This window comes from Stegodyphus dumicola, chromosome 7 (assembly GCF_044657685.1).
Source record: "Stegodyphus dumicola isolate Sdum_Otavi_A_Nest chromosome 7, ASM4465768v1".
In the NCBI taxonomy this organism is placed as follows: domain Eukaryota; kingdom Metazoa; phylum Arthropoda; class Arachnida; order Araneae; family Eresidae; genus Stegodyphus; species Stegodyphus dumicola.
This window is the reverse complement of record NC_140774.1, coordinates 86991024-87135202: the sequence shown is the minus strand read 5'-3', so window position 1 is coordinate 87135202 and position 144179 is coordinate 86991024. Positions and strand designations below refer to the sequence as shown.

The 144179-nt window shown below is 33.3% G+C and overlaps 1 long non-coding RNA gene across 1 annotated transcript; it reads right to left on the bottom strand.

Moving 5' to 3' along the window:
- Positions 1–76423: 76423 nt before the first annotated feature.
- On the bottom strand, positions 76424–134236 carry LOC146996255 (uncharacterized). The gene is made up of 3 exons (XR_015041875.1): positions 133926–134236; positions 128550–128635; positions 76424–76722 (listed from the first exon to the last, which is right to left on the bottom strand). It is a non-coding gene; the product is annotated as an uncharacterized LOC146996255 (long non-coding RNA).
- Between the last annotated feature and the right edge of the window lie 9943 nt (positions 134237–144179).

Sequence of the window (144179 nt, the reverse complement as noted above, 5' to 3'; positions counted from 1 at the left end):
CGATATCGGTCGTCCAGTCGCCTGTGTCGTGTGTCTAGCGATTTCTCCCGCTGTCTGCCGCCTGTTTCTTCTGGCCTGTAAGGCAATATACCGGTTATCTGCATGTGTGGTTCCTCGTGGACGACCACTACTAAACCCCCGGATAGCTGTTCCTGTAGTTTGAAATTGTCTCCAAAGTCGTGAAACGATGCTGTGAGCAATTCCGAACTCTGCAGCCACACTTGTCACACTGCGGGCTTCCTCCAGCTTCCCAATGATTCGACCTCGGGTAAAAGCATCGAGATGTCGTCTAACAGATTGATTATTCGCCATTTCTCGCTGAGGCAGCAACTCGGTGTGATTTTAACTGCTATACGGCGTGCAATCTCTTTGCCAGAAATACTGATCTTACATTGACAACATCCTTTATACTACTCAGACACTCCCCCATTACGTCTACCTGCATATCTGCGCATGTGCTACCGTACATCACCTTACTTAATCTCCTGATTGGTCTTTCTGTCCGCTCTGCCTCTTCGTTCAGCTGATATGCTAATTTTTCGACTTCGTCCTTAATTTTTGCACACCAGTGTATATTTTTTAATCATAGTTGTTCAAACTTCTCAGAAGGAATACAGAAGATTCTTACAGCCATTAACTAGTATATATTTCATTTCGTACTATAAGACTTTTACTAAGTTGGTGTAGAGATTATCACAAGTTACAAAATATTTTTAGTCCAAAGGTCTCTGAAGGACTATTGTTTTCATTTTGCGATTTTGCGTTGAAAACTTTAAAAGGCTGTATAACTTTTCAAATCATTGCCACCAAATACTATCGCCCTGTATTATATTTGAAGAAATTAAATAATGAAGAATTTGCATAAATGTATGTATGTTTCTCGCATTGGGATAAAACAACGGTACCTACAGCCATCCAGTTTTGAATGACATAATCCTACTGCGAGTATTAGCATCTGAAAGATCAAATTTGAAATTGGATCTTTTATTGATTCCATATTTTCCATAACAAACTCAAAGATTTAAAAGCGAGCAATAGCAACACTCTACGGGGGGAGGGTACTACCTTTTTATCTCCAGTGCGCGGAATTGTGTATCGGAAATTCTAAAGGTATGCTCATTTTAAAATTATTTTGCGAGATTGCTATTGAATGGAATTTCATGGTTCAAGAGCAAAGAACATGATATTTAATAACTAGAGATAACACACATAACGTTAAAAAAAGCCCCTTTGGACGTAATTTAAAATCTGGAAACTTTCAGATTTTTTTCCCCTCTATATTAGGACGCGTCACGTTGTTATGGATACGCACAAAATTAAAAAAAATTCTAAAACGATAACAATGAATACCGATATGCAGTATCCTCCCACTTTTTGTCTTGTACAGGTTACAGCCGAAAACATCGCGGACGAAAACATCGCGGAGAAAACAACGCCAGGAGAAAACGTCGTGGTACAAAACATCGAGGGAGAAAACATTGCAAAGAGAAAAGATTGCAATTCTAAAATATGGTGGTAGAAAATATTGTGGTCGAAAATAAAGCGGTTCAAAAACTTCGCAGTTCAAAAACATCGTCGTCGAAAATATCGTGATAAAAAAAAGTACCTACAAATCATAGCATGACGATAAGATCGCATACATGCGTTTTTCAAATCGCTTAGTAACATCTATATGTAACTGACTTCATAACTAAGAAATGAACTTCGTCATAACTAAGAAATCGATATCCAAACAATTGATGCTAAACATGAAAATTTTAATTTTTTTTCCACGCTAAACATGAAAATTTTAATGATACTTATGATATTTTAATGATAAACGGCAACAAAACAATATGTAATTTTCATTAACACAATATCAAATTAACAAACGGGAAAGAAAATAATTTTATCATTAACTAAGCAATTTTTATACAATTAATATATAATTATTTATGCAGTTCCTACAGCTATTTATCTTCCTTTTTCTAAGCATTTTTAGACTGTATTTTTCTTGAAAAACTATCAGTTAAACTTTAAAAAATAAAACAAAAACCAATCTGAAGAGTTTCAGATTTTAAATTACGTCCAAAGGGGCGTTTTTTAACGTTTTGTGTGTTCCCTTTATTTATTAAATATCATGTTCTTTGACCATAAAATTCAGTTCAGTATCAATGTCGCAAAATAATTTTAAAATGAGCATATCTTTAGAATTTCCGATACACAGTTCCGCGTACTGGAGATAAAAAGGTTTCCCCCCCCCCGTAGAGTGTTGCTATTGCACGCTTTTAAATCGTTGAGTTTGTTAATCAAAAATTCGCTTAAGTTTTACAAAATAGGAAATTGTTAATAAAACAAATTCCAAATTTCAAATTTGGTCTTCCACATACCCATATTCGTAGGAGGATTATGTCATTCAAAATTCGATGGCTCTATGTACCGTTGTTTTATCACAATGCGGGAAATATACATACATTTATGCAGATTTTTCATTATTTAATTTCTTCAAATATAATGCAGGACTCTAAAATTTTTTGGCAACAATTTAAAAAGTGAAACGGACATTTATAGTTATTTAACGCAAAATCGCAAAACGAAAACAATAGTCCTTCAGGAACAAAGCCCCTATGGAATAAAAAAAGCATAATTTATTATGCTTGTTAATTAACAATATAAATTTAAAATTCTATTAAGCTTTCTAGGTTGCATTAATTTTCTACTTATTTTCAATTTTTAAATGCTTAAGTTTCCTTCTTATTTTTTCAGCAAAAATTTATTAGTTCGTTCAAATACATGAAATGTAAAAGTAAAAGAATCCCTCTTTTCTTCTTGCGCTCTATGATATTTATACGCATGTGTATGATGTTATCGTCATGCGGTGATTTGTAGGTACTTTATTTTTTACCACGATATTTTTGACAACTACATTTTAAACTGCGAAGTTTTTGAGCCGCTATATTTTCGACCACGATATTTTGTACTACCATGTTTTAGAACTGCGATATTTCCTCTTTGCGATGTTTTCTCCCACGATGTTTTTTACCACGACGTTTCTCCTGGCGTTGTTTTCCCCGCGACGTTTTCGTCCGCGATGTTTTTGCCACGATGTTTTCGGCGGACACCGTACATCTAGCTATTACAAGACAAAACTGAGGTATTTCTTAAAAAACTGTAAACTAACATAGACATTAATTCAGAAGTCAAACAACAAAAATCAGCGTTATATTTACAAAATTTTGTAAATATAACGCTGATTTTTGTTGTTTGACTTCTGAATTAGTATTTATTCGGCGTGTTATTGTGTCTTAACATAGACATTTTAGTGAATGTCCATAAAAGTAGACTACTTATAAATCAGTCTTTGGGGTTGTTTTACCTGTCATCCATTTCGAGTACATAATATTTCAGGACTTAAGTAATTCTATCACTGCGTAATGTCAAGCCAGAAGGATACATTTTTGAATCAGCACAACTGAGAAGCGAATCGCCTTCTTTCCTTTTAGGGCGTAATCTAGGCCCCGAGCTTCCAACTTTGTCTTGAAGGATTAAATTTGAAGATGTAATCTCTAAGGGATATAATTGCTGAAAAGTGGTGGGATATTTTCTACGTTTCTCAATTTCAGTCAAGCTACTCGCTGTTTCCAATCTCGTCCTGTAAATAGTTTCATCACTATACCTAAAGGCCACTTAATTATATTGAAACTATCAGATCCTACAAAGACATCTCCTACTTGAATATTACCTCTTGCCTTAATGGTCGGATTTCTTATAAGCTCAGACAGATATTCTTTGAAATCTCTTTCGAAAACAATCTCGAACATTTATAAGTATCGCATCCTTTTCTTCAAATGAGTTCCATTGGTTGTGTAAATATCAAGAGTATGGCAATCAGTAGAATTTAGAGTTTCACTTCGGAAATGTGCAGGTGTCAACATAAATGATTAATCTGCATTCTCCTACAAATAAGTTAATTTTCTCTTATTGATTGTACTCTCATAATCACGCAAAACCATTGATATTTTCTCGTAATTTAGACTAGCCCTGCCAAGAATTCTTTGCAGCAGATCTTTCATACTGCGTATCATACGCTACCACCATTCACCGTACCATGGTGCATTTGGTGGATTAAAAATTCCCTTTAATCTTCTTTAGTGCACTCTTTTCTTGAACGAAATTCCAATCTATTGTTTGAACAGCCTTTGATTTGCCCACGTAGTTTGTTCCGTTATTAGTGTAGATGACCGAAACTCTATTTTTTCTAGCCACGCACCTTCAGAAAGACAGAATAAAAGCTTCTGTAGTCAGTGCAGTTCTTAACCCTAAATGTACCACACGATATACAGCGCAGGTGAATAAAATGATCCAAACCTTTACCCTCCGCCAAAAGAAAATAGTACCGGCTAGATCCCCGGATCCTACTTGAAAAGAGGCCACTCTGTGGAATCTTTCAGGTGAAAGTGGAGCTGTTCGTGTAACTATGGCTTCAGACGAATGACTCCAGAATGGAATGCAGACATATATAAGCACACAAATAATCCTCCGCCCACGAGGTATCCAAAACTTTTCTCTCAGTTGCGGTAAGATTGTTTGCACTCAAGCATGACTTAATGACCTGTACGTATGCTCAATTCAACATCGAACGATTGGAGGATCAGGTAGAAGTATAGAACACTTAAAAATCATCAGTGCCGTCTCCAAAGATGAGCTGATTTTGCGTTCTTAATAGTCCTTCATCTTAGTAGAACTTCTTGATCTTTCACATATCTTTTTATCTTCTACTGACCACTCACTCTCAATCAACTTGGTAAGTAAAGTTTGGCCCTTTCTAGTTCATCACTGATTATGGACAGAAAAGCATTTGACTTCTCTTATCTCAAATAGTCGAAAAATTTAACAATCAGTCATGCATAACAGATTAGAACATTTCGAGAATTACAACAATCATAACTAAATAACTCAGTTCCTTGAATACTTAAGGCACTCAATACTTTTTTTTTTTTTTTTGGCTCTTGTGAAATTTTTTCTGAGGAAAATATTTTCAGGTTTCCGTAACCACGCAGGATCCTCCCACTATCTCATTTTCATCAATTCGCGCCAAGTACAAGATCGAGATCGTAAATCTGTTGGATTAAGTTCACCAGATAAATATCTCCAACAGCTGACATCAAGCAGTTATCGAATTTTTCTAACTATATTACCAACAAAGTTATTCCAGAACACCTTCTATCCACTCCAGATCTATCCTTCTACCACCGTAGAATCGATCCAAAAATACGTTTTTAAAAGTAAATTTATATCTTCCAAAACAGACTTTGCTAATCGTACTGTAGCTCCGAGAAGTTCTATTCTAGGTATAGTAGGCTGGTTCATCAGGGCTACTCGGGCCTTTGCAGATAATAAATATATGAATACTACAGCTCCCTTCTCACAACGCAAGGATACACAACAAGAATATACATTTGCCAATGCGTCATGAAAGATATGCAGTGTTGCAGCTGCACATCATCCTGGCAACATTTGCCGAGGAATAGAAATATGATCAGCAAGAGACAGGTAATTTGACAATTCATTATATTTCACTAGAAGATTTTCCTGAGAGATTCATTTCAACTAAGTTTCGTTTTCCAGGCTTCTTATAACAAGAGTTTCGGAAATAGCATTCTTGGACATATAAGACCGATTGGATCGTACACGCTGTTGGTCACAGAAAGTAAATTACTTTCGTAACTCTTTCGTGCAGTTTCACTAAAGTCTCCAGCAAAGCACAGCTCATTTCATCAGAGGTTGTACTCCAGTTATGGCCAAGTACCTTTTGATTCCCATCTTGAATTGCTGTATCAGATCAGCAACGTAAATTAAAACATCCCTCTTGCATTTTATTTATAGTTTGTTTTTGAAGTATGTGTAACTCCTCATCGTCTACTTGTAACTAAGTTGTTGACATAAAAATCTGCTTTTAGCTTAGTAAACTTCAGCTCTTCTGTCTGATATTTTTCTAAACTTAAATGATGCGAAATAGTCGCATTTAACAAGAAAAGTTTGTTATAAAAACGAACACTACACGAAAATGTCTAAATTCTTTCCATTTTGCAGGAGCCTTCCGCCATAAAAATCAAAATACATCTCGAACTGTTGGTCGTACACTAAGCTACAAAAAAGTTTTTTTGATAAAGCATATAGTCGGAATATGTTTAATAACAGCGGAACTAGTAGTGAAAGACAAGGTCCCATACTCAGATAAACATTTAAGAAAGCACAGCTAGAAACTATTACCGAGTCATCGAACACAGGGCGTACTTGTAATTGTACTTGATAACTTAATTTCCGGTCTATGAGGTAAATAATGAATGGTGCTATTTTGATACCAGATGACGCTTCATTTCTCGCCCTGCAAAAAAATTTCAAGTTATTTGTCAAAGATATCATCATTTCGTAACCGTTTAGTGAAAGAATGCAACCTAGTTTTCAGCTATGTCGTTGTTATTATGGAGAAGAGAATGGGCCATTATCCAAGGTAAAGCCACCTCATAACGATTTTTACTGTTAACAATTAAAGTTTCCTTGAAATGCATTAAAATTTCATCTTCTAGCGTCCTTTTGATTTTCTGTTCGATCGGATGACAGATGCCCAAAGTCTTTTGGAGATCCGTGATCTCCCACATCTCTTTCATCTGAAAGATTTTAAGCAGAGTGTGATGCTATTAACTACCTCTGTTATCTTTCGAAGACCTAGAATGGTCCAGCCAAGCAAGGTCTGTACAGCTGAAATTCTCGATGATAAGACCTGAATTCTGCTAATTAAAATATTCCCTAAAATATCCGCGCCAAGAATAACTCGTATTAGTGACGAATTATTGTCAAATCTGTAAGTGTTACACTACGATCTTTAAGTTCCGAAATTAGAAGATTGTCACGGATTAGGAAATGTGGTGCAAAATTTGGGCTGATCCAAAAACGAAATTCTCATGGAAAACCTTTCATTGAAACTTTTTACTGTAACATTGTACCTTTCGTGTCCTAGAGCAGGAATAGATCCACTACCAATAATCCCTATGACAGCAATTCTGTATCCGTAGGAGAAAGTTTCAGTTCTTTTATTAAATCCTTTTCGATGTATGGTCAATGTGAGCCATCATTCAGCAGAGCGCGTACCGCAACTTGGCTTCCTTCCTGATAAAATTTAATCAAGACTGTCTAGATAGGTTTCCCATAAAGAGGATTCTCCTGTAAACAATGTAGTGCTCTCGCTTTCTGTAGAATTTGCTTGAAAAGTGAATTCTGTAGACCTTTTCTTCCAATCTGGACAAAGCAGAGAATAATATTGTCGTCCGCATGTTACGCACTGAAAGGTACTTCTACATATTTTTGAATTGTGTCTTAGCTTAAGACAAATTAAGTAATATCCTTTGCTGATAACTTGAGATCCTCTCATGTAGAGTTATCATGCGAGCTTTCCTACAATATTTACTAAAATGGGGACAATCACATATAGTACATTTTAGCATTTTCATGCATAGAAGAAATAAAAGCTGAATCAAAAGGGATTTCATATTTTAAAGTATCAACTTACTTTTTAACCTTGAGCTCCGAGATTTAATCGAGCCAAATTTATCATTTCCTCGTCATTAACTTTGCGGGGATTTGTTTAATTTATTTAACAGTTAATTCTATTTTGAATTAACCTTTCCTATTGCTCTTTTTAACCATTCTTTCTTGCCAGAATGAGATTTCAGTTTTGCGCATTTTTCAAAATAGAGTAGAAAAGTACAATTTAAGCTGGTGTCTGATTACTTCTGACAAAACGTGTTCTGCTTTTCAGCCACGTTGGTTCTCTGCTATTTAAGCTTGCTATTTTACTACTATGCATTTATTTTCCCGTTAGTCTACGTTAATGAAAGAGCCAACAGCCGACTATGTGTTAAATATCTTTGTGAAGCATCGAGTGATTATTTGACTTGGGCTTAGTTTTAATTTTACATTTTTGTTTTGAGTTATAGGCAAAACTTACAAAAAGAAATGTAAAATTAAAGCTAAGCCTTTATAATCACTAGGCTGCCGACTGTAAGTACTTTTCTTAAGCTGAATAAAAGCGACTTTTCACCCTTTGCCCGACTTGTCTTTGCCACAGTTGAACATGGCGAATAGTCGCTTCCTAATTTAAGTAAAGATTTAGCTATCAAAATTAACTTTAATTTAGCTAAAATCTTTTTCCCTGACGGTCGATGTAAAGAACTCTGCGAAGCTACTGGCTAGGATCTGTACCTTGGCAATCTTGGCCACGGGGTATACAAATAACGAACCTGGTGATATTAAAAGTCCCGAAAAGATCGCTTATCGGTCGGTCACCGTGGGTCTGGCAGGCCCTAGAGTTTAAGGTTCTAGTAGCCCGGGGTTGCTTCCTGGGCAGCTGCCTGGGGTGTCATCCCAGGTTTGATGGGTAATGTTCTTGGATGACGGGCAGCCCCTGTGACTGCCAGGTGGCAAATTTTGACGACCAGTGTCGTTTTATGGTGATGGCGTCAATCCTCTCCAATGTACGAGGACAGAGGTTGAACCCCTGGGCCTGGCTCTGCGATTGGATTGGCTTCTTGTCTATAAACTTCCATGACCTTCTCAAAGGATCCTTAACTGTTTTCAACAACCTCATTGCTACCATTAGGAAGGCTGGACATATCTTTCCCAAGCTTTCCAAACATCTTAGACAAGAGGAAACAATCTGAAAGCTTTTTTTTTAGATTTTCAAACTTTTTTTAGATCTTAACGTATCTAGTGATTCGAGTTGATCGCATAAAGTAATCAAATGTGTACATTTCTTACCACTTAAAGCATTTTTAATTACCACTGTGAGTAATTCACGAACATACTATCTAATCTTCTCTGTCAAATCTTTCTTTCAATAATTAAATTGCTTTGAGGTAATTCTAAGCCGTAGGGGGGGACCTCTGTAATAAACTGGCAGCTCGAGACCCAGGACTAATCTCCTAAATCAAATACTGGAACTTATCTTCTGCCGGCATCTCTTCATCCTCATGAATTCTGGAAAACTGACTCCAAAATTCCAAAACGGATTTAATATCTCCATTGAGTCTCGGAATTTCCGTTTCTGGCAGCCGATACTTTCGATTACATGCGACTGTCTATTATCAGAATTTTTTTTAACTTAAACGAAAAGCACTGTATTCTATATTTTTTGGTTTCGCTGAAATCCTTAACGTACTCCTTTTCTTGCTTTTTGTCTTCCTAGCCATGTAAATAATTCAGAAATTTCATTCTGAACATTTTATAAACGCTGGACTTTACCATGTAACTGTGCATTCAATTCTCGAAGACTGGAAACATTCACTTTGTCGTATTCGTAAGTGTTGTACGTAACGTTTTATGTTGCAACTTTAAAGCCTCCATAATAAAAAATCAAAGCTTACGAGAAACTCAAAACACAATTATTTAACATTTAAATTCAAAATCATACCTTGTTTATTTTGTAGTTACTTAAATCCTGTAGCAGACGCCAATTAATTTGTTGTAAATCTGCAAGAGAAGGAACACAAAAGATTTTTATTTAGTCGCAAACTAAATATCGAAATTTCACGAAACTTTCCCGCTACCGCAAATCCCGTCTGTGGAAACAGCTTCCATTGGCGTGCTTAATCATATTTTGTCAAATGATTTTTAGCATTTGAAAGAAAGATATTTGCTTTAGAACACTTCGTTGTGAAATTTGTAAACAATTATTGTTATCATTAAGAACAAGGTGTCTGAAATGGAACTACCACGCTACCAAATTAGAACTGTCATTTACTTCCAAAAAGTCAGCTACAGAATGTCACCAAATCATGTGTACAGCTTTAGGTACTAATGTTATATCATATGACACTGTGAGGGTTTGGTATCGAAAGTTCAAAAACAAGGACTTTGACATTCAAGAAGCAGAGCGCTCTGGCGGGCCTACTGATGTTGATGAGTTCCACCTGTGAGAACGTGTGGAAGAAGATCAGCATGCAACCACTCGATAGCTCGCTAGTTAGATGTTAGTGCCATGTCCATTATTCGCGTTATCCATCCCATTAACTTGACGTATAGGTTCCACTCGCTGGGTGCCGCATGAGCTGACGCAAAAAAATAGATAGACGAGTTTGGGTCTGCGCTAATCTTTTCGTTTCGGTCATTCTGTTGCATTTCGATTGTTGTGCAGCTAACGTAATTGCACCTTTCTGTAATGTTTGGTTTTTCTTTCGATACATCAAAAATAGGCAGTCGCAACTTGATTTTTGTTTTAAAACTCTTTTTTTTTTCATCATACTTTTATAATGATATTCATTTGAAGTAAAACGACTGATTTCGATCAGCGAATGAAATTAGAAAAATAGTTATAATTTGTAATAATTAGATTAACTCACAAATTGAAAGATGTGTCAAACAAATGACAGATATCATGAAACATTAATTTTGATTGAAGGTTTAGACAGAGGTACTAGCTTTTATTATAATTATGTAAAATTAGTTACACCTGATTGGGATATCCTGTAATGGAAGAAATTCTTAAAGAACATATCCTTATAGTGCCTTTCTTATGTTTTAGATTAAAATATATTTCTTATATTTTAGATTAAAATATTCTGGAATCATGCTATTTCATGGGGCTTAGTGAATATAAAGATATTTTATCATTCTTAAATATGATTTGATGTTTGTGTAAAATTTAAAAAAAAACATTTCGCTTGGGCTAAAGATTTATTATAAACATCTACATAAGCAACCCAGGGCAATAAATGTGCATTTATATCTTGAATATTTAAGTTTAATTATTATTAAATATTCAAAATAATATTGTATTATTATATTTAACATAAATATTAATTATTATGTTAATTAATATGTATTATTATATTAATTATATTAACATATTATAATATTATATTATTAAAGTAATTAATATTAAATATATTATTATATTTAAGCTTTTTCTTTATTAAACAGAAGCATACATTTTTCGCGGTAATAATTAATAATGAAACACTAATAATAAATAATGGCAAGCTTTTTACTACTGTTTGACAATTCATTTTTTGATAACTCATTTTAAAAGTATGATTTTATGTTTTGTATCTTTAATTTCTGGGGAAATTATTCTTAAATCTTAAACTAGTGGGCTGATCGTAACTGTTTAGCCTAGAGTTACTTTAGATATTTAACTGAGATCAGATTGCATTTTTTTAAATTATACGATTTTTTAATTTTGAAAAATTTTAAATGCTTATTTAATTTTTTAAGTTCTTAGAGGTTACACTTAGAAGTATTATAATGTAATGCAAAATTTTAATAATGAATTTAAACTTTTTATATTTTTTTACTTACTCCTTCGATTTAAAGACGAATCCTTTTTTCCAAATAAAGGTAGCTAAAAATAAGCTGCGGCTTAGAAGAGCATATTTTTACTATTACTAACTATTACAATTTAGTTGATTTTTTTTCAAATTACTAATTTGAATCGTTTTACTACATCTGGGTCGACTAGTAAAATATATTTGTCAGTGAATATTTGAAGTGTGCATTTCAATTGTGTAATTTTCTACGTACGAAAGTTCTTTGTTCTGTTAGTGGTACCGAAATTAAGGGATGCACCTTAAAATTGATGGTTTTGGAATAGGAAAAAATACGGTATGTCATAGAAGCATCTCCAGATAGATGTGGAAACAGTTCCGGGAAAGTGCTGTTGCACTTAACAAATCTTTCCATTTTAGGAGAAAGAATTACTGTATTAATAGTAAACAACATTTCCAGCCTTTATAGAAAGCAGCTATTAAATAGTCTCAAAATATTATGCTTATGAGTCCTCTGGTCATGAATAATAAAGTATTTAAGAGTGAACACGTTGAGACCCTGAAAGTGAAAAGTATAACCTTCAAAAATTTTTAATCTGAAGAACTAGATTATGCATTACAATTACAAACTTCATGACAGTGAAATGGTCTTTTTATTAAGCCTCTGTAAACAGATTCCCGAAGTAAAACAGTTTTCAAAGCTTGCAAGTTTTGATATTAGCTTCAGAGCAATAGCCTTCCTGTTGAGACGCCCAACCGGGGTAGTCGTTCGTGACTCTGACTGCCGTACCGAAAGGCCCGTGTTAGAATCCCGGAGAAGGCATGGATGCTTGTAAATGTATAATGTCTTTGAGGCTATGTACACCATAAATATGCGGTGAGCCGACAGTCCTCTCCAGCGGTTGGTGGTAAGGGAATAGGGGCAGGAGACCCTCAGACCCGTCCCCCGGGATGCTCTCCTTCAAAATAGGGGCAGAATTGATGGAAAATCGTACTCTCACCAGTATGGTGTCCAAGGCTCTTGCCAACGACAGACACAATTTCGCCTCCTTGCTAGAATGAATTTCCTGGGCTTCATCTGATATCAGACAAACGAGATTAGTGACAACAACAACTATGATCATGTTTGATAGAAAGGTCTCGTAGAATATTATTTATTATAAAAAATATCTTCTTCTTTTCTTTTCCCTGGAGAAACCTTTCAGTAATTTAGTTAATAAGTGAAAAGCAGAAGTGAAAAACATTATGTTTCAAGAAAAATAGAAATGTAGAAACATTTCTTTTTTTGTTTAGCAGTATGACAGTTTTGGTATGTATGGAAAAGAAGGTAAATTGAAAATTTTTCAATTGCTTCGAAATATATACATATACATAGTTTTTACATTTCTCCTTTTTAAAAAAATGTTTTTGAAAATAAACAGTATTTCAATAAAACAGAAACAATATGCTATTCCAGAAACGGAAGAGACTTGTCAGAATTCTTGAAATACATCCAAACCTATTTTAATTCTGTTTATTTTTAAAGCCGTTATTTTACAAGCATAGTAGAGACTGATCTACTGAAGCAGATGTTATTCATTTACGAACTTGCTCAGGTCTCCTTTTGACTGTTCTAGAATTCGGAAATTGTTTTCATAGTATAGAGACTGCCTATCTTGAAATATTCACCAATGATTCGCCACTTCGCAGATCCTTCCAGATGATACTTCGTAGACATAACAAACCGTTTTGAGTGCTTACACACTGACACTAAGGGCTGTATCGAAAGAAAATCACTCAGATATTCATATTTGCGCAAGGCGCTTGATTCAGCGTGAGATGACGTGCACTCTAATTGCATATCATAAACCGTTGATTGGATAATATGCTATTTAGGCTTGACAAACATTCTCTATAAAATGGATTACCTTGATTGGATATTTCAGGCAATACCTTCATTTTGCTTATGGAAATATTTGGATTTGAGTGTATTTGTGGGAAAAAAGTGAAACAAGTAATTACAAGGGTGAAAATTTACAAGATTTTTAAGGGCTCTCTGTTACATGGTTAACATTTTTTAGTACTTATTCGTAACTCCTTAACTCCACTTCTTTTTAGATGAAACTACTTTTTCATTTATTGGCTATTACAAGTGCAATTATTGTCTACACTATCATACATGTATTCCGTACGATTAAGTAGATAAAAATTAGTAGTTCAACTTAGATTCGATTACAGGCGAACGGGCTGATTTGATGGGTCTTTCGTGGCTTTTCGTACATGTAACATGGTAAAGCGGATACGAACTAGTATTCTTTAGAAAGTCCACTACGAAGGCATCCCTCTGATGTGCTTTGCCGTAGCAAAGTAAACCAACATAAAAACGTTTTACATCGTGCCACAGCTAAATAAATAGGAACAGATAAACATGCAAAAAGTGCGTGCAAATTTTCACGTACCCACCAGTTGAAAAAAACTTTAATTTAAAGTTTCCTCACTTTAACATCAATCGATTTCTTTTTTCTTTTTGGTTTTGTTTTACTAATGCTTCGCATAATGTTACGGTGGTTTAATAATTTTTTAATAAATTTTAGTAATGAGGAACGAATGAGGAAATTCTCTCTCTCTGTATATGTGCAGGAAAAGCAACGGGGAAATTTACAGACAATATCAAATACTTTCTTTGCATATATTTTTCCACTTTTGGATAAATTGAACTTTCACTGATAATTCACCGCAGGCATTCCATCTATCTATTTATAATTTCTTATTTAATGCATAGGTTTTGCACTTCAAGGAAGAGGGGGTGAGGCCTGATGCAAGGACTTTAGGATTTTTTTGAAATCTGAACCCGAAAGCATGTTAAGAGAAGTATCCGCAGATATAAACTCCTTGCTGCATTCTGAAACTTTCCTTTTACCTACATCTCCGTGTCACTACTTATTTCGATCATTAACGTCCTTACCCAGGTTCTTCAAGTCTCAGCCTTCACCTTCATGTAACTGTAACTGATAGGATCATAATTTATAATATATCTATTGGGAAGGTGAAAAGAAAAGAAAATTGCATTCATTGCTGTGTATGCATACGTAACACATCTATGTATGCAAGCGATCCAGCACCGTTTGACAAATTGCACTAGCTGTTGAATGCTAATCATTAACAGATTAAAAACTAATTTAAAGTTATTTTTGATATCGGACAGGTCTGACGCCCAATTATGGATCGGGATCGGAAAAGACAAAAACTCGCCACACCTTCTGCCAGATTAATGGAGTAGGATGTGTAGAATTGGGGGCATATACAAATAAAAGGGATTTTTCCTGTACACTTTTTCCCCCTTCACTACATTTACGTGTACTTAATCACTTCACTGGCGTCTTTTGGATCTCGGTTTCACAGAAAGAACTTCAGGTTATAGTGGATTATGACGTCAACCAGTGCTGGGTCATGTTCATTACGATATGTGTTCTGATGAGGAAACGTTAATGGTTTAGAGATAATAGATCATCCATTTTAATGTACTTGCCTTAACGGGCGCTATAATATCGCCTTCACGGGGGCTAGAATATCAATACCGAATTCTGTCCTCTAATTCCCATCCGCCATTTGTTTTCCCATTGGCTTTCATATTTTTAAAATCACACATATAAATACGATGCAATATTGATGTTATTACCATATTGTCGAAACATATTATCATTATTAGATATCAGATATATTCTTCGCGATAGCATAAATATGAGTGTCAAAAGTCTGGAACTGCATAAAATCATTATTTTCATTCTAAGAAAATAAAATGCATGATTAATCTCCTCCAAGTATTCATGAGTTTTACTTTTTTATATTAAAAAAATATATGTTGTTCTTTTTTATTTTGTAATGCATTTCTCTAATTTATTTTATTCATTTTTAATTTCTGCAACATTGGGAACAATTTTAAATTGAAAATTCTTCTTTCAATTTTACGTGTTTCTTGAATTATCTCGTTTGTGACAAAAAATTTGTAAAATATTACTTTATTTCACATATTTATATTCTCTGCCCTTGGTACAGAATTTTGAAGCAAAAACTTTTAAATTTATTCTGGCCATGTATCGAGTCTAAAGTAACCATACCAGTTTTTACGTACCGTATATACCCGCGTATAAGTCGAGATATTTTGGACAAAAAAAAAAAAAAAAAAAAAAAAAAAAAAAAAAAGACTTCAACGTGGGGGGTCGACTTATACGCGGGGCCATAAAAAATTAAAAGAATCGGAAGTTCAACAATTTCTTTATATAATGCAGTTGTTTTCTTCCCGCACTCAAATTGGACGACTTATCAAATAAGTCACTGAAGTAATTTCATGACTTAAGTTATGGGACGAACTAATCACAGAGTTTCATACTTTAACTAGAGTAAGTTTCGATTAAACCAAAGAATTTTCAGCCCCCGAACAACCGAGCAATATCGAGCAATAAAAAAGTTTCGCCAACACGTACGTATAAGTCTTTATAATAGTTATTGTTCATTCATGAAATACTTTTGTTAACAGGCGTACACGTCAGAATTAAAAAAAAAAAAAAAAGCCCACGCAATAACTGAACAGTTTTGATTATTTCTTTTAACTTTTAAAAAGGGAAAATGCAGATAGATTTTACGTACGCGAATCTTTTCCGGAACAAATTCTAGAAGGTTACTTATATACGATCATTTTTCCCCAATTATCCTGTGTTTTGGATTCCGTAATTCCGGGAGGATTGACATCCGTCATTCAACCCCTAGATGTCTGCCTCAATAAGCCCTTCAAAGTAAATGTTAGAAAATATTGGACAGAGTGGATTAGTTCTGGTCGACCAACATTTACAAAGGGAGGCAACATTAAAAAGCCCGATATTACATTAATTACTCAGTGGGTTAAAGATGCTTGGAACGAAATACCCTCTGAAATGATTATAAAATCATTTAAAAAATGTTGTATTAGCAACGAACTAGACGACACGGAAGATGATGCTGTTTTTGAAAGTAAAAATGACGACGAAAGCTCTATTAGTGATTGTAACAATGCATAGTTCGAGACTGAAAATATGTATGATGACAAGCCAATGACGACAGAAGAGTTCTATGAAATGTGTGGCGAATCTGACCATGAATCGGACGTTGAAGGATTTTGGTTTTGTTTATTTACCAAGGTATTTTTTATCGTATATTTACTTTTTTTCCTCAGATGATTTTGAATAAATGTAGTACATAAAAAAATGTTTCGAAGTTTCTCGATTGATTTCGGAAGTGGGGGGGTCGACTTAAACGCGGGTTTCCTATTTTCTACGAATTTTTTATGTCGAAGTGGGGGAGGGGTCGACTTATACGCGGTATCGACTTATACGCGGGTATATACGGTACTTATTACAAATGGCTAAATAATTTTTTTGTTATGAATGCTTCTGAAAGAGTTTTTAACAGAGTCAATAGATCTTTTTATTTTATTTATTTATTTTTCATCATCGAAAGTTGACGGTGAACTAAGTAAACGATTACAATGTCGGATGCGGTATTGTGATTATTCTAAGCAACGCGATTTATGTGCTCAGGTATTAAGTATCATTTTACAGTAGCTTATAAGGAAGGTTAAATGTCATTATTTCTTTTATATTTTACTTTCAATCTGTCAGGTGGTTTTTGGCAAATTTTGCCGTTGCGGTACCTCCTTACAGTGTAGAGACATTAGGTATTTTCGAAGCACGAGACATGAAAAATGAGCAATGCCCTCGTCGGGACTCGAACCATGGACCTCTCGAATACGCGTCGAGCGTGCTGACCACTACACTACGAAGGGATGCTAAGAAAGCGGAAGAAATACCTTATCATCGTGAAGATGACATTCGTCTCGGGTCGTGTCGAACGGAACTGAACATCAATTCAGCGGAAGTCATTACATAACTCGCAATACTCATTTTTTTTTCCATTATTAGAAAGCAACATAATTGTTGCTTTGGTATACAAGGCCTGTTGCTGAATACATTTCTGATAGTTTTTCTTGTTAAAAGGTATTTTGAACATCACATTATCGGTGGTTTACATACACTGTGGCTGTTCGTGGATTAGCAGTACAATGAATTCCATTGTACATGCATAAATACTAAAATATGTATTAGTAACTGAGAATTCTTAGTTGAAAGAAAAAACACAAAATAATTTACTGCAAATATCAAAGATTCGTTTTACGGTGTCTTCAGGAAGATCGAGTTACATTAAAATATCAAGATAACATCAAAATCTTGTTTGACAGAAACATCCGAAGCGATGCATTATGTCCACAAGGCTCTTTATTTAGTTACTGAACATTTTTAACAGGAGGACAAAAAGGCATACTTATACATAAGGCACTAGTCGCAGTCGACTTAACTCTCTGCAGCTGCAAGGGCCCACCAGCAGGCGAGCGGTAAAGTCGCTGAACACTGGTAGTCTCAGTCCGGGATTTGAATCTTGGCGAACGAGCTAGCTGCGTGGGCTTTTCGTGATTTTCCCCATGTGTAACGTGTATACGAGAAGTTTCCATTAGAAAGTCTGCGACGAAGGTATTCCTTCCCTTGAGCAGTTAGCCCTTTGGTGCTTTGCTATAATCTAGTAAACCAAACCAAACCAAACATCTGCAAAGGCAGAGCTCAGTGTCAACCGAGAGCCCTTATTGAATCTGTGGAAGATGTTAAGGCTATTTCTGTATACTGAATATAGCTTTATGAAGCAAGTTATCCAACCCTGAGAGCAGCATAAGCCGTTTCCAGTCATTTAAAGGATTTCTTTTCTAAAATACCTATTATAAAGATCAAAGCAATTGCCTAAGATAAAGAAGATTATGACGTATCGTGAATTCCCCCCCTCCTCCTAACTCGTTTTAGCGGGAAAAATTGTTTAGGATAGCTGTATTACTTTGATAAACAATTGTTTACGAAATCTCGAGATAAAAAACCCTGTGGAACTTAATGAAACTATAATCAATCTCTCCTATCCAATGGGATGGAGAATTTACTTCAAGGGCTCGTCCTAGACTCATTTCTTTCATAAATCAAAGAAAACATATATGTTTTCCCATATACAGATTCTTTTATTCCATCATAGATCTACAGATATATTTCTCATCTATAAATCAGTAGTTTTACCTATCTATACGTGGGTACTCAAAAGAGTGAGTTTGGGGCTTTCATTGGATACCGTTATCGATATCCAATGAATAAAACAGAATGAACATTCCAATGAATGAAATGAATAGAACAGTTATCAATGGCAATAGAACAGAAATGGACGGAGACTTCATTTGGAAACAAAGTATGTGGAAAGTAATTTATAGTGCAAGAAAGAAATCTGGAGAATTAATGGGAAAAATTCTTCGATTATTTTTATAAAAATCTGTTGATCTTAAAATTTTGTAAAATCTGTAATTGTGTTATCTGATGTATTTAAGTCGTCATCAGTACGCACAGTCATTCATTAAAATATTATGCTTCTTACGTCTATAAGTCAAATAGCCAATAAATATCCCCAATTTCTTATTGAAGCAGTGCGTATTTGCTAGCAGTGTATTCATGATTTCGAAAGCAAAACTTTTGGTGGAATAAATCATAATTTTTCTTGAAACAAGAAAAGTAAACAGTTGTTGCTTGATGTTATTAATATGTTTACTCAAATTTATGTCAGATTAAGAATCGAAAAAAATATTTTCTAGTACTTTTTTCATCAATTTATTTTGTTTCACTAATTACAAGTTACTTTTTATGTGGCTGCATTTAAGTATTTAAAATCTAAAAACAGTCTATCCTTATCCTTATCCCATTAGTTAGTTTACTTGATAATGTTGTGTTTTGGATCTAACTTGCTTAGAAAAGCAAATTTTTTAACACGCGCAAGTGAATCTGACATATCTTGGACGCCATAAACAGATATTTGCCTTAAAAATGTAAACACACAAAAATAAATTATTGGGAGGCAACAAAGATTTCTAATGTTCACCAAAAGTAACAGCAAAGCAAACAATCAATACTAAACCTGTCTTCAATTTTCTCATCCTTATATTCCAATCTCTTCTACAGGGAAATTTATAAAAATATATGTGATTTAATCATTATTTGAATGGGATTGATTCTTAAAACAATCTGTCACTGCGAGATAATCAGTGTTGATATTTATTGTAAATGGAGGTTTTCAGAACGTTTTGGTTCGTTAGAACATTTGGCGAGCAACAATACTTCAAATTGAAAGTTCAAAGTTTAACAAATTAGTTTAAACAAATACTTCAAAATAATTACTGAAATAATTACTGAAAGTTCAAAATAATTACTGAAAATTTTATTGGCAAAATTATAAAACATTGATTTATGAACTTGTAAGACAAATCATATCATTAATGAAAAAATATACTACAAGTTGGTATTCCCAGTCAAGAACATACCCAAAACTCTATTTTTTTGGCTTGTTTTTGACTGGGAGTACTAACTTCTAGCACCTTTTTTATTAATGATAGAACATTTTATGTGTAAAAATATTTGTATTTATATCTAAAGCTTTTTCTTCTAATTAATTGATAACGAAATAAAAAATAAAGAAGAAATCATGAAATTATAACCGCAACTGAAATTTTGCAAGCAAATAATTAATCGAACTCTCTACATATTTTAATGTCATTCGAAGCATATCCAAAACACAATATATTTTTTTCAAAATGTATAATCAGCAGAAACTGGCATTTATCAGACAAGATCTTTAAATTCTAAAAGAAATGAGATAGGGAGGAAAAAGTGGTGCTTCAGAGTGGAAGTCACAGAGACTAAGAGCTATAATATGTTTCTTTTCTTAATGACAGTTTTGCATGAGACATGACACGAGCGTGTTAACATCTGCTTTCGCTGGTTATTAAAATAATGCTCAACGCTTAGGGGTAGATCCTGTGTGCTGATAACATCTGTCAACGGGGACCTGGTGGGGTTTCACAGTTCACACTTTCAACTTAGAGATCTCGATGAGAATAAAACAGACTGAGGCTGGCCCTGGCCGTGCACAAGCCGGGGAATCAAATGAAATTCTTCACTTAAGCACAAATGAAAATTCAGGAAAGAGAATGGAAATCAAGAAAAAATTAAACTTCGTTAGGACGCAGTAAAACGTTTCCTGTTCTGCATTAGTGGGCAAGTTATATTAAACAGCAGCAGACAAGTTACATTCGAAGCATATCTAAAACATTCTATATGTAAATAATACTTTAAACAGTCTCATATGGACCAAATAAAAAATGGAGATCTCGAAATGCGATATATAAATAACGCAAGCATTTACTGAATTATGTTGGGTATCGTTCTATCGAAAATGTAGGTTATGTTAATGCATTCTATTAGTTAAAAAATCACTAACTCATTAGTTAAAAAATCACTAATAAGTAATGTGAAATCACATTTTTTTAAATGATGAGATTTCATTTAGAATATATTGCACCTTATTATTAGTTATTTGAATAGGAGCTATTTTCGGTATAATAATTTAGATTTAATTTTTTTCATTTTGCAATATTACGTATTTATTTTCCAACTCGTTTCGTTATAAGTTTCTGGATATTTTTATTATTTTAGATGATTTAAAATTTATAATGTCTGTACTTAATTTATTGCGCTATTAATCTGGGAAAATTTATGCACATAATAGAATTAATTTGGGAAAATTTATCCATATAAATTTGTAAACAATGCTAGACGATCTGGAGGTGAATTTTGACTGGATTGAAGACAACAGTTATTGACCTATTAGTTCAGTTTTATAAAATTTCCAGAATATGCTATCTCGAAAGTTTATGAAGGTTTTATTATAACACTGAGATGATTTAGGGGGGCAAACACAGCGTTAGTTTGAAAAGTGTGTCAACTTTGTGTTTCGAGTTCTGTGAAAGAGTATGAAATTTTATTGCATTTCTTGGGGTCAAATATTGTATATTCTCAACATCAATTTTCGATTTTTATGCTTTCGGCGATCCTTTATTTTAAAATTTAATCACGTTCTTCCTTCTACTTGCCTAAGTCAAATTTTCCTCTCCATGTACTTGTTTACTTACAGGTCAATCGGGAATCGCTACGATTCAAAAAAATAAAAATTTTACAAACACAATAAATCAACTCTTTACATAACGTAGCTGATCTAAGTAATATCAGGTACAAGATAAATATTCCAAAAATATTAACTGACAATGTAAGTAAATTATCGTAACCCTATATAATTTCTAGACTATATTCTCTTTTCAAGTATTTGCTGTGCCTGTTTTCACATTTTACACTTTATTAAGGCTTCCTAAAGTTTATGCGTTAATATTAAATATGAAGAGATTGTAATACACTGGTAATTTCTCTTTTTTAAAATCTTCCAGTTTAAATTAAGTGCATAATAGTGAACTGTCTTCAGAGCTCCATTTTTCTTTCAAACAACAACACCTAACAGTAGTTTTTACTTTAAAATTTAGATTATTTTTGAGTTCGTCGCAAGATAAAGGTGTAGCATAGCGATCCTATTAACGACTAAGGAATAATTGAATATTCTTCCAAGCTCTTTATTTATATCTGGAATGAATTACGAGCAAGACCAAAATCAGCTGCGAAGTGCTTTCCTGCTATTGCCTCTACACAGAAGTTCGTTCGTATTATACTGTATCAGCATTCCACCCTCTTAACTCCCACAATGATTGTTTGAAAGCCCCTCGTCACCCACTCGGCTAATTTAAAACGAAGTTAGGAACCCCCATTCCTGAAGCCCCAAAGTGTTAGACACCGGAGAGGGTGAAAGTTAACCGACCCAATTGTGTATGTATTTTACATACACTCCAAAACTTTTCATGGGTAGGGGGTGTGAAAATTTTAATACCCCCCGATATATCGTCCTATTGTATTTGAAGTGATGCAACCCCTAGATCTATTTATATGAAAAGGGGGAGAGGAGAAATCAGAGCACTCACTCACTCTTGACCCCAGACCTTGGCATCATTACCAGTCTAAAACTCTGCCACATGCAGCCATCCCTCGTTCTCTCGGTTCTCTAGAGATGATAAGGGGGGATGTCGAAGAACCATTTCCTCCACCCCTCTTTATCCTCCATCATCAATAATTTCGTGCCGGCGACGAAGAGGGTTAGTGTGGTGGCAAAATCAAAATTTTCTTTCCGCGATTTTCTCGGCGTTGTCCCCGATTTCCAGGGTTACTGTGAATGAAATTTCAAAAGAATGGTTCCCAAACTATTTGTTTATTGCTCATTTTGGCGATACTTTTCTTTCTTCAAAAGGTATCCCCATTCCAATTGGTCAGACATTTGCCCTTTAAGCATTTGTAGTAAGTGACCGGTAGTACATCGGCGAAGAAGAGAAATAAAATGCAACAGAATTACATCCAACAATTATTAGAAGTGGATCTCCCACCTTAGGTTTCGGACTAGCACTCAACTTCCGCTAACCACTATATTAGCAATGTCCTCAATAAAGGTTTTAAAAACACCGCAGCAATTTTTTTTAATTCTGTATTTGTCTAACGAGAAATTCTTTGATATACTTAACAATTGAAAAATCCATGAATTTTTACGCGAAACATTTAATACTTATACTTACGCTTGTGTTATTTTATAATACAAAATGAACTTAACAGAAATGGAACTTTTCTCTACTCGTGACACAAAGACCATTTTACATTAAAAATATTTTTTATTCCATAATGTAGACAAACATAGAAAGTTTTCATTAAGTGAGCCCAGCAACAACCGAGAGAAAAATACCACTGAAAACTGGTCGTTCGACACAGTTCCCAGCGAAAAGTCTAACTGCATAGAAGTTTTCATGGATTTTATGGATTTTCAGGAAAATTCCTTATAAGCAGATAGCGTCTTCAAGTTATATTGAAGCAGGATATGAATGTGAAGAAATAGCAGGAACTGCTATCCTAGAATGGAAAAAAATTACAGCATTTTCAAGGATTTCTACTCTTGTAGTAAATATTGAGCTGCAGTTTGATAGCTTCTACTTCTCCATTTTGATCCAAGCGCGCAACAATGTGTAAAGAGGTTTGAAAAGACTTCTTATACAAGTTGAGAGTCGTTAGTATAGATGTGGATCCTGTCCATTTGAAAGCATCTAACTAATAACTCTTCCAGACCTAAGAACTTCAATATCTTTTGTCTGTTCTTCCTGAATTTCCTGTGTTGAAATGTAACTCGCTCTCCATTCGAGAAACCAGTGCAACAGCGGATGCGGATAATCTTCATGTGTACCGATAACTCCTAAATTATATATTAATATGATTACTTTCTGTTGACTGGTTGGTAGTAAGTTTCATGGCGCATATTCTTAAAGATCATAATACGCCAGATGATAGGTGAAAGTTCTCAGTTTAGAATACATACAGGCATAAGAGATGAAAACGGTTTAAAAAATATATTCATAATAATGACGCACTGAACTAATAAACAAAAAGCTTGAAACATAAATGATGAATGACACAAGAAAATAATATAAAATCAAAGTACGTAACAAAGTTTAAAATATTTAGTACATTTTCTAAACAACTGTAAAACTAATCAAACTAAATGATAAAATCTAATTTCCCTTAAGTATGAAAAAAAATTAAGTTCTGCTTCTCTCCTGATCAAGCGGGAAAGAGGTTACTTCAAACGAACTTCCTTCAATACCAGCAGTCTATTAAAATATAGCGAACTGATAAAACAGAATTACACTTTGATGAAGTAGTTGACTCTTGGTTTCAGAAGGTATGTCAATAATGATCTATTCCAAGACCTATTCCTTCGGATATCTAGTTGTATCCCAGTATTCCATTAATGGTCTTATAAATTAAAGTTTATTATTGATATGGGCATTCCATAACAGCTGCCACTTACTTAGGACTTTCTCCTTGATGACCTTGCGGGTGTCTCTAAATGGAACTTGCTGGCTGCACAAAGCAGCAGCAGACTTAATTGTGAAGCCTGCCACCTCGTTTCCTTTTATCCTCATATGTCCGAGTACTCAGCGTATAAAATCTGATAGGTTGAGTCAGGGGGTCAATTACATTGTACTCATATCTACAAGGTTCTGAGTGTCGGACAATATTTCTAACGCTTTCAGCACACTATACGAATAAGTATAAATTAAAGGGAAATCTCTTTATTCCGAAGGCCCCCGACACTCTAAATGCATAGCTTTAGCGGACGATGCGGCTTTTGTCGTGATTGGTAGTTTCAGAGACGAGTTAATAAGAAATGTAAACAACACATTAGAAAGTTTCAATTCTCTATGCAAACAAAAAAACTAATAATTTCTCAAGAAAATTCCTAAGCCCTCATCCACAAACCCTCACATAAGATATCAAACTTCCAAGATTTGAAATCGAAGAAAATAAAATAAACACTGTTAACTCCCTAAAATATTTGAGCACGATCATTGATAAAAAAATTAAATTTCTATATCGTCTAGGCTCTATTAAAGGCAAAACCACCAAAATCGTAACCAGTCTAAAGCGAGTGAAGAATAAAATGGGGGATGAGAAAACAACCCAAAGCTCATCTACTATACAGTAACCGAGAAGAACGTCCGATGCGGGACAGCTCTGTGGGCAGAACCGTTGAAAAAAATGCCATTAGCCATCCAGTAACCCTTGCTTCTCAACTACGCAGGAAGCTACAGAACAACGTCAGATACAACCCTCTTTCAAACTGCTAATAGCACACTACCACTTTTTATACGGGCTGAAAAGAATTCCATAAGACAACAGTATTACAACTACAAAAGAATAGCAATTGCAGCTCCCTAGAAATTATTGCAAAGAAATACGGGTCACTTGCACACCAATACGAGCACTACCCAGGAAGGAAAAATAACATCACATTAAGCATGACAAAAAGGTGCAAACGAAAACAAATTCCCCCAATTCTATGCAGACGATTCTGGCCTGGAAGATGGTTAAGGCAGCGCAGTCAAAAATCTACCTAGGCACCAACTCGATAATTGAAAAAAACTTCAACTTAACCAACAAAACAGTGTATTCCAAGCGGAATTAGTAGCACTTTTGGAAGCAATAAAATACAGCATTATAATCTTCCTATAACATCATCATAAACTCTCTATCATATATAGGGAAAGAGTCTTTCAACGATGCACGCCATCATGACCCCGCACCACAGATCACAATTAATCCAAGAGATTACAGAAAGAACTTGAACTTCTTAAAGTCAACATTTCTTTGTCACTTGGCTGAAAGCACGCGTGAGAACAAAAGGCAAAGAGGAAGTTCACATCCTAGCCAAAGGTTCCCTAGGTTCACATCCTAGGGGTCAAAATGCAAAAACCTTGTCAATGCCATGGCCTGACTCACAATTAAAATACTCATAACCAGTGAGCCTAAAGCCGAACGGCAGTAGCATGAAAATGGGGGTTCTGCGACAGGTGGGTCAGTGGGTCAGGGAGCGTGGTCAATGACGTCACACAGAGGGCGAGGCCAAAGGCAACGTCATCACACTAGGAGGCGTGGTCACGAGTGGAGTTGAGTTGTTCGTAGACTACTGATTGAGTTGTAGACCTCCTGCTTTTCATTTAAAGTTAGTTTTTTTAAATTGGCAACGGGGATTTTTTTGAGATATATGCTCATGGCGTCCTCTAGGGACGAAAAAAGAAAATAATCTATTTTAGAAGTCTCTTTTAAAAAAAAATGTTCTATTATTTAAAATTTAGAATTGAACCCTGAAACAAAATATCTCACCAGCTCAGTAGTTTGAAGATTTTAACCACTAAGCTGACAGGATACATTTAGATTTAGGTAAAAACGCCTATATAAGAAAATGGAATTTGAATCGGCTCATCAATTTATTCTGATACTTTTATCCTTTCTAGTTTTCCATGAAACTTTAACTTATTTCTCAGGTTTTCCGTTTCATAATAACATATTCATTTACTGTCATATTTTTTTAATACTTAACGTTTCTAATTTATTTGTATTATTTTATTTAATTTAAACATACTATTTTTTTTCATACCTTTCATAAATTTCAGAATACCCTGATTTTTTAACTTATACATTATATTTCACAAACGTTCCCGCACGTGCTGTTTATTTGTTACATTACTTAATTTTAGATGCAATTTCACACTTTTTTTTAACGTTATAATGTTCAATATATTCTGAATTTTAACTTAATTTACTTTTTTTGAACCATTCTAGTATTCTATACACACTTTAACTTAGTGGTATGAAATTGTATTTAAAAAGAAACGTTTATTTTTCGTGATCTTAGTTCTTTTACTAAATTTTCTACAGAATTTCTAATTTCTTTCACGTGTTCAACAATATCTTCCTTACATTACCGAATATATTTTTTTTTAAACTGAAGTCTATAACTGTTAATTGCTTTTCTTACGTTCATGATTTCCCTTCTGTGTTTATATTTCTTAATCCTAGCTTAACTTATTTATTATAATGTTTTTATTTCTGTCTCATCACTCGTAATTCCAACATTTTATCCCTTTTTATTCATTTTAACGATATGGATTGTTTTCATTTACTCCATATTCAAATATTTCCTTACAATTTTTATAATAAATGTTTTATTCTCCGATCATAATAGATCATCTACAGGTTTTACTCAGAAATTTCCATTCACAACTTTACAGTTTAATACCATTTATATCTAAATCTATTCCTTTCTCATATAGTTTTATGGTCTTCAAAGTTTCTAACATCATGTTTAGTTTTAAATCCCGATTACCTTTACGTGAGTTAATAATTTTCATTTCTGATTTTACAACCACGTTCAGTGTTTCATCCACACATACCAAAATATTTCTTACATCTTCTGATATTTAGTCTAGGTCATATTTCAGTACTTCAAATGAATTTACACTGCTCACACTATTATTTTTTCATGTTTTAGAGACTCTGACTATACAAATTTTACTATTTTTCCTACACTAATTGCATCTATGTCAACACTCATGATAAACTAGCAATTGTTTTGCATCGCATGCATAAAGAAATTCTTAAAACCAACTTTGTCAATATCGTACTCAAATTACTGTTTTCCAGATGGGAATTACCAGTATTCTTTAGTTTTACTCTGTTACATCTTTTTAAATTTTAACATCTTACTTTTAATTCTAACATACATCTTTTGAACAGTTTTTTCTTTTAATGATAGCCTTACCTTATCTATTCAAATTAATTCTTTAAGTCACCTTCTTTACTACCTTTCAGTACCTTCATAATTCACTATGCAAACGCAATGTCTTTCACTGACATTCTGTTTGATAATACTACAAGTTTCCTTAATTGACAAAAAGCGAATTATTTCTCATTTCAAAATAGAACTACTATATTTTCGCACAAACATTACCTTCATCCATTCAAAACGCCCCTTAAACTGTAACTGACGTAGCGATAGGAAAGGAGACTCTGATCTGATTTAGAACTTCTTTGGCAAGTATATCAGCACCATCAGAAAATATACTTCACATTTTTACCCAGTTTAAAGGCAACATACTGTTATAAGAATGATTTTAGTTAAATTTATCAGACAAATAAACACATTTTGTGCTAAATAGGCATAAACATTTAGATTCAGAATATTTCTTTTTAATCCGATGTAAGACTTGAATTTCATTCATGATACGGATTGTCTCTTGATTTTTTTGTTTACCTTACACTAATAGAAAATTTTTATTTTACAAGTTCAGCTTTTAACGAAATAGAAATAAAAACTACGATACACCTGGTGTTTTTAAGAAAAGGAACTTTGATATATTTCTGGAAATGTAAATGCTTTTAGAGTTTTCTTTCAATAACGTTGATTTTCATTACTTTACTAATTTCAATAATTCTCTTAATTCTCTTATTAGCTAATATGAATGAAAGATTGTCAAAAATGTGACACAGTATAACTCTTACGAACATACGTACCTTTACCAGCATACAGACATTACCGATTGAAATGAAGAAAGCTACAGATATTTTACTCCAATCTACATTAAATTTAAAAAAAATATTTAAACTTTCATACATTCCAAAGAACAAACAAAAACTCAATAGATATTGTTATGTTTGTATATGTGAGATAAAAGTTTTATGAATGGTATTTAAAGTATTACTCAGAACTTCATAAAAGCGAACATTCACTATGTTAATACACATATCATCAGTTATTTAAATAATTCAATGTAATATTAATCATTACATGTACTATATACATATATATTTAAAGTTAAATTGTCTTACAATTGAATAATTAACTATTGAGAGAAAGAGGTTCCTTTCTTGCACTATTTAATTCACATGGAACAAATTTTCCCATCAACCACATTGAACTGCGTTTATTAAATTCGCCAAAGCTCTTTTATTTCTGCATTTTTCACACTCACGACACATTTTAAATGTAACTATTGATTACCATTTCAAACACTGAAATCATAACTCAGTGTAACACTACACCATAACTCATTTTTTTCCCTACTAACTACAATTTTATATGTTCAAGACGTACATCTAAGACATGATCATCTTCTATGTTCTAGAAAATCAATTGCGAACATACTATTAAGACTTGCGATTTTAGAAGACTTGCATGTATTAACGATGTCAACGTTTTTTCGTTTTTGTAAGATTCGCATCAAATCATGTCGCATTCGAATGTGGTGTAAGAGATCACTTTTTCTTTTAAACACTTGTAAACAATGGATGCAATTTATAAGAAGAGAAGTATCATGCTGTTTCAAAACATCAACATCAGCATATTTCTGTTTCTTTTGACACCGGCAACATTAAAAAAAAAAAGTTTCGTGAGATATCCTTCAAATTCTGTTTTACTTGAAAAAATGTCCGAACTTTCAATACGATGTAAAGTTTCATATTGTTTTAAATTCTCATGCTCACTAAATATTTTTTATCATGATTTACTCTTAAAAGTAACTTATATAACTTATAGTATAAGTTTTCATATCCTTTTTACGTGAAAAGAACTTGTGATTATTCACTCTAAAATTCTAAGACGAGAAGCTTCGCGACCTTTCAAACTATAAACTTAAATTTCTTAGGACATACACTACATCGGATGTTTCTTTCATGAGATTTCAAATATCTCTTCAGATTTCTCGTATTCAAGAAACCTCGCAAATATATCACATAAGTTCAGCGAATAATCGCTTCATAAACTCTTAAATCTTCAACACGAGTGAATCACTTGAAGCATATACTGCATTATAAACATATAATACTTTAAAAAATTGTTATAAAAAATAAAAATACATTCATTTCACCAAGAAGCTTTTCTATTTAAATACATTTATTTATTTCCAAAGAACAAGTTTCTGTATTATACATAAAATATACTTAGAATTTTTTTTCTTTAGTTAATATCAAATTAACAGCAATATCCATTTACTGACATTTGATATACATGTTTGCTTTAAAATTAAAACTAAATTTTCAATATATTTCTATTAAAAAAAATAAGGAAAAAGAAATAGTCATAACATCAACCAAACACAGAAATTTAAATAGAATAGCTGTACTTATATTAATGCATTTTTATAATCTTCATAACATTTCGATTCAAAAAAACCTATCACAAAATAAATGAACAATTTTTTTCTGCCTTAAAGAATCTCTTATATTTTTAAAATTAATACATAAAAATATATCTTCACCAATATATTTAATTATGTCATCAACACTTATTATAATGCAATCATGTCTTGTTTGTGAAGGATGATTTACAATGCAACCTTCGCGTTTAAATAGTTTTTTAATCACTGAATTTAATTCAGTTTTGCTAGAGTTCTTTAAAAAGTTCATCATCATCACTTGCCATATCCGAACAACTGTTTTTACATTTGATTTGCAACTGTAAAATAATTTCAAAAATACTTTTATATAAAGTATTAGATACATCAGGAATAATTTCTTTCAATTTTTTTTAAATATCACAGTTTACTTTTAGGTATGTAGGTTTTAGTTTAAAAGAATTTTCATCTTGTTTAAAAACTTGTTGAAAAATACACTCACCTTCTTTGTTGAAAACTACCAACTCATTATTGCAAATGATGCTGGTACTCGTATAGACAAGTTTAAATTCATATATTTTTGAGGAAAATTCTTGCCATGTTGCAGGAGTTATAACAACACCGCGTGTAGTAGGGTATAATATTTTATTTTGTTCCACACATTTACGTAGATGAATGTTCATTCTGTTTTCAAACTGATTTATGGACACAAAATATCCCCAACCAAGAGTCCACCGTGCAATCAACTTCGAACTTTCTTTTTTCTGTTCTCGATTATTCGGCATGAAGATATTTTCAGGAACAGATTTCATATAGTGGGCAAACCAGTCATCCTCTGGAAGTTCATCCTCATTATCTTCCAAGCGTCGTTTTTTAATTTTCAAAATTTTTATGTTTCGGAATGTGATACTAATTCTAGGATCTTTAACGTCAGGTTGAGAGGGTATTCCTTGCATCCAAAATTGATTCGTTGGTGATTTCATTACAAGGAGAGTTCCATGAGTTAAGTCCACGCTTCGACATGTGAAATTTCGCCTGGTAAATACCATTTGACGTTTTGCACCTAAACTGATGATAGGTATATTACTTTCAGGTTCGAGACAAGTTTCATTGTCTTTATGAATTGAAATTTTAGCACCTCCATCAGGATAATAGTTCAATAAAGCAAAATTATATTTTTTGCTAGTTATCGTTTCAATATAATCTTTTACATTTAGAAGAGTTTGAGTCCATGGTTCTGCACAAATGCTCGTTCCAGAGAATTCGTAACTAAGTCCTTCATCACCAAAACCGAGTACTTTTCTTCGTGGAACATACTGAGTCCCATTAATTTCAATACTAATATTTTTAAAATCATAATTCGTCTAACAAACGATTAGCTTCATTTCGTAAATAAAATTCTTCGTATAATTCCACATTTAACTCTGTATCACATATATTCCTCATATTCGCTTCTTAATCTAACAACAATTCTGAAGGATATAGAAATACGTAGCATTCTTAAATAGCAAAAATTATCTAAAAAATACATTAGCGAAATGATTTCTTCACTCTGATACAATAGCATTCATGACTTGTTTACAAAGCTAGTCTATCGGGCGTCATATGTGTAAAAATAATCTTCTGTTATAGGTTTTTCAGTGATTTTCAGAGTTTTCCATTAACCTATTATATCATGATAACGCAATATACATGACGCCCGATAGGCTGGCTTCGCAAACAAGACATGAATGCTATTGTATCAGAGTGAAGAAATCATTTCGGTAATGTATTTTTTAGATAATTTTTGCTTTTTAAGAATGATACGTATTTCTATATCATTCAGAATTGTCGTTAGATTCAAAAGCGAATATGAGGAATATATGTGATACAGAGTTAAATGTGGAATTATACGAAGAATTTTATTTACGAAGTGAAGCTAATCGTTTGTTAGACGAAATATTAAATTATGATTTTAAAAATATTAGTATTGAAATTAATGGGACTCAGTATGTTCCACGAAGAAAAGTACTCGGTTTTGGTGATGAAGGACTTAGTTACGAATTCTCTGGAACGAGCATTTGTGCAGAACCATGGACTCAAACTCTTCTAAATGTAAAAGATTATATTGAAACGATAACTAGCAAAAAATATAATTTTGCTTTATTGAACTATTATCCTGATGGAGGTGCTAAAATTTCAATTCATAAAGACAATGAAACTTGTCTCGAACCTGAAAGTAATATACCTATCATCAGTTTAGGTGCAAAACGTCAAATGGTATTTACCAGGCGAAATTTCACATGTCGAAGCGTGGACTTAACTCATGGAACTCTCCTTGTAATGAAATCACCAACGAATCAATTTTGGATGCAAGGAATACCCTCTCAACCTGACGTTAAAGATCCTAGAATTAGTATCACATTCCGAAACATAAAAATTTTGAAAATTAAAAAACGACGCTTGGAAGATAATGAGGATGAACTTCCAGAGGATGACTGGTTTGCCCACTATATGAAATCTGTTCCTGAAAATATCTTCATGCCGAATAATCGAGAACAGAAAAAAGAAAGCTCGAAGTTGATTGCACGGTGGACTCTTGGTTGGGGATATTTTGTGTCCATAAATCAGTTTGAAAACAGAATGAACATTCATCTACGTAAATGTGTGGAACAAAATAAAATATTATACCCTACTACACGCGGTGTTGTTATAACTCCTGCAACATGGCAAGAATTTTCCTCAAAAATATATGAATTTAAACTTGTCTATACGAGTACCAGCATCATTTGCAATAATGAGTTGGTAGTTTTCAACAAAGAAGGTGAGTGTATTTTTCAACAAGTTTTTAAACAAGATGAAAATTCTTTTAAACTAAAACCTACATACCTAAAAGTAAACTGTGATATTTAAAAAAAATTGAAAGAAATTATTCCTGATGTATCTAATACTTTATATAAAAGTATTTTTGAAATTATTTTACAGTTGCAAATCAAATGTAAAAACAATTGTTCGGATATGGCAAGTGATGATGATGAACTTTTTAAAGAACTCTAGCAAAACTGAATTAAATTCAGTGATTAAAAAACTATTTAAACGCGAAGGTTGCATTGTAAATCATCCTTCACAAACAAGACATGATTGCATTATAATAAGTGTTGATGACATAATTAAATATATTGGTGAAGATATATTTTTATGTATTAATTTTAAAAATATAAGAGATTCTTTAAGGCAGAAAAAAATTGTTCATTTATTTTGTGATAGGTTTTTTTGAATCGAAATGTTATGAAGATTATAAAAATGCATTAATATAAGTACAGCTATTCTATTTAAATTTCTGTGTTTGGTTGATGTTATGACTATTTCTTTTTCCTTATTTTTTTTAATAGAAATATATTGAAAATTTAGTTTTAATTTTAAAGCAAACATGTATATCAAATGTCAGTAAATGGATATTGCTGTTAATTTGATATTAACTAAAGAAAAAAAATTCTAAGTATATTTTATGTATAATACAGAAACTTGTTCTTTGGAAATAAATAAATGTATTTAAATAGAAAAGCTTCTTGGTGAAATGAATGTATTTTTATTTTTTATAACAATTTTTTAAAGTATTATATGTTTACAATGCAGTATATGCTTCAAGTGATTCACTCGTGTTGAAGATTTAAGAGTTTATGAAGCGATTGTTCGCTGAACTTATGTGATATATTTGCGAGGTTTCTTGAATACGAGAAATCTGAAGAGATATTTGAAATCTCATGAAAGAAACATCCGATGTAGTGTATGTCCTAAGAAATTTAAGTTTATAGTTTGAAAGGTCGCGAAGCTTCTCGTCTTAGAATTTTAGAGTGAATAATCACAAGTTCTTTTCACGTAAAAAGGATATGAAAACTTATACTATAAGTTATATAAGTTACTTTTAAGAGTAAATCATGATAAAAAATATTTAGTGAGCATGAGAATTTAAAACAATATGAAACTTTACATCGTATTGAAAGTTCGGACATTTTTTCAAGTAAAACAGAATTTGAAGGATATCTCACGAAACTTTTTTTTTTTAATGTTGCCGGTGTCAAAAGAAACAGAAATATGCTGATGTTGATGTTTTGAAACAGCATGATACTTCTCTTCTTATAAATTGCATCCATTGTTTACAAGTGTTTAAAAGAAAAAGTGATCTCTTACACCACATTCGAATGCGACATGATTTGATGCGAATCTTACAAAAACGAAAAAACGTTGACATCGTTAATACATGCAAGTCTTCTAAAATCGCAAGTCTTAATAGTATGTTCGCAATTGATTTTCTAGAACATAGAAGATGATCATGTCTTAGATGTACGTCTTGAACATATAAAATTGTAGTTAGTAGGGAAAAAAATGATTTATGGTGTAGTGTTACACTGAGTTATGATTTCAGTGTTTGAAATGGTAATCAATAGTTACATTTAAAATGTGTCGTGAGTGTGAAAAATGCAGAAATAAAAGAGCTTTGGCGAATTTAATAAACGCAGTTCAATGTGGTTGATGGGAAAATTTGTTCCATGTGAATTAAATAGTGCAAGAAAGGAACCTCTTTCTCTCAATAGTTAATTATTCAATTGTAAGACAATTTAACTTTAAATATTGTTACGAATTTGGTATTTAAAAAGCTAATGTTAGTTTAATTATAAATTAAATGGTTTTATTTCTCGCGCAGCGCAGCGCGTGACGAATATCAAAAGAAAGCTAAGCCGGAAAATTGAAAATACAAGAGCGCGTGCATTAAATAAATAAATATCTCTTTTTGATTTCGAGAAAGTACTGGAAAATTCTAGCGCGTGATTTTAAAATCTTATAAAAGGAGGAAAACATCTCAGTTAGTAGTAGTTGCTTAGTTTGTTGTTGTTTAGAAAACTGCTGTTGTTGATTATAGCGAATTCGCGGATTAGCGTTCTTTAGCTGATTTGAATTACGTTCTATTGTACATTTGAGTAGTTAAAAGATGACTACTGTGAGATATTGTAATACTGCATGATAATTTGAGAAAATTTAAGCATTTTTGTTGTGATAATAAAAAGTTTTGTTCATTTTTCATCGGACTTGTGCATTCACTTCATAACGAATCCGTACGCACGCAACAATTTTTGGTGTCAGAAGTGGGATTTGAATGCCAATAACAAGAGCGATGGAAGAGCAGTTAAGGCAATTGATAACAGCCTTTGCCTCGTTTAAAGAAGAAATGAAAGAAGAGGTGAATTCTAGCCAAGGAAAGATGGAAGGGGCCGTCAACTCCGTTAAGGAAGAAATGAAATTGGGCCAGGAATCTGTTAAGGACGAAATGAAAGCCTTTCAAGCTGGTCAAGAAAAGATTGAAGCAGGTCAAGAAGAAATGAAAAGAGAGATTACTTGCATAATAGAAAATAAATTTGAAGCAATGGAAGGCAGAATTGACACAGTTGAAAATAAAGTTGGACAAATTGAAGAAAAAGTTTCTTTTGTAAAAGATCAAATTGAAGAAAGAGTTTCTTCGGTGAAAGAAGAAATAGAAGAAAGAGTTTCTTCTGTAAAAGAACATATAGAAGGGAGAGTTTCTGCTGTGGAGGAACGAATTGAAGGAAGAGTTTGTGCCATCCAACACCAAATCGAACCACAAATTGATGAGAGAGTTTCTGCAGTTGCCAAAGAAATGGATACTTTAAAGAAATTCGTAGCGTCGGCAGGGAGCAGGAGTGATGATTTTAAATTCAATGCCTGCTCGTCCACCTCTGAAGCTATCCACATATGATGGGAAGACCTCCTGGCAGGTGTATAAGACACAATTTTCTATCGTGGCGGATGCGAATGGATGGGATTCCCAAGCTAAGGCCTGTCATCTCGCCGCTTCTCTAAGAGCCAACGCAGCGGATATCCTTCAGACTCTTCCCGAAAACAAAAGGTTAGATTTCGAAGCTCTGTCCGGCGCCTTGGAGTTGCGCTTTGGGGAGAAGTGTTTAAAAGACTACAGCAGGCTCCAATTAAAATCTAGTCAGCAGAAGCCTACCGAAACACTTCAGGAGCTCGCCGCGCATGTTGAAAGGCTGTCCCATCTCGCCTTTTCGGAATGCCCGACAGAAACAAGGGAAATCCTGTCCTTGCAATACTTTATCGACGGCATCCGAGATACTGAAATACAGAAAGCTCTACGAATGGCGGATGTAAAAGATTTAAAAAGTGCTCTAGTGCACGCCATGAAATTTGAGGCAGCCCAGCAAGCCACTCGTTGAGACCGCCACCCAGTCAGAGCTGCTCAAGTCCAGGAGCCAGGGGATCAAGTCACCGCTCGACTTGACGATTTAACTAGACAACTGAACGCCTTGAGACGGAATATTGGTGAGAAGAAACCGACCGTTAAGTGCTGGAACTGCGGTACTGAAGGACACATACGACGAAACTGCAAAACACCCCAGGGTACTGATGTTAAGACCGCTTCTAACAAGCAGCAGGGAAACTAATTAGTGGCCATCTCGCGGGGCGGAGGTTGCCAGATAATGAAAAGCCCCCGTTTAAAGCGCTTCAGATTTCTGCAATTAGAGGCGGCAGTAATGGACTTTTCATAATAGGACATATTAATGGAGTTCCGTGCAATATGACTATAGATACAGGAGCCAACGTCACCATCATCCAAAAAGATTTGGCTCAACAACTAGGAAACAAACTTATCTGGACGCCGCCCTGCGTTACCCTCCAGACTGTGTCCGGTGAGAAGATCGACATCGACGGAAAAGTAAATGTTAACATCACGTTTGGAAGTGCCGCTTACCATCACACGGCATATGTAGCAGAGATCACTGATTCTTGCATACTCGGATTGGACTTTCTAAGGGAATACAATTTTTCCTTGGATTTTAAAAATAACGAATTGCATTCTACATCTGAGGACATAGCGTTATTTCTCGTTAATGATGAAGAAGTTAAATCTGTCCATAAAATCATAGCACAAGACTATATTACAATACCGGCAAGAACAGAAGTTTTACTTCCTGGATCCATAGCCGAAAATAGAAATTTCCGCTACGGCATCATAGAATATCCCAATAACTGTAATATCCCAAAAGGAGTACTAGTAGCCTCAACACTCGTCGACCTATCCAGAACGGTTATTCCGGTGAGAGTCGCCAATGTAACTGAAAAGTCGATAGTTATTAAGAAAGGTGAAGTGGTTGCAACATGTACTCCAGTAACCAGTGTTGAAAGAAAGAGTAACATCCCAGAATCCGTGTCCTCAGAGAGCATTACATCGGAGTTATTGCAGAATGCACAATTAAACGATAAAGAGAAAAATGCTGCCGATCGCGTCATTAAAGATCTTCAAGTTGTTTTCTCCCGCTCGTCTTCTGACGTGGGTCGAACTAGTTTGACACAACATAGAATAGATACCGGCGATCATCCCCCGATCAAGCAACATCCAAGGCGTCTGCCGTTTGCTAAACAGGAAGAGGTGCGAACACTGTTAAAAGATATGGAAGAAGGCGATGTCATCGAGCCTTCAACAAGTTCATGGGCATCTCCCATCGTTCTCGTCAGAAAGAAAGACGGCTCAACAAGATTTTGCGTTGACTATCGCCGGTTGAATGAGGTTACGAAGAAAGACAGTTACCCTCTTCCTAGAATTGACGACATTCTAGACACTCTTTCTGGAAGCAAGTGGTTCTCAACGCTTGATTTAAAGAGTGGGTATTGGCAGGTAGAAATACACCCTCATGACCGAGAAAAGACGGCATTTACTACGGGACAAGGGCTTTGGCAATTCAAGGTGATGCCGTTTGGACTGTGTAATGCGCCGGCAACATTCGAACGCCTCATGGAGACTGTTTTGAAAGGACTTTCCTATGAAGCCTGTCTGATATACCTGGACGATATCATCATCGTCGGAAAGAGTTTTGAAGAGCATCTAGAAAATCTTAGAAAGGTGCTTCAGAAACTGAAAGAAGCCAATCTAAAGCTGAGTCCCGCTAAATGCAAATTGTTCCGAAAGGAAGTGACTTACCTGGGACATGTCATCTCTGCAGAAGGTGTGCGCACGGATCCTGAAAAGGTATCAGCGGTTAAATCCTGGAAACGTCCCGAAAATGTCCATCAGCTGAGAAGCTTCCTAGGGCTTTGCACCTACTATAGGGGATTCGTGAAGGACTTTTCTTCCATCGCAAGACCCCTTCACAAGCTGACAGAGAGCAACCAAAAGTTCTTGTGGACAAAAGAATGCGACGATGCATTTAACAACTTAAAGGAGGCTTTAACATCTGCTCCAATCCTGACGTATTCTCAGCACGACCGACCATTTATTCTCGACACCGACGCAAGCAATGAAAGTGTCGGTGCTGTTTTGTCCCAAGAAATAGATGGCCAAGAACGTGTAGTGGCGTACTGGAGCAAGTGCCTGTCTAAACCGGAGAGGAATTATTGTGTCACCAGGAAAGAGTTGCTCGCCATTGTCAAAGCTGTAGAACAGTTCCATCACTATCTATACGGCAGAAAATTCCTGTTCCGCACCGATCATGCATCATTGACCTGGCTTTTAAATTTCAAGAACCCTGAGGGTCAAATAGCCAGGTGGATACAGAGACTCCAAGAATATGACATCACTATCCGTCATTGTAAGGGATCATCACACGGAAACGCCGACGCCCTGTCTAGAAGACCTTGCCAAGAAAACTGTCGACATTGTTCCAGGGTGGAAGCGAAATACGAGCTGCTGACTCCGGTCGCAAGACAAATTACAACATCAACATCGGCTGATCGAGAACCGTGGAGTGATAATGAAGTCAGGAAAGACCAGCTGGAAGATCGCGACATTAAACCCATAATTGATCTAATGGAGTCGTCAAACAGAAAACCTACCTGGCAGGACATTTCTATCTGTAGTCCTACAACCAAACAATATTGGGCACTCTGGGATTCACTTCACATTCGAAACGGCGTCTTATACCGGAAATTCGAATTGGATGATGGGAAGACGTTCCGATGGCAGCTGATACTTCCAAGATCCCGCATTCCGGATGTCCTTAAAGAACTACATAACAGCCCTACGGGAGGTCACTTTGGAATAATGAAGACCTTACAGAGAGTTCGTGAGCGCTTTTACTGGAATAATGCAAAGGATGACGTGCAAAAGTGGTGCCGATCTTGCGATGCCTGTGCAGGTCGGAAAGGACCTAAGAGACGCAGCCGAGGCAAGCTGCAACGTTACAACGCAGGGGCGCCTTTTGAACGAATCGTCTTTGACATCCTGGGACCTCTGCCACGAACTGCTGATGGCAACAAATACATACTCGTTGTCGTTGATTACTTCACCAAGTGGCCTGAAGCTTATCCTATTCCTGATCAAGAGGCTGTCACAGTAGCTGAGGTAATGATACAGCACTGGATTTCCAGGTTCGGAGTGCCTCTTCAGTTACATTCCGATCAGGGAAGGAATTTTACCTCGGTAGTAATCAAAGAACTATGCAAACTACTCGGCATTGACAAGACCCAAACGACGCCATTACATCCCCAGTCGGACGGCATGGTAGAGAGGTTCAATCGAACCATCCTTAATAACCTCTCATTAGTGGTTTCCAGAAACCAGCAGGACTGGGACAAGAAATTATCGCTGTTTTTACTGGCTTACCGCAGTGCTGTCCACGAGACTACCGGCTATTCTCCATCACAGATGCTCTTCGGTCGTGACCTTCGTCTGCCTTGTGATCTATTGTTTGGCCGCCCTCCAGATGCTCCTTCATCGTCTGAGGAATATATTCAAGATCTCCAGGCCCGGTTTGAAGTGATGCACAACTTTGCACGAGAGCGAGTCAACTTAGCGACGGAGAAGATGAAGACCCGATACGACACAAGAGCTACTGAACATCAATTCCACGAAGGAGACAAAGTGTGGTTGTGGAATCCGACTCGACGGAAAGGACTTTGTCCGAAATTACAGTCCCCTTGGGATGGCCCGTACACAATTCTAAACAGGCTGAATGACGTCGTGGTTCGGATTCGTAAGTCTTCGAACTCTAAACCTAAAGTCGTTCATTACGACAGGTTAGCTCATTACTATGGCCATAGTACGTAATGTAAATAATTGTAAATAGTATCAGACCATGGTCCTTTTTGTTTTTAAATGTGTATTTGATCTGATTTGTATTTAGTATTTGATATGCATTTAGTATTTGATTTGTATTTAGTATTTGTTTTGTATTTAGTATTTGATAGCATTTGATTTGTTTAAGTTAGTTATTGCATTTATTGTTCATGTTGTTTGATATTGTAATGTAATGTTTATGCCACAGTTGTAAGTTTAGCTTCCTGTCCAATGATTGTACTGCCCGGGACGTGCAGTCCTTGGGAAGGGGGGCAGTGTTACGAATTTGGTATTTAAAAAGCTAATGTTAGTTTAATTATAAATTAAATAGTTTTATTTCTCGCGCAGTGCAGCGCGTGACGAATATTAAAAGAAAGCTAAGCCGGAAAATTGAAAATACAAGAGCGCGTGCATTAAATAAATAAATATCTCTTTTTGATTTCGAGAAAGTACTGGAAAATTCTAGCGCGTGATTTTAAAATCTTATAAAAGGAGGAAAACATCTCAGTTAGTAGTAGTTGCTTAGTTTGTTGTTGTTTAGAAAACTGCTGTTGTTGATTATAGCGAATTCGCGGATTAGCGTTCTTTAGCTGTTTTGAATTACGTTCTATTGTACATTTGAGTAGTTAAAAGATAACTGCTGTGAGATATTGTAATACTGCATGATAATTTGAGAAAATTTAAGCATTTTTGTTGTGATAATAAAAAGTTTTGTTCATTTTTCATCGGACTTGTGCATTCACTTCATAACGAATCCGTACGCACGCAACAATATATATGTATATAGTACATGTATTAATTAATATTACATTGAATTATGTAAATAACTGATGATATGTGTATTAACATAGTGAATGTTCGCTTTTATGAAGTTCTGAGCATTACTTTAAATACCATTCATAAAACTTTTATCTCACATATACAAACATAACAATATCTATTGAGTTTTTGTTTGTTCTTTGGAATGTATGAAAGTTTAAATATTTTTTTTAAATTTAATGTAGATTGGAGTAAAATATCTGTAGCTTTCTTCATTTCAATCGGTAATGTCTGTATGCTGGTAAAGGTACGTATGTTCGTAAGAGTTATACTGTGTCACATTTTTGACAATCTTTCATTCATATTAGCTATTAAGAGAATTATTGAAATTAGTAAAGTAATGAAAATCAACGTTATTGAAAGAAAACTCTAAAAGCATTTACATTTCCAGAAATATATCAAAGTTCCTTTTCTTAAAAACACCAGGTGTATCGTAGTTTTTATTTCTATTTCGTTAAAAGCTGAACTTGTAAAATAAAAATTTTCTATTAGTGTAAGGTAAACAAAAAAATCAAGAGACAATCCGTATCATGAATGAAATTCAAGTCTTACATCGGATTAAAAAGAAATATTCTGAATCTAAATGTTTATGCCTATTTAGCACAAAATGTGTTTATTTGTCTGATAAATTTAACTAAAATCATTCTTATAACAGTATGTTGCCTTTAAACTGGGTAAAAATGTCAAGTATATTTTCTGATGGTGCTGATATACTTGCCAAAGAAGTTCTAAAAACCTCAAATGTCGAAAGAGCATATGATCAGAGTCTCCTTTCCTATCGCTACGTCAGTTACAGTTTAAGGGGCGTTTTGAATGGATGAAGGTAATGTTTGTGCGAAAATATAGTAGTTCTATTTTGAAATGAGAAATAATTCGCTTTTTGTCAATTAAGGAAACTTGTAGTATTATCAAACAGAATGTCAGTGAAAGACATTGCGTTTGCATAGTGAATTATGAAGGTACTGAAAGGTAGTAAAGAAGGTGACTTAAAGAATTAATTTGAACAGATAAGGTAAGGCTATCATTAAAAGAAAAAACTGTTCAAAAGATGTATGTTAGAATTAAAAGTAAGATGTTAAAATTTAAAAAGATGTAACAGAGTAAAACTAAAGAATACTGGTAATTCCCATCTGGAAAACAGTAATTTGAGTACGATATTGAAAAAGTTGGTTTTAAGAATTTCTTTATGCATGCGATGCAAAACAATTGCTAGTTTATCATGAGTGTTGACATAGATGCAATTAGTGTAGGAAAAATAGTAAAATTTGTATAGTCAGTGTCTCTAAAACATGAAAAAATAATAGTGTGAGCAGTGTAAATTCATTTGAAGTACTGAAATATGACCTAGACTAAATATCAGAAGATGTAAGAAATATTTTGGTATGTGTGGATGAAACACTGAACGTGGTTGTAAAATTAGAAATGAAAATTATCAACTCACTTAAAGGTAATCGGGATTTAAAACTAAACATGATGTTAGAAACTTTGAAGACCATAAAACTATATGAGAATAAAACAATTATTATAAAAATTGTAAAGAAATATTTGAATATGGAGTAAATGAAAACAATCCATATCGTTAAAATGAATAAAAAGGGATAAAATGTTGGAATTACGAGTGATGAGACAGAAATAAAAAAATTATAATAAATAAGTTAAGCTAGAATTAAGAAATATAAACACAGAAGGGAAATCATGAACGTAAGAAAAGCAATTAACAGTTATAGACTTCAGTTTAAAAAAAATATATTCGGTAATGTAAGGAAGATATTGTTGAACACGTGAAAGAAATTAGAAATTCTGTAGAAAATTTAGTAAAAGAACTAAGATCACGAAAAATAAACGTTTCTTTTTAAATACAATTTCATACCACTAAGTTAAAGTGTGTATAGAATACTAGAATGGTTTAAAAAAAGTAAATTAAGTTAAAATTCAGAATATATTGAACATTATAACGTTAAAAAAAGTGTGAAATTGCATCTAAAATTAAGTAATGTAACAAATAAACAGCACGTGCGGGAACGTTTGTGAAATATAACGTATAAGTTAAAAAATCAGGGTATTCTGAAATTTATGAAAGGTATGAAAAAAAAAATAGTATGTGGAAATTAAATAAAATATTACAAATAAATTAGAAACGTTAAGTATTAAAAAATATGACAGTAAATGAATATGTTATGATGAAACAGAAAACCTGAGAAATAAGTTAAAGTTTCATGGAAAACTAGAAAGGATAAAAGTATCAGAATAAACTGATGAGCCGATTCAAATTCCATTTTCTTATATAGGCGTTTTTACCTAAATCTAAATGTATCCCGTCAGCTTAGTGGTTAAAATCTTCAAACTACTGAGCTGGTGAGATATTTTGTTTCAGGGTTCAATTCTAAATTTTGAATAATAGAACATGTTTTTTAAAAGAAACTTCTAAAATCGATTATTTTCTTTTTTCGTCCCTAGAGGACGCCATGAGCATATATCTCAAAAAAATCCCCGTTGCCAATTTAAAAAAACTAACTTTAAATGAAAAGCAGGAGGTCTACAACTCAATCAGTAGTCTACGAACAACTCAACTCCACTCGTGACCATGCCTCCTAGTGTGATGACGTTGCCTTTGGTCTCGCCCTCTGTGTGACGTCATTGACCACACCCCCTGACCCACTGACCCACCTGTCGCAGAACCCCCATTTTCATGCTACTAACGGCAGAATTGGTGGGATAATGCGAAAGAAGGAGAAGAACCTATCAACTGTTCCCAAAAGTCGGCAACGCACCCAATTCATTAACAAGAGAAATAGTATGGTTCATATTGGGACATGGCCCCTTTCCAACGTACTTTTATTAAGGAACTTAGTACATCATTTAAGTATAAAGAAAAAGGCAGCTCCGAACACTACTTATTCAAATGATCCTTCACAGCTGAACCTCATATACAAGTTCCAAACTCAGAAAGAGAAATAAATCCTTTTATAAGATATGCTATCAAGAACAACCATCTTAGAAAGGACAAACAAAATGAACTTTTTGTCCACTAGAGGCACTGAACTATGCAGTAGGGCATAAAGCAGCATAAGAAAGAAATGAAACTGAATGAAAGTAGAACAAGAAATGAAACTGAAATAACGTTCCTTTTTTAAAAGTGCCACAGTATTTATTGTAAGAGGAAACTACATACAACTACAACAGTCCAGCAATATAGCTAACAATGAAACTCTTAACAATGGAAACTTAATGAGAACCTTCTAACTTATTTTAAAACTCTATCACAAAGACAGATGAGTACAAAACCTAATGTCACATTCTTGCCACTAGATGGCAGGCATCTCTTCCTTTACTTTTTCTGTAATTGAGTTCTGAGAACGAGGCTAGTTTGGAACCGCTCTGAGGAGCATAAAGACGAAACTTCAGAGAATTAAAATGTACTGTCTTAAAATAATTATCACTTACCTTGTAAATAGTGTATAATAGTGTTTTATTTGAATAAATAAGAAAAAGACAAGATGGCCTGTTAATTCTAATAGAAACTCTTACTGGAAAAAGTGATTATTAGAAGCCTGGCGTCGAGAACACTGAAGATGCAGCAGGTAAGGAATTTTACATTAATTTTATTGTAAATAGAAGAACCTGATGCAACACCTAATATCTTCAGGCAAAATTGTAGAATGCAACCTCAAACAATCGCACCTAACCGCAACAGAGTAAAACTGCAAACAGAACTTATGCTGTCCTCCACAGCATGTAAGTGCGAACTAACCAGTTATTTTATGTTAAATTTCTTTACTATCTTTCTCGCTTCCCATTTTCCTTCCAGAATGCAAATTTCTAATTTGTATGTATTCAAATGTAATTAAGGGAAGATTTTAGAAGGTAGAGCGTGTTCCGCCCGCTGAAGGCCATATTTGATAACTGATTCCCTTGAGAATAGTATTCTGCGGTATTGCGTTATTCTTGCCATTAGATTTGCCACGCCCACTTTAGGTCAAAGCCAACTTGCGCGTTTTGTGTCTGTTATACCTTTCGGCTAAACAAAGTTATTCATAAATTTTAAATTCCTTACTTTTCATGTCAACCATAAGTGCTGGCAGTTCTGTAAGCACGAGTAGTGCCTTTTTAAAAATTTTATTTGAGTTAAATAAAACAGTCTTCTACACCCATTCTCAGTTTCCGTAATATTTTACAGGCATAGTGGTAAGTCACTTGAGGTCATAGGGGTTTTGTACGTTTGATGCTATCAAAGAATACGAAGCTTAATTAGCCTTAATGTAAAAACTGTAATTGTTTCTCTCTAGATCTGACAAAAACCTCTTCAAGAGGTACAGAGGTGTAATACGCACCAGAAGGGCAGAACCTATGGTGTGGAACATACCAAATACAACATGCTGCAAGCAACACCTGGATGAAGCCGCTTGTGGGCCCTGTGGAATGTATTTGTCTGGATAATTTGTGCGATTGGACAATACGCACATTGACAATGGCTAAATAATGGATGTCCAGCACACTTCACCATATTTATATTTAGCAAGCCTCATGCAAACATCCACCTTCCATATGATTTCCAATCACCAACAACTTCCAGTCCATGGTCCGACATAGTCGGATTCTTTTGAACCATCTGTACATATCCGAATGTAACTGCTATATTTGCGCCTGTGTTCAAGAAAGATCTAATAATAGATTACTTTTTTCATTTTTCTTTTATCGAATTGGTGGAAAACATCAAAAAGTTATATTTGTGCATTATCTCAAGGCGGGGCTTTACGGCCTGAACATTCAAATCAGATAAGCTATTTTTGTTAAACAGTGACCCAGCTCTTGTGGAGAAATAACACATGTAAGATCACCAAGTTTCAAACAAACGATCAAATATGTCACCACGCAACCAGACGTCTTACTAGGACACGTCTTACTTACACGTCATCTTAATGGATGTTCTGGTTGTGACAGTATCTTGAAGGAATGACTGAGAGAAAACTTCTAGAACCTTAACTTGAGTGATGGTTTTAAGCTGTCCACATATGGAATCTTGATAGAAGGCGTTCCGAATACTCCAGAGCATATCCCCAAAGGCTGATGATGAAAACGATCAAGTTTTAAAAACACAGAAGGCCGTGCTGAACCATAGTTCAGTTTAGAACGGACTAAACTCCTGTAAAACGTAGCATAGCGCAACGATCTGCACTCTAGGGTGTATTTGTCAAGACTTTAAGAAAATTTAATGTTTAAAAGAATTTCTTTCTCAAGTGTAGTACATACGGGAGGAAGATTTTTCTGTCGAATATTACTTTCAAGAATTTCACTTCAGAATCAACTGGAATCAATGGATCTCTGAATATGTGGTTCAGGCTGAGGATGGAGATTTTGCTTTCAGCAAGAGTGTAGGAAAACGTTCTTCTTACTTGAAAAATTAAAACCATACTGATTTTATCAATTTAGAATCCTGTCAACTGCTATCTGCAATTGCCTGTTTACATATCTCATAACTGCATTTTGACAGTTTATCTGGAGGTTCATCAACTTGCATTGTACCTGAAATAGAAGAAAGAAGTTTTTTTTTTTTTTCAAAACAGAGTTTATTTTTAGGCTGAATAATATTGCACGTCGACTTCCCTGAAGTACATCCTCTTCTTGATAAAAGAAAACGGACAGCACGGAACTTATCTAGGAGAGTCAAAGAATTAAAAATATTCTGGATAAAAATCAGCACATTAGTGTGCAAACCACCGTCACTGAGATCCCATGTAATGCCATTTGTCCGGGCTCTGTCATAAACTTTCTTCATATAAAAAAAAGTGTTGAAAACTAGTGATTTTTTTCTGCAAAGGCTTGACAGTCTTTACCCAATAGGGTGTACATGCTTACTTAGTATCTTACTGTAGCAGTAACACTCTGAGGGAACAAAAATACGAGCCTGGCGATTCCAGAACCTCAAAGGAAGATCGTCGTATACGGTTGGACAAAGGGAAGGATTGAAGTCTTCGAACCTGCGAGGAGAGAGGTAATAACTCTGCACTTCGTCAGGCGGTTGGCCCACCAGCGGCTGGGTGGAATCTTTGGTGAGGAGAGAGATGATAACTCTGTACTCCGTTTGATGTGATTAGCTCACAGGGGATAGATAGGTCCTAGTCCGTGTAGTACTAGTAGAAGCATCTTGACCATCAATCAAATCTCCAGGTTTTCATTGTTTCCTCCATCATGGTCTATGAGTGCGGGGAGTGGCGACACCGGTTTCCCAATTTAGTAGTGGCTATGAGAGAATTTCTTAAAGTATAGGATTGAGGGTCCTGGAACGGTAATACGTTTGCCATACAACTTACCTCACCCTTTCTACTGCCTAATATGAAGACTTCTCAGCTGGATCCATTCCATGTAGTGCTTGAGAAATGATAGCGGAACACGTACTTAAAACCATTACCTTCACTGAAAGCATTCTGATAGAGATTATGCTATTTTTCTTGAAATAGTAGACAAGTTGACAATTTACCATTTTACGAACAGCTTCAAAATGAAAATAGTTAGTGTGATTGACCGGTATCTTGAGGGATGTCTTGGGTCCTTACCTGCCTTAGTAATTGGAGCAACGATGGCTTTCTTCCGTGAAAATGGGAATATAAGTTTTCTTTCCACATTCTATTGAACAAAGTCAAAAGGATAACAATGATTTACAGAAAAGATGTCTTATCATATCATAGCTTACTGCGCTCAGAGAAAGGGCTAGATCTGTATGCCTTCGTCAAAGCTCTTCTTAGTCAAGCATTGTAAAATCAATATTATAAGACTCTGAGCTGAGAGTGTTGAATACCACAGGAAGTTTGTCAGAACGTAGCTTTTCAGAGAGAAATGCCAATGAGTAACTGATCCTCTACAGCAGCAAAACTCTCACCTATTTGCATTCGCAAATTTTTCTATGTTGCTTATCACTCGGGCACCGATTTCCAAAATAGATGGTTAAATGACTGTTATTACATTCTAGTTGCTTTCCTTACTCTTTTCCATATCCGTTTGCTTTGTCTAGAGGACGTAACTGTTGACATATTTGATATCCAAGAGCCTTTCCATCGTATCTTTCATGCATTTGTTTTGGTTCTTTTAAAAGGCATTAGATTGGAAAAAATGGAATACCGGCGGAACTTTCCCAAAGCTTTCCTTTTTACTGTTTATGAATCTCTTTGCATTACAGGTTTCATCAAGATTTAGGATATTTTTGCAATCTTGCTGATGACAAAGAGATAGAGAAGTTAGCTGTATAATTAATGATCTGGGTAACGACTCCAATCCTTTTTCTGCAACATAAAATATGAAGGTTTATAAATGGGCATTTTTTCTTTACCTGCAAAAGTAAAAAAAAATAGAAAAATGATAGTTGTGAAGCAGATCTTGTCCGACATTAAACTTGCAAATTCGAAGCAGAGATGGTGAACAGATAGCGAAGTCAATACTGCGAAACGTCCTCGTAGGCTAATGGGAGAAAATTTGCGTTCCGTTATTAAGGAAGAAAAGAGACTGGTCATTGATCATTTGCTCAACTTGCCTACGTGAGACAAAGTGGACCCTGGTCATGGAAATCACTTGTAAGTATGAAAAGCAGTCAGCTCCTCAATTAAATTATCCAAATCGGGCTGCTCAGCGTGTTCACTGGAAGACAGATAAAACAAGCAAATTGAAATCAACCTTCGTGTATTAAAACTTTATAGAAACTGTTTGGAGGCAAGTTGAAAGAGCCAGAATGCTTGAAAGATAGTCAAGAGGGCAGGACACTACACATCACTAACGCGTTCATTAAAAAGCATATCTTTTCTCAATGGAAAATACTTCCGGAGCTTCAGTTGTTGTTTGGGTTTTAATAGAGTTACTTCAGACTCAAAGCAGATAGGATGACGGTGCACGGATTAGGTCTTGAAGAAGGTTTTTGTTGAAACCGCACAATTCCAAGAGATAATGGTAGCCATTGTGACTGCTTATTTTGCCTGTTCAGCTTATTCGTCAGACGTGTATGTCTCCAAACTTCCAATTCGTCCTCTATATCCATTTTGGAATCTATGCCTTCAGAGCTTAGTTTCTCAGCGGACCTGATGCTCTGATTCATTGGTATTTTTGCTAGTTGTTTTCCGATTTTTAACGTTCAGTTTTCATAATTTTTGTTTCTTTTGCCTCTTTTGCTTTATCTTTTGTGTTTTGGGAATGCTACAAATTTTTTATGTGTTTATAGAAACTTTCTTTCGCATAGACTCTGTTTCTGTGGCTATTGATTTAGTGTTTTTAACAGCTTTCCCATATGACACATTTCGTTGCAGCTGAGTGCTGGATACTATTCTCGTAGCTTCCACATATGAAATCTCTCGAGTTGCATTGATGACTTGAACTTGCTTCTCAGATTTCTACTTGGGACAGGACTTAGAAAAGGTTGTATGGTCACCTTTCAGTTACCACAGTGTCTCAACGGTGCAGTTTTTAGTGTCATAGCCCATTAAAGAGCATCGAGCACATGCAGGGTTTCCACAACAGGATACCTTTGAATAGCTGAAACGCTAGAAGCGGAAACATAGCATTAGATTCGGAGAATAGGATCTTTTATTGCACCATAAATACCCGGCTATTTCATTCTTTGGAAAATGAGGTGTGTGGGAGGACAGGATGATGTGCTTTGTATGAATCAACTGAGCTTCCTTATGCAGTGCCCGCCGAAAACATTGCGGACGAAAACGTCTCGGAGAAAACAACCCAAGTCTAAAACGTCGTGGTACAAAACATCGTGGGAGAAAAGAACGCAAAGAGACAACATCGCAGTTCTAAAACATCGGGGTACAAAATATCGTGGTCGACAGTAAAGCGGTTTAAAAACTTCGCAGTTTAAAAACATCGTAGTCGAAAATATGGTGGAAAAAATTAAAGTACATGCAAATCATCGCATGGTGATAACATCACACACATGCGTTTCACACATGTGTTCACATGCGTTTCACACATGTGTTCGATGCAAAACAGGCTATTTTTTGTTAGTCAAATTGCACTTTGCTACGCTGCCGACAGATTCACCAGGTGCAGAACAACCCCCTTTTAGGCCTGTATGAGATTTCGAAAACGTATGCGTGCGATGTTATCGTCATGCGATGATTTGTAGGTACTTTATTTTTACCACATATTTTTAAACTGCGAAGTTCTTGAACTCTTTCTTTTCGCCCACGATGTTTTGTACCACGACGTTTTTGCCTTGCGTTGTTTTTCTCCGAGAAGTTTTCGTCCGTTATGTTTTTGACGAGATACTTTCGACTGTAACATCTATATACATCATGATTCACTTGCCACACAGACATTATGATACAATATTTCAGAGAAAAATTCCTCTTCTGGAACGGAAATTAGGTCGACCTGTGAAATCACTCCGCTGCAGTAATTCAGTGTCTTATGCGCTTAAGTGTTAGAAATTGGCTAAAAATAAATAGTTTCTTAAAATGTCACAGGAATGCTGCTATTTTATGTATTTTGGCTCTCCTACACATGACTGCATATATATTTTTGAATCAAAAACAATGAAATTTCATGAAGCTTCCCCGTGGAATCGATGATAGTGACAAACGAGGTGGATTTCTAGATGGATAGGCATTGGCATTTTTGCTTGTTTGATAAATAAATTTTTATTTATTTTTTAATTTATTATTTTGTTACTTTGTTGTTCTTGAAGACGTATCTTAATTTATTTATTTATTTATTTATTCTTTTTTGAATTTAAAAGGTCATATTATCAGGTTCAATGTTTCTTCTATCCTTCTTCGGAAACATACAATGACCTGACTAGAACAGAGAGCTTACTAAAGCTATGTTCACTAATTGTAGTAAGTAGACAGGATACAGACGAAGGGTATACAAAACCCTTTATTTTTCTTTATATACAATGACTTCCGTACTTCGGAATACAATGACCCTCCACTCGGGGTCTAACGTAAAAGATATCAAAATAAAACTAAACTCTAATCTAACTTTAGAATAATACACGTGTAAGATTGGCCTTAAAATAACAGGAAGCGTATGTAGCACAGAGACTGTGAACACTACAATACGTTTAATTTATCAAGAGGATTAATACCTCTGGCCCGGAAGGCAAATAGCAACTGCGTAACTTCTAAGGTAAACGGCCTGCTTCGAACTCACTGCTTCCTCTCTTCTGCTTGGCAAAAAGGCCACACTTAAATACTTGGCGTTCGCCAGACAAACTTTGCATAAAATCCTTAACGCTTATAATTCTGGCCGGAAGTAGAAAATAAGAAGTGATAGTAAAGATTTAAAATAAAATAAACGTTAGTAAAACTTAAGATCCTTACATACTTCCCGCCAGAGTTAATTAGTTTGAAACTGAGGTCTAAAACGACCTTGTTGAAAACTTTTAGCTCTAGAATATAACGCGAGGCCAACCTTTTACAATCATAACTTCGTTAGAAACTAGAAAATTTAAAAGAAAGAAATTTGTTACAATAGCAGCTCCCAGGATCTACAACAATCTTTTTTTTTTCATCTGTACTGTATCTAAACAGGAGATTTATTCAATTCTGGTTCCTTCCAGAGATCTGGAAGGAAAACTAGTTTAATGAAATGTTACACAATGACATTGCAAATAACATATAGAATATACTTCTCTTAACATTCTTATTTCATTCATGACTATTTTAATTATCTCTCCCCGTGCTCTCTGACATGTGTTGTAAAAGAACACCAAACACGAATGTGTTTGTCTACGTGTGCCACACTTCCTCCTACAATCAAAACACTAACGTGTTAAAATTCAACATAACGAGACCTCTTAACACACCCTACTTTCAACTCTAAACCCTGAGGTACTATTCTAAAAGTGGCTAACTCTAAAGTGTAGCGTCAGAGAGCCTAACTACATCATTCAACCTTTACCACATATTCGCCATGATTTAATCTTTACAGTCACACGAATAACAAATTTTTAACATTACTTTCACTTTTACCATATCACGGTATTTCTTAACATTTAAAATAACAGTTCACATGTATCTAAGAACATATCAACATGCCGTTAATTTTTACACATTTGAAAACATACATTAGTAGTACATTGTTAACTTCTATTCTTTTCAAAGCAAGTGCCAATTCTTTCTACATTGAAATAATACTACATTTCAAAAAGTCTTTCAGACTAAAACTTCTTTCTTGCTAGAATGTTTTAAATAAAATTTATACAATAACTTTTTGCAAGATTTAAGTCTTTACACAACGCTATTATACATCAACTTTAGTTTTACGCACGAGTAATTTAAAAACATAATAAGAAAATCGGTCACTACTCATTTCTCGCCCTTTTGGCGATAAAGGTAGACCTCGCATGAGGTAAAACTTCTTGAAATCTGCCACTTGCAGTAAGAATGAAAGATTAACTTAAGTTTGCAAAGTAACATAAAATTTTACTTATCTTTGTAATATTCGGACATCCTTTTCTGGGCCCAGTCTTTAAAGGTATAGCAGATAGTAGCTTGGTTGATCCTCCTTCTTGTACGGGCTCGCCCTTCAGTGCTTTCCTCTGGAAGCTTACGTTTTTCACCAGTACGGCCACCCTTGAACACCTTCCTTTTGTCCTTTGCTTGTGGTCTTGGCCGTTTGAAGGCAGCTGGTCTTGGTGGAACCGGGAAACTTCTGTCGTGATCCTGCTTGGACCTCGTTGTTGGCCGTTCAAATTTTTCTTGTACTTTTTCCTCCGCCGCTGATGGCCCTTCCGCAGTTCGGCGACTTTTGCTGCGGAGAGTTCTGTCGGATGAGTTGATCTTCCGTTTTAAAGCCGGGTTATAGTTGCCGTCATTTCTCCTGGTCCTCTTCACATACGTCGTCCTTCTCCCTTCTTCATTCTGGGGGTGTTCGTGAACTCTGTTTTCTGGACGGTGGAACGGCTTCTTTTTCTTGTTACCTTCCATTTTTCCGCGGGGCAATTTTCTTTTCACTTGCTTCTGTCTCTCATTGGCTTGCCCTTGTACTTGTCGTTTTCCCACCTCTGGAACTTGTACCTGCGGTGTCTGCCGTGCCGGATCCTGCAAAAGATCTGAAAAGATTTGCATTTTATTACGATCGAAGTAGGGCTTAATTTGATCAATATTTGCGGAACAGATTTCACCATTTCTGGCCTTTAACACTACAACAGCGTGAGTTATTTTTTCTATAACATATGGTCCTTCAAATCGTGGAAAAAATTTGGCAGTTTTATCTTCTGGTGCTGATGAAAGTGAATGCTTAATTTTTAGTACTTCATCCCCTACTTTATAAGTTACTCCCTGTCGTTTCAAGTCATAATACAATTTTTGTTTTCTCTGTGCTACTTCAGTATTCTTCTTTGCCTCCTTAATTAGTTTTTCTATATCACCCATTTTAAATTCTGGGGCTCTTTGTTGCACATAAAATAATTTATCTAACGGTGTTATAATCTTTCTGCCTAGAAATAACTCAGCAGGAGTTTTTCCCGTTGTATCATGTTTTGCGGTCCTAAGGGCGAAAGCAAATTCATTGACATAGTTATCCCAGCTTTTATGAAAATTTTTAACATAACTACGGATAATTTTCACTATATTTCTGTTGACCCGTTCCGCTATATTTGATTGCGGCCGATACGGGACCATTTTTAAATGACGTATGCCCAGTTTTTGGCACATGTCTTCAAATATATTACTTACAAATTGAGGACCATTATCCGATATAACTTTTAGGGGCGCCCCGTATTTTAAAATATATTTATTTAAAATAGAATCGGTAACTAATTTCGCGGAGGCTCGTTTTAAGGGAACAATTTCGGTCCATTTACTAAAATGATAAACCATAACAAGGAGATAGCGACTTTTATTTAACTGACTTTTTGGGAAAGGGCCCAATAAATCGATGCCAATTATTTCATTTGGAAACTCGGATTTAATACTATTTAGAAACCCGGCCGGGCGGAAATTAATATAATTAACGGCTTGACATGTTGGGCAGGACTGGACACACGCCCTTGTTAACTTTTGCAGTTCAGGAAAGTTGACTGCCTCGCGTACGCGTTGGATAGTTTTTCGAATACCAGCATGAGAAGCTAAAGGGCTGTCATGGAGCTCTTGCAGGATATTTAATCTAAGACTAGCTGGGATAACAGGTCGAAATTCGTTGTTGGAATTCGTAGTTTTTGTGTAGAATAATAGACCATCTATTAGTTCGTAATGGGCCGCCCTATTTCTTATCGCCACAATATCTTGGTGGCTAAAATTTTCAGGATCCTTCAAATACTCTTAAATACTTCCAAACTCAGGATCCTTACCCAGTTCGGTTATTACAGTTTCTCGGGAATTTATTGTACACGCTGTCAGCATTGCAACTTTTACGGTATTACCCTGTTCGTCTAATTTAATTCGTGATAGGGCATCTCCTACGATATTTTCCTTTCCGGGGGTATGCTTGATTACCAGATTATATTCTTGCAGCTTGAGTGCCCATCTTATTAACCTTGGGGATAAATTTTTCCCTGAGTACAATCTAGTTACCGCCTCATGATCAGAATATACTGTTATCGGCGCCTTTCCAAAATAGACTCGGAACTTTTGCACTGCTAACAGAACTGCAAGTGCCTCTCTCTCGGTCGCGGAATAGTTTCTTTGTGTTTGATTTAAAGTTCTACTAAAAATGCCACGGGCTGCTGATTTTGCGAAAGTACCGCTCCTACCGCATAATCCGAAGCATCCGCTGAAATTTCTAAATTTTCATCCTTTTCAGGAAATTTCAACACAGGGGCTTGCGTTAATGCTTGTTTTAATTTTTCGAAAGCACTATTGGCTTCGGCCGTCCACGAGAATCTTGCCTTTTTCCTTTTTAATTTTAACAATGGCTCAGCGATAGCCGCAAAATCTTTTATAAAGGACCTATAATATGAACAAAGTCCTAGAAAAGAAGAGAGCTTCTTTGCCGTGTTTGGAGTCGGATACTTTTGTACAGCGATTATTTTTGATTCATCTGTCTCGATCCCTTTTTGGGATATTTTGTAACCTAAATATTTTAATTCAGGGGCTGCAAATTTGCACTTTTCGACATTAACTTTTAGACCGGCCTCATTTAATAAAGAAAACACCTGTCTTAAATCCTGTATATGTTGGTCGAGATTATCACTAGTAATAATGATATCGTCTAAATAGATAAATGTGGACTTTCCAAGAACAGGTCTTAACACAATGTCCATGCATCGCTGAAATGTTGCCGGGGCGCCTGAAAGGCCAAACGGCATACGCAAAAATGCATATGTGCCAGACTTGGTTATAAAAGCAGTCTTAGGCACGTCCTCAGGCCTCATCCCTATTTGAAAATAACCAGTCGTTAAGTCTAAAGTCGTCATAAATTTGGTTGATTTTATGTTCCTTAAAATTTCTTCTATGATCGGCAACGGATATACCGGATATTTCGTTATGGAATTTAATTTACGGTAATCAATAGCGAATCTCCACCTTTTTGGATGCTCCAAAGGATAATCATTATTTTTCTTACATAAAACCACCGGGCTAGCATAACTACTTGAGATGGGCGTTATGATCTTTTTACGTAGCATATCGGTAATATGCCATTCTATAATTTTTTCCTTATTCTTATCATACCGGTATGGTTTTTGACGAACCGGCAATGCATCTCCGGTGTCAATACTATGGTTAGTAACCTGAGTAAATCCTGGAATATCACTAAATAAGGAAGCAAATTCACTTACCACTTGTCGGATTCTATCTTGCTCGTCATTAGGCAGGTGGTCAAGATTTAACCTTGGCGGTTCAACCTTTTCTACACGCACTGGTTTCATTGTCAGCCTAAGGGACGCTTCATTAAAATCCAGTGTAGCTTGTGCGTCTGAAAGAAAGTCTATTCCTAGGATTAAATGTGCTTGCAAATTCTTTACTATAAAAAACATCACCTTTACTTGTTCGTCCTTGATACGGATATATAAAGGTACTTTACCTACGCACTTACATTCTTCTCCTTGCGCCGCTAATACTGTCGTATTATCCGCATTATATATGCGGTATTTGCGAAAATACTTTCTAAAAAAGACTTCTGCCACACAGGAGCACTGCGCGCCGGTATCCAGGAGTGCGGTGGCCGGGATATTATTTACCAAGACTTCAATCTTCGGAAGAGTTAAATTTTTCACCATTACTGTATTTAACTTGTAGGAAGAGGGGTTTTCGTGGCCTTCGGATTTCCGCACCCTCTCGTCAGCAGAAATCCGTTTTAGTTTAAATTATTTTTCCTTTCCGTGCTTTCCTTCTTTCTCCACTGGCCTTGAGACTTTTTTCCTGGGTTGCTATTGAACTGTCGACGTTCGCCGGCTGTTTTTGAATGCTCGGGTTTCCTTGCCCAGTGATTCGCTTTTTTTTCCGTAGCCGTATGCTTGAGTTTGCTGTAGTCTTGGCGTATCAATTTGGTTTCGCTGTTGATATTGGCGTCTTCTTTCGACATCCGCCGTTCTTCTACTTTCAAACTGGATTGCTAGCTCAAATAACTTTTCCAGTGTAGTCGGATTTCTTAATTCAATAAAATCTTGCACTTGGGGCAGTAACCGCGGCAAAATCACTTGAATTATTTCAGGATCCGGACGGTTTCCATACAAGAGCTTGAAAACGTGAATTTTTCTTAAAATAAAGCTCGAGAGGTTTTCCATTCTTTGTTGATATATACTGAAAAGTTCTGTTTCTAATTTCGCACGATCCCTTACAACAGGGAAGGCTTTTAGTAGGGAAGTCTTGAAATTTTCGTAAGTATAGGTGGGACTTCCTGCTTGACCCAAGAGACTTCTGCCGATACATTTGAACCAGTTAAGCGCTTGGCCCCTCAAAGCGCTGGTAGCTAAGGTAACTTTTTGAAACTCGTGCACGGGGTAGAGCATGAAGTGGTCATCCAATTTTTCCAAAAAACTGGTTACCGATGAGTTTCCGTTAAATGTTGCTTCTGGTTTCATCGAAGCGCGCATGGTCTGGACGATGTACCCAAATCCTTCCAGGGCGGCAGCTGGCATTTCTGGATTCTGAGCCGTTTCTGCAGGCAGCACAGGTTCTTCTTGAAACTCGGCCATGGTTATTCTTCGTCGGGCGCCACTATCAGGTTCAATGTTTCTTCTAGCCTTCTTCGGAAACATACAATGACCTGACTAGAACAGAGAGCTTACTAAAGCTATGTTCACTAATTGTAGTAAGTAGACAGGATACAGACGAAGGGTATACAAAACCCTTTATTTTTCTTTATATACAATGACTTCCGTACTTCGGAATACAATGACCCTCCACTCGGGGTCTAACGTAAAAGATATCAAAATAAAACTAAACTCTAATCTAACTTTAGAATAATACACGTGTAAGATTGGCCTTAAAATAACAGGAAGCGTATGTAGCACAGAGACTGTGAACACTACAATACGTTTAATTTATCAAGAGGATTAATACCTCTGGCCCGGAAGGCAAATAGCAACTGCGTAACTTCTAAGGTAAGCGGCCTGCTTCGAACTCACTGCTTCCTCTCTTCTGCTTGGCAAAAAGGCCACACTTAAATACTTGGCGTTCGCCAGACAAACTTTGCATAAAATCCTTAACGCTTATAATTCTGGCCGGAAGTAGAAAATAAGAAGTGATAGTAAAGATTTAAAATAAACGTTAGTAAAACTTAAGATCCTTACAATATACTTGAACTGAATGAAGACTCGGATCTGGCAATGCCACCCACCACGGAGTCCAGCAAAGAGACAGATCTCTGCGCCAAGAGTAATCAGGTGTCTACCAGTCTGAAGCTTCACAGCCAGCTTTCCCGAAAGCGTATCTTCAAGCCGCTGACTATAAGAACTAATGAGCATATGACTGACACTAACAGGAACAGCTACGTGCTTCTCGTTTGGACTGATGCAGAGGCAATAGAAGTATGTTGGGAACAGTAGATTTAAAATTATTTAATTATAAAATTTGTTCAATTTCCTCAAATCTGTCTACCAGATTAAAATAAGTGAGCTAAATGCTCAACTGCATCTTTTCTGTCAAATATTGTTAACGAGTGTTACTTATAAAATTCTTATATTTATGTAAGTATAATTCATATATGCAAAAGGTAACCCAAAAATTTGGAAGCATTTAAAAGTGATATAAAATAATAAAAAAATTGGTACATCAGACAGGAGGTTTGTGATTATTTATCATAGCACCTGATTTAGTTCTGGCATATATCGTAGTTCAAATTTTATCAATAAAAGGGAGGTGTACCTTTAATATAACAAAAATGTGCAAATTTAAATTCTTGTCTTCGAAAATGCAAAAATATAAATATTATATAATCTTAATTTTTTCTTATCTGTTTGAAATATATGATACTAACAGCACTGGTGTACTAATTTGTTGATTTTATATGATTTTTTAATGAGTCCATATGCATGAGTACTGTATTTACTAGCTTGATATTATTCGCTTATAATAGGCGAGAATAGAATTATCTTTGAAGTTCTTGATTACGGAAATTAGTGAATAAGTTGTTAGAAAATAAAGAAATGCGAAGTGAAGGAAAAAATTATCGAAGAAACAAACGGAATTTTAAATACGAACTTTAGCATAAAAAGTATTAAAACCCCGTGCATTCAATAATCTTTCAGTAACGGTTTTTTTATTTATTTTCTAGTAACTAAATCGATTTACCCGGTTACGCACTATTTAGCAAATATTTACAAACCGAATAAAATTAAGTATTTACTTTACTCAGTTATGATTTAATAAAAAAATAATTCTCATGCAGCAAAATGATTGATTAAAGCAAGCTGTGTAAGTTAGCAGTAAAAACATAAACCTCAAATTTCCTTTTTTTTATTAAAAATGGTTACTTATTTGGAATAAAATGACAGTTAAAAAACTTTATGGCTTCCATTGAGAAAATGACAGTGAATGTTTAGTAATTTTTTCATGTCATTGAGATGAAACTGTAGATCACTGAATTTCGTAATAAAATATACAAGTACAGAAGGAGAAAAATATCGTAAACCCGCGATAGGTAAAACTTAATTAGTGGGTCTACTTCATTCTACTTGGTCTACTTATTAGACTAATTTTGTAGATTACAGCTTAAAATTAGCAAACAACAAAAACCGCTACTCGTGAGATTTTTTAAGAACTCAAACATAAAAAAGTAATAAAACACGCAAACCAACTTTCGTCGAAATAAATTGGCTTCATCGAATGAAAATTATAAACTTTAGTATGTAATATTCATTTTCCAATCAACAGGTGGGCAAAGTGGATAGCTGTTTTTTTCAATCTAACAAGCTATAATAGGTAGTTGCCTTAGCACTCTCCTTACACTATAAGTTTTCTCGCTTTTTAAATAAAAATAATTTGAAGCCTAAAAAGAGGTATAAAAATTCAGAAAAGAGTAAACATAAAAATTATGTGTTAGCTAAGTTTCAATATTGAATAAACCTTATAAACTCAGTTTGTAAGTTTTATTCAATTTAAATGTAAGGTCAAAATATAAGTTTCAATTTAATTTAAATATTTAAAAAATAATTTATTTTTCTACATACGCCAATAACAAGCTATAAGCACTAGGCGAAGGGTAAAGCGAGTGAGATATTTGCCTGAGGTGAACTACTAAATGAGAAGTTAAATTATAGGCAGAAAATAAAGCACTTATTAAAAACTAAAACAAAAGAAAAACATAAAGAATTAAAAAAATATGTAAATTCATTTATTTACTTTAGAACTTGCTCTTATAAATTTTGTCAAGAGCGATAGTAAGTTATTTCAATGCATAATTTTCTGTTGTGTATTTGTAGGTTTATGTTTATTTATACATTATCTCATTATTTTGCTTATAATATCACTTCTACTTTCGACAGTTCCCACCAGATGCAAATGAGTTAATATATATGAGAATCGAGTTTTTGAAATGAAGAAGCTACTTTTTTAGCACCGGCTGTTGATCGTTCCACTACTACGTTTGCCTAGCTTCTAAAATTGACTTTTCTAACCTTGTTTGCCCAAGTGAGTCAAGTGCCTGAGCCAAAGCTTGTGAATTTTGACTATTAAAATTTTTTAAGTTATTACACCTTCTGTTATTATGTGAGCTGTGCAAAGCTATTCATTCAGCTGAAGAACTAATAAAAAAGATTTGTTTAAAACGTCTCCCAAATCAGTATTACTTTACTGGGAGCAATTTTAAAACTCATTTAAAACATGTAATATGAATGTAATTGTATGTTGAGTTACAAACATGTAATATGAATAAAAAGTCAGCATAGTCAGTATAAGAGCAAGAAGGATTTAAATGTTCAGTGCTAGGTGCAGAATGTAGGGTTACGTTGATAAGACAAAGTCTGCATAGGATAGATATTTTGCGTAAGACTAACGTAGCTTAGCACCGACACGGGATATGACCAATACACGATCGACACGACAAAGTAGAAATTTTGATAATGACATAATAAGAGGATTAATGCGCACTTATAATCTTCACAGAGTTGTCCTAGACATACGATCGACAATCGACTCCGGCATAGCACTCAAAGATAGTAGCATGCAATGGATATTATATGATGTAACCAAAGATTGTAATTAGTTACAGCAGATTATTAAGCAGTAAGAACTTTGATTAAATTATCGTTCTGTTAGGGCACCTGCATTTGGCAGACAGTCGAAGTCTACATATTTGATGTTTGAGCTCCCTTGTCTATTCTATGCTGGCAGAGACAGGGTTGGCCTTGTGTCGCATTCTCTAAAATATATAGCGTTAGAGAGATATTTTATTAATTAAAATAATGCTGAATATGTTAATAAAATTATCTATAATTTGAATGTACTATAAATTCTAAGTACTTAAAATTTTAACTTGTTAGCAACAAAGGTGTTATTAACCGGCGACCTAAAAGTTGGTTATTGACGGCTTACGCGTTGTTCACTGGTGACGGCGCTGGTACGAGGAAATGCAGGAAATTCAGATAGGTTATTAAAGCTAAGTAAAATCGATGGACATCAGCGACTATCAGTTTAGCGGCCACCAATAATTCTCAAGTCCAACTGGCCACGAGTAACCTGTACTGTATGACACTGCAATGGTATTACAGTAACAAAAATTTCCAAAGCAATAGATGGTAAGCGCAACTTAACATTATATATGACTCTAAAAATTTGGAAAGACTTCTCTAAACAAGTTTCTAAAGTTAAAAAAAAAACTTTACTTTTACAAAAAGACGTATTATTTATTTGAACAGGCTCATTGTACATAAGCTAAATAAGAATTTTTAAAGCATCCGAATTCTGCGAAACGTGAGTTACCAAAAAACGACAACAGCAGGAATTTATCCGAATATAATTCGACTAAAAATTATTTACTATAGAATTTTAGTTTTACCATTAGCTTTTATTTCTTATACAGTTGACAGATTTTGTTCTGCTAAACTGAATAAAACTATCTCTGCTGTAGTCAAATGACAACAAATTCTAATCGGTCAGTCAATATCTTTCGTTAGAACCACGTTATAGTTACTAAAAATATTGAATATATTTATACAGTCTTAAGAAATCTAGTTTTTAAAAGTGAGTGTTCGTCGTACTAAACCATTTTACTATATAGGTAGTCATCATCATTCTTTGAAAGCTTATATGTCTGTATAATAGGATCAAGGATAATAATCTTGAAATCAGAATATGGAATTTAGGGATCAAGATATTCCCTATTATTATATAATAATTGGAGTCCCAGTATCCACTGAAACTTTTAAATATAAGATACCAGCCGAAACTGATATCATGATAAACTACGTTTCATTGCATTGATTGCAGATCGGAAGACCTAGTTTTTGAATTACTGGTTTCAATGTACCTTTTCCAAGCTCTCCAAAGTGAAGAAAAGTACATTAAACTGAGTTTCAGTAGTGACAGATGAAGATGTTTCGCTTTTTGAACGGACTCCAGGGAGAGAAAATAAGGTTATAAGATTTAGTAAGCTTTGCTCCTTGTGTAGAGAAGATATTTTTCATACGTCAGTTCTCGTATTTAACAACTAGCGATAGTTTACATGAACTTAGTGAGGTACTAAATTTCCATTGATTTGAATATCCACTATAGGATCCCTTTTCTTGCTAACGTCATATTCTTCATGTACATATACGATTGGCAAATGAAACAGAAAAGCTTATTGTTATAATGTTGTTCCCATTCCTCTATAAATCTTCTATAAATAGCCATGTTGTATAATTTTAGCCGTAGACATTTCAAATGTCCATATGTTTGATCGATAGACATTTCTAGAGAAATTCCATCTGGAACAGAAAAGTGGAAAGACTTCAAGGCGATGCGGACCTAAAACTTTCGATCTGCTCCATTACAACACCGATCATCGAGATTTTCTCCATGAAAATAATAATGTTCTGTAAATTAGCAAATGTATGTAAAAGTCTTTAAAACAACTGTGTCTTTTGCGTTTCTGAAATTTAACTTCGTCATGCCATAGACAATCTACTAAAATACATGCTCAATATATTAAGAACTTCTCAAATCATCTAGTCATGATTCATACTCATGAAGACTGTTTCAAGATTTTTATAATTTTCTTGGGGATTACGGAGTAACTGTCAAGTACAGATATACGAGGGTACACATACGCATACACACACAAAAAAAAAAAAAAAAAAAAAAAAAAAAAAAAAAAAAAAGAGACATACTAAGTGTGTAGCTTGAAAACAAAGTGGAATTGGCAACAACTGTTTTGGTGATGTCTCCTCTATCCATGCGGCAAGTTTCGACTTAAACCACCTCGCCAGTGGGGAGTACTCCGTCAGTGAATGAACACGTGCAACTGCATTCTGCTGGACAAATGTTTAATGCAAAACCCGAGCAGCGAATCAACATCTTATTTCTTGTAAAACTTAAGAAATCAGCCGCGGAGGAAACATTTCAAAACCGAGGCTTAGGGAGATAAAACTTTGTCTCATGCCCGTGAGTTTGAACGGCATAAGCCGTTTTCAGTGGGAAAAGACAATGTAAACGATGAACGTGAAGATGATAAAAGTGCTGGGCGCCCGAATGGGTTCCCAGTGGTCAGACTGTTAATCAACACTACTACATTGAAGTACTAAAAAGACTTCATGAAAACGGTTAGGAAAGAAAAGGCCACAGTTGTGGAGTGATGGTGGCTGTTAGATCAGGAAAATGTACCCGCTCACGCGGCCTTATCTGTCAAAGAGTTTATGACCAGTAAAAACATTACTTTAATGGGGCATCCTCTTTATTCACCTGATTTGGCTCAATGCGACTTTTATTATTTCCTAAAGTTAAATCTTACGAACCCATTTTACCTCAGCTGAAGAGGTTCAGGCAAAAACGGAAAATCTCCTGAAGGGTCTTGTAAAAACCTCGTTCCAGAACTGTTACCAGCAATGGCAGCACCGAATGCAGAAGTGTGTGAATGCCGAAGGAAACTACTTTGAAGGTGATAATGTCACGAAGAACTGATTCTGTATGCAATGATTTATTGGACAAGTCTCATTTTTTTTGTGTGTGTCACACTTTGTATGTTTATTCCTGTTATGCGAATGAGCCGCTTTAAAACTTATTCCAGAGAATTCATGAAAAAGTAAATAGTATTTCAAAGTTCATTATTCATGATGAAATTAGTAATTATAATGTTAAGTTTCAGCGTTCAGTTTTGTTTATCAAAATTGTTTTATTAGTTCAAGTCGTGCTTTATGATTAGAATAATCAATTATAACATAACTAGTACACGACAAAATAATCAATTTAATTTTAAGATCGGTGGCTTAATTCAATGTTCAAAATCATATTAAGAGTAGCTGAAAATCTTTAGAAACGTTTTTTAATTGCAGGCCTATGTTATAGATGTTATGCAGTCGAAAATATTAATAAGAAGGAACTGAGTTTGTCATGTATTATGCTGTCGTGTTCAGACTCAATGTTGATCTCAAGGAGTATGACAGATTTCCTTTCACGTTTCCTGTAATTTGTGAATATTGTACGGTTGAGTTCAAAAGCTTCTGTATGTAATGTATGAAAAGTTTTCAGTTCTATAACAGAAGAGAAAATTTATCGATTCTTTTCAGCGTGCTTTTATCATGAGGTCGCAAACAATTTTCATTTTTGTGAATAGAAAAATATCGTAGCCTTTCTGGTCCTTTTTCTTCCTTCGCATATTTTTCCATAAATGCGAGTCCCGCAAACGACATTCTTGGCACAAATAGAAGCCAGAAAACGCACATTTCCGTCGAATTCTAGAGCCATTGCGCTGTAACGATTACAGTTCTTTCCCCCCAAACCGTCTCTCGACTATGTATGAGCATGAAATTGAAAAACAGCACTTTCGGCATCGGAATCAACAAGAAGCAGCAGCGGAATCGCATCTGCTGATAAACCTCCACAGAAATCTTCAAAAGTGCTCCTCAAAATCCCGAAAATGCACGGAGGAGGAAAACAGCCGGAAAAATGGTGGTGGTGGGTGTAGGGAAGTCGAAGAGAACAACGCAGTTTCACAAAGCGGGGGCGGGAATCAAAGGGGAGGGTGGAAGGGAAGGTTGTTTCGGACCGATCAATAGTTCAACGGGCTTGAAAATTGATGGTAATTTTAGCATCGCTTGGTAGTCGCCGGAGAGAGTACGGAAAAGAAGTTTTATATTCAAATGCTACGGGAAGACCGGGGGGGGGCAGAGCTCGATTTGCGGGTATTGGAGATCAGAGTCGGAGGTAGGGGGGATTCCAGCCCTTTGGAAAGCTGGTCAGGCGTCAAATTTGTGCGGCAATCACTGCGTCTCCCCCTCCACGCTTTGTACCCCCATCTACTTTCTCTTTCGGGCAAGAAGGGGCGTGTCCCTTCGGACGAGGGAGGGGGTGGGAAAGGGGTTGCGCTGGATGCGCCTCCTGGTGGTTCATCTCGTGTCTCCCCCTCATCAATTTTGGGGTGAGGATGGAAAGGAGTGAGAGGATGGGTTGGGGAGGGTAACCGAGAAGGGTGATGGTGGGACGATGTTTGGGGCCAAGACGAAGACGAGGTTGCTGTGTTGTTTTGTTCGAAGGTGTCGAGATTTGTCGCCAACGACTGTCGCCGAAACACCAAGCCTTTCGAAGAAAGAGAGATAGATGCATAAAACATGAAAAAGAAATCTGAATTTCCGAGAAAAATGTATCTTGGAATGCTACTCGTGCGAAATATCACCGTGGACACGATATGAAGACAACTTTCTCTATTTTGTTTCTGCAAACACTGTAGGTTATCTTATAAAGTAGCAAATAAGAATTCATGAGATGTTTGTTACTTTGATAGTCTTCCTCTTCACGAACATCTTTTCCGTGCAGAACGGAGAATATTCTCTGAACATATTTCGATCTTGAAGGTATGAATGGAAAGTAGGTTTGGCAGTTGCTTTGTATAGTTTTCGGCGCTGGAAATCGTAATCTAAAATTCTGACTCAAGAACCACATATTGAGGTAGAATACTCTCATTTATTCTCCTGCCTTTTTTATCTGGCAGTGTGGCATATTTCCAGCACACCTTTCTCCAGGCCTAATACTTAGAATATTTTAAACTTACCTGTTCCTATTTTCTAAACTATTCCCTTGGGATTTTAAGATTATACTGAGATACTGTCTGTAAGCGTCAACATGAGCAATCGACCATAGCTATCTGAATTCAAACCACGGAATTAATGGGCTTCAAAATGGCTTGAAATTTGTTTTCACTACGAATTAAAAATAAAATTGATTTAGTCATAACTCGATAGAATTTTTAGGCACAATCGAGATAAAGCTCCACGCCTCAAAATCTTCGGTATGCAAAGCAGAACATGATAAGATCCTTGGCGATATTTTATGATAATTAACCTTTTTATAGAAGGTGTGACACAAAAAATGAGACTGGTCCAATAAATCATTGTACTTACAGAATCAGTTCTCCGTGACATTAACCTTCAAAGTAGTTCCTTTCAGCATTCACACACTTTTGCATTCGGTGCTGCCATTGCTGGTAACAGTTCTGGAACGAGGTTTTTGGAAGGTCCTTCAAGAGATTCTCCGTTTTTGACTGAACTCCTTCAGCTGAAGTAAAATGGGTTCGTAAGATCTGACTTTAGGAAATAAAAAAAAGTCGCATTGAACCAAATCAGGTGAATAAAGAGGATGCCCCATCAAAGTAATGTTTTTGCTGGTCAAAAACTGTTTGACAGATAGGGCCGTGTGAGCGGGTGCATTGTCCTGGTGTAACAGCCAATCCATCCCTCCACAACTTTTCTTTCCTAATTTTTTCATGAAGTCCTTTTAGTACTCCAATGTAGTAGTGTTGATTAAAAGTCTGACCACTGGGAACCCATTCCGGCGCCCAGCACGTTCAGCATCCACATTGTCCCTTCCCACTGAAAACCTCTTATGCCATTCAAACACAGGTGCATGAGACAAAGTTTCATTTCCATGAGCCTCGGTTAACATTTGAAATGTTGCCTCCGTGGCTGATTTCTTAAGTTTCACAAGAAACTTGACGTTGATTCGCTGTTCGGCTTTTACATTAGACATTTTTTCAGCACGTGTTCACTCAATGACGCAGTTCTCCCCACCAGCGTGGTCGGTTAAGTCGAAACTACCCGCATGGATAGAGGAGAAGTGGTATGACGTCACCAAAACAGTTGTTACCAAATCCACTTTGTTTTCAAACTACACAGTCTCTTTTTTTGGTGTGTCACACCTCGTATGTAATCATTAACGTTTTAAGCAACGTTAGTAATTTTTAAATTTCTTAATGTTCATTGCATGGAACTTAGCACAGTAGCTTCGTCAAACGAGATACTTTAATAATAAATAAATAAATAAAAAGAAGGACCATTTTTGTATTTAAGCATTTAGCCATCATTAATATTATGTCATTTTTTACTAGGATCGCTCTTGCAGTAGATCGCTTTTGCACTAGGGACAAATGTTTCAGGGAATATATATTTCAAATGTCCATCTTCATGTCACTTCTTTACTGTTCAAAAATTACCAATAGCCTTCATAAATTAAGTCTTATAATAATTAATATATTATGACGCTGTAGGTCTACAAGCAGCAGCATATCTCCATATTTCAACTTCATGAAACCTGCAAACAGGCTGTAGTTATACGTAAGCTTAAAAGACACGGCCCAAGGTTTCAGATTTTAGGATTATTTTCTAACAGAAATTTTCTTATCGTTCAAAAATCATCCCATAATAACTCATATTTCTGGACGTTTTCTAAGCAAAGTAGGCAGCAGAAGTTCAGAAAGAAATGTGTGAGTGCTTAGGTTCTCAAACTCTCATAAGATCATCACACTCTTTTTCTAACATATTTCAAGAGAATAATTGCATATCCCCGAAACCCCTATTGTATGTTACCCAACGTCATTTAAAGGACGATATCCCGCAAATTGAATGTTATATATTTATGAGGTAATAGATATAAATTAAAGACATTGGACTATATTAAAGAAATGTTTACACAAAATTTAAGAATTTAATGTTAGAAATTTTATAGCTAAATTGTGATCTTTTTTACCTTACTTCACCACATTGTTTCTTCTCCTTAGTTACATTATATTACTTAAAGTAACTTATCATCTTTGCAGCTTGACAAATAGTCACTGAACAAGCCATAAGAATTTTTATAATTTATGTTGTATGGCGAACGCGCAGTTATCTGTGGAAGTGCCATTAAATGTGATGTTAACTCTTTTTCAGACGAAACCATACATTTCTTGATTAATTTGTCAATTTTGACCCTATATGTGTAACAAATAACACATTTTATATTTTAACAATATCTCTAACTGATATAATTTATAAGAAATCTAATTCATATGATTTAAAACAAACCTGAATCCCAATTTTCAAAAAATTATCTGTTATTCGTATCGGCATGCAAGAAAATAAAAAGGAAGTATTTATAAAAATTGTACCTGTTTCCGTCAAAAGGTTGGCATTACAAACAGTTATCGTTTTTCGACCTCTCGCTGTTGCAGTTAACTACAGCAAAATTGCGCGAAAGATATGAATTTAAAATTTTAGTTATTTCAAGTTATATTAAGGAAAGTTACTTATTAAATAATAGCTACATTTCTTAATTAACTTTTCGTTGAGCAGTCCAAATTAAATTTATCAGAAATTTTACATGCAACTGTATCTGTCACTTCTGCATATAAATTAATCACGGATTTGAATGCCATTATATTTAAGAGATAGTATCGGATGTCGAACACATTTTCAGATATTTTCTAATTAATTTCTAATTCGCTTAAAGCTCATTAAGAAAATAAATAAGTAAATAATAAAAAAATAATAAAGTAAATAATAATTATAATTAGCATAATTTAAACGCAGTTAAAACATAAATTACACAGAAAAGGGAATAAATTAATTAACAAGCACTTTATTTCTAAGAAAGATGTATAATTCGTTTTGACGAATCTAAATTTCTTAATTCTTTTGCCTTCTTCTCTGGACAGTTTTTTTAAGTACATTTTTTAAGAACAGCGATTTTTTTTAAGAATAACATACTTTACTTATGCAGAATCAATGTTCTAGAGAATCAAATAGCATGAAAATTAGAAAAGTGCAAATAATTTCAAGATAAAATCTGAAACTCATTTCCTGCATCAAGGAAATTTATTGTACCGTTTCTGTGGCATATGGATATTCTTTTTATCACGGCTGTTGTCCAGAAGTTAAGAAATTAAGAGCTTCTGACTAAATGGATTCATCTCATGTGTTTTATGTTATAGATATATTTTCCTTTAAAAAGGGAATTATCTTGCTTCTGTGATAGGGAAAGTGGTTAAAGGAAAAACTAATTCCGGCTACAGCAGACTTCTAGATTAAAAATCAACCAATTAACGACAAAAATTCTATAATAAAATAGTGATGCTAGTTATTATGAAAATAATTTATTATCTGACTAAGATATATGTTCCCACTGATATATGTAATCAGGCCATTATTAAGTGCCACAACCAATAATTGACTTCAATTAATGAGGATATTGTCATTACACTGAGCTTTCATAGGTGATTGATAACTTCTGGTATTGAGGGGCAATTTATAATCTATACAACTAAATGCGTGGAGTGTGAAATCTCCGATGAAAGTTAACCAAGAAATCTTACGCTTGCGAATAGTCGAGATCGTATACACATTCATTGGCAGTTAATAATTAGCAAGATATTCAGCTAAAACTATGATCTTTGTAAGAGTTTAACGGTTAACTAAGAAACTAAAGGAGCTTTCCCTGCTTCCTAAACTATTAGGTGAAAAGAAGGACTTCCTTGATCGACAGTTAAATGCTTTCAAAGATCCTTCATGGGTACCACAACTATATAAACGAAACTCGCTATGACAACTCCCTCGCATCTTATAAATGTGATCGCTATATCGAAAATGGAGTTAATATGCTCCCTTTAACTGGAGACGTTTTAACCGGTTGTTGTAATGAAATTTTGACTATAATAAGAAATCATTATATCGAATAGAGACTGTATTATCAACTAGCTTCATTTAACAGTCTGAATAGAAAATACGTAGAAATATTTCTTTATTTCAACCTTTTAATAAAAGTAAATTTCTGAAGAATAAAAGATTTTAAACTAAAATGCACAGCCTTATTTCCTACATCTTGTAATGAATACATTAAAAATAATGCATTTGAATAAATATTTAGTTTTATATTGAATATAATACAAATAATATCAAAAAAATTTCAAGGAAAAAATGATTTTTTAAATAAACTTGCAAAAACAATGTTATTCAATTAAGAGTTCATTAAGCAATTTTTATAGCGAATCAGATTAGATAATTAATTAATATTATTGAATTAGTAATGACAGAAACATATAATCATTAGAATGTTTTTTCAAAAAGCATTAATTAAGAAAAATCACTGGACATCTGATATTGTTATCTTTGTTTTCAGTGTAAAAATGGTAAGGTATTAAATACATATATATATAAAAAATGTGTATTTGTACGTTTGTTCGCGGTTAACTCAGTCACTACTATAGATATCATCACCAAACTTTCTAGAATTCTTTTCTGGGTCGCAGGAAAGGTCGAGGTCCACTTTTTTCAAAGAAGAAAATTAGCTAAAGTCAGAGATATTAATTAAAAACTCTGAAAACGCTAATTTTCGTCCTCACTTTTTTGAATGGCAACAGTTTCGATAGCTGGAGATAAAAATCTGCTTTATTTCGAGAAGTGTGCCACTGCTCACTTTCAAATCGTAGAGTTTGTTAATAAAAAATTTCTAAGTTTTACAATGAAATAAAAATAGCATTGCCAAACATTAAATGCATTATTCCTGATTCCAAAAAATGTGCGGGAAGCCATTTCAACTGTTCCCATCTTCGCACGACTTTAATAAGCAGAGATATTAATTTAAAACTCAGAAAACACTAATTTTTCGCGCTCATTTTTCCGAGTGGCAACAGTCTCTCGCGTTGGACATAAAAATGCTTTATTTCGAAAAGTGTGCTACTGCTCGCTTTCAAATGGTAGAGTTTGTTAATCAAAAATTTGTAAGTTTTACAAAATTTATATATATAAAGTAGAATTCCTGTTTGTGTGTTTATTTGCGTTATTGAATTCTGATCAATTATGATCCATTTTTTGCAACAATTAATTAGCTAAAATTGTATATAAGTGTAATATTGGATGGAGCTTGAGCTTCTACGACCAACTGATTAGAAGACGAAAACTATTAAAAACTGCGTGCCTATTGTTGCTGATATAATGAGAGAGAATTAGTTCATTTTTCTATCGAAATTTTTTGTGTGGGTTCCGTATCGCATCAGACTGAAAAATGTATGACTATAAATCGTATTTTTTGCATCGTTATTAGAGGAGGATTACAGCCGTATCGTTGTTAGATACATTGCTCTCAATCTAACTTAACTGGCATCGGGTACTTCCGTTAGTAATTAATAAACTGGTAAATTAATTATCAATTTTTTTATTATTTTGCTGAATATACATGCATGAAATTTTCCTAATAAGTATCAATCGTAGGTTATTACTAAAAATTCGTTGTTAAGTATCTCACTTTTGAAATAAAGTTTTAAAACATGATCTAAAAATACCTACGTACAAACCTAAGATGATTTTAATATTTTTATATACTTTTATAATGTACGATTTTAAATAACTTTAAAAATATTTTTATTCTAAATTATTTAAAAAAAAATTAAAGGCAAAGCATAAAGTAATCATTCAAATGTTTATTCCTTTTTCTGCATCCCAATATCGTCTTTTTTAGGTATATTTTGCTTATTTTATTTTTTTATTAGTTTTAGAAGAAATCCCGGTTGTTAGCTGAATTGCATGTATTCATTCCTGGATCTTCTATTAAAGTACTCAAAATAAAAGTTCTTAGAAAGAAAAAGAAATTCCGTTGTTCCTGTTTCACAAATTTATTTTCATTTACAGAACGAGTTCAAGGTAAATATTCTAGATGGTCAGTATTACGTAATACTTCACTTTTGCTTACGATTAATTTGAAGAACATAGAGAGAAAAAAGATACATTTCTTTTTTTTTTTTTATCATCCTTCAGAATTTAATTCTCCTAGAGTAAAATACAAACAAGGTCAAGGTTTATTGAGTCAAAACACAAACAAACACGGTAAAAGGTATACAAATAAGGTCAAGGTTTTACTATTGTTATTTATGTATTATTAATTTATCTAAGAAATTAAATATTAAGTTTTATGTATCAGAAGCAAGAAAAATTACACAGAAGAAATCAAAATAAGAAACCAGAGATAAAACTTCAGCAACAACGAACGAAAAATGTACAGTAGCAAAGCACTATAGGAAAAAAAAAAGAAAGAAAAAGGAACCTGTTTCAAAGTCCTTGATAATTAATAATCGACCTTCGCTTAGATTTGATTTCAAATCAAGAAGCTTTGAATAAACTGCATACAGGTCTTCTAATTACCTTTATTATTATTCCAGTTATTTAGTCTAAGTGGTCGTTAACCCAAAAGGACCATTCGTCTCGAAACAACATTTTGCGTCGAATCACTATAAACGCTGAATCACTTTTGAGATTGTTGCCACCAGATATTATCTCCCTGTATTATATTTTAGGAAATTAAATAATGAAGAATCTGCATCGCATTGTGTAAAAAAAACGGTACCTAGAGCCATCAAATCTTGAATAACGTAGTCCTTCACCCGAATATGGGCACCTGGAAGCCCGAATCTTGAATTTCGAAATTTGTTTTAATACCTATTTCATATTTTTTAAAGTTCAACGAATTTTTAACTAAGAAACTCGGAGATTTCAAAGCGAGTAGTGGCAACACACTATGAGGAATAAAATATTTTTATCTCCAGCACACCATTTATCGGAAATTCTAAAGATATGCTGTTTTTAAATATTTTTAGCCCAAATGCTCTCGAAACGTGTATGTATGTGTAAATAGAAGAAAACGCCCCTTTGGGTTTAATGTAAAATCTGGAAGCTTTCAGAATTTATTTATTTATCATTTAAAAATATGTGTACTTTCTTTAACCAAAATTGAAAATTTTACTTTCAAAAAAGCCACGTTGAGAAATAATTTGTTACATTTAAGATCATTACATGTTGCATACAAATAACTATTTTATTTCATTTACGTATCAATACAGTAATGTAATCGGACCGAGATTTTATAGCCTTTGAGAGGAGAGCTTTCTAACTAAATGACTACCAAACATTTACTCTAAAAAGTTACCATAACTGTGGTGACGAATTTTTCCTGGGGAGCATAATGTGATTGCAAAAACAACAAACATATAAGAATAGGAACTATTAACTTAATTTTATTTTACTCACGGTTTCTGAGTTCGAATTAAAATAATACAAACATAAATCTATTCCGTTGTTGGCCGGAATATACAAAAATCTTTCCACTCAAAGCTATTGTTAATATACAGTCTAGTTAAATTTTCTCATGATAAACATTCATTGCTCATTGGGTGACAGGAGTTTTTATAGTTTAGTGGCATTTTTTCACAAAACCTCATCACCTTGATTAAATTATTAGTAACTTATTAGAAAGACTTAGATTATTATCTTTTATAAAATTTTAAGCTCCTGAACTGCAGAAATATAGATTTTCAACGAAATGTATTTTTTATGGATGTGTTAACGCGTAAAGAATGATGCTGAACACATTTTAAAGCATCTTTATAACTGATTTTTGAGAGTAGAATTTTGCACACTTATTTCGATATCCTTAATAATGTATTTGATACTTTTTTATATTTCAAATATTAAAATATTTCAAACAGAAGTTTCAATTTTACTTTAAATTTATTCAAAGTATACTTTTTAGAACTTCCATTAACATGAAACGGATTACAGAATTACATTGCAGATTGTAGTTATAGACTTTGCAGGATTTGCATTAAGATGTTTCAATAAGGATGAAATTAATTTTATGTAAGTGTTCTAAAAAGAACTTTTTTCCTGGGTGGGGGAGGAAACTGAAGAGTTTTAAATTTTAACGGTCGACCAAAACGATTTGTTAAGTTTTTTTACGTTGACCTCGCAGTCCACAAGTCTGCTGTTACTCACATTCCTGATAACATCCCCCCCCTTTTTTTTTTTTTTTTTTTTTTTTTTTTTTGTCTTTTTAACTTTATTATTAAGCATAATTTTCTTTGCACTTACGCTATTTACAATTTACCACCAAAATTCCAAAAATTTAAAAACTGGTATATGTTTGGTTTTCCCGATGCAGCGCTAAGTGTTGGCATACATTTTTCTGTGTTTGTTTATTTTTTTTTTCAGTCTTTTCTCAGTTCATCAGTTTTCTTATCAAGATAGCTTTATAATTTTTTTCTTTGTCTTTTTAATATTAAAGTTTTGTGTGTTTATTTACTAAATATCAAGTTCTTGACGCTACATAAAATTCGATTCAACAGCAAAATCACAAAGTATTTATAAACAGCATGCCTTTAGAAGCCTCGCGAGAGAAGAATGCTTTATTTCGTACGGTGTTGCTACTGCCTGCTTTAAAATCATTGAGTTTGATAATCGAAAATTCGTTAAAGTTTTTCAAATGTGAAATAGATAGTAAACAAATTCGAAATTCAAAATTCAATTTTCAGGAGCACATGTTCGGATGGATGAGTACGTTATTCAAAATTTGATGGCTCTAGGTACCGATATTTTTTCATTCATACACCTGGTGGAAAATTTCTTGTACCCTCAAGGATGATTTGTGCGAATTTGCCGTGTGCGTAATTGTCACATACCGATTAGATAACCTTCATTAAAACCAACCAAGTGATTATTCTTAATCTAACAGCGGCTTCATGTGCCAGCCAAATAGGCGGCCATAGTAACAGCAAAACGTCCCTACTGAGAGCTGAGTGGTTACGATTCTTCCCCTCAATTTGATCTACTCTTTTTGCCAAATAAAATCTACATAAATCTTCGGATTGAGTAATAACATGACGGAACGAGGCAAAAAGGAAAGATTAAAACTATTAATTGTTAGTTAAAATGAAATGATGCAATTTTAATATAAATTTACAGTGGTTATAGATCTAATTTTTCTTACTCAGAAAAAAAGTAAATCAACAAATAAATCAGCAGCCTTATGTAGTAATTAAACTATGCTATTTCCTATAACTTAGTAGCCATATTTTGAAAGAATAATTTCATTTAATTTTTTTCTTGAAATCGAATCGATTATTAACATATATAAAAAAAAGAGATTAAAAATATCGTATGGTTATCGAATATTTTGGAGACACCTCTACGCATTTGTTTTGTTCATTTTAGTTACTTTAAAATAAGCTATTATTTGCTGCAGAAACAGGTCAGAAGCGTATAAATGTAGATTAAAAAAGTAAATATAGTTAACTACCACCAAAAATCTGCATTTAAATCTTAGAACACTGATGGCAGATCTCTGAATATGGAGGTTAGGAAGCCACCTTTCGTAACCCTGTGCCTGGTTTAAATCCCGAAGAAAGGACAGATGTTTGTACTCATACAGTGTCTAATCGATTCTACCTCTTAAATCCTGTCGAGCTCAACATCCTGTAAAGAAGTCGATGGAAAGGACAAAGGGGAAGGAAAATACTCGGATCCGTCCCCCCGGGGGATCTTTCATAATTTTTACAAAGCTTACCAAATTTATACTGTTGCTCGTGATGTGGGCAAGCGCTTCGCCAACGACAGTTTAAACTCTTGCCTCTTGGCTACGATAAAATTCGTGGACTTGGATCTGACGCTACGTTAGATTAGTATAGCACAGCGGCAGCAGAAACTTGGCTGAGCTGGGAAGACACATAGATTCTTAACAGTGCAAACATCTCTTCTGGCAGATTCTCGAAAATCATGTGAATACATTTTCCAAAGTAAAAAAATGAAAAACAACGATAAAAATAACAGTATTAACAGAGTATAGCATTGTGCGACATCTTAAATTACCGTCCTATACAGAAACTCGAAATATATCAGTAAAAAGTAAATATTACCCAAACTTACAAGCTGTATCTGGTATATTTTTCAAGAAGTTTCAAGGGAACGCGTCTTATGCATGCGTATTTCCTTTCGTGTTTTAGGAATCTGCTCATTTTTATAGAATTTCCAAACTTAAGAATCTCAAATATTACTGAATTGTTTCCTCTTTTGTAGAGCATTCCAGTTGCGAATTCTGCTTAATACAGAAACATTAATCTCTATAGGACGAAATTAAAATCTATAGTTTTCGAAAGGATATTTTAAAGATATGTATTTAAATTTAAAAAAAAAAGTAAAAATAAACTTACGTTCGGGCATATGCGATATTTATTTTCTCAGTAAAACGGTCTATTTACAATGGAATTATATTACTTGTGAAAAGAACTCGTGAAACATACTGATTACGCAACCATTTAAGTTAATATGTCATTTAAAATAAAAATAAATCGCTTTAGAAACAGTGTCATTGAAAATTAAAATGAAGCCAAAATGGGCGATAAAAGTTACCGATGGTATCCTTCTACCATTGCCGTAACTGCGACACTCAAACAATGAGATGCAGAAGAGTGGGAGGAGACCGGAACGACACGAAGGGATGAGAGGAAGCTCAAGAGCACAAGAGAAAAAGGGATGAAAAGTGCATGAGGGGAGGAAGAGGGTGAGATTTTGGAAGGATAAGGAGCATTTCCCTCTTCCCTGCCGCAATTCTCCATTGGAATGAGAGAAAGTGTTAGAAAGTTCAGACAAATCGGAAAGGACGAGTTATATACAATGTTCGCAGTAGGGAAAAGCAGATTAATATCTCTATGATTTGGCGATAAACTTGAGTATTTATCGCCACCTATTACGGTTTTTACTGATATTTTTGTCAACGTAATGAAATTAGATTATAGGCGCATAATTTCATTTTGTAAGCTATAATCTTTCTATTTGTAATCTATTTGTAAGCCTTTTTCATTTATCGAATGATAAAATAAAATTCATGTATTAAAAAGGAGAACTTAAAAAAGATAAATACATAATATTATTGACAATAACTTTTAGTTATAATTCACAATAGAACGGTGTAGCGAAATAGAGAAGAGACACAGATGGAATATAAAGTATTTTAACCTTATGTACTTATAATACTTTTGGTTATAATTCGCAATAGATCAGTATAGTGTAATTGAGAAGAGACACAGATAAAGTATTTTAACCTTATGTAGATGTAGTAATTTTTTTAATTATTATTATTTCCAATGGCTATGCCAAAAAGTCACAGAGAAGTAAAATCTTATAAACAAAGGTTAAAAACAATAGAACTAAGAGAAAAAAGACCGAAGTCATTGCCTAAAGAGCGTTCTTGCTTCCCAGTAATCTCGATTCTTCTTCAAGACCACGAAGAGCTCCTCATCGGAGCACGTGGTCGTTGTCCATTTCTTCTCCAAAATTTCAAAGTAGGTAAGTAGGATCAGTTGAAATGCCTATGCGATGTAGGAGGGCAACAAGGCAATCTTATCCTGTAGACAGACGGAAAACCGCAACTCCGTTGCTTCTTGAACTATCGGGAATAAGAGAAGTACTTAACCTCTTTCAACATTTTAAGGCATTTAGCAAGTTATAAAATGCTATGTTTAATACATTCTTTTAGTGTCATTAAAGAAAAGATATATCAAGTATTAAATGCATCTAAGTATTAAATGTAATTAATTTTTAGTACAATTATATTTACAATTATTTATATGTAAATATAAAGAAAGTGCATGCAATGGGTAAATTGTTTTTTCTTCTTCATAAAGTTAATTTTTGAATACCGATTATACAGGCTAAATTCTTGTCTAAATATATCGTAATGTTAAAACATTAAGTCATCAGAATGTAAAAGTAAAGATAAAGTAAAAACTACACAATACTACGTAATCAGTTCATCATTTGTTTGCTTAGTGGCAAATGTGATGAATAAAAATCACTTGTGAAAATGCTTTCCAAAAATTTATTTATCATTTTACTACATGTACGAATTTATCTAAATTCACATACACACCTTTAAAAAAACAATAAGGAAAAGATGGGAGTTCAATATGAATCGAGACAGAGTTATCTAACTCGCTCACGCTGAATATAACGTTTGTTACTAATTACTTCCTTGTACAAAGTAAAAAGGAAGTACTGTAATCGCGAAAAGTTTCAGACATCATATTTCAACGAAAATATCCATTTTGACCACATTCGAACGCAATTTAACGATGTTTTTGCTTGACATCTGTACGTAAGGAGAGAATAAAGGACTCTTTTCCTCCCAAAAAATTATAAAACTGCTTTAAAATGAATTCTGAAGAGAATTTTTCGTGGCGTCTGTACGTATCTACATACGTAAGTATCTCACAAAACTTGAAAACCAGTAATCTCAGAACGTTGAAATTTTGTATATAGGATTGTTATAACATGTAGATGTGCATCTCGTATTTTGGTTTCAATCGGCCGCACCAAACGTACATAAATATATTTATATATATATCCTTTCTGTTACCCGGCTTAGTGATCTCAGTTTCTTTACTCTTATATGTTTGTAAATTGAGCATTTTTTGCTTTAAAAATGATTGAATTATGTTGTTCTTATCTTCCGGTTAAGGTTCTTATGCCTATAGTAAATCTGCATGCAATATTTTAAGAGTTATCAACAATTTAAAAGTTGTTTAAGTGCGGCTAAGCCTAAGCATTTTTGCGATGGCGGACATGTTTGTTTACATTTGAAATCTGGCAGGAAAGCGGATTTGTGCCAATCTAGAGAAAGTAAGCTTCGGAATAACAAAAATACCGCCTTCTTTTATTATTGCGAATTAAATCATGCTTAATCCATTCTGGAATTTTTTCGAGTAAATAAGTGTTTAAGATTTACTTCGTAATTTTTAATATAGATATTTTGAGTTTTTATGTATTTTTGCCTTGTCGGGAAGTGAGAACTGAATGAATTGAGTGAGAAATACTGAATCGTCTGTGAAAAACTGTTTCTTTTTTGTTTTGTTTGCTTAATTTCTTTTATACATTGTTTTAGATTTATTATAGTATTTGAATAAAACATGTGGCAACAATTAGATAATTCTTCAAATGATGTAAATTTTGTGCATTCTGAGTTATAATATGAGAAATGTAACGCTGTTAAGTGAACCTAGCGTCAGAGTGTTGCTATGGTAAACAAATATAGTGAAATTGAAAGAGTGCATTTATTCTATTGTGGTTTATGCGCTATCGACAAAGTAGATTTAATTCAATCCAATAAGTTTAAATGAAATGCAAGAAAAAATGCATATATTTTAAAATTCCGTGCAAGGAAGTCATGTGGTGTTCATATAAGATTTTTTGGTTATAGTTCTTTTGTAAAAGCTGATATTTATCACTCGTTTCTAAGGATGACTTTTCTAAATCAACTGCCTTGCTTTAAAAACTGTCCATTAAGTTTAATTATTCTTTTATCAAAAAACACTACCACTTTATGTGATACTAGGAAAACTTTCCTTGGATCTATTAATATTATAAGTTATTACTTTACTAGTTAGTTATTAGTTACATTTACTTTTATGAATCAATATCGTTTGCGAGAAAAAGTGTCAAATATGAATAGATGACACCTGTTTCTTTTCAACTATAAATCAGTTTTTCATTGATGATTTATAGTTTTTTACTAATATTTACACAAGCAATTATACCTCAGTTAATGAAGTGTTTAAATTTTTTTAAGTTTATAAAACGGTAAATATTTTCACTTACAATTTAGTCCAAATTTAACAGGAATTGATTTAACGATAGCCCAAGCCATAGTTCTTAAAAATCGTAGATGGTAATCATATGTAACTAAACGTTATAAAACGTTGAAGCATATTCTCATAATGGAAGAGGCATAAAGTAATGTTGGAACGAGTTAATATTTTGTATAATGTAATTTTATTGTGAAAAAGAAAACTGTTATATTTTTTTCCAGAAAGGTCTTAAGTTCTACGGAAATATTAAATTTATTTCTGTGTTTGGTCAAGTGAAGTTTAAAAGTGAGTCTGTTATTAGATCAAGTCCACGAGCTTGTCAGATCTGAAACCATCCAGAATCAATATGATTTTTCAACAGAATATCAGTCCCATGCGTCTGCATTAAAGAATATTCTCTAATATAAAATAGCTTTGTATGCATAATAAACATCATAAGTTATTTTCTCTCTCCTTCCAACATGTCTTCGTGGTGTAATAGCACACTCGGCGTGTATTCGAGAGGTACGGGTTCGAGTCCCGGCGAGGACACTGCACATTTTTCACGTCTAGAGCATCAAAAATCCCTAATGACTGGATAGTAGCGCCCGAACTAAAAGGTGGTGGATGATGATTCTTCACCACCACGATTTGGCGAATGGATTCCATAATTACCCAGTCGCTCTTTAAAAGGGGGAGTATATAAGGTATTTTCTCCCTATTTTTTGCATGCCTTTGTGGTTAGCACAATCGGCACGTATTCGAAGGAGAGGTCCAGGTTCGAGTTCCGGCGAGGGCACTGTACATTTTTCACGTCTCCTGCTTAAACATTTTTCACATCTTTAAAAAAAAAAAAAAAAAAAAATGAATTTACAACATCAGAAGTTTTTACCGACATACTCAGGACTATCTGCAGAAAATAATTAATGCTTTAATAAACGGTCGCTAAAAGCGCAAGGTTAAGGAAAATATTATAATTCTCTTAACCCTTTTTAATATCTTTTATCTGACAGATCTTTTGCAAGACACTGATTATTTAGTCTCTTTATTAAATGTAGTTAAACTTATCGTACAACTGATTTTCTGTTTTAACTTTCATGTAGAAAGCAAGCAGTATCATAGCTTAAAATGTATTACCCAGCGAGGAATGAATTTGTTAGTAGGTAACTGCACGACATTGTACTCTGAAAATCAATCTTCTTACGTTACTAGAAGATATATAATTAAAATTTCACTCACAGTAAAGGATAATGATCGGTTTCTTGCCATATTTTCATTTATGCGCGTACTTTTATCCTCATCTACATCCGGTATAAATGTGCAACAGCTAAGATGGATCTTTCAGAAAAGTGTTATCAATTAAAAATCAATTATCACTGTCGTTTAATCGATCAAAGTCTAATGTTTAGCTGATCAGTTAATTTTAATTCGTTAGCTGCATTAATTATCTAAGATACTCTGGTTTTTCATTATTTTCTTCGATATCTTTTACATCACACTATCTCGAATGATCGTATAAGTGGAGACCATATAAACGATGGAAGATTGATTTCCCTGATTTAAATTCATATTTAAAATATAACTCGACACAAACAACTTAAAAAATGAGATTCAAGATATAAATATTCCAAGATTTTTAATAACAAATTATCGATATCGAAAATTCCATATCGATGTTAAAATAACTTTGCTTATCAGTTAGTGAAAAATATAAGCTTAAATTTCTTTCTCATTTTGCCTTCTGTAACGCCATACACTAATTTAAAGTTCTGGGAAGTAGCCATCTTTACTGCGTTCCTGATAGTGAACGTCAGGTATTATAATTAGCAGTGGAAGATTTGAGAAGAACGTTAAAAATTTGTGTGTGGATGAAGGTGTAACCTTAAAATGTTACTAATTGGAGAAAAAAGGGTATGAGCTGGAAATGCGAGTTTTTCTTGTGGTCGTGTTTCATGACTTGGAACTCACAGTCTTTTGATTATATTTAATATTACAGTAAAATGTTGAGTAATTTCGGAAATAAAATTCTGAAAATTTCGATTTTTATATCAATATGTATCGTCCTATGCCTTATAAACCATGGATATTTCTTAGAATTCGTATTTCCATGATAGCAATCTTGCTATCTCTATAGATAGCAAGTTTTGAAGCATATTTTCATAATGGAAGAGGCATAAAGTAAGGTTGGAACGAGTTAATATTTTGTATAATGTAATTTTATTGTGAAAAAGAAAACTGTTATATTTTTTTCCAGAAAGGTCTCAAGTTCTACGGAAATATTAAATTTATTTCTGTGTTTGGTCAAGTGAAGTTTAAAAGTGAGTCTGTTATTAGATCAAGTCCACGAGCTTGTCAGCTCTGAAACCATCCAGAATCAATTCCTGGCTCTAAGGCAAGCTATGCACAAATGAAACTGCGAAGAAGTGGCTTGTGAAGAGCTGAACGTAAGGCAAAAAGGATAAACCTTGTAACGGGAAACGTATTTCTATTGATGTAGATAGTCTCTGGGAAATCTAGCTAGTGCACTTTGGGTCTTTCTCTTCCTCGCTTCACATAGAGGACACAAAGCTCTTTGCATGCATACGAGTCTCCAAAAAGACCTACTTTCAAGCCTGATTCTAAAAACAAGTCCGTCAAAAGAAAGAGACTCATGTCAAATACATCCTTAAGGTTACACTCACTGGTTCACTGGTGCATATAGAGCTTTGATATTATTCTGCCCACCAGCTTTGTAGCTTTTGAGTTTGCTAATAATGCTTCTTGCTAAAAATGATGAGAAAATGAAAGGAAAATTTGGCGGTGCGAGAGTTCCAACTGTGTATATAACTGCCAAATGCTTTCTTAGTATACTTTGTTAAATTATCAGTTGAGGAATTGAATTATGTTGAAATGTTGTTTCTGGGGCGTCTGCAAATGCTCAGCTTTGTAGACAAACCAGAAACAACACTTACAGTGCTGAAGATCTTACTTACAGTGCTGAAGATCTTACTTACTGTGCTGAAGATCTTACTTACAGCCGCCCAGACGGTATAGTGGTTAGGGGAGCCTGACTGCGATACCAAAGGGTTCGAATCTCGGAGAAGGCATGGGTGTAAAATTGTCTGTCTCTTCATAGGAGGTAACGGTGGCCGCCTATCAGGTGCTCCACAATCACCGCTTCTGGCCTTAGTAGTGGCCAATGCCGTTATATGAAAATGCCCGCCATTTGAAAAAAAAAAATCTTACACCCATTGTAAATAGGATCGGTGATGCTATGACGCGGAGGAATAGGTGCTTGTTTTTTTGCTTAATTTACTTAAAAGGGGATACAGGGAATTATCTTCCACTAGGAGACTGTTTAAGACTTTGGTCCGTTTTCTGTTCTTCAAATTCATAAATATCATGTCTGATTTGGTTGTTTAAGGCTTTGTGTTAATTGTTTCTTAACAGCGAGATCATATGTACTTCTCCAATGTTTAGGTATCCCATTACACATTTGGATATTTTGTTGGATGCAGAACGGTAAAATGAGACAGAGTTTTCGAATATGGATTTTAGTGAAAGATATACTTGACAACACCAATAACGGCTTTTGTAAGATTTTTTGTTTCCCGAATGTTGTTAATTTTGCTATTTACTTTGATGATGAGTTTAATAGTATAGATGAATTTTTCCATTTGGAGATATTAGTGTTTCCGTAGAGTGGCAGTAAAAGCTTTTGAAGCTGTTAGGTTTAAAATAAATTTCAATCTAATAGTTCTGCGAGACACTTTTTAAGAAGAAAAAATCCCTTATTATAGAAGTATTATAATGAGAATGGGTAAATTGATTTGATATTATTACAAAGAAATGTTTAGATTGTATGAAGCCAAAACTTTTCTACCTCTGCGATTAGTAGGGCAAGAACTCTAGCTGGAATGCTTGATATTGAAATAGCAGCCTATGATAGTATGTAATCAATAGTACTGTTGATGGATACATGTTAAATGTTTGCTAGAGTTGTAAGGTATTTCTCCTGCCTTCCTAGCGTGCCTTCGTGGTATAGTGGTTCTGCACACTAGGCCGGTATTCAGAGGTCCGTGGTTCAATTCCCGGCGAAGGCGGTTGCTAATTTTTCATCTTGCCTGCTTCCAAAAAAATCCTAATGTCTCTACAAAGTAATATTTCTATTGTCTATTTGGAGGATGATAGCTCTGATTTCAAAAGAATTAGCATTGTAATTAGTCCAATAGTTACGAAAATGTTTTTAAATATGTAAGTATTCGTGCCGTCGTCTCTCCCAAAGTGTATGTCTGTCTACAAGTTCTATACGTAGGAAATAGTACACTGGAAAAGGTTTAAGATGTATTTCCAGAAACGAAAGTTTTCAGACATTTGCATCTTTGTTTAATTACTTTGATACAATACTAGAAACAGAATAGTTAGCAATGAAAAGAACATAGATTTTTGTATGTGTCTACGATTTTTGTATCTATATATTTTTGTGTATCTTTCCATCTCCTCTCTTAAGGTAAGAAGTTAAACTAATAAAAATGCTTTTAATTTAGATGAATTGTTTTCATTTATATAAAAAAGCTAAGTATTTCATAGATGCAATGCATGATAAATTTGCTTCTGATACAGAAAATAAATCAAAAGTAGAAACAGCAAGCAATTTCCAAACGTTCAACATTTTTAGGTTGCATTACGCTAAATAGAACATAGCTTGGCTTCTCCTACGAAGGTATCCCTATCGTACCAATACTGTTTAAACACATGAAAAAAATACAATTGATTCCAAAAGATTAATTAAAATTTTATTTAGCTATCTTCTGAATAAAGGTTTCAGCTGATCTGCAGGGTGAATCAATATTACGTCCAAATGTTTGCGGCAAAAATTGTATACTACAGTGTATTTTGTGAGTAAATGGCGAATGGCGTATTAAATCTGAAACTTGATTTTTAGCCGAAGCTTATTTCAGTACCAAGTTTATATCATTGGGAAACCTGGCGTTGAACATGCAGTAGCAAGTTACAGTTGCAATATGAACATCTGTGTTTTATTATCACTCAACGCTACAACTAATCATTGCCCAGAATGATCGTAAGGCCGTGAGACTAAACGTTCATGATTTAAATGTGGTATTTTTATCGTCTGTACGAAAATGGAGGAAAAAAGATTACTTATAGCGGGTATAATCAAAGAATACAGTCGGGAAAGGAATGGAAACAACAAATAGCTTGAAGCAATAAAGTGAGTCTTACTGCATCTTTCGCATTTTCTTCAGTTTAAAGACTTGGTTTTCCTGATGGCACTATCTTATCTGCCCAAGTCATAATACTGCCATCACAAGATGCGATCAAGGGTGTAGTCATATTTGAAACTCACTTATAAAATGCATTTAAGTATTAAAATTGCGCTAAGTAAATATATATTGTTTCAATTCAAGCTATTTTAAATAAAATATAAGTATTAGGCAGCAATTCTAAAATTTTCAACCCCCTTCTTTTGAAAATTTATATTTTTTGCTTGCTTCAATCCTCCTTTCCTTGATGGACTCAGAAAAAATGAACATTGAGCGGTATTAGCTGCGTGTTAAATAAGAATTTGATCTGTGCTTCGATAAAAGTATTAATCGATCAAGAAATGATGAAGTTTTCTTTATATCAAAATTTGATAATTTTCATCTTATTAATCTTTCACTGAAAGCCCAGTTGAAAACTTCAACAAATAAGTATAGCAAAATTATGTTACGCAGCAAAAAGCTAAATTAAAAGTTACATTTCACTTAAAGACAAGGTGAAGATACCTCATATCGAATTAGAATACAAACCACTTTTAATTTTTTAAATGCATTTCTTTTCCCATTGCTACATTTAATTTTTTCAGCGTTTCTTTTAGATGTAAAATGTATGTAATTCTCATAATGGTAGAGTTTAAGATTTTTGTTTCCTATATATTTTATGCAAATATAATAAACCGCTGAGAAAGGTAAAGTTTTAAAAAAATTCAAGTATAACGTTTATTAATAGATTATGTTAACAAAAATTTGGAATGTACATAATATTATCTAAAAGTTGTTACACTGCCAAAAGCTTATTGAAGATTCCAACAAAGATATTTTACAGAACGTCACGCAGGGAATTATGACATTCTGTGACGAAATTTTTCAATGGCCAACTAATAATGGCGACAGGATCCCTGCAGAAAATTTCCGAAACTAGAAACTTATGGTTATTTATTAAAGATTGTTGATTTTTTTTCTGTTTGTATGTTAAAGCATGTTTTTTTTTTTTTTTTTTTTTTTTTCTAAGTACTTATATATTTAAACTACAATTCATTAATTTTCATTATGTGTTTTTCCGACTTCATTCGCAGAAAACTTTTTCGTGGACTTCTTTCGTGCTATAGGATTCTCCACTGTGTATTTCTCTGTTGAAAGTAAAGAATATTAAGAACTAGTAAGCGAATAATCGCTTGAGTTCGTGAGATAGAAAACAACAAGTAAGAAGGGTGAAATATTCCTTTATTATTCCAACTAGATTTAACAAAACTCCCTCTTCGAATTGTACAATAAAGCCGACACTTGGACTTAAACTTAAGAGACTAATAATCAAACTAAACTAATCTTAGCTGAAGAGATATAGTCAAAGCTATAAAGATTCTAACAGAGTTAGCCCGTTAACGCTAAATGACTGCGAAGCTATCAAGGGCCTAAAGTACGGCAGAGCGTAATAATAGCTTACGAGAAAGTAGCCTAAAAAGGCGGACGTGTGCAGACAGAATATCTGGTATCTCTGTCCCTAAAATACTAGAACTTTGCGGTTAAATACCGCTCTTCCTCATTAGCATTCAGACGTGATTCTAAAATTAAGTTCTGGCCGGAAGTGGTAAGTTGAAGTTAAGAATCGATAGGAAAGGAAGTTTAACTCAAAATTTAACTGTTAATAAAATTAACACAATTCTTACAATTCAACATAATTGAAAAACTTACTTACTTCAACTTAATCGTGAAAAAAAGAAAATTGGCACTTTTCTTTTGAAATTATTGATTACCATAACTTATTTTATATTACGCAAATAAAAATAAATGCAATTAAAAAGGCTTTTATGCAGTAAACTGTTATTAAAAATGGGTATAATAATTACTGCACTGAAAAAAGAGAAATAATTCATCATATATGGAGGTAAATGCAAAAAGTAGGTTAAATAATTCTAATTACAGAACTCACATACAAACAATTTTATACAGCGTATAATAAAATTGTGGGTGCCCATGATAAATTTAAAAGATAAGGGCTTGTAAATTTGACAATGCAATAAAATTATTAGATAAAGATAACGGTTTATACATTTGAAAATGCAATATAAATGGATTTCTTTACTTAGCCGTCCTACGCTTTTATTATTTGCGATATAAAATTGAAGATGAATTCTGTGAATAGAATTATTTAAAATATATGCTAAATTATTTTTCTCATAGTGCATTAATTATCATATCCATTTTAAATAAAAGCTTTTTGTATAAAAACCCTTTTTCTAATTGAACTTTATTTTCTGTTTTATAGTCCCAAGTACAAATTATCAGTGATGAAATGTTTAGTTAAAATTTAAACACAAACAACGAATTTTAAGAAAATTATGAAATAAAGGAAAACAACTAAGCGTCATTCAGAGAATGAAGAAATCGCTTTGAATATTCAGTTTCAGAAACTGAAGGCAATAACAATGTTTAACATGTATTTTACTCGAAGCTAAAAATGAAAAAACAGATATGCCAATTTCGTCATTAAAGTGCACCAAGAGAGCGGTGACAATTTCAAAATTTGTATATACTTTTACATGTTGAAATTTTAAAATCATAGACATCAAATAGTCTAAAAAATTGAGAGATTTTCAAAAATCTGCCAGAAGTTCAGAAATTAAGTTACAGTTTTCATACAAGTTTCACTGAAAATACTGTTTTCCGCTCTATTCCAAGGTGCCTACAGTAAAATTTTGATGTTTTTATTTTGTTCATTAAACGAACATATGTGCGAAAAATCTTTTAAACGTTAAATAAAAAAATCTAAATCGAATTTTGAAAAAAAAAAAAAAAAAAAATCACTCCACCACACAAAATTGCCACTGAAACAGCGCACTTACAAAATTTTAACTCGATAACTTGTCAGGAACTAGGTTACAAATCAATGTGGAAAATACCACCAACAGTAAAACGCTATGAGTAAATTAAATAAAAGCTTATAATAAAAAATAAGAAGGAATTTTTTAAAACTGTTTCACATAGTCTTTAAAGTATCATTACTGTTAAAAATGAGTTGGTGAGCTATTTTTATTTTTTTATAGAAACCTTGAAAAAGAAGACCACATACTATTTTGAATAATATATATGTATAAATGTTGCAAACAGGATCATCTAAAATATCTTCGCTGTAATTAATTCAGATAAGTAGGGTTTGCTAATTGTTCAGCTTTCTACACCTGCATAAAATGCATATGCATAATACGTATATCATCGAATATACGAATATCATTGTTAGCTTGCGAAGTGAAATTTCAAACACAGGGTGGAGAAAAGTATTTATTTTATCTCCTCCATCGATTAATCTTTTTTTTTTTTTTTTTTTTTTTTTTTTTTTTTTTTAGAAATTAAGTATACATTTGTAACCATTCGACTGTTTCGTAAGTTATTTTACCAAAATTTAGGTATTTTACCCTTGTCTTTTCTGAATTTCAGAATGAGGAATTTTTAATGCAAGATGCACATTTATCTGTTGAACAGTATGCGCCAGCTTCATATGATAAATAAATACATTTGTGGATGAATCACGTGACATAGTAAATGAGTTTCAACGCAATGATGATTGTTGGCTATTTCTAAATATAACTCCTGGGGATAATGAGTATTACTCTGAACGTGCCTCGGCACTTAATAACCTCTAACCCCCTTTACTAGCCAGATGGGTTAAGTGTGCAGAGGATTCCCCAGCGTACAGTATCGCAAAACATTCTGACGATTATAAGGACTTTTAGGTATGAGTGCATATGTTACTGAAAGTGATACATCTATCTAAGTATGACAAACTGATCTTAATTTAATCCCCAGAGCTCCAAGTCAGTTGTGGTTAGTCTAAAATAAGAAATACAAGCATTCTGTTGCTTGTACTTTCTTGTGGTTTCTTGGTTCCATAGTATGTTGCAAAATTATGATATTATAACGATAATCTGAACGTAAATAAGAAATTGGATAGTATTTATCAGTACTCCATCTAATTTGTCTTATAGTTGTGTGTTGGTGATGAAATCATAAAATTAAGTTTTAAATAATTCTTTACGAATTTTAATCATTGTGGAAATATAATTCACATGACCTGAACTTAGAAATTCATACAATAATTTGATTCCACCGAAGTATTGCTTCGTTCATCATTCGTTCACTGTATTGCTTCGTTCATCAAAGATTTTCATCTTTTCTGACAGAATATACTAAATTTCATTTTATAAAGTATTAAAAATTACTATTAAGAAACGCAATCATATTTTTATTGAGCTAAATGCGCTACTTTAAAGGTTTTCCAACTCTTCTTAACATATTCTGTTTTTACAGATGAAAAGAGCTTTTGTTCTTTGTCTCCCTTTTAATTACGAGATCAATTTCTTTTTCACAAATATCATTTTCTAAAAATAAATTATTTGCGCGGGTACAAAAGTGTCTTCTCTGACTCCTAGTGTTTTTTTTTTTTTTTTTTTTTTAACAAATTGGCATCTTTTTATTCAATTCGATTTTGGCTAAATTTAGTATGCATGAATGATCGTAATAACATTCTCGTGATAATTTTTCATCATATCTCTGCTTATATTTTATCTCCTTTTTTCAGCTTATCCCAAATAAGCTTTCTACGATTTCTCTGTTCCTTTGATTTTGTATTAAAGCTGACGCCAAACAAAGTTTACGTCTAATTTGTCTGAAAAATTAGCGTATTCAGTTTAGTTTTATTTGGTTTAGTTTATTATCGCAAAGCACATTAGGGCTGTCTACCATACAGCCTTCGTGGAAGACTTTCTGCGAGAAACTAGCTCAGTAAATCGTATACAAGTTACACATGCGGAAAAACATGAAAATGCCTATGCAGCCAGCCCGTGTTCACCTGGATTTGAACACAGATCAGAACTACCAGTGTTCATCGATTTTAACCGCCCGGCCGCTGGTGACCTAGCATATTCAGTAAACAACTTCTATACAAAAAATCATAAATATCCTACTTCTAATTTAGGAATGAATGCTAGCTGATGAAAATCAAGAAATGTAAGTGATAACAGAAAAAAACTGACTGGTTTTAGATGTTATGCTTTTCTAAAATATATAATATATATGTATATTTCTCATCGTAAGACATTTCCTAAAAATTCCCTAAATTCGATAGCATTTCCTAAAAATGGAAAATTTTCTATCTTATTTCAATAGGCTGATACTTGGATAATGACACATTATTTGAGAAAACGCAGTGCATATAAAATGTTTTAAAAATACCATTTTGCAGTTTAGTAAGCCGACCCAAATGTAGTAAATAAACCTAATTATGATGCATTTCATTATATATTACTTCAATAATTATATAATACAGTTTAATATTAGAATTTTAATACTTTTTTGTATTTTTATTCTTCTTGTGGTATTTAAAGTTTAACTATAGCTATTATAAAGAAAAACAATTTACATAGCCCCCTTCTCTTATTCTTTCTTACATAATAATACCGTAACAAGCTCGCTCATAAAATTACGTAAAAAATTAACTGTTCTTGAGAGATAACTGAAATTGTAAAATCTTAAAAACGGTTAATTTATGCATATAGAAATGTTTTCGTTCAAGAACTTTTGCATGTCAGTATTTAATAACCGAATCAAAGCACTATTCATTACTAGCAGGTTGTAACAACATCAAAGTTTTATCTTTCACATGCTTGGCGGCTTCATGTTAATTTAAATACATTTTTCTTAACAAGAGACAAACTGAGACAACATTTCCATAGTCTTTTAAGACTATGGAAAATCTACTAAATTTTTAAGAAAGCCTCAACTATTAAAGCTACTGCTAGTAAGATGGTCTGTGTTAAACGACATTTCAGAGATAATAATACTCTTGCTTTTGAAAAAGTTACAGAAAATGATTTGTAAGACTGTTGTACTTGATAAGTAAAAAAAATTGAGGTCTTCGAGGAAATGTCAGCCAAAGTATGCACACTTGGCTGTAGGGCACCTCACATTTTTGAAGACCTCAGGACAGTGCTTCATCCTAGATTGCACTTCGAGTAATTTTGGTTATCCTTAAATTATCTGATAACGTTGATCCCGAAAGACCATCATGCAAATCAAAATAGCCGGATGAGAAAATAGAGATCTGACAAACAGAGTATTATAGCATGATATGGATCTGTTTTTGACAGAAGAAACTTCTTTGCTCAAAATATGGCATGGCGCCAAGCGGCTGAAGGAACGTTTAACTCTGTTTGCGGTACACTATGAACTGGGTTATCACGGGGGATGTTCCTTTATACATTTCTGTTAGAAAGAGTAGGCTAATGTCGCCAAATAACTAAATTCAAGTATTGCAACTTTCACGCACGTGGTATATACTGAGATGTGTTTCCTCTATCTCAAAAAATTCAAAGGAAAAAAGAAAGAGGGAAAAAAAGAAAAGGCGGGAAAAGAATACCCGTCCTCAAACGTACGCACAAGTTTCTAAGCATATGTCCTTGCAACTACTTCAGCCGAAAGCAACAGTTCTTTTCTACATCGAAATTGTATAACTTGCAAAATCGCACTGCTGTGAAAAACTCTTGTCATGTATACGAGGTAAAAAATAAATAAATAAGTAAAAGTTAGAACATTTTTACAAGGCTCTGCTCGTAAAAATCACTTACTTTATATCTTTAGCTCTCTTTTGCGGCTTGTTAATAAAATAGACTCACAAAGCCGTCCTCAGTTGAAAGAACAAATTTATTAGACCATTTTTTAAAGCAGAAAAATGCATTTCTCGGAAAGACACAATTCAGAAAGTAAGTTAAAACAGAATCGAAGATAGAAAAGAAATTATGTTTCTTTAGAGAGCTATTGCCAAAAGCGGCTAACAAAAGAAGCCGTTGGGTCAAGTGTAAAGGCCAAATTCCTGCTAAAATGCACGTGACTGGCAGGTAGTGGGCTGCTCTGATGTCTTTGTTATATGGGCATGTCATGCAACATCACTTCAGAGTGTGGCACTGTCGCTTTTTGCACTTTCCAGCTCGCTACGGTCTTTCTTCTTTTTATTTTTTCCGAACGTGCTTGAGTTTTTTTTTTTTTTTTTTTTTTTTTCTTTTCTCAATGTTCCTATTCAGAGAAAGTGGTTTTTAACATCGCTGAAACGCTACTGCCAAAGCGCGTTTTTAAAGAAAGAGGAAAATTTAGAATTTTTTCCTCTTCTTAGATGAAGCCAGCATGCCATATAATTGGCGAATGACGTGTTTAGAATTATGATTTTTTGCATTATTTTAGGGGAAATGAAATTCAAAAGTAATTAAGTATTCTCAAACTTTCCTTCTGTCTCTCTACCCGTCTATTATTCGAGAGTTATAAAAAATAATTCTTGAGGCAATAAAAAAAAATTAAAAATTTAGATGTTGAAAGAAGTTCTTACGTGGTTTTTATAAATGCAGGGAGAAATGTTTTATAATTTTTAAAAGATAACGTAGACTATTTAAGGGTGACGACGAAACTTATATTTTAAGTCCTAAAATAAGTAAAAAATAACATGGTCCATCTCAGCTTGCAAGTTAAATTTCTTGAACTTAACCCGGAAATTCACAAACAGCAAGAACATTGTGAGCAAGGTTTTATTAGGGTGTAAAATCCATGAATTAACTCGTCGCTACATAAGTTCTGGTCACTTCTCGTTCGTTTTATGCAAATGTAGCAAACACTCGAATAATATTACTTGTTAAAAGTTAATCGAAATTCATGAAGCACAATACCGCGGTAATCGAAGAAAACAGTCTACATTATTTCAGTCTGAAGACGGTGTTTTTAATCTTGCTTTTTCACAATAGAGTGCCATTCACTTGACTGTTGAACTGTTCCTGAGTTATAGATGTAGATCCATCTTTCATCACCGATAATAATGAGTCTTAACAAAGACTGGCCTTGAAAAGGAGTCTCTTGCGCCTCTTATAAAAGTTGTTGTTTTAGGGAAAATTTTAACATTATTGAAAACAGATTATTAGCGAAGGGTCGCAAGCTCAAATGATCTTCCGAAATTGCTTGATAGGATCCAAATCATAAGAAAATTAACCTTAATTTTTTACACTAAGATAATCGAAATAAATTCTATATTCTTTTAATTTCAATTAAATCCGCTAAATAGTTTCGCTGTTAGGTAGATTAAAATTAGAAAAATGAAAGTTCATCTATTCTCCACAGTAACAACCAAGGGGGGAACAACCTGAAAAAAAGTATCTTTTTCTTTCATATTTATAATAAGTTATTTATATATTAAAAAGAACTAACATTAATGTCATTTCCTGAAGCTTGTAGATTACGTTGGGACAGAACTTCATAAGATCCATTAATTTACTGTACCTGTCTGAAAGCTGTAGATCTTAACGTATTAACTGTTAAACTATATTAATGCAAGAGTTCCATGACCTTGCAGGAAGTACAAGATTATTTTGACAACCAAAGCCTCACCCTAAGTGTTTTGTAAACAAGTTTTTTAAGAGGATATTGAAATTGAAAATAGTTAGATAATTGCCTTCGAAGCAATCAGTATCAATGAAAATAGTTTCGAATGTAATTGTGAAAGTTTTAAGTGACTCTGAAAGAAGCCAGGTAGCAGAATCTGATGTCAGCCATTCTTCGCGTAAATGCAATAGTTTTGATTACGGTAAAATATGTTTATAATTACTGTACCATGTATAAAGATAATAAATACAAACTAGGATTCTTAGTTTTACTTTATTAAATATTACTATCCTTTCACATACATACACAGATACGATATGTACAGTCATGTACATTGCGGGGGAAAAAAAAGAATAGTTCTATATGTCTCGTTTTACTGGGCCGATTGACGAAATTCAAATCGCGTTTTCACAATTTGAATTCCGTCTATTGGCCTAGTAGAACGGGAGATAAAGAAATGTCCCATTTTTTTTCGCAGTATACATACGTCACGAAAAGAAGTCCCTTTTGAATCCATTTTTAATCTATTCTACAATCCTTTTTGGAAGAAAGAGACATTTATTCTGTGCGTAAGTAGAGACATCACGCAAAAAAAATCGTCCAAATGGGTTCGGAAACAGTCAAAATGGATATTTCCGTTGAAATATGATATCCAAAATTTTTCATCATTACAATACTTCCTTTACTTTACAAGAAAGCAAAAATGCAGAATATGAATGCATATAAATGAAAGCAACAAAAAATAAATTCTAATGTTTCGGCATGATGCCAACAATGCAATAATATTACTTTGATTATAATTTTATTATTTAACATAAAGTAATGTAAAATAAACTCAGTATAGCTATCAATTTTCAGTTCATAGTTAATGAAAATAGTTTTTATTATGTTCAGCAGAATAAAAGGACTGATCAACAGGGTGGATATTTTACGCTCAGTTAACAGAGAAGCAAATTTAATTTTTATGAATATTTGACAATCCTTCTCATTTTCGCACCAAAAAATATTAGCTTTTAGTTCTTAATTTTTATAACTTCTTTTCTAGGTTCTTTTAATATAGTTTTTTTTTTAACTTTGTTATAAGAAAAAACGTTTTGATACCTACATTCTTCAGCCAGTGCTGTTATTGGCAGGTATAGCAGTAAATCAAAATTACTACTCAAAAGTTGTTATGAAAGCACGTTTTTAAAGATTACTTTGTTGGCCAATGAAAAACAAATCTATGAATTATTAGAAAATTATATTTTTATTGAAATTTAATTATGTTATTTCTTATTAAATTTTTAATAAAAATTTATGTCTTGAAATAATAATATAATTACTTTATAAAATCGAAAAAATATTTTGATGAACAGTCCAACTATCGCCATAGGTCATCAATTGTGTATTTGCAAGAATATATGCTTTATGAGACACAAAATTTGTTTCTTTCTTTTACGAAGCTTCTCTCAAGTTACATCTGTCAACTTGTTCTACTAAATAGAAGATGATAAGAATCATAGTTGATCATTTTCAGGAAATATTAATGTTAAATACAAAGATTGATAAAATTAACAAGGAACATTTTATAAAAAAATTTCATCAGGAAGCTAAAGAATGTTTTATCATATTCTGATATTTTCATCGTGTATTTTTCATCATATAAATCCAGCCACCATCATAAACCTAAATTAAAAGCAGTCTCTATTTTCATAGCGCAACCTAAAAACGGCTATTAATAGTATAACTGAGAAATAAATCTTAAAATTTTCTGTCCATTTTATCTTCTACTAATTTGAAATTGATATTAAAGAATAAGTCAGAAATTTGCTATTAAAAAAGAAGCAACGTTCTTTGAAATGTTTTAATGCTAAGTTATAGATAATTAAATAATCGTAAATTATAGATAACTAAATAATTCATCATAACATATTTCTGAATTAGAATTCTTTCTTCATAAAATTTTTTAAATTACTTTTAAATTTTAACCAATTTTGCGGTTACGAGCTTATTAATAAAATTTATGTTTAAATTTTCTGAATTAAATTCTGGTGAAATTGCAGGATATAATCGCATACGCTTTTTTATGTCTTAAAATATTAAAATTTAAAACAGCTTTCAAATCTTCGCAAATGCAAAATAAAATGAAAGAATTTGCCATTTCACAGCGAGATTTCGAGTGCAATGTGAATGATGCCAAACGAACGCAAACTCATTGATAGCAGGCGATTCATAATTATTTTTCAATACATATAATTAAAATTCAAAAAGTATAAACTCAAGTCCAGTTCAGATTGGAAAATCATATTAAATAATTTTCATTTTCATTATAATGTTAAGTCTTCGTTTTTTCTTAGGAACAATTAGAAATTATAATAAAAATAGTTTTTAATTTCCCAGAATGCTGATTTTCATCTTTTAACTGAAAAAAAAGAAGAAAATAAAATTAATAATGTTCGCTATTTTGATGCACTGAGCGCTAGTTTGGCGGCCTGTGGTAATTGATATCTTGAAAGCCTCCATTTTAGATTTTATTCTAAAATTGGTATTTTTTTTTTTTTTTTTTTTTTTTTTTTTGATTTTATACTTTTCATACAATTTTATGCTTTTTTATAATAAATTTTTATTTATTTTTCATTAGATTATTTTGAAGCAGGAGATGGGAAAAATGTGCAGTGCCGTCGCCGGTACTCGAACCTGGACCTCTCACATACGCATCGAGTATGCTACCGTTACACCATGAAGGCATGCAAGAAGAAGGGAGAAAATTCCTTCAAAAAGGTTTAATAAATTAATAAACAAATTCAAAATCAACTTTTATATATTGGGTTGAAAGAAACTTTGGTTTGCACAAATAGATAGCATTATTTTTTTGTTCATATTCTGCTCTCAATGTTATTTATTATATACGTATATTGAGATTCGTTAGCTGACACTTCTAGGTTGCTACAGAAAAACATTAATCGCATTTTTTTTTGTTTTGTTTACAACTGTTATTTTACTGTAAACTTTAACATGGGGTGCAAAAGTTAATATTTTCGACATATTTTATTTTTCTGTTTTCATAAATGCAAGAAAGCTGCTGAGGCTCGCAAAAGAGATGTGTAAAGTTTGCGGTATTGAATGCTTAACTGAACGAAGTGTCAGAATGGGTTTAAAAAAATTCATTTTAAAGATTTTTCACTTGAAGATGAGCAACATTCTGGCTGACCTTCTGAAGTTAATGATTACAAAATTAAAGAAATAATTGAATCGAATCCTCATATCTGTGAGAAAGATTGCAAAAAGGTTAAATGTTACAAAAGCAACTGAAAATCAAATACGATATATTGGACTCGCTAAGAAGTTTGATATTTGGGTTCCATATGAACTGACAGAAATTAATTTAATACAACCAATCAATGCGTGCAATAAGCATTTCAACGTAATGCAATCGATCCTTTTTCGAAATAAATTATCACTGGTTTTGAAAAAGGGATAGTCTACAAACATTAATCTAGAAAGATCCTAGTTTAAGTAATAATAAATCAGCACAAATTATTTCGAAATCTAAAATGCATCAGAAAAGATCATGCTCTCAATCTGGTGAGATTACAAAAGTGTTGAGTATTTTGAGCTACTCCGAAGCAACAAAACGATTAACTCAGATGTTTACTGCCAACGACTTACGAAACCGGAGGAAACAATTAAATAGTAAATGCCAGAATTGGCAAATATCTAAAAAAGCGGGTTTCACGACAGCAATTGAGATACCTGTCGTATCTTTAGCAACACGTACGAAACTGCAGCTTGGTTGGGGAGTGATGTTGCATCCTCCATATAGCCCTAACCTTTTGTCATCGCATTATCATTTACTTCGAAGTTCACATAACTTCTTAAATAATAAGAATTTCAGTAATAATGATGACCTCAAATGACACTTGGTTTAGTTTTTGTTCATGTAATCCAGAAGTTCTACGAGCGTGGAATAAGGAAGTTACCATAAAGATAGCAAAAGGTCATCGAACAGAATGGAAGCTATCTGACTGATTAAATAACATTTTTTTGCGTAGAAAAATTCAGTTTTATTTCACACTGAAAAACCGAAATTACTTTCTTGCTAACCTCACGTAATTTTGGCAATAAATGTGAAATAATTCAGCTTTTTACAATAAAATTTAAAGCATGTCTTTAAGTATTTATATGGTTAAAGTATTTATATAGTTAAGTTTATAAGTTATGTCTTAAAGTATTTATAGTATAAAATTTAAAGCATGTCTTTAAGTATTTATATGGTTAAAGTATTTATATAGTTAAGTTTATAAGTTACGTTTTAAAGTATTTATATAGTTTATTGCTATTAAAAGCACAGAATTGAAAAAAACTGCTCTAAAATTTTCAATTTAGGACACTTTTAGTGCAGACTCATAAAAACCTTTCAAACATGTGTTTATCTGATTCTTTAAAAGAAAAAATTAAGGATTATCTAACCTTTAATTTTACGATTAGTAAAGAACTTTAATCATGACCGGAACTACTTGCATTCCAATTCGAAGAAACTTACAGTTATCTGGATCTATTCTGCGTAACTATACTCTGGAATAAGAAGGCAGATTATAAATGGGAATTCAAAATGAACAATTAATATATCTGTCAGTGAATGTACTTTCCCCTGCCGAGAGGGGGAGGGTCGAGAGGGTTGGGTGATATCAAAACAAAATCACATTTGTAATCTGTAATAGCCATCGGAATGTAAGGATTTTTCCCTCGCTAAGGGATCTTCTGTCTTAATTTTCCTTCGCATAGAAGGAAGTGTGCTAACGGAAGTATCATATTTAAAAAATTGAACATTGTCATTTTACTCTGTTCGTACTATCCCATCTTTAATTCTGTAAGTCCAATAGTTATGTCAGATTCAGTACTGCGCAATTTCATATGATATATTTAAGCCTTTTATTACAGCTTTATGATCCCCAATCTACAACGCAAGAGACAGGCCAGTAGCCGAGTAATTAAGAGAGAATCATTTAGCATAATTATCGAAAGCGGGAAATAGCAGAATTTCTTCGCCATATAATGAAATTCGCTCTATCATCAAATGTGAAAAAAGAGCATTTTAATGAAAAGTTGCACTTCAGCTTTACATCAAGTCTGGAGAAGAGAGAGAAAATCGAGCAATTACAGTGAACAGTGATGTTATGTTTAATTTCTTTCAATTTCTGGCTTGGTAATCAAACATTTCGCAGGGAGACTTAAAAATTTTCGAGGGTTTTTTTTTTTTTTTTTTTTTTTTTTTAATTCTTTTAAAAATTTGGAAATTTGCGGTGGTAATATAATATTTCTTATTAAAGTAGTCATTAAAATTTAAAATATATATATATATATATATATATATAATAGAAACTTAAAATCCTCTGATGAAGTTCGTTTCTTAGATTTATAATCCAGTGAATGGAATCTAGAGAAATTTTGCCAGCTTGAACTCTACTGTTAATATTCAGAACTTTATGACTACAGCATCGTCGATATTTAAGCCATAATGTGGAGGCAGAGCTTTAGGCTGCGAAATTCGAGCAGTTCTGACTAGCTTCTATTCCTAACGGTTCAATATGTATACAGCATAAAGTTTTTCGTGATTTCTGCAATGTAAATATTGTACATGCTTTTTTACTTTCAATATTCTTTCGTTATCGATGGTTAAAGCGGATGAAATCGCCCCACAGAAAACAGCGCGAGGGGACAAAATATCGTGGTATAAAATAAAGCTGCGAGAAAACTGCCCTGTTTTAATACACAGTCACAAAAAGACCGTGGCAAAAAATATGGCATGCCGATGGTATAGCAAGCTTGAATTTTCACCCTTTAAAAGTTTGAAAGGCACGTTCGCTCTTGCATACATATATTTAGTTTTTTCCATTTTATTTCAGATTTCTAAGCTAAGTAACTTTTATGTGAAAATTAAGGATAAAATTTAAGCTTTCAAAATCGGAATATATACTCTGTATAAGGAATCTTTTTAGAGACATCAGTAGATAAAAAATATCATTAAAGATAGTGTGAGCAAAAACAGTACTCATTTATTCTCGCAATCATAGGTCATGGCATATCACAACAGCTAATATAATTTAAAACTTTTAAAATAGGATCGATAGAATTGTATTCAAAATCTGCATTATACTAAAGTTGCTTTTTATATTCTAATATTAAAGTTTACATTTTATATTTACGTGGTTCCTTTCCTTTTTTATGTGTGTGTGTGTATGTGTGCGCGTGTTTACTTGTGTTGAAGTTGTTGTTGCTACAGCTTTTTAAATAACGATTTTTTAAACCACTAAGTTTTATTATTGCTTTATTTTATATCCCGATGTTCACATGACAAGGTTTTTCCCTCGAATATTTTTAGTTCTGGGTATTTTTGCTACGATATTTTCGGCGAACACAATTTCTCCGTAAACCAGCTTCGACCATATTCAACCATATTCTTTGATCTAAATCAGGGTATCTTAAACGCTTTTCACTCTCGACCCATTTTTATCACTGAGATTTTTTTCGCGATCGTCAGGAAACCCATAATATTTACAAAAATTTTGTGGGAACACGAAAGTATTGCGCAAATCCGACACACGCGTGAGTGAAACTGTCAGTTTTTTCACTTATACTGTAATATACCATTGTAGTTTTAGGTAATTAACTTTAATTTCTAATTTTAAGACATAGAACAATGTGAAAATTTTAACTAAGTAACAGACGAAATGACAGCGTCACGTGCAAAGCAAGGAAAATGAAAGTTTATACTATAAAAAAAATGCGGCGAAACGTTTTCGTTTTTTTTTTTTTTTTTTTTTTTTTTTTTTTTTTTTTTTTTTTTTGTCTGTATTGTCTTATCTTTATCTATTTTCAGATACATTGTGTAAAAATATTTGGTAAATGTAAAATTATTATAATAAGTTAAAGAAATATCAAAACTGTTAAAATATTTGGCGAAACCCTTGCTGCAGGTCCCGCGACCCCCTTGGTGTTCGCGACCTACATTTTAAGAAGCCCTGTAAATGAATGATTTTAAGTAAGAATGATTTTTCTTATAGCATAAGAAATCTAAACGTAAGTCTTCAATTTAGAAATTAGAAATTTCCGTTTCAGAAATCTTCATCTGGAATACAATCAACTTAAGAGAGAAGAGAAACATACCAACGTAAAAAAAAAAAAAAAAAAAAAAAAAATCAAAGCAACAACCTTGTGTTGGACATAAATTTAGTCAAGACTCTATCAATTTCGAGGACAAATAGTTACAGGGCCTTCTTCATCAAGAGCAAAGAAATCTGGTTTCGACAGATCGCTTTGCTTTTGATGAAGAAGGACTTGTACCAGTTTGCCCTCGAAATCGATAGAGTCTTGACTAAAGTCTACGCGAAGCATAAGGTCTCTGTTTTATACTACCAGCTACTGACTACTTAAATGTTTCCTAATAGAATGGCAAGTGTTTATCTGAGATCTTGCGCGCATTTTTTCCCTAAATTACTTTAATATTTGGTATTTTTATTTTTGGTAGTTCAGTTATTCTTAAAAACCGTGCAAATTTTGTCTACTGAATAGAGATTTATTTCACTGTTCTCTATATTTATATGCAATACGTTAAAATAAATTGTTTTCATTCCCTTTACAGAATGAAACAATAAAGAAAGTTACTTTGATAAGAATTCTTGGTGACTGTATTTTAGAATTACTGATTTAAAACTATATTCGAACTGATGCGGAATGAACTCTTTCGGATAATACACAGGAAATATTTTTGGTGATAAAAAATAAAACAAATTACATACTTAGTTACATACAAATATTTAAATGCACTGAAATATATAATTGTGCTTAATAACCCTATACATGTAAGGAAATTAAGCAAAATTACATATTACAGTGCATTTAAATATTTGTTACAATTCATTTACAATCATAGAATGTTTGAAATGCAATTCCTTAAATCTTAGATTGTAGAGACATTAGGATTATTTCGAAGCAAGAGAGATGAAAAATGAGCAATGCCCTCGCTGGGACTCGAACCACGAACCTTTCGAATACGCGTCGAGCGTGATGACCACTACACCACGAAGGCATGCTAAGAAGGCGGGAATGCCTTATATACTCACACTTTTAAAGGGCGACTGAAGTTTTTTAGGGGACCCAATTGCCAAATCCTCGTGAAGAATCATCATTCACTATCTTTTAGTTCGGGTGCCACTGTAGAGGCAGTAGGTTATTTCGAAGAAGGTGAGATGACAAATGAACAATGCCCTCGCCGCTACTCCAACCACGGACTTCTCGAATACGCGTCGAGCGTGTTAATCACTACACCACGAAGGCATACTAAGAAGACAGGGATATGCATTTCCTTATAAGATTTGCATTTCTAATTGCAAAGAGTCTGAGAACTAAGTAGATTGATAAAATTTTTTTTTATACATTTAAAGGCAAAATTCAGAGATATTTCCTTGATAAATACGTTCAAGCAATTAGCTATAAATCTGATTACAAGTACTTTTTCCCAGGATCAGATTAATTCATCGCACAGACGAACATTTTGTAAAAGGCACCAAATTTGGTCAAAATTTGCAAGTGCTCCAAATACTGTGTTGTTTTTGTAGTCAAAAATTTATAGAATATATATATGTAAAATATAAAATATACGATATATACGATGGCTTTGCTCTATGCGAACAAGCAACCTTAAATTAACTTTTCGCAATTTTAGCATCTTCCCCCTAGACCAGTACTTTCGAGAACATTCGAGCCTATTACGTAACCGCTCCTATAAATAGAGAACTCGCGCCATTTTGCGTCAAGTGATCGCTTTCTCCTTCTGCTGTTAAGACCTATGCTGCTGTTGTTCTCATCTGCCTCCCTTTGTTCGAATAATATGACGTAGTAAACTTAAAGTTAATCTTATCTTAGTAAAGAATAAGGATTTGTCATTCGAATTGAATAAAGATGTGGAAGCAAAACAGCTAACTTCTTCTGTGTCATCATTTCCCGCCAAGCTTCATTCATGTGCCCGACTGCCAAAATATTACATATATATATATATATTATAAGCAAATATTATATATATATATATATATATATATATATATATATATATTTGCTTATAATTAAAGATTGGGAAATCAAAATGGAAATTTTTATATTATTTCACAATATATATATATATATATATATATATATATATATATATAGTGCAGCACAGTGGGGAGAAAAACGTAGATATTAAATGAACAAAAAAAACCTTATGTAATAAATTATGTATAACTTTCATTCCCAGAAAGTGCTCTTTCATTCGGTAAGGATCTACTAGTAACAAAGCTCGTCCAACTTTCGGAAGATTTACCACAACTGTTGCTCAATCTCTCAAAATTATTTATTGGCTTTTCTGGGAACTTTCGAATCATCATTTTCGTTCCATGTTCCGCGAAACTTTCTTAATTTTGATCAATGGGTTTACCAAAAGAAGTTTAAAATAAAATGCTCCCACAGCTGCTAGAAGAATGAGGCAAACAGAACTGAAGTCTTATTTCTGCTGAAGGCTATTCGCTCCTAAATTCAAAGCGAATTTAGAGTGTCCCGTAACAAAGTGGAAAATCCACCCATCAATGCACTGACTGCAAGTGATCAACAAGCATGAAAATGACACGCACACTCACAAAGAAGAAAATCCTTGTTACTAAATGGAACATTCACTAAGCTTTATTCGAGCAATTTGTTTCATCATTAATTTCCTTGCCCGTCCGTCTGCTTCTCACTTTGGCGTATTGTCGAGGAGTTGCTGTCGATGAGGAAGAAGGATGTTCTAAAGAAAGAATAAAAAATATCCGCTCTAGAGGCATTTTCCGTGGCTTCTCTGACCCCCCTTCTTCCCCAATAGAAGAGAAAAATCGGATATCAGGGGATCGGACACACCCAGAAGGGCGCGGTGCACGACTTGCACACATATAGCGGTGTACGTGCATGTGTGTGGTACAATTATTTTTCTCACTCTCTTCTGGTATCGGCAGCAACGCACAGGTGGGGAGTGTGTGAGTGTTAAATATTTTACTCACCCTTCCACTTCTTGATGTAAAATGAGAGAGAGCAATACTTCTTATGAATCGCTTAGAGAAACTTCAGTCTTTAATTCATCTCTAGCAGTTCTGCTCTTAGTTTATCACTATCTATAATTCACTTCAGATTCCTTCATTAGTAAACGTTTGCTTAATAACATCCTGTAGGGAACTCGCCTCATATAAGGGAGTTGAAGTGGCGTTAAGATTATAGAAGGCTATAAAACAAAACTTGAATAAAATTTGTCAAAGAAAATATTACAGACTTTGTGATAAATATGCTACAGCTGAAGATTTTTAAGTATAACTTTCCTCTAAATGGAATTCTGAAAAGGTTCTTTTGTCAAACGAATTCGAAATAATTTTAAATGAATGTTCGATAAAATTAAATTTATTCAAAAATATCTGAAGCGGACACCAGAACAATTCCTTGTACAGCCTAGTAAATTATGCACACCAAATACAGTTAAAAACAATTAAAAAATTATAATTAAAATTAGAAATTCTATGCCAAAACAAACAATTCGATCAACGTGCAAGAAGACAAAATTTTAGATGTACAAAATTCAAATTTAATTTTTAGTCCCACTGGGCAAAAAGGCGCTCAAGTTGGTACATCTGCTGGTGCTTAATTCACTAGTCTATAAAAGTTTCAAATGTCAACAAATGGCGGCAACATCAGGCTTAGGATCACTTAAACATTTAAATTGTTGATAATTCTATAACTACTGCATGCATATTAATTAAAAATATAAAAACATTAACCGAAACGGGAGAACAACATAATTCAATTACTTTTAAAGCAATAATGTACAGTTTACCAACATATAAAAACAAAAACACCGAGCTTATCGAGCCAGGTAACAAGGTTGAAATATGTATATATATGTCATATTTTTAAAGCATAAAAGATGAATTAACTTGCAGTCGTTGTAGCTGAGACTGAAGGCTTACAAATAAAGATAATAAAACATGAAGAATTTCCAGTCCTTATTTTCGAACTTTTAACAGCTTACGATATTGCGTAGATGGATGAGAAGACTGTAGTGGCTTGGAGGTGGGACCAAGTGGAGAAGCAAGATGACGCATTTAACACAACTGAGCTTGAAGAATCACAATTTTTATTTTTTACGCATTTTAAATCATACTTTTCCAGACAAGATATTTCTTAATTATAGTAGAATACAATAAGTTCCAATTTAATAAGTTCCAATACAATAAGTTCCAAAAAGTATGACGTCATCTTAGGCAAAAAAGCAGCAGCATGGAAAAGTAGCGTGTTGCCAGCATGAAAGCGTAAGCGAAAAAAGGGGAGAGTGTCGCAGAGGAAGAAGGGAGGGAGTAGGAAAAGTTTCAGTTCCGTTAGAGAAAGTTTTGGTTTACAATTAATGTGATTGAACAAAAGGTATCTGCATTGAAACGTTACGTAACACAGAAAAATCTGGAATTTGGCAGAACAGATGAATTTAGGGGGAGATCACCAAATCTAGAATGTTAATTTTAAGGTCGCCAATTATTTTTTCTAAAGCAGCTAGCGTATTTTCTCATATCCTACATATATGCTTGGTGCGACCGATTGCAACGAAAAAGGAATTTGCAAAATTAGATGTTATAGTAGTCCCGTATACAAAATTTCAACGTTCTACAGCTACTCGTTTTTGAGTTATGCGAGTATGCAAGATACATACATAAGTACGTACAGACGTCACGGAAAAAAATCTCTTCTGAATCTACTTCAAATCCATTTTGCCAACCATTTTGGACAAGGTGAGTCCTTTAATCTGTCCGTACATATAGATAGCAAGCAAAAAAAGCATTCAAATGGATTTGAGAGCGGTCAAAACGGATATTTTCGTTGAAATATAATACCCCCAAAATGGATATTTTAGTTGATAAAAACTTTATTTCAAGGAAGTAAAAAGAACTTTGATTAATGAAGTAATAATTTAGAAATTTTCCTAACTTATATGAAATATGGAGAATGTTTTATATGACATTTTACTTCTTGTCACTTACTAAGATCTACTAGCTCAAGTTTGTTTTACTTTGTCGACCCTCTGGTTCTTTTCCACTTTCCACATCCATGCCCAGGTGGAATTTACGACTTTTCCAGTTACCTTTAAAAATTTTTATTAGCTTTTATATCCCTTTAATATATCATGTAACCAGTTAAGCAATTTCGCCTTTCAATCGAGGACTGTAGAAGATAAACAAATCTGAATAACTCGAAAGCTTACTCTTCATGACCCTTCGGTTTCCGGCTATAATTCGAGCGGTAACGATGGTTATTTAAGTTTCCCTTAGGCAATATTTCTTCATGATTGTATTCAACAACGGATGTGTATAAAACAATTGAAAGTCTTCCCCATTTGTTCGAAAACACGGCAGTCGTGGCAATAAGAATGTTATTTTCAAAGTTACGGAGAACAATAAGCATTGAATACGATGAAGAAATCGGTTCAAGTGAAGATAAGTTAAATTTTTGGTTGATGAAGAGCGAAATTATGACTATATATGGAGTACTTGACGATAGCGAGAAGGAAAGCAGTGATGAAGATAACAATGAAGGAAGAGGTACAAGAAGGCGAAAAATCAGAGTAGATAGTGAATGTGAAAGCGAGAGTGATTCCGCAGAAGAGACAAGCGAGAGTGATTCCGCAGAAGAGACAAGCAAGAGTGATTTCGCAGAAGAGACAGAAAATTCAGAATGGATAACGTGCACAGAATCCAAAGAAATACCGCAAAGAATATCGTATCCGATAAAAGAACCGCAGGACAACAGGCATCTTCCGACATAAAAGAAGCATTGTATTCCTTTCCTTTTAAGTTATTTGTAGGAAATTCACCAAATCGTCTCAATTGTTGAGCCTCTTGAGCAGAAAAGGCTTCGAGTGCAAAGGGTTAATAATGTATATCAGCTCTAGAAAAATTGTCCAAAATATAAACCCAAGACAAAGACACATACGACTTATGGTCTTCAGTATGTCATATAAGTAGAGCTCCTTGCCTTCGATGATAAAATGGAGAAGGAAAGAGTTGTCTTCCTATTGATACATATCAGAAACGTTAAAAACCTTGTTAAGGTATAGATATGTTAAGCACAGGATGAAGAATGGCATTGTAATCCTAGTAATGTTTACCTTTTATTTGAAAAACTCGACTTAAGATTTTATTTAAGAAGAATATTCTTATGGAATTTTTTCCCTGCTATGCAGATCCAATCTGAAGATGTGCAGTCGCTATTATTCATGTGCAACACGAAGAATTCGTGAAGTATTTATCCGAGAGAAATCATACAGATGCAGGTTTTGAACGTTCATTCAGACTTCTGATTGTTCTGCAATGTTTGATTCCTTTCATTATGGACTATGATACCGGGTTACTAATACGGCAGTCTAGCTAACATAGATCGTGTTCTCACAGATAGTTACAAACACTATATTTAAGTTGTTCCAAGCAGTTTGATAAAATGATAAGAGGAATATCCGATTTCTCACCAATAAGCTTCCACACTCTTAATGGCTGTTGCTGGTCTATTCCGAAATTCAGTTTTCCCCAAAAAGAAGAACTCTAACAACTCATGGATGTTCGAATAAAGATTTATATCAACGTGTTTGATCGGTCTCATTAGTAGACATTTTCAGGTTTTATTTGCTTTCTAAGCATATATTTATTGAAATTTTTTCGTGAAATAGTAGTCAGTAAAACTGTTTATTTCAGAAATGCAATGTGGCAGGGAAAAAGGGGGTGATTAATCTCCAGATGCTTAAAAAAAAAGAGTACTGGTGTAGGTGAAATAGGAGAATTTCATCGTGATTTAATTTTTCAACATATTTTTGCTAGACCAACAGGAGCAGTTTCAAACTATTTGAATAATACCACGATATAAATGAAAAAGTCATAAATTAACTCCGAGCAGATATCTCATATGATTCAAAAGTGGAATGGAACAAAGATTATGACATTGCAGCTGGACCAGAAGTTTGAGAAATACTTTAATAAACAGCTAGCTTACATATGCATTTTCCTTACCTAAGCAAAATTAATTCAATAATTTTATTAGTAAACTTTATATAATTAATAGAAATAGTTTAATAAAGAGTATTTTAAACAACTATTGTAAATTAGAAATTATGAAATGATATCATTAATACATAATCAGACAAACTTGCATTCCGAAACTTAAATCGGCATAAATTACTGTGAAACAAAACCATTTTATCGAAACCTTTAGAAACTACGGGAAGATATAAGCAACAGTAAACTTTATTTCTCTTCATTAAAGAAAACCGGAAATTCGAAAATAGCATCTTATAGACCGCTAATTTTTATGATTAAACTCTAATTCTTTGTTTCTACTAAAGCATGCGGTTTCCATATCTTTATATGACTAACCGCGCATTTCCTGTACGTATGAATTTCCTCGGTTATTTACTCAAAACATCCACCACCTTTAGCAAAACACACCTATTTTTAGTTTTAATTTATAACCCTGTTATTCTCACCCGAACGTGAGGCATAATTATCTTGCTTTTAAGTATAAAAACATCGCTATTGACCCTCCCTTGATTGCCGACGCCGCTAGAGTGTTATATGATGGATGTAGGGCAGTCTGATTTGTTTACTTATTTTTTTACTTTCAAGTTTTCTGATACAAGGGGAGTTAGTTGCCATTCCTTATTCTTGAACATCCGGGGAGAGAAGATGATTATTCAAAGTTAACCGATCCCTTTGTTTAAGCTTTTGGGCTTCTGGTTAATAACCGGTGGTAGGTTAAAGCACGGGAGGTGTGCATTTCTGTTGTAATACCAGCAACTTTGATTAATTCGTATGATTATGCGTCTAAACTAACGTACGGAGTTATATCAAAAGGGTATAATTATCTTCCCCCCCTCCCGGTAAACACAAACTGCGGGCGAAGGAAAGCCACTTTTACTGAGATTGTATATTCCTTGAAAACTGTGGGTCAATAAATAAATTGTCGTCAATAGACATGTATATGCAAAATGTTACTGGAATAGCTTTCGACTTTTATACGAGGAATAAGATTTCCATCATATTGAAAAAATTTCAAGACACAGAACGTAAAATCTAATAGTCAGAATTCGTTAACTTCGGAGTTCAGCATTAGTTTACCGTGGTAAAATATTCAAATAACTAATAGCTATAGTATTTAAATCTTCGTGAAGGATATTGTAAAGTGACTGAGTGTGCTCCCAGTCGAAAATTAGAAGACACCCATACCAACAGCCACTGGGCTCACAAGGGGAAGACGCCAGAATACAAATATAAGGACGAAGAGTTTCAAGTATTTAATGTCTAATATGTTACGGTTAGGTTAGGTTGTTTGAATATGAAAATCATATAAAAGCTATCTAACTAAGAGGAGGAATGCCTTAATCGAGGACTTTCTATGGAAAAACTGCTTCTATTCCCATTACACATCAGAAAAATTATGAAAACCAACCATGAAGCTCTCCTGTTCATCTGGGATCGAATATAGGTTGAACTCCCCAGCGGTCTTAACGACTGGGTCATTCTTGGGACTCTAGTATGCTTCAAATGCACGGAATTTGACTGCGATGTGAAAGCAGAACATTGTATCTAATCCACTTATCACAGTGATTCTGTACATAGTGATTGAGTTAGCTTTCTGTGAATCTGTTTTTATGAAACTACACAAAAATGAATAAAATAAAATTAGACAATAAAAAGATAACAGTAGTTAAATTTTCAGCTAAACACATGGAAGCTGGCATAAACTTCGTATGTGAATTATGTGATAAAAATCTGAAATATTTCTTTAAATGAGGATAAATATTAACTTGTATCCATACATAAGATACTCAAATAAACGACAAAAATAAGTCAAGAGTTCTGGCATAGGGATTGCTTTTCTCTATATTTAGAGATCTACGGAGTGCCCTGTCAAGACCACCCAAACTCCATGGCCAAATTTCTCGCTTGGAATACATAAAAAGCATCCAAACACCCATACTTTTCGAGACAAATGCGGAAGAAAGTATGGTGTCATATCTGGTGCAAGGAAAAAAAAAAACTTTGTTATAAAAGTGAACATCCGTATTTGCATATATTTACCATATCTCTAGAACCATATATCTGCTGCCTTGAACGGCTGACAGGATTTTCTGTATGATGTATTATCTGATTTTCTAGATGACATAATATTAGCGGCAATACATGGCCTACGGTTCAAGCACGATGCAGCCCAGGCACATTTCAGCGCTCCTGTACATGTTTGTCTAGGTATGGAATACCTAAGCCTCTGGACTGGACGTGATGGTCTGGTTTATGGCCGCAAGGATTGCCAGATCTGACAGCTGTTTCTTCTTATGGGCCATCTGAAGGCATTAATCTGTCAAAACCCAGTTATTGCAGAAAGTGACTTTGATGCTCGTCATCATGATTCATGTACTGTTGTAGACAGCACGCAGCTACAAAGTGTGCAGCTTGTGATTCCACGGCGAGCTCATGCATACCTCGATATGCGTGGGGGATATTTTAAACATCTTCTTATGTGAATATATGCAAATGCCGATGTTCATATTTCAAATAGGGTTTTGGTAGCACACTCATACTACAGAGTTTCATTTAGTGATTTAGCAGTGTCCGAGACTTGTTTATGCATGCTGAAATCTTGAGAAAGCAACTGCAAACAATGGATGACTAAATTTAGCATAAATCTAACTTAACATAAGAAAAGTAATCTTAAGAAAGTAAGCAATAAGTTAATCCCGATTAGAAATCTGAAAATTTAGCCTCTGTTCTTATAAAAGCAGCTTTCATAATTTTTTTAATCTTCTTACAAGATTCTGCGAAATTAAAGCACCAGTTCTATGCTCAATAATTAAAGAAATAAAAGCCTGTAATTACTTTCTTCGAACATCTTATATAATGAATATTTACAATTACAATAACTACCCTAAACTCTTCATAAAATTTAGCAAAATCTATCTTCGCTGGAAAGATTCCCATCAAATCCTCAAAATCTAGCCAGATCAGGGAATTCCGCCAAACACTAGCTTACACTTAAGTAGTAACACACAAACAAATACCTACAAAGCAAAACTGATTTCAAACAAACAAGTAATAACAGTGAAAAGCTGGAATGTAACTCAATCCAAAATATATTTAAAAAACGAAGAATTTGTGAGTGAGACAGTGAGTTTTTCGCACTGTGGAAAGACGAGGGCACCTAAAACTATCAACTTTTAAACAAACGTAGCTCTGTCTCCGAACATGCTGCCCAATAAAGTGTGAACTTCGACTTAAATTCGACATTTTTTTTTTATTTTATTTTTAAAGACATATCTCGAAACACAATTTTTGATTGTTTCACTTTTCATTCGAATCTGCTGCCATTTGAAAAAAAAAAAAAAAAAAAAAAAGGATATTATATCCACATATTTAATTTGTCTGTCATTAGCAAACTAAACTATTTAAAAGCAACAAATGCATTTCTTAAGACTATTATTTTGTCGCTTTTATTCAAATTTATTTAAATAAAATTGCATTTATTTCATCTAATTAAAGGTATTAAATGTCTTTTGCAGAATTAGATATCATATCTTTTCACTTTTTTAAATATACAGAAGATATATTCTCATATTGGTCTAGATGACTATTCATCTAATATCCTATAAAACGTTTCCTATTCCACCTGGGCTATCTCTTTGGATAATCTCTACTGAGAAACCATATTAACTTTAAAAATGTCTTTTTAAAAGTGAAAATATTGCAGATTTTTTATGCCAAAAGGACATTAGCCCGAAAACGAGTCTCGAAACGGGATTTTCCATCATCCACTAGAAACGTCGAATTACCTTTCAAATTTTTGCCACCAAATATTATTGCCCTTTGTTATTTTTAAAGAAATTAAATAATGAAGAAAATGCATATATGTATATATTTTCCTCGAATTGTAAAAAAAAACGAAGGTACCTAGAGCCTTCAAATTTTAAATAACATAGATGTGAGGCACCCGAACATGTGATCCACATGGAAACCTTTGAATTTAGAATTTAATATTTCGTACTTCGTAAAGGTTTAATGAATTTTTATTAACAAACTTGACGATCTGAAAGCGAGCAGTGGCAACACTCTAGGGATTAAACACTCATCTCCAGCGCGAGACTGGTTGTCAGAAATTCTAAAGATGAGTTGTTTTTTAATGCTTTTTGTTTTCTCTGTTGAACTGAATTGTACGTGGAGTAAGAACGCAAAAAATGTTGTAGCAACACTTAACACTGCAATAGAAATTCTAAACGTATGGTGCTTTAAAAAATTTTGCAATTTTGTTGCTGGAATGTATAACATTAGTGCGAAGAAAATGGTGCTTAATAATGAAGCTAAAAAGACAAAAAGAAGTGGATTAGCAGAAGAAAGATCAACATCAGAAGCGACAGCGTGAAAAAACCTGAACGAACCCTTGTGTGTGATCGTTAAAATCTGAACCCTTTCAAATTTTGCCTTTTATTATTATTATTTTACATTTTGGGCGAATTTAGTAGCTTTTATGTTAAAACGATTTATGAAATCAGTGCATACGTTGTTTCCAAGTTTCCAAATGTCATGATGATGCACTTGTCTTTTATGGTCTCGAGCACAGGAAATTAAAATTTGAAAATTACATAGAATAAAAATCTGAAGGGCAAAACAATAGGTTTTTAAAAAAAATTTGCTGGGTAATTTTGTAGAGAATAAAACAGGAATTTTCTTTATAAATATTTTTTTGCTTGTTTGCGATAATTTGCTAGCATTATTTTGGATATTCTATCTTAGTCTGAATACATAAAATAATCTTATTGTTTAGCAATTAAATATGGAGAGTGAACTATGGATCAGACTATTTCTTTTCTTCAGATTTAGAATAAAATGAAATTTACCATCAAGAAAGATGAAAAATATTGATAAAATTTAAAAAGCGTAAAAATATTTAAATATTAAAGAAAAAAGAATTCAAATTCGATCACTGTATTCAAATTCCTGTTTAAAACCTGAACCCTCTTTAACCTAAACTATAATAACAGGCCTACTTATTTAAGAATTTTTATATTTACAGAAATTCAAAATACAAAACACAAAATGATTTGTTTAAAACGAATGGTTAAAAATAGCAGTGCCAAAGGGTGGAGAAAAAAATTTCGTATAATATTATTTTCATGACATATGATATTATTTTCATGACATATGATATTATTTTCATGACAATCAAACACAAAGAAATGAGAATTATTCGGAATATTTATTTAACCACTGAACCGCTACCACACAATATCTAAAACAAATATTTCTTCCACATGAAGTTGCTATAATTTCTATTTTGTCGAGATACGAAGTTCATTTGAGGAAAACAGTATCACCTGATTTTCGGTGTTAAAAATGCAGAAACAGAACGAATACTGAAGTTTGTTTTAAAAAAAGGTTCACTTCTTAACTCTGAATTCCAGTCAAGATTTAAAACAAATGCAGCACATATATGTCCCCTGTAAGCGAGCGTTCATGATAGTAAACATAGAGAGGAAATACCTTTTTGAAGTCGATGATTTATTGTTTATTTTGCTACAAAAAAAAAAAAAAAAGTGCTCGAAGCCCCAAACTTGCAGCCTTTTGCCATAATGAATGAGTGGGCTTCGACATGAAGACTATGGTTAGGCTGTACTGCAACTTAAAAACCCTGCAATTAGGCGGCAAAGAATTAATTTCCCGCCTGCATTTCACTGTAAGATGGGATATCCTAGTAGTCAAACACAACTTGTAAAGATGCTTTTAATGTTGCTGTTGTTGGTTACTTTAGCTTTCTTGTCTTCATAAATAGGCAGATACGGGAGAAAGTGCTGACAAATGAAATATGGATCTGCAATAAAAAACATTTCAATCTCATTCAAATCCAGACTTATTTATTTTGGACTGCAAAATTAACGTAAAACGTGCAGCTTTAGTATCGATTTGCTTGTCAGTTTATTAACAAATTATCAGTAAGAAATAAGTACATAATGTGATCAGCATATCTGAATATATAACTCAAAAGACTTAAGTGGAGAACATTTTACAGTTAAATAAACATTAGCTGGACCAGTATGAATCATTAACGTGGAAATTTAGTCTTCATTGTGTCCGTCTAGTAAGTGATGTTATTATTAAGATTCTTTTTTAACGATGTTAAATGGGATTCGTAAAAGCAGGAAATCGTGATAAACGTTTCGTGTCATCTGATTCTTCAACAAAAATGAAAAATGAAATCATGAAAGAAAGAATCAAGTTTCGAGCTAATATCAGTAACTGGCAATGTTTAGAAATGAAAAATAAAATAAAATAGCCAAACTTCCTTACATGATACAGGTAATGGTCTTCAAATAACGTAACTGAAATCAAGAAAATTATAGTATATATAATTGTACAACATATCTGAAATAAAGGAAAATAAGTTCGTCCATAGTCCATATTAGCTTTCTTTCCTTGATTTTTAAATAAGAAGTTGTTCTTGTGCGCTGAAAATTATAATAACAAACTTAAAATAAGTAAGTTACCAAGCGGGAAAAAACGTAACGTATGGTTCGAACTTACTCTTTTTCTCTTCTTCTTTAAACTTTAATCGAACGTTATAGAGAATTCTACCATTTGCATGATGATGCAATAAATCTCTGTACTTAACTTTCTTTTATTCATCACAAAAGTAAGATTTAAAAATATACGATACAACTTTACTTTTCTTCTTAGAGCTCAACATATAAAACTTTAAAACTCTGTAAATCAGAAAACAAACGCTTCATTACTCCTAAAATAACGCTTTTCTACTAACTCTACACAAATCAGCCGATCATAGACAACTGCTATACAACAATTTATGATCGCAATCGCTTCATATTTGAGTCACATACTTGCCACCAATTTTAATCTGTCCTTGCTTCCCATTTGATATTATTTATATAGGCCTTAAATAAATACAATATTTGAGTGACAGAACACTTCCGAAATACGAAATTCATAACTCTATAAAAGTGAACAATATAAAGAACTAACAGTTGTCGCGTTGGACTTAATTAGCACAGAGTATCACAATCTGCATAAGAGTTCTTCAGCTAAATATGGTATAAATCACTATACGTTACCAGTTCATATTAGGAAAAATGATCTTTGGTCTTTTATATGTGCAATCCACAATAGGTACAAAATTTACAAGGAAGCTGATATTGATCTGTAAAATGAGGCAATCAGTTTTTGAAGAAAGTAATGCAGAAAATTTCACAAACAAAATCGGGGTTTTTTTATTTATACCGTATTCTCACGTGTATAGGCCGCACTACCCGCAGCTTCAGTTTTTGTCTCTAATTTAAAAAACAAAACCCTCCTAGGATTAGCTGTGGATAGCTTGTCTACTATTTATTAATATTTTTTTGATTACAGGTATGAAAACAACTAAATTGAAAACAGTACTTGCCACACATGGAGACAAAATTTTTATGTATTATCGGTTAAAGGAAACATGTTTCTATGCTTAGCACCTCTTATTTACTGACGATATCAGTACCACTAGAGTAGTTGGCTGCATTAATTAGTGTCACTATCGCTGGAACCAGTATCCAGTCAACAAGACCTACCCTACAACCACAATTAAACTTGCACAATTTTTTTTTCTATGAAACCAGTAACAGCGGATTTTATACTCAGTCGTAAAATATACGCTACAGTGTTGAACGGCTGCTATGTTAATCACTCGCGAGATACAAGTTCTTAGCCAGCAACGGCTTTAACTTCTTTTAAAATTTAATCTTTACAGTAATAAATGAGATGCATCTTTATAAGGGAAAAAAAGCTACAGCAAGTCGAGATCAGAACTAATTTCGAGCTCAATTCAGTTTTTAATTTTATAGTTTTTATTTTATACATAATTTTGATCTCGTGTTCAATAGTCATGCAGGATTTGATCCTGTACCTAAATTAACGCTACGCATCATCGAAGTTCATCGACGTTTACAAATCTCAAATTTATCGGTAACCACAACTTTAATTTTATGCACAGTTTTCATCTAGCGAGCTAATCACTTCTTAATAACGTCCTTGTAATCTCAGCTCTGTTGCCCATAGTCTCCAAGAAAGCTTAGCGTTTAGTTAATATATTAAACTTCATTACTTAAATAACAGAAGAATAGTTAAGGAAAAGGAGAACTTTTAACAAATTAATTTAAATACTCAAAATACACAGGATAGACAGGAAAATATCACCCTCCCTTCATCTAGGCAGGAATTTCCTCCCTTAAACCCCACTTCGTAAGCTGTTATCAAAATGGCTACCTGAACGAATAATTCCAAACCTAAGAATGATAAAGATGGATTTTTCACGGAAATGTAAAAAGAAATGATTCAGTTTAAAAAGACAAAATGCGTTCTTGGAAAAAAAAGAAATGGGGCCAGAAACATCTTTTATTAATTGCAACAATACTTCAGATTTTTATATGCATTTATAAATGACTGTATTATACACATTTAATGTATTTGGAATTACGTCAAAAGTAAAATTAATTTAAAATTATTATAATGTGCTTTTCATTGCTTTTGAATCGTTCAGTTTGATAAGCAAAGCATGAAAGATAAGTTAAACCTTTTATGTCACGTCATATGGCAAAATTATGGAAAATGACAATTTATATTGTGCAAAATTGAAGATCCTATCTCTCACGCAGTAACAGTTCTTGTTAAAATGCTTGTATGATAAATGGAATGGTAGCTTAACGCAGTGTAAGGTAACAGAGTAAAAAAACCTGAATAGATTCCGCTAAAGACGTTTCTAATACCAAAATCATAAACCACTCCTGCATGGTATTGTTCATTAAAAATATACTGAAGTGAGAGGAAAAAAGAAACAGAAAAAATGGAAAATAGTAAAAAATTTGGAATATGAATTTTAATATTCAGATTCGAGTTTAATATTTGAAGCAATGTTTAGGTAAACAATTATGATCGACCTACTAGTTTAAGAATTAGTACTAAGAATTCAAGATAAAAAAGATAAAGACTCCTGTGCTTAAATAGAACTGCTCAAAATAGTTGTGTCAAACACTAGAAAGCAAATTCATTACTGCATTATGTTGCCATAAATAAACCCACGTGGGGATTTTTTGTATTTGTTTAATAAAGAAAAGCCTTAGTTATTGAAGACACTGAGTCTACGTTTGTACCTTTTCACTGGATCACTTTCTGATGAAGCCTTCAATAAAAAAGTTTAACAAATAAAGTGGCAACAATTTCTATTTTACATATTTCTCTTCTAAAATGTTAAAAATCTAGAAAGCATGATTGATTTATTAAACACTTCTAATTTTATTTAATAGTATTCTTATATTATTAATATAAATTCTATTAAGATAAATTAAAATTAAAAATATCAACAGACCTTTTTAATGCAGAAAAGCTGCAATAATCAAAAAGTAATAAAAAATTTGCTAATTAAGCAGAAAATGAAAGCATTTCATCTAAATAGGTTCTCTTATTCAGAACAAACAAACGAAAATATTAGTCTGTAAACACACAAAAATATAATGAGATATAAATTAAAAATAAATTCAAATAATTGGCATAAAACGTGTCTTGTTACATTTTATCTATGTTTGCATAAATTGATCTCTTAATACACTGGCTGGCGAAAGAAAGAAATTCGTACATTTTCTACTTACTTGGTAAATTTATGGTAATGTAGATATTTCCGTTACACAGAGCACTGAAATTTATTTACAGTCTAATCTCACAAGTGTATCTCCATCTCTGCATAGACCTGCATTAGCAAATTCACCTTAGAAAAACCAAAAACTATTTAGAGAATCCGGAATATGCTTTAAAAACGAGATACTTCATTTAAATCCGACGCCTGGTCACCTTTGTTTAAAAAAAGTCCTTAATAGGTTGACTTCGTCTAAGTTCACCTGTTTCAGCTTAGCAACGACTTAAATTCAATGAATGACTTGATACTTTTGTTTATTTTCTTCTTTCAGTAACAGGTTACGATTAAAATTATACGTGCTCGTACAGAAAGTGTTTTTCTTTAATAAACTTCTCAGCGTGTGGCCGTCTCACGACTTGTTTAAATAAGATGCATCTCTCGATGTACGAATGGAAAAGATTTGTTCTACCCGATGAGAGGTTATTATTTAGGTCGATGATTTAATCACAATGATGAGACTGTCATATTTTGCCCCATAGCATTTAATCAAAGGAGCATATTTTCAACTAAGCAATGTTTACTTTTTTCTATATAGTGTAACTTACAACAAATGTACAAGATTCAGTCGTTCAGATGAAGATGATAGATTAAATTAAGAAATTTTAAGAAAATGTAAAGAAGGAATGATTTATTTAGATTCTATTATAAGATTTATCCTAAGTTTTTAACACTTAATTTTTAGTTAAAGCCACTTTCCTGCCGCTTCTAATTTCAGCTTATAAATTTCCTACCAAAATGTGTTTTCAGAATCGCGGTTAAATGCAAATGAAGGAAGAGCAAGTATTTAAAGTTGAAGTTCTACTGAGTTCGTTAGAGAGCCAGAGATTCTGACCAGCACGCGTTCACCTTTTGACTACACTCTCTCTAAGCTATTTCTACGCTGGTTACAGCCGAAAACATTGCGGCAAAAACATCGCGGACGAAAACGTCGCGGAGAAAACAACGCAAGGCGAAAACGTCGTGCTACAAAACATCGTGGGAATAAACATCGCAAAGAGAAAACATCGCAGTTCTAAAACATCGCGGTACAAAACATCGTCGTCGAAAATAAAGCGGTTCAAAAACTTCGCAGTTTAAAAACATCGTCGCCGAAAATATCGTGGTAAAAAATAAAGTATCTACAAATCATCGCATGACGATAACATCGCAGACATGCTTCTTTCAGGCTTTAATAACTGTAAATGGATATTCCCACATTGATTTGTGATCGCAAGAGGGAAAGAAGGATAATTTTTACTTTAATACTTTTTATTAACTAATAATTTTTTGCTGAGAAAATAAGAATGAAGCTTAAGCATAGAAAATTAATGCAACTTATAGCACTTAATAGAATTTTAAACCGACATAGTTAACTAACAAAGGCCATTAATAAATCATTTTTATAAAGTTTTCACTGGTAAGTTTTCATGAAAAGTATAATCTATAATTTGCATTTAATTTTTTATGCTTAAATTTCCTTCTTACTTTTTCAGCAAAAATTTATTAGTTAATAAAAATGTGAAAGTAAAAATTATCCTTCTTTACATACTGCGCTCACAAATCATTATGGGAATATCCATTTACAATTATTAAAACCTGAAAAAAGCATGTCTGCGAAGTTATCGTCATGCGATGATTTGTAGATACTTTATTTTTTACCACGATATTTTCGACGACGATGTTTTTAAACTGCGAAGTTTTTGAACCGCTTTATTTTCGACGACGATGTTTTGTACCACGATGTTTTAGAACTGCCATGTTTTCTCTTTGCGATGTTTTCTCCCACGATGTTTTGTAGCACGACGTTTTTGCCTTGCGTAGTTTTCTCCGCGACGTTTTCGTCCGCGATGTTTTTGCCGCGATGTTATCGGCGGACACCTCTACGCTCGGCCGTAGTTCCGGCCCTTGATAGCTTCGCCGTTTAGTTAACGTTAAGGGGCCAACTCCTGTAGAATTTTTATAGCTTCGGCTACATCTTTTTAGTTACGTTTAGTCAAGTTTATTAATTAAGAATACCTTAGTATTCTTGAGTTCAAGCCCAAGTAGATGCTTTTCTGTACGTCCTAAGAGAGAACCGACTGTGAACTTTATTTTGAGCAATAAAGGGTAATTAACCCTTCGTAAGTTTACGTTTAAATGACCCAACCAGAAAAAGTGAAGCTAGGGGAAAACGTGCATTTTTCAGTGAATCCAGACATATTCCCATCTTAATTTCAAATCAGAAAGTTAAATTATAAAATTAATAATTTTATTCGTATAGCCAGTGATCGCTATTTCTTATATTGGTGTTGTGCGTACTGTAGTTAATAAACGTAAGACATAAAAAATTTAAATTAAGAACTTGAAGATAATATGTATAATACCAGAAATAAGGGATTTCACTATTATCTTAAAGCTGACAGTGTCAGCAATAGCATTTACCAAATCAAACGTTTCTGAAAGAAAGCTAACTGCAGTATTACTACATATATCGAGTTTTCATGCAAGGCTCTCGGAAAAGTTACCTTTATTAAACATACGCATACATTCTGGAATAGGTTCGTGCTGTTCTCACTTGTATATAAATAAGAATAGCGAAAAAAGTAAGAATACCTTTCCTGTACGTTTAAGACGAGTACACAATGCAACAAACTTTGGAGCTCGGGCATAGCTCACCGAAAAATTTTATTAAAGGGAAATGGCAGGTGCAATAAATATATTACAGTTGTGTCTCGTCACATTATTTTTTATGCCCTACACTGCCCATTTGCTGCGTACTACACTTTCCGAACAATCAGGATGACCAACGACAAAACAGACTTCCCTAGTGCTTTTACTGTTCAGTTTGATATTGTGTCATTGTAAATGCGTGAATTCTGAGAGACTACCAGCATCGACACCGATCAGTCTCCACACCTACCCGGTCTTCAATTTTAGAAGCAAAGCGCTTCACCTGCTGCAGGATAGTATACCGACCAAGTGGCCAAAGTATCGCCACATTAAAATACCTCCCTTACTGATAAAGAAACAAAAATTTGATTGACATATAACGAAAGGCGGCATGAGTTGAGTAGATCAGTCTTAATTCTATGTCAAATATACAGAAAATTTAAACGTTTTGGTTCGTCAGCATTACTTTATGCGCTGCGCACTCAACCAGAAGAGATTGCTGTATCATCTCCTGTCAGGCTGAAAATATCCTCAGCAACCGAAATACTATAAAGCAATTTTGAGGCAAACTGAGTGATGAAAAGACGTTGTCCCGTCCTATCCGGTGATAGAAAAATAAAAGAAAGGTCAAAGAAAGTGCATAGTTTGTTTCTGTGGCACCCTAGTAACACAAATGCAAAGTTGTTGTGCAGTTGTTTCCCCGTGTATCACCAGCGCAGGACATTTTACAAAACTTTAACTTTTCTTTTAAAGTTAAAAACAAAGTTTTAAGCTCATACGTTCATCTTTTCAAAACAAAAATTACGATTAAAATTTAGTTTCATAAAATATATATTTTCATTGTTTTCGTTTTATCTCCCCTTCCCAATTTGAACGGTAGGACCTGTTTAAACGATTAAATAATCGATAATAGTAAGAATATCTTTTCTTTCTTGCAAACACACTAAAATAAATGTGACAACGAAGGAGGAACTAAGCACTCTTTAATACACCTGCGATAGATTAAAAAAGCAAATAAAAATTGAATAACATCAGCGGTAAAAATAATATCTCTATAAGGCATCTAATACCAGAACTGAAGTGAACAAATTATAAAACAGATCATGTGCGTGAAAGATTATATTCGACGCGAAATTCTTTTTGAACTGACTTCACATAACAAAACTGAACACGAAGCGAGAGTGTAAAAAAAAAAAAAAGAAAAAAAAAAAAAAAAAAGAAAAAGAAAAAAAGAAAGAAAAAGTGAAAAAATAAGGATAAAAACTAAAACAAAGAATAACATTTTTTGGAAAGGGGAGGAGGGGTCGCACTTCTCCCGTACGCTTTACGGCGGTTAAACAGAAGATAAGTTCGACGTTATGCAGGTGTTGTAGTCACATAATTACGCTGTCGCAATTAATCATGTTCTCCAGCCGGTTTTTCGACCGATTTTCTCCGTAGCACGAGGTCGAAAAATTTACATTGCCTAAAGTTAGCTTTAACCTTTTTTAAAAGAAAGAAATAAGAAGCGTTAACGCAAGGTCATGGTTTATTTGCCACGCTGATGCATAATGTAGGTGTGAGAACAGTTAGTTTTTCAACATAGTTACGAGAAACTATTAAAAAATATCTGAAGTGTTCTTGCGCATTTTGCAACCCTGATTGGACAACTAGATCCGAAATCTGTATTTCAGCTATGTCAGTCAATGACAGGAAATCTAAATGGCAAAGAATAATAGACATGCGGTATGACAGATGATTAGAATTCAGATAATGAAGAAGTAGTCAAAACTGTGTTGTAATGTTGTAAGTAAAAATAATAAGTCTCATAATTGGTTATGTTTAATGCATAAAGTCGCACAGGATATAAACAAGAGATGTATAATGTTGTGAACAACATACATACCACACTTAGCAGAAAAAGACATTATTTACGAAGTATTTACAACCACAATTGCAATTGAGACAACTACAATGTATTGAGATTTACAGTTTGTAAATGTTCAAAGGTTTTAAAAAAATCATCTATAGTATTTATATTAGGTACTATAGTATTTTACAAATTGTTACGCCTAAAACATTTGAATGTTCAACTCTTGATCAGGGGTAGAACAGATTCAAACTTCGTATGCAAGACTACGTTTTTAAAAAGGTAGAAAAAAAAAAGGCAAATTTAAATATATTTTTCATGCTCAAGTGGTATGAAAAGCTCTAGTTTTAAGGCACCAGTGGTCATTACTTTTGAATTACGGAATCTATATCTAAATCTTGTCATGAATAAAATTTCTTACAGTTTCAAAAAATAAAATGAAATCTCTTTGAGAAAAATCACTCTAGAAGAATTCTCATTATTGGCGTCGAAAGGAAAATTCCGTGGATCTTATTTCTTGCTTTTTATTTGAACTGAGATTACAAGAGAAAATATTTTCTCTACTGCGTATTTCTAGTTTGGATTATTAGACCAATGAAAGTAAAATAAAGAAGGAGAACAGTGCATATATCATGAACGATCTTATCAAGAAGCGGCACACTCGGACATCTCAAAGATTAGAAAGAAACCAACTTGATTTGTGTACTTATATTGTTGTGATGATATCATTGCGATAGTAGAAAAATCAGAATTCCGTTTGTTTTAAATCTTTGAAATATCTAAGCCTGGTCATGATTCTAGAATTACAAAGGTACAAGAATAATGGGCCTCGATCTATCATTTTTCAGATGGATGGATAAAAGTAACGATGAGAGAGGGAAAGTGATTAAACCGGGAAAATGTTCCAGAATATAAATCAATAATAAAGTAAATAACTGTAATTTCTTTCAGTGGGAGTACATTAAATTATGAAACTAGTTTTTAAAAATATGGCGAACATTATCCTTTGCTTTTTGATTGAATTCTGATTCAACTAAAAATGAAGTTTTTTCGAAACAAAATGTCATCACGAATCCCGTTGCTTCCACATTGAAGAAATAACAATAATAATAATAATAAATAAAACTTTGACTTTTTGTGAAACTTCATAATTCTCAGTGAAACTTGTACCTTCCCTTATCCAATTTTATATTCTTGGTCTTTATCCATACGCTTGGTGAACCCCTAATCTTGGAAACTCTGAAAACTAAGCGGAGATAAACTTTTACCGCAGCTTCTAAAGAAATAATATTCAAAAACAAAGTTAATAATGTAGATGCCGAGCTGAGGGCTCCGTATGAAGAGCTACTGCATTGCGTTTTGCCAGGTAATCGCCAAGAGGAATAACGCAAATAATTAACACATATAATTTAACCATGCGAGTAAACCATGCGAAAAATGTTGCACCAGGAGAATGCTTTGCAAATGATTAATGCAGCGAAAGGGTAGCTAAGAGAATGCCAGTTTTTTTTAATGTGGCAATACACATGAGGGCTATCTGCCTAAGGAATGGAGAGCATTCGTGGAGGTCTTTCCAAGGGAAATTGGCTTGTATTCGCGTAACGCATGGCGAAACCATGAAAATCAACTACGTAGTTACCCTTCATCTGAGTTCGAACACAGGACGAACTACCGGTTTCAGCGGTTTGAAAGAACAGGCCAGTAGATGGGGCAGATTTCGGAAATGAAGGTGGTGGGATAATAACGTTATTTATATAGAACTTCATTCGAAAACAGAAAAGACTAAAGACATAGAGGAAAATGATATCTCCGGAAAGGATAGATGAAGATGTTCCTGTACTTCGAGATTTTACTGTACAATTAAACGTAAGTTTTCTATCTAACGGAACAAAATATTAATTTTAGATAGAAGATTATAGAAAGTGCGCGTATTTTCATGACAATAGTACAAGTATTCAAAAAGGCTAGGTAAAATCAAGCAAATTCTCTAGTGCCAACCAAGGTATCGAAATTCGTTGCTAGATGAGTGCAAAACAATTGCTTCAGTATTAAACAATTATAAGTAATATATGACATTATTAATTTGTATATTAATTGTTAAGTGATACGATCGTTCATAAGAATATTAAAGTTCATATGAATTTGATGTATTATAAATTATATCATTTAGTGACATTAAAAAATAAAAGTAAGGTACGCGTTATTAAAAATGCATGTGCTGCTTTTAAATAGCCAGCTAGTTAATATGTGTTAATTTGGAAAATAAATTTTAAAAACCTTGTGCTTCATCAAATAACAACTCCCATGAGAGCTTGCAATCTACAACGGCATAGATGATAAACTAAGGATCTTAAGCCTTCTGAAGTAATAACACTTGCCGTGATGATAATAAATGCTCTGATGCTAAGTAACATGAAGAACACAAATAATAAGTAACACGACATGAAGATCACAAATCAAAGGAAAGACTACGCTGAAGAAATTCCTACGTCGAAAAGAAGCAGTTCTGAAATTTTGCTTTACATAATCTTGCTGGCGATCTTGCTCCTGACCAGTCATAACTGTAGCAACAAAAATTTTCATCTATAAGTTACCTTAAGCTTTCATTTCATTTACATACTGATTCCGGAATTAAATTTCATTACTATAACTATATATAGGAGGGAAATTTACTGTATATTAAATGCTAAAAATAATAGCATAAAAAATTTTCATTTGAAATTGCGAGCAAAAGTAAAAGGCCGTAAAATAAAAGGCGATTTGACATTAACAGTTCACATTTTAATAAACATTCCATATTTCAAATTTAAATTATTAACTAATTTTTCCTACAAGATTTGAATTAAGTTATGAATGAATTAAAATAATTTTCATTTTGAAATTTACTGACAGTGCATGCAGTATTCAAATCCTCTGAAAGACAGGTATAAATAATTCCAAATTTTATAATTTCAGCAACGCCGTTGTCTTCGTAAAATGTAGAAATACCAATGCAAATATTTTTCCCAATCATTATAACAGTTCCTAATCATTGATTACCATAAAATCTTCGAGAAGGCATATTCACCGAGCTCATCTATATAAAATCTTCTAAGCATGCATGAAAATTCAGTTTTATTTTCCTAAATGGCTCGTATATTAAACAACATCAGTTATTTCTACCCTTGACAAGTCTTTGAGTTTATACGCTATTTCTTCAAAAAAACGTATTTTCGCATACCTCATCATCCTCTGCTCCGAAAATATCCCCCTTCTTCATTTGAGGCTCTTTAAATCACTTTTTATCTGCGCACGGAACCATCTATTCTAAATGGAAGTAAAGTGGGAAGATGGAGCTTGAGGATTCGAATCTCTTCCGTGGCAAATATTATCGCATTAACAAAAGACGTTAAAGGCAGAAGAAATGTTCTTGAAGCTTCTGTGTTAAAGTAAATGAGTGCAGTTTTCGATATCAATAAGCCTTCACTTTATCAATTATTTTGACCCTTCGGTGTTCTAGCTTCTTTTCATTTTTTTGGCTGCTAATAAGATATTGGGTGTTTTCCACTAGCAGATAATTCTATGCGTGATGCCAGAAACCTTTATGGACCTATGCGAGAGAAAGTCATTACGGAATACTGGTGAATGAAAATTTAATAGTAAACATGTAATGACTCAATGCCTTAACCTTATAATAAAAGGTAATCAATGTAATCAAAGTCTCTATCAGATAAATAATGGTGGTTAATTCAAAGCGCTGCATTCTCGGCGGTGGAGCTAATTCTATTATCTGGCAACTCAACAGGTTAAGTATCACTCTCTGAGATCACATTACGATGATGAAGGACGTGTAATCTTCAGTGAGCTTCAAATGAACGACCTACCGTCACGCAATCCCAGCCCAATTCATGATTTCCATAAGTCTATTCGTTGTATTTTTTCAGAATTTGATTTCCTTTTTCCTTGATGATAATCTAATGGACCATTTTGTTCATCACCAAAATTGAAAATTTATTTCTTTTCCATAGACCTATCCAGTTTTTAATCCTAACTGTTTGATTCTATCTCAATCCTATTCTTCAAGATCCCTAATTTTAGGTCGCAGTAATCTAATCTACATTATGTGCTTTTCATTAAAATAAATTGGAATCTGAGAAAATTAATGCAAAAGCGATATTATAATATAGCTCAATTTTCTACAGGTATTGGCCTCACTGCTGGCAAATATTCTCAAAACACAAACTCGAAAATAAAATTCATTTTTAAGTGATTGTTCGCGTACATAAGATTCTCGGATGTAGTAGTTGAATAATAGTGAAACATAGAATGAAAAGTAGGAGAAGCAAAACGTAACAAATTATTTTGAAATCACTTATTTAAGAAAAAGCGAAAAAGAGTTTTTAATACCAATTGAGCATAAATATTGCGAAACATAGATTGAAACTGACGAAGATTAACTGAAATTTTTTGAGTGGGGAGCCGTTCATAAGTGTATAAAGTTAATGGTTTATATCAGGCCTCCGAAACCTATGGTCGCAGGTCATCCAGTGACCCATTACATAGTTTCAAGTGACTAACTTTAGTTTCGAATATAAAATATAATATATAAAAATAAATTATAAAACATAAATATGAAAGGAGCACTTGAAAAATAAATAAAATAATAAACCGAAAATAAATAATAACAATAAATATTTTTGTTTCATGACAAAGTTCCAATAATGAACATCGCTTTTATTTTTAAAAATAAAAATTTTAAAATAATTTCAAGGAGAAATCGATAAGTTTAGCAATGCGAATCCCTTTCTAATCCATATTTTTTTTTTTTTTAAAAAGCTTTACTATTTTGTCTACATTTTTTCAGCTTGTAAATACAAGCAAATATTTTCACTCATGAAATTTATTTTAAGTAAGAACAGGAGCAGCTTAAGTACTGAAAATTCACTTTCTTGTATTCGTCTTAAAAACGCACGCACCTGATTAACTGAAAGCCAGACTTGACTATATTGACTTCAAAAGTTCATCATTAGAGAAGCCATTGATATTGAAGGGAAAATTAAAGTTCATTCAGTTACGCTTGTTTTTAAAATAATTAAAATAATAATTTTTAATGTTTATTGTAATTATTTTCTCAATAAAATGTATCTTATTATTGCCCAAGAAAGACCATTCTAAAATGAAAATACCACTGTTCCGAAAAATCCTCTTAATATATATATTTTCACTGGTTTTGTTCCGCAGCTAAAAACGGTTGCCGACACCTGGAATATATATTTTTGACATGCAATTTGATTATTAGGTTTTATTATTTAGCCTCCCAAATTTTTATTATTTGTGATATAAAATCTGCAAAGAAGTTGTTAAATTTATTGCTCCCATTAAACTATGTTGGTAAAATCATTCAAAATTTACTCCTGTTAAATTATTTTTCTGTTTTAATTCATTAACTATTTTGTGAGTTTTAAATAAAAGCTATAATAAAAACTTTTTAAAAATCCTTTCAAATCTCTCTAGCTTATTGTCTTCTCGAAAACATATTATCTACCAAATTATTTAATTGAAAAGGCTATTTTCCACAATTAAAAATCATTCTTTTACTTTTAACAATTGTTTATATGAAGTGATAAAAAAAACCCAGCAATTTTGCTAAAATATCGAAAAATAATATTAATTAATATAAATTTAAAACTGAAAACGTATTCATTTTTCCGTGTGGCAGCAGATTTGTCCGCTGGAGAACAAAATCTGCTTTGTTTCGAAAAGTGTTGCCATTGCTCGCTTTCAAATCGTTATTAAAAAATTTGTAAGTTTTACAAAATATGAAAGAAAAATAGCATTACCAAACATTAAATATATTGTTCCCGAGTCCAAAAATTCCTAGGAAGCCATTCCGACTCTTCGCATCTTCATATGACTTTAATCAGACTAATTTTCGCATTCATTATTTCGACTGGCAACGGTCTCGCTCGTTGGAGATAAAATGCTTTATTTCGAAGAGTGTTCCTGCTGCTCACTTTCAAATCGTAGAGTTCGTTAATCAAAACTTTAACAAAATATGAAGTAAGAATAACATTGCCAAACATTAAATATGTTATCATTATATAAAGTATAATTCTGACGTTGAAGAAAACACACGACTTCATGTAACGTCATTGTATGTCGAAAATGTTTCGTTAGCCCTTTGCGGCACCGGACACACCTAAAAATTTCCTTCCGCACGCACAGAAAAATTGAATGAAAAAAGATTTATAAGTTACTATAGGTTACTCTGAACCTTCTTTATTTATAGTAGATGGCAGCTCAACACAAACCAGTTCATATATTTTAGCCATGTTTAGTTTTTTAAGACCCTCATTTTTCAGAGAAATCTTCCAGATTTTTTTAGGGTATAAAAGGAGTTGTTTGAAAAGAAATTTCTATGTTATTTTTTGTCTGTATTCTAATCTCCTTATTCTATATTAGTTTTACATTTTTACCATGAAATCTTGCTTAAAATCAAACGGCGAACCCTAGGTGTGCCCAGACCGGGCTCACCGATAATATAGGACAACTGGAGAGTCTGTATTCTTTGTTTCTTCGCATCTCATCGATCATCATTGACAACAATGCTCATTTCAGCACTCCTTTCGAAGCTCTATTCAATCAGTGTGTCACTTTGAGCACACCCACAGAATTAAAAAGATAAGTGCTATCTTCACAAAATTTTACCTGTTTACTCCTCTAGGCCTAATTAGACTGCCTACCTTTTTTGTAATCAAAACTCCAACTTTAAAAGGTAGCGTGCCGGAAAGGGTTAACATCAGTATTTTAAATAAATAGCTGCTGATGGCAATTTATTTGTTTCAGGTTAAGATAATTGACACAGTATGTTATTGCTACGTTAATTCTTTTACTGATAATGAGGTTGTTATAGTACATTGAATTAAATCATGACGTTTATATAACCTGAAGAGGCAAAGATTTTGTTTCCTGGTTTGGAAATAAAACAAATTATTTACGGATTGGTTGTTGCTTAGAAAGAATGAACTGGTTTCATTCATATTGAACTGCTTTTATACATTTGCTTTTCAGGAGCACATAGAAATAAATTTTTCTTTGGATATAGCTCGCTCACATGGCGGGCTTCCCTGCTGGTATATTTGTTATAATAAACTAGATTTGTGGAAAGTAGGCATTATGCCGCAGGCAGCTTTTCAGAATTTTCCATTTTTATCTTAGAATGAATTCAATAGACAAAATTAAAGTATGAAATTTCCAAGAAATACCTGTACATGTTTAATCGAGTCAGTTCTTTTAATTACAGTTTAATTTACGAGAAAATCGTCTGCGCAAAGAAGTTTAAATAATTGCATCTACAGTGTTAACTCTTTTTCAGATGTAACATTATTATAATCCTCCAATCAATGTCCAGCTGTCGTGATACTCTTGCAATGATTATTCGAGTGCTTGAATATCGAATATATTCTGCAGAATCTTGCAATCAAATACCAAATTAAAAGCTTTACATCTCAAGCTTTCATCCAGAAAGAAAAGATCTCAACTTTAAAAGAATTCGCTATTTTTTTTAATGTAAACGTTGCATACTTTTTAACGTAGAACAATAAACCTAACTACTGAAATAAAAATTTATTGTTACGTCTATGGAGAGTAATTTAGAACAAATTACTTGAAGAATATACCGTATTTTATTCATTTTAAATTGCAAATAATGATGCTGAAAATGAACTTAATTCAGTACCTTTAAATCCTGCGCCTTCAGAATATTGAAGCAAATTCTGTTCTTTGTTTTCCCATGGTCATTTATGAGGAACTTCGGCTTCCACACTGGGCATTTAGAGATTCACATTTCAGATATTAATTAAAAATAATATAGCGAACACGTTTTAATGCAACTGAACTTTACATCAAAATACTTAAAGAATGCACAAAAAATTAACAATGTAACAGTTCTTTCAGGAACAATCTCAATAACGAAATGACAATTTTAAATTCTTCATGAATTCAAAGGAGAATAATAAAATCAATCAGGCAGGATCTTACTGTTGCCACTGATACCATGTATAAGGTGAAGAGTTGCGACTTCCAAAAAAATAATTTTATTTTTAAATTATTTTAATATCTTGAGAAACAGCGAAATCAGTAACAGAAACTAAATGTGCCTGTTTTGTAATGAATTCGTCCATCATTTCTCAGCGGGCATTATTATTAATATTTTGTAATCAACATTGTTCAACATTTTCCATTAACGATTGCACTAGTCATTATCTGAAGCTTATGAAGTTGATGTCATAAATGATATACTTACGTGACTTTCAATTTTAAGTTAATAGCGACCAAGACAACATATACAGTGTCTCACAAAAGTGATGGGACACTTGCGCTTTACAAAAGGAAACTGCAATAAAATAAATTAAAAAAACATGTAAAAATTTTTTGTGGGTGTGTTTTATACTTAAATTTAATAACAATTATTACATAACATACATTTTCTCAAAATATTAAAATATTAATTTAATAAAAATACAATTGTTTAGAACGGAGCAAAAAATGGCTCACATAAGTGATGGGACACCATTAGATACTACTACGTACTATGAAACAAAAATCGTCTGAAGTAAGCAATAAAAATATTTTTGGGGTTTTTATTTTTACTCAAAAGCAATTGGCGATAATTTATAAAATCGTCTGCAGTATTTCTCTCCAGTTTGTTTTGGAATTTTTGTGTTTTTAGCTCTGTGCAGCCATGAATGCTAAACGAAAAGAAACTTTGCCTGAAATTCGAAAATTAGTTATTAATTTGCATATTGAACGTGGAAAATCTATTAGAGAAACTGCTGAAACAGTTAACTTGAGTCATTCAACAGTTTTCAATATCATTAAACGATATAAAAAGAATCATATGATTCAGGATAAAAGGAAACCTGGCCGACCATCAAAGCTATCCAATGGAATAAAGGGAATTATCGTTCGAAATATTAAAAAAAAATCCAAGAATGAGTGCTCCTAAAGTTGCTGCTGATTTACAGGCATTATATGGAGTAATTGTTAATCCTGAGACTATTAATAGAGTAATTCGATCTGCTGGATATCACGGTAGAGCAGCCAGGAAAAAATTCTTCCTAAGTGAAAAGAATAGAAAACTCAGACTGGCTTTCGCAAAATTCAACATAAATAAGAATTCTGATTACTGGAATAAAGTTATATTTGCTGATGAGAGTAAATTTAATATATTTGGTTCTGACGGTAGAATCTTGGTGTAGAGAAAACCCAGGAAAGAATTTCGCAAACAGAACTTGGTGCCAACAGTAAAACATGGTGGAGGAGGAGTTACTGTATGGGGGTGTTATATCGTCTGCTGGAGTTGGTAATCTTGTTTTTATTGACAATATAATTGATCAGTACAAGTATATTGACATTTTAAATTAAAATTTGAAATCTTCAGCATGAAAATTGAACCTTCATAACGATTTTAAATTCTACCAGGACAATGACCCCAAGCACACTGCTTTGAACGTTAGACTCTGGCTGCTGTAAAACTGTCCTGAAATAATAAAAACACCACCACAATCTCCAGACTTAAATCCCATAGAGAATATTTGGCAAGAATTGGAATCAAGAATTCACAAACACACCATTTCTTCAAAACAAGAATTAAAATCGGTGCTTCAAGAAGAATGGGGTAAAATCACTCCAGAAATCACAAAAAAATTAGTCGAATCCATCCCAAGAAGATTAAATCATGTTTAAAAGTAAAAGGAAATCCAACAAAATATTAAAACCTTTTAAAAAGTAAAATTTTTTGATAAATGTTTGATGGAAAAGTAAATGTCCCATCACTTATGTGAGCCCTTTTTTGCTCCGTTCTAAACAATTGTATTTTTATTAAATTAATATTTTAATATTTTGAGAAAATGTATGTTATGTAATAATTGTTACTAAATTTAAGTAGGAAACACACCCACAAAAAATTTGTGCATGTTTTTTTTAATTTATTTTACTACAGTTTCCTTTTGTAAAGCACAAGTGTCCCATCACTTTTGTGAGACACTGTACTTCTTATTGGAAAGATTCATTGGATGAGGTAAAAGAGTAAAAAGTTATAACATAGATTTTTAAATGCATATATAAAGTTCAATTTAGAGATGCTGTAATCTTAAGTGATAAAACAATAATATAAATATTTATTGAAGTACATAGCAATTAGGAAGTAAGGTTACTTAATAATGGCAAGTATAAATCAAATATGTTTGCTTGCACTTCTAAAAATAAATTTAGAAAAAAAATCATAGGTATCGAAAAAAGATACATTTTTTATTTGATGTCTTTATGTAGATTCTACTTTGATAAATGAAAGAGATTTAAGCTAAACATTATTAATAGGCTTACTAATTTATAAAATTCACAGAAATTCATGGTACAGTACATAAGTATTTTATATTTGATATCACCTCTTCAAACTAGCAATTTCAGGCAGTGGGAAAATCGCTGAATAAGAATTTTTTTTAATTTCTCATAACTAGTTATGTGTGTGGGTGTGGGTGTGTATAAATAACGAAAAATATATAATTTTCTTGTATACAATATATATATATATATATATATATGAAATGTAGAATCTCATACATTATCTATGTTGTGCAGCCGGGGCAACAGGAAGGAGACAAATTTTGGAATATAAAGTGATAGGTTTATTTTAGCATCCATCTCACAAGCGTTTTGAGGAGAAGCCCTATTTATAGATATGTGGGGCTCATCCAATCAGCGGTATTAATTGAAATCACGAGGTGACGCTATCTTCTCATCAAGAGTGTTCTTAAGGACTTTATGTAATATGACAGATTTATGAGTTTGGCGATTTGGCGGGCGCCAAAAGGTTAATATAATTTATAATAAAGAAAGGTCATATATTATAATAAAGTTGATATAATTTATAATAAAGAAGTCATAGGTAGTAACCTTTATAGCCTCCAAAATGTCGCCAAACTACCAGTTACCATATTCCAAAGATCAGCCAAATCTTTATTGAGAATATGAATAACGTATTTTTAGTATTTGAAAACTTATTACTTACTTGAGAGAAAATTCGGTACTTACGTATTAACGCAACCAGGCCAAAATTCGCATAAATTGCGAAATTTGGCGACCCTACTTACGGCAACCCTACGTGTTATACGTAGTTTTGTAAAAAGAGCATGTGGAGATTCACAAAATTTTCCTGCATTTTCGTGCAAATTTTTGTAATTTATGAGAAAATAGCAGTGTACATGGATAAAGTCAAGAGTGTGCGCAATGCCATTTTTGTGCAATTCTGGGATGTTTTTTTAAGTAAAAATAAGTCGACGTGTACATGGTTATGGCGAACACGGTTTTCAATCAGTGCTAAAAGCAATAGCCAAAAGATTTCCGCCGAAAAAATAATTCTGCAACTTATTAAAATTCGAAACCGGAAGGGTTTAATTGCTATTTTATATTCTAAAACAAAATAATATAAAAAACTGTATTAAAAATTATCTGTAATTAATAAATGTACATTTTCTTTCTATTCATACTTTTTTACTGAAACTTACAAATAGCGCCAACCTGGTTGCGATAATACGTAAGTACCGAAAATTCGCTCGGTATGCCAGTTGGATATATAATGTGGATTGTAAAATATCTTCATCGAAGAAAAGAAAATGTTTTCTGCAAATGGTAATTTGCTACCAATTCACTTTTAAAGGTGAGTTTATAAAATAAATTTCTAATTTCAAAAAACGTTTTGAGAGTTTGATACACATTTCATAATTATCTTATTTACAAGTTATATATGCAATCATTAAACATATTTAAATTTATGTAAAATTCAGCCTTACATTGGAGTTTGTTTCAGAATCCAGCTCAGTGCTTCTCGAGAAAATCTAATATATTTTCTTAAATGATTTACTGTCTGAAGGATCTTCAAAATAATTTGAAAATTTGTATCGGGATCTCTAAGAATGCATTAAGCTTTTCTTTGAAAAAAGGACCAGTCTAAGACTAAATGTTTCTGGATTTTAAATTTCATCGACTTGGCACCATCATATATAGCATAGCTACAGTAATTTAGTTGCTGCGAAAAACATCTAAGAACTTGATCTTTGAGCATGATTTATTTTGTCTAGGAAAAAGAACAGTAGTCTTTCTATAAGCATATTATTGTTTTAAGTTCTTATAAACTGATGCTTAAATTCAGTAAACGCAAGAACCAAGATATTTTTTCAATCAAGTTTTCCAGTCAAGATATTTTTTCACCTGAGGCAAAAAGGTAAATGCGCGTCCCTATGTTTATCAAAATAACTGTATTTGTATTAAACAAAAGTAAATGTATTAAATCAAAATATCATGATTCTTATAGCATAATTATACCATAATTCTTAGAGCATGGTTTAATCGTAGCTTTATAAATTCAAAAAATAATATAGCCAATTATTTATAACAAATGAAATATATAAAAAAAATTATAAGTAAGAAATAAAATCGAAATCGCATTAGTTTGCATTAGTTTCCAGATTTTCTTGTCATTTTTCGTATTGGTTTTTTAATTTAAGTTTGCTCAAGCTTATTTCTCCTAATAATAATTGATAAATTTAAAAACATAATTAAAGTAATTTTCTAATTCGTATGGCCAACTTGGCGCTCTTTCTAGTGATTCAAGTGCCTCACTTGCCTCACCCTTGTCCCGGCTCTGGTAAGAACTTTATGGACTTTTATTAAAAGCAAAATGAGAGTTGTTTCCAACTGATCTAGGAACTAGCTGCATATTTTGTTTCTTTCGATAAAACTTCGCTTATTATTCCTCTAAGCCGAAATGGTGAAATAAATTAAGGCTAACAAGGAAAAACCTAAACCTTGAACAGTTTCAGCTCTAAATTTTTATGGAAAAAATATATGTGGGTACTTACGTACTAAAGCGACCATCTTGCCGCAATTTGGTTATGTTCGTGATTTTTTAAAAAGATTCCGACATTATCGATATTTATCGCAATTGAACAAACATTACCAGTATATCAAAAGAAAACGGTGTTTAGCGATTTAAAATACAAATTTTAATTATTAGATAAGAATTGTAGGATAAATGAAAAAATAAAATACTCACATTTTGTGCAAAATCCTTCAGTCATTTTGTTTCCGTATTCTTCTCTTCATGTATATATCAATCGATTTTCGTTGAAAAATCTCAGAGAATTACACACCCTCGGCATTGTGCACCGGCTGTCTACCAAACACATCTTATGAGAACTTCCTTTAGCGATTTTGTAGCAAAATACTATATTCCTGCAGAAATGTTATCTCATTTTATTCCATTGTAGGAAAATTATACAAGCAGTTATTGTAAAATTGAGTTTAAGGCAAAAAGTGTCACTATTTAAGTGTAAAAATTGGAATGCAACAAAAGGAATGCATATGAAAATGGCGATGTTGCTTGACTGAAGACTTCCTTTAAACATGGTTGCTTGAAAAACTGTTATATGCGCATGTTTGTTAGAAGAGTTGGGCTTATTCTGAAAATTTGGCAACTTTTACAAAGGTGGTTGCGATAATACGTAAGTACCTATATATGAATCCACTTATCTAGAAATACATAACAGTAAAAGAATTTATATATAATTTTCTATGTGTAGAGAGTTAAGATCTTATACAAATTAAAGAGGTGTGGCAATACAGCGTTATTTGGCAACATCCAAAATTTTCAAAAATTTAGTTTTGAAAATCTGAAAAGTTGCCAAAGTGATCGAGTCTAACAGCAGAGCAATAATATAGCGAGTAAAGAGATAAAAAACGAAAGATAGATATTTTGGCTATCAACATGCAGTAATTTAATATGGAAAATTAAACAGAACTGAAGAAAATATAACCTTTTAAAAATTAAGTCAGAACAAGATTTTTGGAAATCATTGTGTTTGGAGAGATATCTTATAACTCCGTTATTTTAGTCGATGCAGAAAGTACGCAATTTACGTAATAATAAATGCGCTATCTGCGTATTGAATGTTTTAAGTACAAATGATGGGCAGTAAATAATAACAAAGTAGTAATGTTTTACATCAGTTGCAATGAGCTAATAAATCGAATTATAAGCGTCCAAACTTCAAGATTACAGGAAGCCGAGAGGTTAATCTGTTGATCATAGGCAATTTGAAGTAAGTTCAAATCACAGTGAAGGTATTGCCTGAACGAAAATTTGTTTCGTATTGCCACGTATTTATTGTTTTGTGGGTTTTCCTCACAGAACAATAAATATGTGGTGAATATAATTCATATACCTAGAAAGGTGTTTTTGTTTTAAAGGTAAAATTTTTCTCTGCCATCTTTTAGAGCTTTTTACCCCAATTACAAAAATTCTTTAAATTTTCACTTACCTAAATTCATTTTTGACTTATTGCAAGCTACATTTTGGTTTTTTCCCTTCATATTAAGTTAGAGTTTTGCCCCTCTTTTACCTTAAAAATCCCGTAGTGCATGACTATGTTTCTTTCCTCTAATTTATTATTTCATGAAACATCTGTGAATTCACTTTTAAATATATTATCTAGTTTTGGTCGCGCCCATTAGAGCTGTTACGCTACTGAATTTTTTTTTTTTTTTTTTTTTTTAGTATTTTTATACAATGTATCTGAAAATAGATAAAGATATGACAATACAGACAAAGAAAAAACGAAAACGTTTCGACGTATTCTTTTTAAAATATAAACGTTCATTTTCCTTGCTTTGCACGTGACGCTGTCATTTCGTCTCTTATTTAAAATTTCCACATTGTTCTATGGCTTAAAATAAGAAATTAAAGTTAATGACCTAAAACTGCAATAGTATATTACAGTATAAGTGAAAAATTGACAGTTTCACTCACACATGTGTCGGATTCACGCAATGCGTATGGGAGAATTTGCGCAATGCTCCACAAAATTTGCGTAAATGTTATTGCGTCCTGGGGTCGCGAAAAAAATCTCAGTGATAAAAATTGGTCGCGACTGAAAAACGTTTAAGAAGTCCTCATCTAGTTTATTTCAGAATTCATAAGGAGATGACGTTTTTCTGTTACTTCGTCTTCAGTAATTTTTTTTACTTCGACTTCAGTAATTTTTTTTTTTTTTTTTTTGGACTTCAGTGTCAGAAATCAGATTTTTCAGATAAATATTTTCTTGTTTGTCAGTTTCAAACACCTGGCGCTAGAATTTTCTGGTCAAATTTGAAACAATATCCGAGCCTCAATGTATGTATTCATACCTTCAAATAAAGACAGTTGAAGATTAAAATTCTAATTGAGTCTGTCCTTAATTTCTATACTAAAAATTAACTAGCAAGCTACAAGCATTAAAAAAAATTTACCTGTATTTTGTCAAAAAAAATTACAAAATATTGATAGCAATGTACATTATATGTAAAGTAGGTATGTGTAATGTAATAGAAATAAGGCGTAATGAATTTCATTATTTAGACTTAATTTGATAGAATTGAGATTTGACCATAACCACTGATTCGAAGGATAGATCCAGTTTCAACAACGAAAATTTGGGTGCGAATATGTTTTGATTCAATGGTATATCAAGAAAAGAAATGTTGTAGCTCGGTAAATTTCTACCAAATATTTGGCGATGCAGTGCCTTTTAGAAGATATGAAATTTTAACCTTCCCTCGGAAAGTTTGCTGTTGGTGATAAAATTCTTCAGAAAGTTCGCTAATGTTGATCAAAAAACTATATTTAACAATTTATTTTAGATTTTTTTGTATAGAGTATTAGCAGCTAAATCTTTTACTAATATGGGTTTCTTGATAAGAAGATTCATATATATATACTGAGAAAATTAAGAGTTCAAAGATGGAAGATTTGTAAGTAGGTAAAGGTTCCCAGAGCACTTTTTAATTGTTCTCCCATTATATTTTATGATTGGGATTATAATAAAAAGTTACAATTTATTGACAGTTACTGATTTACAATAAAAAAGCGTCTTCTAAGGTGATTGCACTATATATGAATACAGAAATAGCTGGCTGTGAAACGACACTTCTGTATCTGACTTCCAAGTACCCACTTGTCCAATGTTTACATGAATTGATCTGCATTGCTTTTTAAATGAATAACGTTGCAGGGAAAGGAAATATGGAAGATTTCAATAAATTATTCTACAAAAATTGCAATGCCTTCCAATAGAACTTTTGACATTTAGCGAGAGTAAGCTATTTCTGTTATCCTATATAAAGGAAGAAGTATAATCCCCTCAAAAAATCTGGAAGCTTTACAGATTTCATATTACGTTCAAAGAGTCGCTTTTTTCATTTATACACACCTGCAGGTTTCTAGAGTCGTTTCGACAGCTTTGCGGCTAATACCTCTTTGAACTAAAAATATTTGAAAACAGCATATCTTTAGAAGTTCCGATAGACAATCTCGCATGCTGGAGTTTTTTTTTTTTTTTTTTTTTTAAATTAAAAATTTGTTAAAGTTTTACAAAATATGAAATAGACAATAAAACAAATTCGAAATTCGAAATATGGCCTTCCAGGTGCCGATATTAAGGTGAAGGTCTATGTTATTCAAAATTTGAAGAGCGAGAAACATGCATGCATTCTTGCGTATTCTTCATTATTTAATTTCTTTAAAGATAATACAGGGCGATAATAATTGGTGGCAATAATCTGAAAAGTGATTCAACTCATTTAGTAATTCGATGCAAAATGCCGTTTCAAGACTAAGAGCCCTTGTGGGCTAATTCCCCTTTGGGTTAAAAGTTCGTTGGTTTGTAAATACAAATAAACAGTGTTTCTTTCAGAAAATTTATATGAAAAAAATTTTTTTTTTTTTTCACAGAAGTTTCATACGAGCGCATTCTGCTATGCTTAAATTCCAACAACGTTTGACCAAATATTCAAGCGCTTCGAAAATTTCATATATTTTTCATATCTTAAACAACTGTCTGAAACATAAGCCAATTTTACCTGACTTTTTTCCTTCAAGCTCGAAAGGTGAACATCTATCTTACGCAAAAGTATTACAGTACTCGAACATAGTCTAAATCGTTCTGAATCCGATGCAAATTCAAAGTGGAAAAAAAATTTTGCACTGCTCAGCAAGGTGAGCGGTAAAACTAGGCGAGTAGAAAAAACATTGCTGGAAACCAGTGTTGTGAAACTAAAAGCACCCTTATCTTGAAGGAACCAGTCAAGGAGTATCCATCTACAGCATGCGTGTGTATGTGTGTGTGTGCAATGTCCTCCCGCCCTCGCTTTCCTCTTCTTTATCTTTTTCACCCTTCAATCACTTCCTCAGAGAAAGAGAAAGGTATCATCATTGCGGAGAGAAATGGTTTAAGATCATGACTGGTGAACAGCACCTTATTAACGTATTAAGGACTAAAGGTTTACTTAAAACATTTTTTAATTAAAAAATGCAGAAACAACACTTTCAAAAAAGTGAGAATTTAAAATATACAACATAGTTTAAGAAAAAGTTGTAATGTACATCATAGTTAAGTTAAACTATGTGTTTATGCATTTAGTTTTGTGTAACACTAATGCAATTTATATTCAATTGGATTTGGAAAAAATAATCATACGAAGTTTATATTTCGTAATCGCAAAAATCAACGACTGCCCAGCATTCTACCAAATAGCAACGTAATCTCTGATTCTTATTCTATCTTGTTTGGGGAAAATTTATATTTAAATTTAATAAATTACCATTTCTATCGTAGTCTATAGGGGGTATTTTTTTAACATATCAGTGTCTACAGAAAGATTTCAGCAAAGATATGAATGCAGTTTGGTTTAACTAAATGATATTTGTCACAAACAGTAATTACCTGATTTGTTTACAATATGTTTCATCAAAAAAGTTCTTTTTATGGATTTAATAAGTAGAAATCAGCTGTTCATTAAGATATTTAGTTTTCTATTTTAAAAATTCTATCCATGACACGAATTAATAACTTTCTTGAAAAATCTTACGTAAATAAAATTCAACCTTTATTGGGAGTTAATTTAAAGCTGGAAGCTGCTTATATATAGTCCGGGAACTTCCCCGTTTTTCTTCTTTCGGGGCTAAGTATTATTTTGCGAGCGCGCCTTTCCTTCTTTTCTTAACAAACTTTTCTATGTACAAAGTGATGGGCATTTAATGTCAACTATTGATAAAAGTCAAAGAAAAATAAGTCCATGTTAAAAGTGTCTTTTATTTTACAGAGAAAAAAAAGAATTAAAACCGTTTATAAAACTGGAGAACAAAGAAAAATTGTTCACCATTTAAAGAACCTTTTCGAGTAATTTAAATGATAAGAACTCAAAAAAGCTCTAGAAACCAAAAACAAAAGGCGAGGAAAGAGTTATTGCTTTCTTTTTTTCTGAAATTTATGATACCTTGTTTCCTGTTTTTAAAAAGAAATATGAAAAGCTATGAGCAAAAAGGGTCTCAACCTAAGAATATTTTGACACAAAATTAATTTCTCAATTTTCTTAAAACTGAACGAACCATAGTAAAAAATAAGTCTCCAATTTTGATTCAACAATGAGAAATCCAAACAATCCGAACGAAACAAATTTAAGTGCAAAACAATATAATTTAAATAAAGCTTTAATTTCTTCTTTCTCAACTCTTTAATGAATTTGCACACATTGCATTCAAGACACATTACTTCAGTTAATTTCCCCCATTAAGTAACGATTCCTCTTTCTCTTTTATCCATAAATGCTCTAATATTTCCATTTCTTAAGGAAAAGTGGATATTCTAATCTTAATGCAGCAAAGCTCTGGGAAATCTTCAAAAAATTAATGATTAAGCCTTACATTGAGATAGATTTTTATTGATATTTATGACTTCCTTTTCTTATTCCAAGCTTTTTATATGCTTCAACTATTAATTCTTTTAAGATCCAAAGTACCATTTTAAGTACTTTGGGTAATCAGCTTCTATTTATGTTCTTTCTTGTTATGCATAAAAGGTGTTCTTCAGTTAAAGTCATGCTGTCATGATACAGCCATAACAATAAATAAATTTAGTAAGGAAATTAATAATATGATCTGGAATTACAAATGGTAAACTGATAGAAGCATAAGTTTTTTTTCTCTTTGAGTGATATCATGGGCATTTAGGTTTAGAGTGCCAGAATCCTTTCTACAAAAATTTAAAGAATAGCCTGGGAGACAATTAAAATTACGTTATTAGCTTTTAAAAGAACTATCATACTTACACTGACTACCAATAAGTATTTGAACACCTGTGATAGAAAAGAAAAACTAACTTTATTCAAAATCAATAGTTGGTAGAGCCTCCACGAGAGGTAATTACAGGGTGGATCCTCCGGGGCATACTTTCCACAAGTCTTTGTATGACAGCTAGTGGTATTTTCTTCCACTCGGCTTGGAGAAGACACAGAAGTTCCTTCACCGATTTTGCACGGGTAGTGCACCCCTGAATTCGGCGATGAAACTCGTCCCAGAGGTTCTCGATAGGGTTCAGGTCTGGACTCTGGGCAGGCCAGTTCATTCGATGAATTCCATTGGCACCATACCAAGCCTTGGTTAACGTCAAAACATGACAACTGGCATTGTCGTCCTGAAAGTAACAGGGGTCCAACCCGTAAAACTGCCACAACGTAGGAAGCACATTGTCATCCAAAATAGTGCAGTAGGCATCGGAGTTGAGCTTACCATGAATGGGGACCAAGGGTCCCAGCCCATACCAGGAGAAACACCCCCAGACCATAATTCCACCTTCGCCGAACTTGACTGTTGGCACAATTCATTCTGGCAAGAGACGTTCTCCAGGTATACCGCAGACCCAGACCCTGCCATCCGAACGGTAAAGGGTGAATCCTGATTCGTCACTCCAAAGAACCCGTTTCCACTGATCTACGGTCCAGTTTCGATGTGCTTTGCATCACATTAACCGAGCAGCGTGGTTGGACTTTGTGATAAAAGGCTTATGGGCAGCAGCACGACCATGAAAACCAAGTAGATGTGCTTCCTTACGGATGGTATTCATTGAAACAATACTCCCGGATGCCTGTTGAAACTCCTCGCGGATGAGGGCCATCTGTTGGGTGTGGTTCTTCCGAATTTCTCTGGACAGCACTCGTCTGTCTCTATCTCCCAGTTTCATTGGTCTGTCGACTTGGGGCACATTCCGACAATCACCGCTCACCTTCCACTTCTTAACTACATAGGACACTGTCGATTTTGAGTACTTCAGACCGCTAGATATGTCCCTTAAGAATCGGACACATTTGTGATACCCGATAATTATACCTTTCTCGAAATCAGAGAGCTCCGAACTGCGAGGTATCTTGCATGCGACTAAAGCCGATGCTGTTTCCTACACGATATATACCGGCGGATTCCGTGAGGTACATTAGGACCGCAGATATCGTCATTCGCATAGGTGTCCAAATACTTATTGGTAGTCAGTGTATAAACATTACTAGTTTATTGTCCCAAGTTCATGAAATGTTATTTTAATCCTAGTCAGTCTGAATATTTTCCATAGAAATTAATTACAGCTGAAATTATCTTCGCAGAGATAATTCTATTACAGTTAAGAGATTCAACAAAGATGTTAAATTTTGGAACTCTGTTACGTGGTTCAAAAATCTTATTACCTTCTCTCTCTCTTGTTCTTTATACAGATGTTTATTTCTTGTCAGTGTTTTACTTCAAATGACATACATTAACTGATAGCTTATTTTATGGCCTGTTCCTCTCTATATCTTTTTCCTTTTTTTTTTTTTTTTTTTTTTTTAAGACCAAAAGGGCTATTAGTCTCAAAACACAATTTTGCATCACTTTTCATTCCAATCTGTTGCCATTCGGAAAAACGTCAAATATTATTCTTTCGTACTTGATATATCTGTTACTAATTAACAAACTAAACTATTTAGAAGCAATAACTACAGTTACTTAAGAATATCACTTTTTTTACTTTTTAATCTGACTGACTGAAAAAATGCTTTTATGTGATGAATATTTTCTGAATATAAATATTTTTTAAAATATTTTTTATTAAATGTTTTTAAATGAAATATTTTTATTATTAAAATATATATATTTTACTAAAATATAATATATGAAATATTTTTTATTAAATTACATTACATGCTTTTTCACATTTAAATAAATAAAAGGTATATAGCATTCCCATGTTATTCTAAATACCTATTCATGCATTTAAAGAAACTATTGAAGTAGAGAAAGAACGAAATAGGTATCATGACCCAATTCAGAGATTTTTAGACAAAAAATGCCAGTAGTCTCGAACTTCTATGTTGATTCACTTTGAATGTTATCCATTGTAAATGTGTTTTTTAGTTTTATTTTATTTTATTTATTTATTTATTTGTATTAAATATCAGCATCTTTCCATGCTCTATGCTAGTTTACTTACGGAGTTCAAAAGGCGATATTTTCTAGCCATTTGTTGTTTTCAGTAGGAGGAAGTCAGAGCGATGCTGTCTGTCTTGTGGCTGCACAGAACAGCAAAATTCAGAGTATGCACGACTGCTCTAGGCAACAGAAATTCTGGCATCAGTCCCGAACAGAGCTATCACCCACAATGCTAACAATGTCAGAGAATTCGTAAATGGCATATTCTCCCATTGGTTAGATTAGGTTGGATTCTCTAAATATGACAAAGCACATCTAATGAACTATCTGCCTAAGGAGAATGCCTTTGGGTATTTAGGGTTAGGTTTTTCGGAATAGAGGAGGAATCTCTCATAGACAGTGTTCTAAGGAACACTGGCTCGTATTCACTTAACGCACAAGAAAAATCACGAAAAACAGCCCTGCAGTCAACCCTTTCGCCTAGGATCGAACCAAGTCAAACTCCCAGCATTCAGCTATCTTAACCGCTTGGCCATTGGTAAGACCTGTTTACCGACAGATAGACAGGCCTATCTGCCATCAAGATTGATCTGTCATCATGAGAAAGTGTCCTGTAAGACATTATTTAACAGCATTTATCATAAGAACTAGACAACTAAAATCTATCATAGTCCTAAATGCCATTAGTTTGTTGTTAGAGATTGTTGGGAAACTGTTGTTATTGACGTATTCCCTAAGAATCAGAATATGGTGCAAAATCATTTTGGTTCAGAACAATTATGATATTCGGTGTTTAGACGTAAGCTATTAAGATTATCAGTTGCTTTTGCATTTGTTTTAAATACTTCTGAACAGTCCTTTTCCTACTATTGATAGAAATCAGGCTTATTCAGTTGTGTTAAATATTTAAGAATGAAATATAAGTTTTTTAGGTAATACTTTATAAAACTGATCTGAAAGAAAATTTTGTATTTTCCATGAAAAATGTTTCAGATTACTAAGCTTTTAGGTACCATCAAAGGCCGAGCTGTAACGTCGCTGAACAGTGGTAGTTCGGTCCAGGCTCCGAATCCCGGCGAACGAGCTGGCTACGTGAGTGTTTTCGTATTTTCTTTATGTGTAACATGCATGCGAGCCAGTTTTCCTTATAAAGTCAGATACACATTTTAAGGGAAGTAAAACAAAAATTTCTTAAAACTGAAAGACAAACACTGTGACTTGTAGCTTCTGCATTTCATTTCAGAAGCTTTACTAGTTGATTTGTACCAGTTTTTCTCTGAAAAAAATGTCATCCAAAAGTATCGGAAAGTGTTCAACCGCTACCCATCCTCTCCATCTTGCGTCTCGGAGTGCTGAGAACGTAAAGGGTGGTATGGGAGGGACTTTTTTCTTGCTTGTGTCTCTTTTTTTTTCTTCCATCGAAGTCTCCATCTTCCTCTTCCCCAACTCTTTATTTCTAATGGAAGCCGTAGAGTCCTTTCTATGAAGGGGCTTGTGTTCATATTGAATTATAACCAGAATTCAAACAAATGACACGTTTCCTTGAGCATGATGCTAATTATTTTTCATTTTAAAAGGTTCAGTTATTTATCCAAAAGATGGTCAGCCTATTTTTTATCTCATAAATAATAGAATTTTCATAAAAAAATCTATCATTTTTTATATCGGAATTCCTCAGAAACGAATTATCAGATATCTTAGGTTTCTATTCCTTCAATTCCGAAGATCAGTTATCGCTCTCATGACACATCACAGAAAGCGCTTAAGCATAGCATAGGAAAATTTGACATTTTAATACAAGCATAATAAAATAAATTTAAGATTCTGAACTTACTACCATTTAATATTTTGTAATATTATTGCAAAAGCTTGCTTACTTATTCTTCATATCGCATTTAATTTGTAATTAGTCTTTTGTAATCTTTAACTCCCATTTCAATGCAATCCGAAATTTCATCAGTTTTATAATTATAAAGTATTATGCAGTCCTTTTATATATTCATCTTTGAATTGTATTCAACTCTTAAAATTAGTTGATGC